This window comes from Astatotilapia calliptera, chromosome 3, assembly GCF_900246225.1.
Source record: "Astatotilapia calliptera chromosome 3, fAstCal1.2, whole genome shotgun sequence".
NCBI classification, from domain to species: Eukaryota; Metazoa; Chordata; class Actinopteri; order Cichliformes; family Cichlidae; genus Astatotilapia; species Astatotilapia calliptera.
This window is the reverse complement of record NC_039304.1, coordinates 45,797,988-45,942,166: the sequence shown is the minus strand read 5'-3', so window position 1 is coordinate 45,942,166 and position 144,179 is coordinate 45,797,988. Positions and strand designations below refer to the sequence as shown.

The 144,179-nt window shown below is 41.2% G+C and overlaps 3 protein-coding genes, 2 long non-coding RNA genes and 2 pseudogenes across 8 annotated transcripts; 6 read left to right on the top strand and 1 right to left on the bottom strand.

Annotated features, from left to right (window-relative positions):
• The window catches only part of LOC113010974 (zinc finger protein 155-like), a 912-nt pseudogene extending 214 nt beyond the window's left edge, over positions 1-698 (top strand).
• Positions 699-17,797: 17,099 nt separating this feature from the next.
• LOC113011357 (uncharacterized) lies at positions 17,798-20,873 on the bottom strand. Its single transcript, XR_003270530.1, has 3 exons — positions 20,844-20,873; positions 19,377-19,516; positions 17,798-17,817 (listed from the first exon to the last, which is right to left on the bottom strand). It is a non-coding gene; the product is annotated as an uncharacterized LOC113011357 (long non-coding RNA).
• A 22,352-nt stretch (positions 20,874-43,225) lies between these two features.
• cysltr3 (cysteinyl leukotriene receptor 3) lies at positions 43,226-61,155 on the top strand. Its single transcript, XM_026149731.1, has 5 exons — positions 43,226-43,266; positions 49,160-49,343; positions 55,524-55,691; positions 56,040-56,207; positions 59,344-61,155. The coding sequence occupies exons 1-5, from the start codon at positions 43,260-43,262 to the stop codon at positions 59,858-59,860; spliced, it is 1,044 nt and encodes a 347-aa protein (XP_026005516.1). The 5' UTR covers positions 43,226-43,259; the 3' UTR covers positions 59,861-61,155.
• A 6,087-nt stretch (positions 61,156-67,242) lies between these two features.
• On the top strand, positions 67,243-99,439 carry LOC113010288 (kinesin-like protein KIF1C). Of its 3 annotated transcripts, none has more exons than XM_026149321.1 (28): positions 67,243-67,874; positions 82,070-82,195; positions 83,111-83,187; positions 83,316-83,394; positions 83,742-83,842; positions 83,954-84,019; positions 84,095-84,273; positions 84,622-84,733; positions 84,821-84,898; positions 85,006-85,071; positions 85,158-85,236; positions 85,508-85,586; positions 85,705-85,853; positions 87,498-87,617; positions 87,749-87,876; positions 88,216-88,295; positions 88,867-88,942; positions 89,742-89,821; positions 90,396-90,490; positions 92,419-92,502; positions 92,710-92,890; positions 93,109-93,181; positions 93,251-93,349; positions 93,454-93,615; positions 94,960-95,277; positions 95,359-95,448; positions 95,519-95,753; positions 95,920-99,439. In XM_026149321.1, the coding sequence occupies exons 2-28, from the start codon at positions 82,090-82,092 to the stop codon at positions 96,804-96,806; spliced, it is 3,879 nt and encodes a 1,292-aa protein (XP_026005106.1). In that variant the 5' UTR covers positions 67,243-67,874; positions 82,070-82,089; the 3' UTR covers positions 96,807-99,439. The 3 variants fall into 3 exon arrangements, with proteins under 3 accessions (XP_026005106.1, XP_026005097.1, XP_026005088.1); XM_026149312.1 differs by having other exon boundaries at positions 95,896-99,439; XM_026149303.1 differs by having other exon boundaries at positions 95,878-99,439.
• A 2,282-nt stretch (positions 99,440-101,721) lies between these two features.
• On the top strand, positions 101,722-107,480 carry gp1ba (glycoprotein Ib platelet subunit alpha). The gene is made up of 6 exons (XM_026149420.1): positions 101,722-102,650; positions 103,819-103,914; positions 104,024-104,215; positions 105,168-105,263; positions 105,383-105,562; positions 105,901-107,480. The coding sequence occupies exons 1-6, from the start codon at positions 102,489-102,491 to the stop codon at positions 107,218-107,220; spliced, it is 2,046 nt and encodes a 681-aa protein (XP_026005205.1). The 5' UTR covers positions 101,722-102,488; the 3' UTR covers positions 107,221-107,480.
• An 11,433-nt stretch (positions 107,481-118,913) lies between these two features.
• Positions 118,914-129,471, top strand: LOC113011083 (uncharacterized). Of its 2 annotated transcripts, none has more exons than XR_003270451.1 (3): positions 118,914-118,945; positions 127,893-127,995; positions 129,442-129,471. It is a non-coding gene; the product is annotated as an uncharacterized LOC113011083 (long non-coding RNA). The 2 variants fall into 2 exon arrangements; XR_003270452.1 differs by lacking the exon at positions 118,914-118,945 and adding an exon at positions 121,039-121,072.
• Positions 129,472-139,716: 10,245 nt separating this feature from the next.
• Positions 139,717-144,179, top strand: part of LOC113010558 (zinc finger protein 98-like) — a 21,443-nt pseudogene continuing 16,980 nt past the window's right edge.

The window sequence follows — 144,179 nt, the reverse complement described above, 5'->3', positions numbered from 1 at the left end:
GTGGAAAGTCTTTTACCCACGCTCAACCCTTTAAAACACACCAACACGTCCACAGTGGAGTTAAACCTTACAGCTGCAAATTGTGTGGAAAGTCTTTTACCCACGCTGGAAACTTAAAAACACACCAACTCATCCACAGTGGAGTTAAAGCACACAGCTGTGACTTGTGTGGTAAAGCTTTTGCTCAAAAGCACGACTTACAGAGGCATCTAGTTACCCACTCTGGAATTAAGGCGTATAGCTGCAACTTTTGTGGAAAAAGTTTCAGCGACAAACACTACCGAAATAGACACCTACGGATTCACACTGGAAATGATGTTTCCCGCTGTGATCAGTGTGGGAAACTGTTTATAACAGACGCACAGTTACAACAACACATGTTTAGCCACACTGAGGAGAGACCTTATAAATGTGACCTGTGTGAGAAGACTTTTAAATCTCCACATCACGTGAGAAACCACCGACGGATCCACACCAGAAAGTAACTCTACAAGTGCAGTTACTGTGAGGAAGTATTGATTTTTTTTATCTTGTAATTGTAACCTGAGTGTTTGGAACAAATCTGATCAGTAAACTTATGGAGTTATACTGAATGAATTGTTTGGAAAATTGAAGAGTCATTTTTGTTCAGTAAGCTCAGTCTTATAATGTAAATGGTAAAATGTAATTGGACGTTGGCAGAGATGCTCTTTGTTTCAGGCGACATTCAGGATAAAAATAAAAAAGCAGAGCAACACAGATGGATCCAGTTCTCAACCCTGTCGTCGCTGTGGTGGTGGGAAAGAGTTTCTTTGTGACCTTTGTAAAAAAAAAAACTTCCAATCATCAACGGGACCTAAAACCACATCAACGTAGACACACTGGAGACGAAATGAACTACTGCAAAGAATGTGGGAGAGGCTTCCACACACAAGTACATTAAAAATACATGAACTCTTCCACAGTGGGGTCAAAAAGCACTGTGACCAGTGTGGGTCATCCTTCACCACTGAACATGAGCTCAATGAAAAAGCATAAGCGAATCCACACAGGAGAGACACCATACAAGTGCAGACACTGTGACAAAAGCTTCTCACAATCAGGTCATCGTAACAAACATGAACGTACACACATGGAAGTGAACTTCAGCTGTGACCAGTGTGACAAGAGCTTCAGGAATTTCAGTTCATACTCTGAACACAAACGATCCCACGCTGTAAATAAACTGTTTCACTGTTACCAATGTGCAAAAACCTTCACTTCATTATCTGCTCTGTGCAAACATCAGCCTGATCATGCAGGACTGAAATCACTGGATCACAATGAATCTGAAGAGAGAGAAAGATCCTCTTCTGGTTTCACGGTCAGACTTAAAAACCTTGAGATCAGGCTCCACAGAGTTCAGATGGAATCTCCTGTAAAGAGTGTCAGCTGATGTCACACTTGGATCTGATGAGGTAGCTCTGATTTCTGGACCTGCAGTGAATAATCCTGAATGTTACATTTAGGAAGCTGCATGTATAGATATGCATAACAAGTTTGTTTTTTCCTTTGAGGGATCTTAATTCTCTAAAATGTTATCCCTGTTACATTTTAACCTTTGTTCCCTTAGGACACAGTAGTGTTTAGTAGTTGTACTATTAAAGTTATAGGAATGTCTTTTTTACCAAACAGACTTTTTATCAAAATTGCAGATATGGATATACATTTCAATTTCTTTCATTTGAACTTAGTGTTTCCAAAATTAACTTCTTTTTTTAAATGTATTCATTTAATGTGTTACCTCAGTTAAATTTCAATTCTTCATTCATATTTAAACTTTTGCTTCTTCTTCTTTTGAACCTTTTCTCCCAAAATTGCAAATATTTTCACAGCAGGTGCTCTTAAAACTTCCAAAATGAACTAAATCTGTCCACCAGCTTTGAAACAACACCTGCTGTGACTTTATGTCCAGAAAAAAGAAACTCAAGTTAAACTGGTTTTGGGCTGTACTTCCATGTAATACCAGTTTGTACCAGAAGATGAACCAGTGAGTCAGTGTAACCTTTATTCAATTAGGCAAAGACCACATTCATATTCACAGTGGCAGCAAAGAACTGTTACAAGATCAAAAATTCAAATTCTATTAAACCTCTATTTTTGGCTCCTTTAGTGTGTTTACTGTGTTCTTGAACTCCACATGTTGTTTTTTTAATGAATTCATTTCATTTCCACATGTTCTGCAGCTGTTTTCTTGTTGATTTGAAGTTTGTATTATGAAATCGTGATTTGATTTGATCCTATATTTGATGAACTTTGAAAAATAAAGAAATGGTCTCACAGCAAGTAGTTTGAGCCCTGATTTCAGATTCAAAGTAATTTAACTGTTTTCAGTCGTACATGTGGAGGTTTATCACAGGAGGAGACTTGGCTGTTCTCCACTCACAGCACAGGGTTCCTGCAGCTCATTAAAAACTCTGAAATGATCTTCAAGGACAAAGATGTTTGATTTTTCTTAAAAACAAGATTGTAATGAACATCTCACACAAGGCAAATGTTCCTGCATTGCAACAGCGGTTTGCAGATGTGTTCTCCCCCCTGCCCGGCTGCATGACTCTCATGGAGCACCACTTTGAAACGCAGCCTGGCGTGAAAGTGCGTTCATGACCTAACATATTGTCTGAGCACAAGAGACCAATTGTGCAAAAGGAATTGGCTGAAATGGTGAAAATGCTGTTATCATAGGATGAAATGAGGATTTGTTCCTCAGTGTTTGGTGTCCTATGTTTACCTTTTCTCCAGATGATTTGTCGCAGCTGTTGAGAGGGGCCGGTTGTCTTTAAGGTGCTTCCAGGTAATTAAGAAGTGAGTGCAGGGTTTTATACGGTTCTGTGATGATTATCACAAAGTGAACAAGATCTCATGGTTTTATGCTTATCCCATGCCCCAGGTTGACCTGGACTGGTTAAGCACTGCTTATTTTTTATCATGTTGGATTTAACCAACGCCTACGGGCAGATTCCCTTGTCTGCAGAGTCCAAAGACAAAAACGAGCTTCTGCACTCTGTATGGTTCATGCCATTCGTCACTCTTCTGTTTGGCTTCTTTGGAACCGCGGCCATTTTTCAGCACGTGCTGGAGCGATAGCTGCGTCCTCACACTGCATATGTTAATTCCTACCTGGATGATGTTGTCATTCATAGTGATACCTCGGTGGATCATGTGCAGTGGTTGGTCACGGAGTCCGTGAGGCAGGCAGGGCTGATGGCAAACCCAAAGAAGTGTGTGGTTGGATGGAGGGAGGTACAGTATGATAAAACTGGCACAGAGCTTCCCCCATGTATTACCAAAGATTCACATCAAACTTATCCCATTCTTGGTTGGTTTAATGAACATTTTTTATTGTCACAGTTTGATACTGATGATTTCTTGTGAACACTCCTTCAGTTTGAACCCAGTGACAGTATCAAGTTATTATGTTTATGTCTTCTCTCACCCCCATTCTCTGCGACCTGCTGGAGCGGGGGGGCTAGGAGGAGGAGTTGGCCGTCCGACTGCAGTCTGGAGTGTGGGGCCTCCCTGCTGCTGCGGAGTCGGGGCGGTCTGCCTCTCCCCACCGCAGGGAAAAGGGTAACACCACCTGGGTCTGGGTGCAGTTCCCCCCTCCAGGGGCAAGGGTACCTAGACCCGGTTTGTAGAGTATGCTTGGGGAGTGTGATCGTGTGTACAGCGTCTCTTTATGTCTGTCTCCACGTTGGTTGAGTGTGGAGTGAGTGCATATGAGAGCATGAGGGTGGGAATGGATGTTTGTGTCTGTGTGTGCCTGTATGTCTGTGTCTATATGTCAGGTTGGGTATCAGACGCCACCTCTCTGGGGACATCTCAGGCCCTCCAAGGTTTGGAGGCCTATCTCCCCCTACCACCACTTCCCCTGCCAGTGGCGGACTCCCTCAGACATCGGTGCGTTGGTGGTTCTTTGTGTCTGGGGATGGGCGTCCAGGTACACACCGGCTCACTCCTTGGCAGCCGCTTGTCGGGGCCTGGAGCCTGGGGCTCGCTCGGGCCACTTCGGGGTGGGGTGGGGTGGGGTGCCCCCGGCCTCTCGGCCTGGGGCTCGGTCACTCAGGCACGGCTGGCTGCCGGCGGAGCTCACGGACACGTCACTGCAACCCCCCCTGGCTTCTGCTCCGCGGCTGCTGAGTGAGCCCTCATCTGGGACTCTCCTCAGCTCTTTCCGGGACAGTGGCGCAGCTGCCCCTCTGTGGGTCTTCCTTGGTCTCTTGTGTTCTGGGGGCCTCTGGATGTCTGGAGTTTTGATCTCCTCCATACCTGCTTCATGCCCTGGAGGACGGGGCTGTGGCCCCCCCACACCCTCTAGCAGGTCATTACATGAAGGAACCTTTTAAAAAAAAACAAAAAAACAAGCGCGTCCATGCTCACAGGTGTACACACGGGTGATCACACCCACAAACTACACCCTTTTTGGCTCCTACCTCAAAGCACACTGTGTTCTGTTGATCTTATGTGCTGCACAATAATGTTTAACATTTAGTATTTACTGTCATATTCCCATATATCATTGTGATGTTGTTTATTCTATTACTCTTGTTCTCTTCTGCTTGCTTTCTTTTTTCTTTCTCAGCAGGTGATCCAGGTGATTGATATATGCATTTTTTTTCTCTGCCCGTTCTGTTGGTTTTTGTCTTTTGCCCTTCTCCCCCGTCCCTCTTCTCAGCTGTTTCTCTTTCCCTCTTTCTTTCTCCCCTTCTTTCCCCCAGTCAAGTCTGTCCCGTATTCAGTAAGTGAAAATAAAATAAACAATAAAAGGTGAATCAAATGGACCATTACGGCAAGGCTGGGATGGTCAGTTTGGTAAAGTAAATCCGTTGGGCATCTTTCTTTGCCTTTAGACAACAATTCTGATGGCAAAAGAGCCAAACGGGACAGGCAAAAAAAAAAAAAAAAACTAAACTGGGAGAACTAAAAATAACAGACCTGGGAGCATATGACAACGGATGATGAATAGCAGAGAGACGCAGACGAGGAACAGGGTAACAGACTGACACGGAGGAACACAGACGAACCGGCAACAGGCAGGAGAACACACAGGGCTTAAATACACACACCAGTAATCAGGGGATGAGAGACAGGAGTGCAACACAGCTGGGAGGAATCTGAGCTGACGGGACAGGGGAAACGTAATCTGAGCACACTCACATATGACACAGACCTTCACAATAAAACAGGAAACTCAGACACATGGAACCAGACAAGACATTGAACTAAACAGACAGATTCACAAACAGATGGGGAGACACCATAGACAGACAGATACAGATGCGGACTCAGAGTCAGACTGAATATAACACATAGAACTTAAACAATCATCATCAAGAAAATGATAACGAACTAAAAGCGCTGGGTCACCGACCCAGGACCATGACAATATATATACTTTTAGCTCTTAATTCTGCTTCAGTTTGTTTTCTGTAACCTTGAACTTCACATGTTAAGTTTGCAGATGGTGAGCTTAAGTTTCCAGAATGTAAATTTACTACAGAAAATATAAGTGTTTACCTGTGTGAGTGTTTTTACTGAGGAAGCTCAACAAAGCCAGTCCTTCTTTGTATTACTTGACCTGACAAAACCAACAAACCCAGGCGAGAGATAAAGGGTATCACAACAGCAGTTATCTGTTTTCTCTTATTTTGTTTCAAAAACAGGAGACATTAAAGTCACTTTAGCAAAATGTATTTAAATAGTTAAAGGTTATTGGCAATAACCTACAAATACGACTGACCTCTGTTCTAATTTTAGCCCTGCTAGCTGAAAATCACAATATTTTCATCAATCAACAAAATGCAGTGAATGAACAAAAGATGCATCTAAATCAAATCAATACTTGGTTTGAACAACAAGGGAGGAGGAAAAGAGTTCCAATGGATCACAACAGTGAATTCTAAGAAAACAAGATGTATTTAATTTCATCCAATCCAAACCATCTTTATTTATAAAGGACTTTAAAATACCCAGCACAGGACCAAAGTGCTGTACAATAAATGAGTTAAGAACAATAGAATAAAAGAAAACAGTAAAAAAAAAAAAAGCACATAATACATAAAAATGAAAATAGCCTTATATTTAAAACAAGATAAAACAGTACAGAATAATTAAATAAAAACAAAACAAAAAAAGAAACAGAAGTGGCCTGTCTTATCTCTAAAGGCAGATTGTTCCACAGTTTTGGAGCTGTTACAGCAAAAGCACTATCTCCTCTACGTTTACACTCAGTCCTGGGTAGACTCCCAAACAGCTGATCACCTGGTATCTAAATACACATTTTGGGGTACCAAAAACCATCACTGCAGTCAGGTCTGGACTGCGACAAAAAATTGCCCTGGGCATTTTGACTGGATATCGGCCCACCAGGTATTAAAGCCATAAAGTCTTTGAATGAAAACAAACACAGCTGTGACAGTGATTTACACTGTCTTCTTGGTATATGTATGATTTCTATACATTTTACATCAGATAAAACTTTGGTTCAGATAATTATTTATTAAAAGTTACACATTTTAAAAGAGAATAAGAAAGAAAAGTATTTCTTTGTGCCCCCTTTCCCTGTTAATGCCCTACCTGGCCCCCTGGCAAAACTTTGCTAGATCCACCCCTGCACAGTTACCAGCTGTCAGCTACGTAGAAAAGGATCCTGGTGTTATTTGTCTCTCAGAAACCTGTTCAGCTCTGATGATTCAATAAGGACATCTCCTGGTTCCATCTTCACGTTTCCTTCTCACCACATATCAAACCAATATCATCAACAGCAGCTTTTACAGCTGTGGCTCCAGCAAACATCAGCTGATCAAGCTGCTTAAACGTGCTGCTGTTGTTTACGAGACAATTACGTTTTTTACGGGACAGTTGGCAACTTTACTAACTAGCCTTATGAATAAAATAAAGTTCACTATCAGTAACATCATAGAACCCGCCCAGCCGTATATAAACTCCGTCATGCTAGCTAGTACACAGGACACGTTATTGTAACTATAAAAAGTCAGCACAACAAAAATAAACTCCACCTAAACTTGGTTTATATCTGACCCAGATCGACTGCAGGTCATAACTTCTTACCTGAAGTTCAGTAAGAAGCGGACCGCCGGCCGCCTCGGGTCTGTCCCTATGACTGTAGCAAACATTAACAACACCTCCTCCCATTGTGCAAAAATGAAGCCGAAATATCCTGCTTGTGAAGGCTGCCATCTTGCATTTTTAGTATTTAGTATTTAGTATTTATTTATTTATTGTCATTGTCAAGAACAATGAAATTGCGTTTGGGGCTTCCATACAACCCAAAAAAAAGAAGAAAATAATAAATACCCCTTAAAACCCAAGTGTACATATTTAACCCAGTGTGACTCCAATGCAATAAGACAATCCTTAGCAATAATGTTCGTAGAAATTCAGACAAAGACCTGAGAAACATGACAAAATACAACAATGCAACCCATTCAATATTATTGTACTGTGAGATATGATATCAGATATGATAGTTATCTATTTAAGAAAGAGGGGGGGGGGGGGGGGGCAGGAGGGGGAAGAGAATAAAGATATGATGCACCAATGCAGACCAGTTCATTGCTATTAAGAAGTTGGATATATATATATATATTTTGGAGCCAGAGTCTGCGCAGTAGTGTCTTGACGTGACCGCACATACGCCCCCCCCCCCCTACACTTTTTACGTAGCCCGGCTGCTCCAGTTTATTTGCTGATGGGTTTTACCGCGACTGACAACTCGTTCAATTAAGGTAAATACAACCATGTCACTGTTATGAAAAAGGCACGCAACTTATCATCTCATAGTTCTAAAACATCTAAAATCACTCTGTTATTAATTTGTTTGCTAGATTAGTCGCTAGCATACGCAATGGGTTGGAGCCTTGTTGCTAGCTAGTTAGCGATGCAAGATGCAGATGTGTAGCGATGTAATGCTGTCCTTTGAGATTTTAACATTTAAGACTGTGAGTGTAAAGGATCTAAAGCTGTTTAAAATCTTCAGAGCTGTCTACGTCCTGGTAACATGGAAACTTTAAAAACAGCAGCAGGTTTCAGTGGTGTAGTCTAATTTGTTCTTTTCATTTAATAATAGAGTCCATATTATATCAATAGCTACATTCACGCTGGGGAGAAACTAGTGAGGGAGACTATGAGGACTAAGCTGGGTTTCCTGGGTCCAGAGGTTTGGAGAAACTTCTTCCCTTTCTTTCATCACAGCTGTCCTGTGCCAGATGTTCTGTTGACCCACTGAGAGAGGCTTTATTTAAGAAACACCAGGAACACTGAAGCTCATCGCATGGATCAAGCAGGACTCATGATCTTCACCAGCAGCTCCCTCACAGGGAAATCTTCAGCACTCCCAGGAGATGGATAAACCCAGCATTTCATGAACACTGTGATGATACCTTTGGTCTGTGTAATGCTATAAATACTTAGATACTCCCCAGAGGCTCCGGACTTTTACATACAGATATTATATTCAGTCCTGTAGAAAGTTATATATTTAAAAATATATGATCCTCTCTGGTTACTCTGGTACAAATACCTCTTAATCACTTTATGGTAAATAACAGACTATCTGCAAAAACTGTGAAAGAATTCCAGATCACAAGTTTGTAGTTCGACATACAAGTGACGACCTTTGACCTTCATCAGATTTTATTTAACTGTGTCAGAGAAAATCAGCTTGTGCTCTTCATGCAGCTGAGTACATCAAGTGTTTAAAACAGAAGCTGTGCAGGTCTGAGATCAGCAGCTTTGTGAAAAACCAAACTGAGATCCTGTTAATGCTGATATATAGTGACAAAGTGACATGGATGATGAATTCTTTGTCTTTAACTTTATCAATAAAACAGCTGCAGCTTTCACTGCAGCACGTGTGGTACTTTAACCTTTGTACTGTTTTCATCAGTTAATTTTGCTGTTAACATGTGAACATGATGGATGATCTGTCTGCTATCACTGGGTGGTGCTGAGGTCTGAATCTGAGGGCAGCTCCTGTAATCACAAACAGAACAGAATTATCACAAACTGAAATTCAAATCTGAAATAAAGCTGATCCTTCTCTCACCAGAGTTGGGCAGTAATGCGTTACTGTAATCTGATTACTTTTTTCAAGGAACGAGCAAAATAAGGGATTACTATTGCAAAAAAAAAGGTAATTAGATTACTGTTACTTTCCCTTAAGCATCTACGTTACTGCGTTATGAGGAATATTTAGCTGATGTAGAGTTTAGAAATGTGTTATCATAGAATGTAGAACTATTGTAGAGACACTGTCCTTAAAGTAATGAAGGTCTCATTGTGTTGTGAACTTAAGAGTAGATTGTAGAAGGCTTCTCCCCCACTGAGTGGAAATTCCCCAGAGGATGTTTTAGGGTGGGGGTCTCTACATGTGTAACTGGATACCTGTGGTCTGGAAGTGAGAGGGGTTTTATGACCTCTAGGGAGTTACCTACACCCACAGTGTTTTAACGGTCACGCACACACATCCACACGCACACTTACTTACGTGCTCGTGCACATAGACACAGACACAGAGTTTGCAGCACACCGTAGGGGGGGGTTTATGATGGGGTCGCCCTATAAAACTGTGTTTCACAGACAAAGGGGTGAAGATTTTTGCAGAGGGGCACCGGCCTCGTCTTCCCTTCTAGAAGTGGATGCTTAAATGAAGATGAGTAAATGAAGATGAATAAAGGTGAATAAAAGTTTTGTGAAAATGACTACTGAGTCCGGTGCCATCTCTGGATGCTCGAGGAATAAAAAGAACCGGGGTAAAACTGATTTCCCGACAGTTTTGGTGCCGAAACCCTTGGGAATTCGCTCGAGGCCCAGAGATGAATTGGCAGAGCTGAGCTCGTGAAACGAGGCGAACAGAGAGCTAGCTCACATGATTAAAAGGTAAGCACGACCTGTTTATTTTCGAACCGTGCATATTGTTTAAAGCCTAAATTATCTGTTCGCTAAGTTGAACACATCCCAGTGTAAATTCACTCAGTAGAAAAAAATAAAAGGCGGCTAGCGTCCGTCTCAGTGCGTTAAAGCAAGAGACTTTTGTAAGAACTCCAAGTTGATGTTTAGCGCCCCGTAAGAAAATCTCAGTGCGTTAAAGCAGCAGATTTTTGTTACGGATTAATAGAATCGGTGTTTCATCCATCTTAGTTATTAGGAAAAAAGTGGCGGTGATCCATCCTCGTGCGTTAAAGCAGGAAACGTGTTACTATTAGCTGAGCGCTGCGCGTGTCACGGGTTTGGTTACCCCACCTAGTCTCGAACGCGGGGCTAGGACCTGAAGGCAGGAGATCCAGGGTGGTGACCTGGGGATTCGTGGCTCCTTAAATAACTAAGTCGGGGAGAGGTCCCTGTCACAGTCTGAAGTATGCATAAAAGCAGGATCGGTTGCTTTCGCCGGTTAGATTCCAAGCTGAGTTGAACCGGTGCCTGATGCAGAAGGAGGACGGTGTAGTGTGTGTGAAAGCGCCGTTAGAGTCGGCGTCTCATCTGAAGTACGGGAGTCAATTAAAGTAACAAAAAGAATTCGTGTCTAAAAGTGTGTGTTTGTGGTGTGCAGAAATCGCGGCAGGCGGCCGTGTCGCGAATTGTTGCAAACTGTGAAGTTAATTGGGGGGTTTAATTTGGTTTTATATTTTTTTGGGGGAGAGTAGCTGCGGTATCGAGTCCGTGGCGCAGTTTGAATGATTTGTGAAGTGTACGAGAGCGGACGGCACCCGCTCTATGTGCTGATTGGGGCGTTGTCCTGAATCAGCAGAAGTGTCTCGCAGAAAGTTTGAATGGGACTGCGAGAAGCATGAAGTGTGTGTGAGCCAGCCTCGAGGGGCGGGGTTCACAGGTGGAACGAACGAAGAGTAAAGTGTGAGTGTGTGTGAGAGAGAAAGAAAAGATGGGGGCGAATGATCAGCCTGTGAGTGTGTGTGAATTCCTTGATGACAAAGAGGGAGATAAAGTAGATTAGTTGATTTTCTGTGAAATAATAAATAGTCAAGAAATCGTAGTGATCAAAGAGGAGAAAGTGAATTAAAAGTAAATAAAGCAAATTAAAGAGTGGATTAGTGCTAGAGTAATGATAAATAAGTTCAAAATAATTAACAACAACATCAAGAAGATTTTTGTGTTTGCAGTTAAGAATAAATAAAATTTCATTTTTTGGGTTTAAAGTCAGTAGAGTTCAAAACAAAATAAGTAGAGATGTGTTGCTTTAGGAGTGATGAAAACATATGCAGTCACAGTGAATAATGAAAGTCTCTCAGTCTGTCGTTTACAGGTGGGGAACGGACCTGGATCAATTCTCCACGGGCAGCAGTCGGAAGAAAATTATAGGTTGAAATCATTAGAAAAAATAGAAACACCCAGCCAGAATTTTTTGGCTGAATTGTTTTGCAGCTTCCCGTCCTCATCCTGAACAAGCAAGCTCCAAGGAAACGAATCTCTCCCTGAAGACACCGAGTGCAGTTTCAGAAGCACGAGCATGAACATCAACAGTGGACAGGAGTCCAAGAGACAATCTGAGCAGAGAGGTCCAGCAGCGCTGTGGGCAAACGGCATCAGAAAGAGAAGAACCACCATCTAGATTGGATGGATGGAGATGCGTTTCCAGCAAGCTGCAACCTCACTGTGTGTGAAGGACTTTTGAGAAGACTGTCTGAGCTTGACATTTGCCATGTTTGGAGTGAGATGGCAATGAAAGAGACAGTGGGACAAAGAGAGACACGGGACAAAGCTGAAGAAAACTGACTGCCATTGGACTGAAAAGTGGGAGAGAAGGAAAGGAGCAGAAGAGGACTGAGGTGGCTGTTTTAGTGTGGGCAATCAAATTGGGGTTAAGGAATCCGGGGAGACAAGCGACTGCCTGGAAGTGGAGGATTGACACAGTGTCCAGACCACCACAAAAGGGGGAGGAAGACAAGCACTGAGGTATGCAAGTGTACTGTTAGAAAAATGGAAAGGTGACACCACACATGCAGCTAATATGCACCAGAGATATAAAAAAAAAATCATACACAAAGTGTTACACATTAAGAGAGGGCATTTGTAGAAGGGGTTAACAACACACAGTGTGGTTGCCGATGGTAACCTGCAAGCATTTGGGGTTTAGCTGTGCCTGACTATGACAGAGTTTTTCATTTAGATGTTTCTGAAACAAACTTTGGAGTGAACGGAGTTTGTTTCAGAAAAAAGGGGGAAGGTACATGAAAGGATACATAAAGACAGAAAATGTATTAACCCGACACACACACACACACACACACACACACACACACACACACACACACACACACACACACACACACACACGTAATGAAGATATGAAGATCAAACACAATTTTAAGTAGGTAATACTGTCACCATCATCCTGTCTGGTTTATTGAGTGGATTGAGAACTGATACATAGACGACTGAATTAGCAGGGTGAACAGAATCCTGCAGCCAGAGTTTAAATGAGTGAAACTAAATGAGTGAAACTAGCAGATTTTTGTTTTGTTTTTTGTTTTGTTTTGTTACTGAAGTATGGGTGTTTTCTCACCTATAAGAGAAAGAATATCCTGTGACAAGTCCTAAGACCGGGCTTCTGTATTTTTTCTTTTTATTTTGTTTTTCAGTTTTATTTGTCATTTTTCATTTTATTTTTATTTTTTGAACAGTGCACTGATTTTTGTTTGTGAATTTCTTTTCTTTAAGCAGATCTGCACGTCGGGAATTAAAAGCGCTACACGTAATCGAGAGAATTGTTGCAAGTGAGTTTCTCCACATTAAAATGGGCTCTGGAGAAAGCCACTTATTTGGGACAATTAGAAAATGAGAGTCTCTGCCTAAAAAAGATTCAGCGAGGTAATCCGATCTAAAGTTCTTCTTCTTTTTCTTTTTGAAATGACGTCATTTTGCTGAAAGTGGAAACTAAATGCGACGATAGGTTCCACTATCAGCAAAGAAAGAAAGAATGGATGAATGAATGAATGAATGAATGAATGAATGAATGAATGAATGAATGGAAATAAAATAAAAACAAACTGACTGACTGGTAAAAGCTGACAAGACTTAACTACGACTCAAGGTTAAGCTCCACCTAGACAGGACAAAAGGGTGGATGAATTTATGTGTTTCCTTTTACAGGAGCAGAAAGATGACAGCAACATCTGAGGTTGCGTGATGGTTTCACCTTTTAAATGCCATTTTCTGTGTTTGTGAATCTACCAGGGGTGTGTTATTCATGTTGCTCACAGAAGTTACTGTGAGAAAGTGTGTACACACCTGCGCAGCGCTAACATTTGCATTCTTTTCTACAGCATTACAGTTCATGTGATTTGATGATGTGATTTCTAACAGAACAATTGGTGGATGTTTGTTTCTCTACTACAGGTTATGAGTTGGTGATGCTGTTACACTGTGTGGTTGGGAAAATGTGAAGGTTACTTTAACAATGTGAATAACATGTGAGAAATTTTCTGTGTTGAAAACTAGTGTCACTTCTTTCCACAGCTATGGATGGCTAACTTTATGGTCTTTTTATGGCACCTCTGGAATGTGGATGGCCGACGCCTGCCCACCACATGAGCCATGTGTGCTGCTAATGTTTGTTTTCTTTAAGAGTGCATGTGGAGGATTCAGCAAAAGTGGATAAGTGACATGAGAAAAACAAATAAGGGATGCAGTGTTTATGGAATAGTTGAATATGGGCTCATTAGCCTGCCACTATTGAACTCAAAGTGATAAAATGGGTGGAGTGAAATTGTTTAAGGAAAGTCACAGATTAATTGTGGAATAAATTGGGATGATTCATGATTTGGGACAAATTATGGTAATAATAGTGATTTAATGATTGAAGAAACCTGCACATGATACTTGTCTGTTATGCTGAGTACTTTATCACTCTCATGATCTATAGTTGGTTGCAAATGTGAAGTTTGATTTAACAGATTTGTCTTCCAGGTTACAGGCTCCAGGTGGAGCTGGGAGTTAAACAAGCTTAACATGTGACTGCTGATTAATGTTTTTACACAGGGTTACAGGTTGGAGTATGGCTGCTCCAAGTGGGAAACCCTAGAGATTGTTTTAGAGAGAATGTGCAACATTCTTGTGCATGTCTCATTGGGGAGTTGACACATGGCGAAAGCCGTGTGACGAGAGGAGTGTCATTTTTGAATTTGTAGATGTCGTGAGGTGCCATGACGAGAAGGAGTGGCTGAGAGGATCGTCCACAGGATGGGAGCTGAGGCCAGGAGAGAGGCTTCAGGAGGATCAGAGATCATCTTCAGCACAGCAGACATCACACAGAGAGCTGTGCTACTGAGCTTCCAGGAGATCAAGAGGAGACTTCCCACAGCAAAATCTTAAATAAAATGAAAGATTCAATGTTGACGCTGAGGAAGACAACTAAGGTGTATGACGTGCTCTGCCTTAAACCTTCAGCAGCGTTGGAACATGAGAACCTGAGGGATGGAGAGAGCGTGCCAAGCTCTAAAAGTGACGGTGCAGAGGAAGTCCAGCGATGGAATTGTGTTTCTGTGTGAGGCACAAATACTAGGAGACTGGGAAATAGTTGACACCACTTTCCCCAAGGATGAAGATCACCTAAAGTGTGTCACTTTGCCATGCAGATTTGATGCTCTGCAGAGAATCCTTCTGTGAGGGAGAGATGTAAACAGACGAGCCTTTTATTTACATTTAAATCATGTTAACTTCTCTAGGCTGGTTGAGGGGGAATTGGAGAGAAACGGTAGTGTTAGGTGTGACCTTTTGAATCAGTTGTTCTGTTAAAACATTTTTGTGGGTGGATGTTAACCAAACTGTAACCATTACAAATGAACTTTTTGCTTTTTACATAAAAAGGCTGAAAATGATTTTAAAAAAGACAGCTAACACTTACTTTTAGTTATTCTTAAGAAATTCTTAAATCCTCAAACACTCTTCTGATCATCAGGATGGAACAAAAATCCATAAAGATAAAAAGTGAGAGTTTCTCTGTCGGTTAAAAGGGGCCCGATTAAGGTTTGTTCAACACAAGCAATTTCTTTTTTGTAAAAGTAATCTGTGGGTGAACTGACCTTTGTACTAAAAAGCTGAACGAACTGATTCCTGTTCCTCTTCAACACCACTGTGTGTGACATCAAAGCTCACATCCTCATTTTTTGACAAAGATCTACTGTATATGCAAAGCAAGTGTCACAGTTACAGCAATTGGATTTGTTTCCAAGGAAACAGGTAGATATGTAAAGACAAAATCTGTCTGTCTCTCAGTGAACTGCAATATACTTGTTCTAATGAATAAAACCACAGCTGTTCTGGAGAACTTTGTCCACCTTTGATTGTCTTTAAGTTGTGTTGGAGCCACAGAGAGCAAATCTTTGTTCTTCATGGAGAACCAGTGAGGCTGTTTGGACTTTCCTATGAAACATCAGTGCAGGAGTCTCTCAGTACATCTGTCCTTGTGCAGTTTTTGTGTGGGTGACTGGCACTCCTGCACTTGGCATGGGGAGCTCCATCTGGGCCCTCCCTCTTTCCCCTGCTGGGATGGACGAACAGTTGTGATTGAGATGTGTGACTCTAGGTCTTCAGCAGTCTCGGGGGTCCATGAACAGCCTCAACCTCATTTCCAAGTTCATTTTCATGATAAATGCTCAACACAGACACTCACATTCTCTCTGTCACTTCTAATATCTTAGCGTTCTTCTCCTGTCTTCTCCCAAAGTGGCTTTCATCCACTTTTTTGCTCTGGAAGTGATAATGAATTAAATAGTAATAAAATAAATAAATAAAACAAAAAGATAAAAAAGAGAGGAGCCTACAGAGAGTCCATAATGCATCTCTTTGTGTTTGGCACAACAAAGCATTCAGACGATGATTCTGCTTCTAAAACTGCCAGACAAAAAAAATATGCTCATCCACAGACTGTATGGGAGCATCACACAGACTCGGATACCTGCTAATTAGTGCTCAGTAACATTTAAATCAAATCCCAGGATTTCTCTCACCAAAACTGGGGAATTATATATTGCTAGATTTCTTAAATTTTTTTAAGTGATAGAAAGCAGCTCTGATACCCTTAACAAAACAAAACCGTGACTGACTTCCTCACTGTGACTCAGAGACAGAGATAAATATGACCACATTTTGTGTCTCAGACTTTTGGACCAATCACAAATATGTCTGTCTCGTCTCTTTTCAGTTCCATTTCTTTCAGACAACCAGCTCATTGGTTTGTTATATTATCAGAGGACAATGGTGAGTAAAACTGCATAAGTGTGGTAAAATACATGAAAATTATTTATGATAATAATAATAATAATATCAAGCAAATGTATGTAAAGGTTGAACAGTTAGAACCTTTTTCCCACTTGTACCTAATTGAATCCACTCAGTTTTGTCCATTTTCCATTAGAATTCATACCTCCTAATATATGGGGTTGTTAGAAATGTTGCCCAAAGTCCATTTACGTATCTGACACAAACACAACACAAAAATAGAGGACCCCTGATTGCCTCCGATTGCTTTGAACCCTGTCCAGTATAAAAAAATTACCTGTTATTAGGTACTACCCCCTAATGGAAAACCTTAAAAACAAAGTCAATCTGACCCGAGTAGATACTCGTGAAGCAGGGCTAATAAGAACGAAGGACTAAACTTTGCAGAAGACCTGATTGAATTTCTCTTTGAGCAGATCTAAAACTAATTACAAATGCTAATTCAAACATAATGTCTTTAATTTGGCCTTCAGTGCTACTTTCAGGAACTATCGTTTTTTTGGCTGATTTTTTACTGGTTTTTGCTTTCTGCTTCTTCAGCCAGGTCTCTGCAGCAGGTCAGAGAGTATTCCTCGTGCTCTTTACCAGAGCAACTTTTATCCAGCCAGCCTGTTAGTGGATCGGGTTAAGCTCACAGATGGTTTGTAAGGAATGAAACCATCATTTAGCATGTGTTTAAAATGCAAACAAATCCTAACCTTACCTCTAGGGTCACCAGGTGGGCACTGAAAGCTCAAGCTATAAATGACTGCTGTCATTTAGAAAGAAGCTGCTATGCTGTAACACCCAGTATTACCAGTAGATGGCAGCAGATTTCAAATGTTATTCCTGGGATCACTGTTAGTAAGAGGAGCTCTGAGCTGAATCACGAGTCACATGTTCATGAGTCTACTTTCTCTCTTCAGCTCTCCGTTTTCATGTTATGATATTTTTTATTCTCCTGTATCACTAAATAAGTAAAATATTTCCTAAGAATAAATACACAGTGTACTGTTTTCCCCTTTTTTGTCAGCCAGTTAATAAAGAGCCTGTGATACATTTATTGGTTAGTTGACCTCGAACAAGTCAAATTTTCCATCTGGCACCTTTTTGAAACTGCAGACAAGCAACAGACAAACCAGGTCCCCAAATGTAATATCCAACAAAGATAAAGAAAATATAGAAAACAGTACAACTCCAGAGGACGCAGCATTATAATAACAAATGACTTTTTTAATGTAAGACTTTTAAAATGGTGCTTTTACCAAAAGGCAAAAGTAGAAAATCCAAAGGGTTTAATAGAGAAATTAATGAAAGACTGAAGGCTGGTAGAGAAAAGACAACTAATCAACTGAAAGTCGGTGTTAGATTCTATTCAATGGAAACATATTCAATTATATTTTATCTGATTCAGATTTATTTCTAATGTCATGGATTATATGTGGATGTCCTCTGGTCTGAAGTGCTGGGGGGACCAGTTAGAGACCAGCAGCTGGACATCAGTGGTTGGACTGGTGGACTACTTCAGTGAAGAGTAGACGACGTCTGGCTCTGGTTTAAAGTCTGAACACAAACACACACAGTTCAAACAACAGGAAACATGATTACAAGCTTTGTAGTTCAATCAAGACCTTCAATCTCCACCTCTCTGCATCACACACAGTCCCAGTTCAGACTTTACTGGGAACCAGCTCAGGTACAAATCACAGAGCTTCCATACTGCTCACATGTTAACTGCTTCTTCAAATTCAAAATCTCAAATGTGGAGCTCACAAATCTGTAACCGTTAGCTGAAGAAATGCATGAAAAGTCATTTTTTCCTGCTTCCACCTTCTCTCTCTCTTCTTTCTCACAGTCAGAACAATGTGACTTAAATGTGACTTAAAACAGGAACCATTATTTAGTTTTTATTAAAATCGTTAACAAATGGAAACTGTTACACTGGAAATGATACATTTGTCTTGTGGATTATTTACATAACTCATATTTTGGGTTACAAGCATCAACAAGGAGATATTTTAAATAAACATCAATGTAGAGACCCAGGCCCTGCTGACAGGTACATGAGTCAGGTGTTACATGTTATTATTATTTGCAATGTTGCATCACAATGCCAGTAAGTTTATTTTAAAAGAGCAGCTGGTTTTCTGACAACAGAGAGATGTTGTAACAAACACACACAGCCTCTGTTGTGATCAGAAGCTTCCACTGTGGTTAAAATGTGTTAAATGTTCACTGTGTTGCAGATGTTGAGAAATTAGAGTAGTGTGACAGACACACACTGTGTTTCCACGGCGTAGTTGTTATGTTGTGAAGGTGTTATGCACCATGTTGGTGTTTGACACATTAGCATGAAGGTACTTCACCACAGCTGTGTCACAGCTGTGGTGAAGTACCTTGTGTTTTTCCCAGCTGTCAGCACTTCTGCTGTGAACCAATGAATGACGGACAGAACGGCGAGGTGTTTGTGTGAACAGGAAGGTAGCGTCCACAAAGCTGCCATCTTCTTTCAGTGCAGAGTGAGACGCCTCACCACAAGCTGGAAAAACAGTGAGAATTCTCACCAGCATCAGACTAACTGCGGTCGTCAGCAGGATGTTGCTGCTGTTTAACATGCAGAACTTTAGAAATGATGCTGTAACCAAAGGACCGTTTGAGAGGCTGAAAACACACATTTGATGATCTTGGGTCTCTTTATGTGTCTCAGGCCCAGATCTCGTTCACACTTGTTTGTGAACGACATCTGGGCCTCATATGTGCCGCTACTGTACTTCCAAATACTCTGTGATCCAGATGTGGCCCAAAAATCATGATATTAAAGGTTAATAATTTCAAGTCTATATGACAGCTAGCAAACTACATGCAACAGCTGCCATCCGGCATCACAGATGCTAACAGAGTAGGAAACAAGCTGAAGTTGTCTAGAATGGTTCATAAAAGGTGAATTTCCATCATTGTTCACGACCACATGTGGCTCTAAGAAAATGCAGATGGGCCTCACTTAAATCGAACAATTCTGAGATATTTTACTCCTGCTACAGCAAGTCAGCGAGCTGCACTGTTGAACTGACTCCTTCATCAGCATCAACACAGACCCGTTAATGATGACGTGTGAGTCTCACCTTAAGGTTTCCTGTCAACATCTTATCTCACCAGAAGAACCAAAAACACCAGTAGACTGATCCAACAGATGACAACACAAAGAGAACAGGAGGAGAGAATGATGGAGGAGAGATGGATGTAGGTGTGGTGGTGTGTTTGTCTAAAATAAAGCAAACGCACTCATTAAGTTCTCGTCACATTGTGAATGTTGAAACCTCTTGATACATGCTCAATCATTCAGGTAAGTAAATCTCCAAATATTGATTCTGTTCATCGGCACATAGCGTTTTTAGTGGGAGAAACGTCATGAGACCGATTGTCTGTATGATCAACTCGGTCACCTATAACATCTCCAAGTCTCTTCACTTGTATCCTAGTCACAGAAGCGTTGGAGGTAGTCCGTAAGAGATTACAGGATGACCCCAACCTCAGCAACAGGACCACTCTCAGCATCGACCAAGTGTGTTTGCTTCTGGAACTGTGTCTTCATTCCACCTACTTCACATACAAGGGTCAGTTCTACAGGCAGAAACGTGGGTGTGCCATGGGCTCCCCAGTTTCACCCATCGTGGCCAATTTGTACATGGAAGAAGTGGAAAAGAGGGCTTTGCTATCCTACCCTGGAACACCACCAAGCCATTGGTTCAGATATGTGGATGACACCTGGGTGAAAATCAAATCTCAGGATGTACCACAATTCACGGATCACATTAACTCGGTGGACCGACACATCAAATTCACCAGGGAGGATATGAAAAGTGTCAGGTTAGCCTTCTTAGACTGTGAGATTTCCATCCACCCCAAGGATGGTCCACCCCAAGGATCGGGTCCCCCGACACAAACAGAGTAACATAGTGTACGCTGTTAAGTGCAGGATTGCCAGGATTTATACATCGGGGAAAACAAACAACCTCTGGCGAAGCGGATGGTACAACACAGAAGAACTACCTCGTCAGGCCAGGACTCTGCAGTCTATTTACACCTACAGGCCAGTGGACACTCTGTCAAGGATGAGGATGTACACATCCTGGACAGGGAAGAATACTGGTGTGAGCGCGGAGTCAAGGAGGCCATTTACGTGAAAAGAGAAAGACCATCTCTGAATCGAGGAGGGGGCCTAAGGGTACATCTTTCATCATCTTACAATGCTGTGATTGCAGCCATTCCCCAACTCTCTGTGAATGGTACTCATGGCCATTGATCAGTGGGCTTTGATCAATGGGTTTTGGTCAGTGGTCATGTGAATTTGCATAATTATGATCAAGGAACTGACCTCCCAGCCCATTGTTCCTTCAGTGGGCTGGTTTCATTCATTATGCAAATGTACTGTTTATAAGTTTGGGGAAACCTGCCGTCAGCTAAGACTGAAGAAGTCACTTGGATGAGTGACGAAACGTTTCTCCCACAAAACGCTACGTCCAGATGAACAGAATCAACTTTTGGAGAATGTTGAAAGCTGCAGAAACACAGACAGGTGAGTGTGTCACCTGTGACAGTGATCCAGCTGGATGGAGACTCTCCATGACCGCTGATGTCACACTTGTAGAGGCCTTCATCAGACCTGGAAACATGCTGGATGGTCATGTGACCTGTAGTCTGCTTCCCCAATGAGGGAGCCATCTTTATAGAAAGCAGCTGTGAGGTTGGAGGGAGTGGTCTTTGTTTTACAGAGCAGAGTGACGTCATCTCCCTCCATCACAGGGAGGACAGGACTCTGCAGGATCACTGATCCACCTCAACACAGACAACAACAACAACAACAACAACAATCTTTATTTATAGAGCACATTTAAAAGCCAAGGGCATGCCAAAGTGCTTTACATAAAAGAATAAAAGAATAAAACAATTAACACTATAATATCAGAGTCATATAAGTGTGGAATTATGTTCACAGGTAAAAACCACTAATAAGAGTAAACTATAGCACATAGCTATAGCAAAGTAAAGCTGTACTTCGCCTTATTTCTAAGGCGAAGTACAGCTTCAGAGACAAACTACAGCATTTCATCCATTTACACACAGCTTCATCAACACTAACTCCACACACTCAGCTTACCAGTGACTGTCAGGTTAACCACGTTACTGATGGGACCCTCTCTGGACTCACACCAGTAAACTCCACTGTCATGAAGCATCATAGTGATGTTACAGGAAGAACCAGCTGGTTTTCCCCACCCATCTCCACACTGAGTCCTCTGTTGTCTGCTTGTGTTTCTCCTCAGAGTCCATCCAGCAGAGCTGTCGTCCTCCTCACAGCTCAGAGACACAAAGTCATATTCAAAGATCTGAGAGCTGCTGGGACTCACAGTCAGACGAGCTGTGAGGGTTACAATGAAAAACTGATGATCACGTCTTTGAGATCTTCCCTGAAAGCTTTAATCCAAATGTGTAAAACCTGTCAGAGTTTATCAGGTTTAAACTGTGACAGAAGAAGGTTACTGACCTTGGTTTGTTGTGCAGCTCAGCAGTGAGATCAGAACTAAAGAGAAATGACACTCAGGTTGATTTGACATAAACACACAAAGGTGATCACTCATAACAACTTTGTATTATTTGATGTTTCCCTCTAAGACAGAAACATCAAACTCTCCATGTTGTGTCGCCTACAGCCCAGTTTGATCTTCCTGTCAGAGGAAACGTGGATCTAAACCAGGTCAGCAAAAAGCTGCTCGTACTAAAACAGAGACTCCAGGATTTCAATTTTCTACTTCTCGATGATCAGAATTATTAAATAAAACTGATCACATCATTTCATGCTTCATGAGCTGCTTCTGGAGTTACTATAGAACAAGGAAGTACTTCAAGTTACATTATAGTTACACTGAATACATACAAACAACTAGTACTGAACTAAGGTCTGTCCTCTGCTCTGTTCACACAAACACCAACATTTTATTTCAGCTTTTCACTCATAAATTCATCAGTAACTCTGTTTCAGTTTCTATCTCAAAAGCAGCTCTTAATGTTATCACAGTAATTATGTGCCCTGATAACACCCATAGTATATATAAAATATCCACAGCATTTAAATAACCCAGTGAAGTCATGTGTCCACTGAGCAGCTGTGTTGATATAATGAGTGAATGATTTGATCTTTTCACTGCCTGCTGTGTTTCATCGACTCCTGAGCAAAGATAAAGAGTCAGTTCAGACCTGCAGTTGGTCCTCGTGGTGTTTGAACTTGAATTCAGCCTGATTTGTTTTTCATGTCTTCACCTCCATCATCAGTTATCAGGAGAGCAGACAGTCAAAGTACAAGAATTCAAACAAACACAGAGATTCTACTTACAGAGCAGACACAGCACAGATGTTTCCTTCATCGTCCTTCTCACTCATTTGAGCTTCTTTTCATTTCTCTCACTGACACCAAGTAAAGCCCGCCCTCTTCCTCTGAGCACCAGCTTTCTATTGGTTCAAACACAGAGGTGAGAAGTATTTCCTTTCCATGTAGTGGACGTCCCCTCAGTGAGAGAGGCAGATATGAGCTGAAACACAGGAATCAAACCAGGGACGCTGCTGTTATGGAGCTGAACTGGAACCATTCAGACACTGAGGCCCTCTGAACACACTGAACACATGCAGAGAAGTGTAGAGGGAGTAGAGCAGTGGCGAGAGGACACATCCCTGAGGTGCTCCTGTGTTGATGTTGATGCTATTGGAGAAGCACCTGCCCACCCTCACCACCTGAGTTCTGCCAGTGAGGAAGTCCAACACCCATGCACACAGACGGCTGTTAAGTCCCAGATCCCTCAGCTTTGTGAACAGTCTGCAGGGCACTATTGTGTTAAACGCTGAACTGTAATCAACAAACAGCATTCGCACATAGTTACCCTGTTTCTTGTCCACGTGGCTGAGAGTGGTGTGTAGGACGTGGGCGATGGCATCCTCTGTGGATCTGTTGGATCTGTAGGCGAACTGCAGCGGATCTGTGGTGTCTGGGATGGAGGAGGAGATGATGTTCTTCAGCAACCTCTCAAACACCTTCATTACTACCGAGGTCAGTGCAACTGGCCGGTAATCGTTCAGGGATGAGGGTTTGCTGTTCTTGGGGACAGGGATGATGGTGGATCTTTTGAAGCATGTGGGGACCACAGACTTCGCCAGGGACTCGTTGAAGATGTAAGTGAACACACCTGCTAGCTGATCAGCACAGCAGTGCAGCAGACGGCCGGTGATGCCGTCTGGCCCCGCCGCTTTCCTTGTGTGTGTGTGTGTGTGTGTGTGTGTGTGTGTGTGTGTGTGTGTGTGTGTGTGTGTGTGTGTGTGTGTGTGTGTGTGTGTGTGTGTGTGACCCCATAAACGACTTCCCTAAACCTGCTGGTCTGGAAGTCCAGCAGTTCATCTAAACAAAAGGCACTTAGACTAAAACTGACATAACTACGTTTATCCTACCACAAAACAATAGGAGAAGGTACGACCTGTCGCATGCTCCCAGGGTGTGGGTGTGAATGCTGGAGCACTCTGAAATGCACACGAAGTCTTTGCAGACTATTAGGGATCAAACCTCTACCAACATGACATTGATTATACACTCTAAGCATATATGAGTAGATATTTCTAAGCATAAATGACAATCAACAATACAAATCTAACAGGATGTGAGTGAAAATTTTCTACTTAAAAGCTCGTTAAAAAATCACCTTGCTGCATTTACATATAAAGGATCTTCACATACTTTGCCTCCCCATGTAAAATTTCCTAGATCTTCCGCCAGTCAAATGGTATACCTGGGGTATCATACTGTTGCTATTTGTGTAGCTGTTCCCTCGCTGCCTTGGTTTCATAAATGACAGTGTTAATTTTTGTGAAGGAGATAATAATAATAATAATAATGGATTGCATTTATGTGACCCGTGGTAGGTATAGTAGGCCACTCACACTGAACCCCAGCTGGGCAAAACACAGGCAAATCTTCAGTGGTGTCTTCACTCAGGCGGTGCATGCAAAAAGCGGCAAGACCAAAGAAAAAAGGATTTGTATTTCACGCAGCGTCTTCACTGTCTGCAACGATATATATATATATATATATATATATATATATATATATATATATATATATATATATATATATATATATATATATATATATATATATATATAAAGGTGTTTTCATGTAAAAAACTAAAAGACAATCAATATCTGCTGTGTCTACTGATACAGAAAAATAAAACAAGAAGCAAACACAATCGACAGCCACAGCAGTCACAGTCCATCGATTTACACCAGGTTAAAACAAATTAAAACACACTGATGTGTCGGGTCCTTTGCCCGCAGCCAGAAATCCACTTGGCAAAGCAGCAGCTCGGTACTCTGTAAATGAAAGCAGGAGATGACTTACGCTGGACAGTAAAACACAGGAATATCCCTCCAACTGTATTGTTTTCCTTACCTGTCCACAAGTTCCCGTCACACCCTAATAAATATTGGTCAGTGGCGGTGGAGTCCACTACACATTTCTCACAAGAACGCAATGTTTCCCACCTACAAGGGTGCAAATAACTTTAAATCTCTGCTAAACGGCCAGAACTCATCTCATGACTCATGAGATGCCACTGACAGCCAGTTGGTGGAAAATAGTCTGCTCATGTCACATTTTCAGATTGCTTAGAGCCCCAACAAAGTAGGTACTACAGAAGTACCCGGTGCCAGGAACTACCACCTAATGAAAAACTTAATTGGAACTTCAGTGGAGCAAAGTTTCAGGTCAGACTCAGTGACACTCAGTGACACATCACAGCACTTCCACACTCCACAAACATTAGCTGTGAGACATGGATGAAATAAACAAAACCCAAACCTTTAACCCACAGAGACCATCAGCTTGTGTCTCTCTTGTCTCCCCCTCAACAGGCCGAGCTGTGAGACTTAAACACAGGAACCACCAGCAGAGTCTGCAGCCTCTCTGTCCAGAGCAGCTTTGCAGAATTCATAGTTCACAATAATTTAATCTGATATTGGTGCAGCTCCTCAGTCCATCCTCAGTCTGACAGAAGCAGCTTTAGCTGTGTGGAAACTTCTCATCTGGGTTTTATCTTAAATATTTTGCATTCAGACGAAGAAGAAGATGTCTTGTTCACACATTTTTATACACTAACTGCATGTTACAGCTGTGTTTAAACAGTATTTATAATGATGCATCGGTGGGTGAGTGCAGATATTTTTCCAAAGAGCCAGTGGTTCCACCTCTGGGCGGAGTCACCGCAATCCAGCGTGCAGTCCACACCTGTTGGCAATCAAGCTGTTGGTACTTAAGACCAGCGATGGTTCTTTGCCAGATCTTCCTCTAACCTCTGTTAGTGTGGGCCGCCACAGCGCTCGTGAAACTTTGCTCATCTTGTGCTCTCTCTGTTTACAGTAATCCACCTGGTCACCTCGCTGAAACATGACTCACCTTCAACACTCACCTTCAGTAGGATGCTGGTCTTCTTGGCAGCTTCTTGGTCACTCCTTATGCTCACTTCACTCACCTAACTCGACTACTTGATTCCTCTAGATTTATCTCTGCTCACCTGGTTCACTTACCCTCTCCACGCCATCAATCCACCTGCAATAAGTGAGACATTTCACGACCTCGTTTTCACTCACCTGAACTGCATCCAAACACCTTTTGAACCTCGTCTCCTCTCATTACTGTAACTCTGAGCCTCCTGGTCCAACCCCTCAGTCTAACTACCCCTTTGCCCCAAAGTCACAGTGTTCAAGTGAAAACTGCTTCATAGTATTTCCTGTTTATTTCATAGCTCACGTTTGCATCATAATTCACAGTTCATGGTTTGAGTCTCAAGTTGTATATTTTGTTATCATGTTTATCAGTGCCTCCATCTGTGTCTGTGAGTCCGTTCTCCTGGTTTGGCCTCCCAGCTGTGACGCCATCTTCTTTCAGTGCAGACCGACACACTAACCACAAGGAAGAAAGCCGACACGTTCTCGTCAGTGTCCTCAGATTCAGTCTGACTGCAGCCAACAACAGGAAGCTTCTGCTGTCGTTTCACTGAACTCAGTTTGCAGAAGTTAAAAGAAGTAAAAGGTTTTAAAATGATTCACTGCGTTATTGGACAGTTCGGGAGGGTGAGAACACTTTGTTTTGTTCAGCCTTCTTCTTCTTCATATAACTCATATTAACAACTAACTCATCTTTTTTAGAACTTATGTGTGAGCTGAAGTTGTGCGACATCTGAAACACACTCGAACACAGACGGATAAAAACCACGTGAACATCATCAGGACCTTTTTATGCAGAAGTGAAGAAGAGCAGCTTTACCTCTTATCTGTGATCGTTTGTTCTTGTCTGTGATGATTTTTCCATAAGTGACGTCTTCAGTTCTCACTGCTGAGTAAACTGCAGCTGGATCAGTGTCTGCACAGTAAAACACACAGAGGACGTCACTGCAGACAAAACAGCTGAGAACAGACATGAAACTGCTGCCACTCACAAATCTTTATATAAAACACTCAGAGTGTTTTCAGTTACTGCTCAGGTTATTTTAGAAATTTAAAATAGTTTAACATGAAGTCAAATGTGAGATAAACACACCTGATAAAGGAGGAACTGAATGATCTGCATTCAGTTCCTCACAAAAGCTGAATGTTGGTTATTTGCACTAACAGGATATTAAAGTCAGCTCACATGTTAGCCAATCAGACTAACAGGCCGTCACTATTAAAATATTAACTTTACCAGAGGTAGGCTCAGAATTTAGATACTGAGACAGAAGGAATGTAAGATGCTGGTGTCATAAATATGAAAGACTAAATGTTAAAAGGAAAACTGTGAATAATACGGCAGGAAATGTGCTTAATTTACACAAATAATAAAATATATTTTCATGTTTAGTAAATATGATAACAGTGTCTGACCTGTGTGAGTTTACAGAAATGCTCTTACAAATAACTCACGTGTTTCTTCCTCTATTTAAAATTAACACCTCTGTGTTGAAGCACACGTAGATGAAGCTTTTTTTCCTCAGAAACAGTCGCAGACTCGTTAGTGTTAACCACAGACGACAAACACACAGAACTTAACATGGTGTGAAAATCTACAGACAGACTGATATATATTTGACTGATACCATCATGCTGTTAAATGTAAAATCATTTACTCATAATCCAAACTGGGTTTATTTTACACATCGTCACAGGCTTCCAGTTTCTTAAATTCAGCTACTTTTGCTTCTATGACATAATTAATCTTAATCTAATTTAATGTTAACCTAATTTAACATTAAATCTTAATTCCGTCCAACTCTGTGTCTCTGACTCCTCCCACTACAACACTGAACAAACCAAGAGCACCAAATGCTGCAGTTCCTCTAATGTCCACATGAGATTTGTAAAGTCAGTCACTCTCCATAGACACTCATGTGAACATGTTCAACTTTACAGCAGAAATAAAAATGTATAGAACCTGCTATTAAAAATATATTTGGTCTCTATAGCTAACCCTCTCTTTCATACGAAGTATGCATGAGTTGAATGCCTTCATAACGCAGCTGTTCAAATGTTAATGAGCCTGAAAGTTTGCATTATTAGGGGCGTGGCCTCTTTGAGAGGTCGATGGACACAGGCTGCTGTAACTGCCAACTGTCTGTTAGGCTTCACCTCAGCCAATTGGACCTCTGGACCATGTTTGTGCTTTGGGGGTATTTTTAATGCAAATGTGTAACCAATACTATGTGGCTTATTGCATAAACAAACATTACCAGTTCTGGTAAGTTTAAATCTAGGATCTTGTTTTTATGTTACAAAGCTCTATTTAGCAGCTATCAGTGCCTTTCTGTTGACTCCTTACAGTCTATGGAAGCAGCTTGATAACCAAGCTATCTGACACTAGCTAATAAATTAGCACTGCACCCTTTCATCAAAGCTAAATCGCTCTTGGCAATAAAGACAAACATGATGTTGGTAAAAATGTTAAGGCTGGAAAAAGCAGTGGAGATTTAAAACAGAGAGATTCAAATCTCCATGTTTGAATGAAGTGAACATACAGTTCACACCTCACCCTGGGCCCCCCAAATTACTTCTGCTTTGTTTGACTGTGTGCTGTTGGTATGTGATACTTTAATATCAGTGTATGTGAATCATCTTCAGCAGCTTTGTCTGAATATGCTGAAATTCCACAGTGATATAATCATAATTAAATCATAACGAAACCAGATATATCAGGAAGCATCAATGTTTAAAACAAATGAGAACAAACCCTCAGAAGCAAGGCGTTTGCCATGGGAATAAGTGCTAAGAAATCAAAAAAAGAAATACAAATCACATTTTTATTTTCTTACTGCAGATTTGCTGCAAAATGCATTTTTTTTAATTCCAGTTAAAATGTGTTGTATGTATTTTTTTTTGAGTTGTTTAACTCATTTCACTTCTACAAAAGAGGCACATAAAAAACACATAAAAAGCATAATTTTTAAGACATGAAACATTTTTATAGAACCATGAAGCTGTGATTCCTTATTAAAGGACACTTTAAAAAATCCATGATGCAATTTTTGAGTCCTATGGGTCTATGGGTTTTCTCAGTGAGAAAAAAAAGACTTAAGACATCTAAAAATCTGTGGATGTCCTCTGGTCTGAAGTGCTCGGGAGACCAGTTAGAGACCAGCAACTGGACGTCAGTGGTTGGACTGGTGGACTACTTCAGTGAAGAGTAGACGACGCCTGGCTCTGGTTTAAAGTCTGAACACAAACACACACAGTTCAAACAACAGGAAACATAATTACAAGCTTTGTAGTTCAATCCAGACCTCCAATCTCCACCTCTCTGCATCACACACAGTCCCAGTTCAGACATTACTGGGAACCAGCTCAGATACACATCACAGAGCTTCCATATGAATAACATTGTAGTCTAATTCAGATGTTGGTTGGGGTTGACGTTCTGATATAAGATATTCACAGCAATTGACCTTATTTTTACCAACTCAGAGACCTTGTTGTACGACCTTCTCTACTCCGTTAGTACATTTCCCCCAGAAAAGGCCAAGAAAGTCATTTATATCATTTATGGAGTCTTTTGGCTCTTGTGCAGGTTGTCTTCAGACTGTTGGTGGCCTACCTCACTTGTACTGATTCCTAAACAATGAATGCTATAGTAAAGTTGAAAGTTTGCACTTCAATCACATCTTGATTAATTGATTTTAAACCTGCTGTGTTGGTGCACCGATGCAAAATTACAAAATTATATCCAATAAATTTTGAACATCACTGTAAGTTTGGGTATCTTTAATCTGATATTACATAACATGCTGTATTTTACATTTGAGGTGGACATTTTCTGCCAATTTCCAGCTGCATGTTTTTCTTTTCTACTACAGTAGCTTTGCATGATTCACAGTTCAGTATAATCCTTCTTTACATGGGGCCTTTGTGCAGCCTCTGTCTGATGCCAGCTGTGTTCCCTCCTGTCCCTTTAATCAAAACTCTCTTCTGATTGGTTGATTAAACAGCACGTGGGTGGGGCTTGACTGGTTGAGATGGACATATTGATACCCTGCCTCTGTGACATCATTCACACACAACAACAAATAAAAATAGACTGTGGTAGAGTGTTTGGAGCACTCTGCTTTCTGAGCTTTTTGCTCACAGAGATGATGATGATTATTATTATTATTAATATCATTATTATCATTATCATTATTATTATTATTATTATTATTATCATTATTATTATCATTATTATTATTATTATTAATATCATTATCATTATCATTATCATTATTATTATTATTATTATTATTATTATTGTGATGATATTTGTTGTATAAAAATGTATTAAAACTTAATAAAAACGTAATATCATAGTTGTTGTTCAGCATTGTTTCAAGACCAACAGGGGTGGATTTAACGAAGCTCACATCTTGCTGCTCATGTTTCTTTAAATGAACTAGACAACTTAACAGGAAATCATTTGTCACGGAGAGCTCACAAGTCTGAGCTCGAAGACTGAGCAATGATGTGGTTAGCTTAGCTTAGCATGATGTGTGGAAACAGGTTGTGCGGTTGGGTTTTCTCTGTTAGAGAGCAGTTGTACCTTGGACTCCTCTTTCTGATGGTTTTGTCTCCAATACTGACGTCTTCAGCTCTCACTGCTGAGTAAACCACAGTTGTATAAATCTCTGCAAAATAAAACACATTTAAATTACAGCAGAAATGAAATCTGCACATTTTCTTTATTATTTGTCTAAAAAAAATCACACCTTTTTTACAGAGAGCAGCAGGTTTTTGCTTTTTCCTCATTTTAACACCTCTGAATAACAGAAACCGCCGGCTTTTGTGTGAAAAAAGAACCTGGTGTCCACAAAGCTGCCATCTTCTTTCAATACAATCAGACACACTTCATCATGAAGCAAATATGTTGTCCCAACATGAAAACTGTTATTAGCCAAAGTAGCACACGCGGCAGTGACAAATCTAACCAGAACAACAAAACTCTCTCTGAGACTGGAAACCACCTAAGATCCCAGATACAGTGTTTCCAGTTAATGTATGTTACATTTTTTCCTGTGTTGTAAGTGTCACTCTGCATTTAACTTTCAGCAACAGGAAGTTGCTGCTGTGGTTTTACACGCATGAGGTAATAAAAAAATATTTACAAATATATAGACAAATCATCACATTAAGACCCAGTCTGAGAGAATGAAAGAAAAACACATAGTGATATTTTTCTCTCCATACCTTTGACATTACAATTTCTTGACAACTTGTGTGTCACCAAAACCAAAATCAAACACATCTGAGCAGTTACAGCTTCGACACCTGTTGTCTGGGCCAGTTAAAATACAGACGAGCCACATTTGAATCAAACTATTCAAATGAGCTTTTTTTTAAATTCAAAACAACTGATCATCTCAATGCAGTGCCGGTAATACAAACTGACAACAACCCACCTTCAGGTTTCAGGTCAACATCTCTTCTCACCAGTAGAGCCAGTAACACCAGTAGAACCACAACACAGACTGACCCAACAGAGATTAACACAGGAAGAACAAGAGAGGCTGATGTAGGGATAGAGGTGGATGTAGATACAGGTGTGGGAGTAGATGGAGGTGTGGTTGTAGGTTTCCCTGAAATAAACAGCATGTAATCATTAGTTTATTGTGAATGTTGAAAGCTGCAGAAACACAGACAGGTGAGTGTGTCACCTGTGACAGTGATCCAGCTGGATGGAGACTCTCCATGACCGCTGATGTCACACTTGTAGAGGCCTTCATCAGACCTGGAAACATGCTGGATGGTCATGTGACCTGTAGGCTGCTTCCTGATGAGGGAGCCATCTTTATAGAAAGCAGCTGGGAGGTTGGAGGGAGTGGTCTTTGTTTTACAGAGCAGAGTGACGTCATCTCCCTCCATCACAGGGAGGACAGGACTCTGCAGGATCACTGATCCACCTCAACACAGAGACAAACTACAGCATTTCATCCATTTACACACAGCTTCATCAACACTAACTCCACACACTCAGCTTACCAGTGACTGTCAGGTTAACCATGTTACTGATGGGGCCCTCTCTGGACCCACACCAGTAAACTCCACTGTCATGGGTGAAAACATCGATGTTACAAGAAGAACCAGCTGGTTTTCCCCACCCATCTCCACATTGAGTCCTCTGTCGTCTGCTTCTGTTTCTCCTCAGAGTCCATCCAGCAGAGCTGTCGTCCTCCTCACAGCTCAGAGTCACAAAGTCTCCTTCAAAGATCTGAGAGCTGCTGGGACTCACAGTCAGACGAGCTGTGAGGGTTAAAATGAAGAACTGATGATCACGTCTTTGAGATCTTTACTGAAGGTTTTAATCCAAATGTGTGAAACCTGTCAGAGTTTATCAGGTATAAACTGTGACAGAAGAAGGTTACTGACCTTGGTTTGTTGTGCAGCTCAGCAGTGAGATCAGAACTAAAGAGAAATGACACTCAGGTTGATTTGAGGTGAATGTAAAGAACAACTTTGTAATATTTGATAATAATGAATTCTAAAATAAAACTGATCTCATCATTTCATATTTCATGCTCTAATGTAGTTACTGTTACACAAGGAATCACATACAGTTATGTTATAATAATATGTAACTGTATGTATTAGTAAATACAAAAGACTAGCACTAAACTGAGGTCCATGTAAGGTTCAACGGTCTGCTCTGTTCACACAAACACCAACATTTTATTTCAGCTTTTCACTTATAAATTCATCAGTAACTCTGTTAAACTTCAGACCTGCAGTTGGTCCTCGTGGTGTTTGAACTTGAATTCAGCCTGATTTGTTTTTCATGTCTTCTCCTCCATCATCAGTTATCAGGAGAGCAGACAGTCAAAGTACAAGAATTCAAACAAACACAGAGATTCTACTTACAGAGCAGACACAGCACAGATGTTTCCTTCATCGTCCTTCTCACTCATTTGAGCTTTTTTTCATTTCTGTCACTGACACCAAGTAAAGCCCGCCCTCTTCCTCTGAGCACGTATTCTTCCTCTATTTGTAGAGTTATTGGTGGATTTCTAACCTCTTAATGATTCATGTGATAAATTTATTCCAGAATATGAACTTAGACACTCTGCAGTTCCTCTTTTGTCGCAAAACTAAAATTAAGTTGTTTTTTTTAAGTGTAACACACAGAAATACATAAAACCTTTTGTGCTTTCAAAAGTTAAGAAACCAGCAACGTTGTTTTGACATAATTTCAGGTTAACTGAGATGATTACATGATATTTGAGTTTCTCTGTGATAATCGATAAAGCACATCCTGACATTATGACTTCATTCACAACAAATCAATTAAAAATATCATTTAAAACGTCGACTCTACTTCAGTCTGCTGTCAGTGTTGCAGCTTAGTTAATGAAACAAACTACAACCATTATAACCATTTAGTGGACGTCCCCCTGAGGCAGCATGGTGATGCTGTTGTCTGACTGGAAGAAGGTGCTGGGTTTGAATCCAGCCTCCATCTTTCTGTGTGAGCCAATCACATTCTCTCACAGTTTCTCCTCTCAGCACCTTTGCTGTGAGCCAATCGGTGAAAGGATAGAACTGTGACGCCTTTGTGCTAAAAGCAAAGCCGCCATCTTCTCTCAGTGCAGACTGACACACTAACCACAAGCAAGAAAGCCGACATGTTCTCATCAGTGTTGTCATACTCATACCATAACACCTTTACTGATAAAGCACTTTAACATAAACCAGGGTTCACAAATGTATGCTGTTCATATATAAATAACATAAACAGAAAATAAAATCATATAAAATAGAGTCACCCTCTTAAAAGAGTGCCAAAGGCATCAGCACATAAACGTGCTTTAAGAAGCGTTTTAAATTCAGAAAGCAATGAGGCCAACATGGCTAACATGGAAGGATCATTGCACAACTTCGGAGCAGCTACAGCAAAAACGTGGTCACCTCTAAATTTGTGCTTAGTTTTTGGCACCATAGGCAGAGTTTCAGGCTGAGAGCAGCCAACAACAGGAAGTTTCTGCTGCGGTTTTACTGAATTCTGTTTGCAGAAATTAAAATAAAAGGTTTTAAAATTGTGTTAAAGAACAGTTTGAGAGGCTGAAAACACTGTTTGGTCTGTTCAGCCTTCTTTATACGACGCATTAACAACAAATTCATCCTTTTAGTTGTGCAACCTTTAAGGCACAAATAAAAGAGAAAGAGCTGCTCCAGTGTTACAGATCACATGACCATCCTCGGGATGCTTTAATCCAGAAGTGAAGAAGAGCAGCTTTACCTCTTATCTGTGATCGTTTGTTCTTGTCTGTGATGATTTTTCCATAAGTGACGTCTTCAGTTCTCACTGCTGAGTAAACTGCAGCTGGATCAGTGTCTGCACAGTAAAACACACACAGAGGACGTCACTGCAGACAGAACAGCTGATAACAGACCTGAAACTGCTGCCACTCACAAATCTTTATATGAAACACTCCGAGTGTTTTCACTTACTGCTCAGGTTATTCTAACTTCATGTTAAAATAGTTTAACATGAAGTCAAATGTGAGATAAAGGAGAAACTGAATGGTTAACATTCAGTTCCTCAGAGCAGCTGAATGAAGCTGTGAGGAACCGAACGTTAGTTAATTGCACAGAATATTAAAGAAGTGAGTTATTAAGTATATTTTCATATTTAGTAAATATAGCAGTCTTTGATCTGTCAGAGTTTAAAGAAATGCTCTTGATGATAATAAAAGATTGCATGTATATAGCGCTTTCTAGGCACCCAAAGCGCTTTACAATTCGTTCACTCTAACATTCACACACTGGTGAAGGCAATTTACTGTGGTAGTCACAGCTGGAGCAGACTGACAGAAGCGAGGCTGCCATATCGCACCATCGGCCCCTCTGGCCAACACCAGTAGGGTGCTGCAGCCACTGAAGGAGCTGCTCAGGGATGACAGCTTAGCCACCATTCTCCCTCACTCACCACACTGGAAGTCTACCACCAGCTCCTTGGTTTTATTAGTGTTGATCTGGAGGTAGTTCCGCTGGCACCAGTCCACAAAGTCTCTGTACTCCTTGTCGTCCCCATCAGTGACGAGGCCGACTATTGCAGAGTCATCAGAGAACTTCTGCAGGAAGCACTGGGTGGAATTGTGGGAGAAGTCTGCAGTGTAGATGGTGAAGAAGAACGGAGCCAGAACCGTTCCCTGTGGGGCCCCCGTACTGCAGACGACCCTGTCCGACACACAGCCCTGAGTCCTCACATACTGTGGTCGGTCAGTGAGGTAGTCCAGGATCCAGGTAGTGCGCTGATGGTCCACTCCTGCTTGTCCTTCAGGACTGTGGGAAGAATGGTGTTGAAGGCACTGGAGAAATCAAAGACCATGATTCTCACAGTGCTCCCAGTGGTCTCCAGGTGAGCGAGGGAACCATGTAGGAGGTGAATGACGGCATCATCCAGTCCAGTGCCAAGTGAAGCCGTCTTCCTCTGAGCACCAGCTTTTCTATTGGTTCAAACACAGAGGTGGAGGGCTACGTTTTTTCTTTGTGAAAAGACAACTTAAAAAAAACATTCAAACATGAAGCTTTTTTTTTATAGACAGTGGCAGAGAAAAGGACATTAAAGAAACTGATGGACATTATGAACAATGCCAGGCATCCTCTGCACACGGCCATTAACAACCAGAAGAGTCTGTTCAGTGACAGGTTGCTTCTCCCCAAGACAAGAACTAACAGACTTAAAAACTCCTTTGTCCCACACGCCATCAGACTGTTTAACTCCTCTCTGGAGGGGAGAGGGAGGGGAAACAGGAGGACAAAGGAGGGGGGAACAACTAAGCTGTAGTGCCTCTTCACCTCACTGTGCAATACTTTTTGTAAATAGTCAACAGTGCAATAGACCTCAATACTTGAAATGTGCAATTCACTTGTATTTTTATTTTTATTCCTATTTATTCTATTTATTTATTATTTATTTATTATATCTATTTATTTATTTCTATATCCCCTTTGTATATTTTATTTATATTTGTCTCTGTATTTATATATGTGTGTGTATGTGTGTGTGTGTGTATATATATATATATATATATATATATATATATATATATAATATTCTGTAACTCTGTAACTTCTGTCGGTGCTGTGCTTTTTTTGGAAATCGAATTTCCCAGAGGAACCCACCCGAGGGATTAATAAAGTTCTATCTTATCTCTTATCTTATCGTTTTATCTAGAAAAGCTAAAAAATGTATCATTGAGTAGTTTTTCAACATAATTTGAGTTTTTGTGGTAAATTTTTATATGTACTTATATGCCACAATTTTACTCTCTTAAGTGCTTTCTGTCTAACATTCAAACTGATGGATGCATCAGACAAAAAGTTTTTATGGTAAATGGCCTGTATTTATATAGCGCTTTACTAGTCCCTAAGGACCCCAAAGTGCTTTACATATCCAGTCATCCACCCATTCACACACACATTCACACACTGGTGATGGCAAGCTACATGTTGTCCAAGGATATTTGGCATGCAGACTGGAGCATCAAGGGATCAGTTCACAAGCTTTATAATTAGTGGGTGATCTGCTCTACCTCCTGAGATGAAGCCACTCCAGGAATGCCAACAATTATCCATCTGTTTAATGGAGACATCAATTGCCCCCTTGTGTCAACATCTTGTAGTTTGGTTAATGAATAAATGTATTTGCTCCCACATGGTTTATTTATGGCCACTAGAGGGAGATGTTGGACTTTAAAGACTAACATGGATATAAACAGATCATCAACATGTCGTTAATATTTTGTCAATAATAAAATGACAGTAATGTGATTACAGTAACAGTAATGTGATTACACTCACCAGTGTTAGTAATGAACAAAATCACATTAAAAAAAAATTAACCACCATCTGGACACTTATTTATTTGATGGACTTTATTGTTACCAAACAGAACTGTTCTGGACTCACACGTCCAAGTTAATAGCACCAACATGTACAGATAAAGAGCAACAAATCAGAAGTTCATCTACTGCACTGATTCTTTTATGTGCAGCAGGTTTTAAGCATGACAGAGATTCTCTGCTTTGTTAAGCCGCACACTAGACAACACTATATACCACTAAACAAAGCTCCAACTGTGGGTCTTAATGTTATGGACATGTGCATATGTTATTTGGAGAATGTATAAATATTGTTGTACTTGATTCTAATCTGCTGTCAAGTCTCATATGCACAAAAAATGCAGTTACCAGAACACAGAACAAACACCAGGTAAAGCTGTTCAATCAATAAAACTAATTTCACCTGAGACAGACTGAAGTGATTTACACATCTCTGTTATCAGGCTGTGGGACATAAAGTTTAATGTTTAAAGGGGTCCAGTGTAAAGATCCACAGCTCTAATGTGCAGCCGTCACCTTAGAAATAAACAGCAGCACCGAGAGTGTGCTAAGTGGTTAAAATATTTCTCATCACCATCTGATAACAACTGTTGTTGTGTGGAGGAAGGGTCACATGACTTGCAAAACACTCCTTTTAATGTGAATGCAGGCAGGAGTGTGAGCAGAAAGCCCAGCTGAACAGACATCGATAACCACATTTCTGAAACCAGTTATCTGCAGCCAGCTAATGATTGACTGTGTGTTGAACTACACCCACAGTGTACACTGCAGGTTTCTCTAAGTTTCATCTCTGTGAGACTTGAATGTGTTTTAATATGAGTTATATAGGAATATATAAAGGAACTCACAAACTGAATATTTTGTGTTCACAGGCTGAAGTTACTTTTTTTTTTATCTCTATCAACAGAAAAAAAAATGTTTGAAAATACAAATCCTGTAATTTCCAAATGCAGGACATAAATAGGAAAACCTATGCTACAGAAAAGTACAATAAGATGAGCAGCTGGAAGCCAAAAAAAATTCCCATCAACAAATCGCATGAAAACTGTGAAGATGAACAAACACTGTAGTTCACAGAGTCTCTGACAGACAGCACAGAGACACACTGACACAGTCTGAACAGGTTTGATGATAATCAGGGAAATTTAACGTCAAACCAACTCTGGACATGTTTGATGTCTGTCTGCTGCAGAACATCTGTCTGTACCTGAATGTTCAGTGACAACACTGAGAGTCTGAACAGCAGCAGGAGAAAAACTCTGAGACATTTCAAACAGGCTGCAATTCAACAGGAGGCTGGTCTGAATCCTGATTCTGCTTCTTTTTATGTTTTCTGTAGATCAGAAAAACAACAAAATCAGTAACAAGAAGCACAGCAAAAATTGACAGACCAACAATTAGTACTAGAGATCCATTCTCTGTGTGTCCTCCGTGGTGAGCCGTGGTGGGTTTTTGATCTAAAAGACAAAACAACACAGAGCAGAGAGGTTAAAGGTTGGAGACTAGGAGATGGTGAACTACAGAGACCACAGAGCTTTATTTATTTGTAAAACAAACTTCCTGAAATTCTTAGGTTTTAATATCAACACTTTTGACTACTGCAAGTCATTATCATCAGGATTATTAAATCTTATGATTTAATAAAGAAATTTGCAGACTTGCACAGAGATGGTAAAATTATGATGACGGACAATGGAGATGAAGACAACAGACGACGAGGACAGAGAGGAACAGGGGTTTACACCAAGGAGGCAGTCAGAGGGAACTCGGGACAACTGGAGACATTTAAGGAGGGACTGACAGAGACAGGGAAGACGTCTCATTGGGACAAGTAAAGTTTACCTTGACTGGATGGGCAGCTCTCTGGGTGCTCAGCAACCCCAAATCTAATCTAATCTAATCTAAGATGTGATATTGATGAGCCCGTTAACTTTCCAGGCTTCAAACAGGTTAAACTTTATTGATATAGCAGCTCTTCTCCCATCTTATTGGCATAAACATTTAAAGCACTCACAGCTGATCTGTCTACAGCAGGGGTTTTAGTTTCAGTCTTCATTGTGTGTTTAACCTCTTCATATTTTTCTGATATTGTAATTTTATCTTCCTTTGTAACATCTGCCGCCATGGCTGTGGTTGGTCAGATGTTGCCATCAACGGGGAAAATCCAGGATTAACTTAGCGAGTTGCTAATCAGGTTCGTGTGATTGTTTTTCTCCTGACTGATGATGTTAGTGTGAATCCAGATAACAGAAAGATCCTGTAGCCCTACAGAGACAGATTAAACCTCCCCGAGTGGGTTTAGGACTAACAGTGAAACATGACAGACTGCTGTGGTTGACCTCTGACCTCTAACTGATCCTGTTTGATCTGTGAAAGGATGAGCTCAGATGAAATCAGGTGTGTGAGGCAGAGAAATAAGAACAAGGACTTTGGCTACGTCCACACTAATGCATTTTCGTTTGAAAACACCGTTTTCTCTCTGTTTTGGCTCTCGAAAACGCATACATTTGAAAACGGTGCTTTCACATCGCAGTGTGCACAGCTAAAATGGAGACTTTTTGAAAACAATGACACATTTTAGTCATGTGATGCAGTCAAGTGACCTATTAAACTTAGAGAGCAGAGGGCATCATACAGCAGTTGTTTTGTTTGCTCTCAATTTTGACAGCCCTATCAGTTTGTGCATGCTTCAGATAGCTTTTCTTCCAATTCTCTAATTCTCACTCGCTTTTGCCACTTTGTACTGTTGTGTTACTCGCAGCAACAACTCCATCTCATTGTTAGTCCATTTAAAAACCTCGGTGCTTTTCCTCAACATTTTCCCGCAACGTTTCAAAGAGCCGAGGCAGCTGAGGCAGGCCTTGCATTTCATACTTGTGCTCAATGTGGATGCACAACTCTGTTAAAATGAAACCGATGGTGGAGACGCCGAGGATTTTCAGACGAAAACGCTGTTTTCAGATCTCTCCGGGGTAGTGTGGACGTAGCCTTAGTTTAGGTGTGGTTTCTATTAAGGAAGGGTCTTAAGTAAGCATGCAAATCGTGACTATTTTTTAACATTTGACACATTTATAATTCTGTGTATTGCTTTTGTCCTTCAGCTCCGGGACTGTTCATTGTTTTGGGATGTTTATCTTCCTGACCGGGTTGGAAGGATGGACAAATTTTATTGCTCTGAGTCATTTTGTAGGCCACACTTAAGTTATAGTATGTTAATTCCCAGATTGAATATAATTTTTTATAATTTTGTCACAGATCGTAAAACAACCTGTAGCTGTGATCCATGCAGAGAAGGGCGAGGACCATGGTTGGTTGGTTCAAGGATCTGCTTCCTTTGGTCGGCTATCAGTCTGAGAACTGCCTTGTTTTAAACGTAGGTCAGGTTTTATAGAGGTCCGACTGTCTGACTTATCTGAACATGTAGAGAGCGTCGCTGCAGCTTCCTGTTTGGCCCCTGCTGAAAACACCAGAACAAACGTGCTTATCACAGGAAAAAAAATCTGTATGAGAGCTTTTCCTCTTTGATAAAGTTTTTGTGAGAGCTGGACCGGAGGGGTTTGAGGTTTACAATCAAGAATCAAAAGTATGTTAATTGAAATAAAAGGAGAATAAAAGCAGTGTGACCGTTGTCTGTTAACTCCCAGTGCTCATCAATGGGACCAATGACAGGAAGGTAAAAAGATAAGATTAAAGCCAAACATCCAAGTGCTTGATGATAGTTTGGAAAACTTATGAACAATGTGAGTCCTGAGCCTCTCCTCCTGTCTTTATATTTTGTGGAAAATGAGAAATAAAAGCAGTGACGGAAACGTGCCCAAACATTAATGAAAAAGCATAAAAGGCAAAACCAGAGTCAGGTTAAGAGTCCATATTTGGTGTGCCCACCTTTGTTCTACAGCACAACCTGAACTCTCTTAATCAGATCTCTTGTCATTTCTTTAAGTCGTCTTTAGGAATAGTTCTCCAGGTGTTTTGAGTGCTTTTTGCTTTTTGTTCTGTTCTCTGTGAAGATGATCCACACTGCTTCAATAAAGCTGAGGTCCGCGTTCCGGGGAGGCCAGTCCATGACCGATAGTGTCCAGGTATTTTATTGCATTGTTAGTATGTTTAGGTTCATTGTCATGCTGAAAAATAAAGCTGTTTCTTTGCAGAAGGTATTACATGGTGGCTCAAACAACGCCCGTATGTTTATTCATTTATAATTCTATCAATTTTAACACGGCCTCCAACCCCTCTGGCTAAAATGCAACCATGCAAACCATGACGGAGCCTCTACCATGTTTTACTTGTGTAGTTTGGCGTGCCTCAGCCTTTTCCTTGACAACTTCTTGGCAGACATTTTTCTACTGAGACCATTTCTGATGAGGCTTCAGTATACAGTCAGGTCCTGTGTCAGCTGTTTGCTGGATCTTTGCCTACTTCCTTATAACGTGACTTTCAGACACTCCTCAGCACTGGTTCATTGCTTGTGTTCGGAGCTGTTTTTATGCTTTAATGATTCATGGGACTGGATTCTAGGATTTAAGGACTAGACAGAAAATGAAACAAAAAGCAGCCAATGTAAAAAAAATAAAACAAATCAAATAACACTACTGCTCAGAATAAAGGCAAGAAAGAAATTTACAAGAAAGCCTCCAAAGAGATTTCAGGCTTTGCTGAAGAATAAAATACTGACATTGTAGCTTGTTATAACTGTACAAACTCTCTTTTTGCCGTAGAAGCTGTATTCCCACATGTTTCAATGAATCAGTGCACCTTTTTTCCATTTTCCTAATGAAATATAAAAACATGAGGGGAGGTTTGAGACTTTGGGGCATCTCTGTAATTACACAGAATGTTCTCCGGCCCATTTTCTTTTTCTCACTTCCTTTTCCATTCTTTATTAAGCCCTCATCCCAACTTTTGTTTTAGATGTGTGGCTGCCATCAAACTTAAAATTAAGTTTGTGCATTTTATGTTCAATATAGGTATTTGTTGTGCCTGGAAATGAACAAATAAATGAATGAATGAATGAATGAATGAAGTAATACGTTTCCTAAAATGATACTGTTCTCAGTTTGTACGTTTGATATTGTCAAGTCCGGCAGGAGCAGGACAAAAAGCTAAACTAAGTGCGGCAGCTTTATTGCTGTAGCTTGAAAACTCAAGTCAGGCAAGGGGGGGAAAGCCTGAGTGAACGACACAACAAGGAATCAAGGGAAACTGAGGACATAAATGCACACAGGCTCAGGAGAGGATGGCCAACAAGTGGGACTCATTACAGAGTAAAGTGACACAGGAAGCAAAACTGAAGATGATGCCGGATGAGAGATTATCAAAATGAAATGAATGAATGAAACTGGAATTAACAAACACAGAGACGAGGACAAAGACATGTGAACTTGACCCTGGGGCTAAGGATAGACAGACAGAAGACAAGTGGGATGACAATGGGACAAGAAGGGAGAAAACACAGGGAATACAAACATAAACCTAACCTGAGACAGGAAATGCAGAAAGACACTAACATTATGAGGAACCAAAGGACTAGAAGCAAAGATAAACTCAGAAGCACAAAGAAAAAAATATTATACTAAATAATACAAACTGAACATAAATCATCACTTTAATCCAGAAAAAGTCAAAACAAAAAACTAATTACTGGGTCAGACGACCATGACAACAATGCTTTTATATGTTTTTATTTATATGTTATTCAGCATGCCAACTAGTTATTCTTCATAACTACTTCCCTGAATCGGCAGTGGGTGATTTATGCACCTGCAGCTTTCCTCGCATGTGGTAGTCATTTCTCACGGTCAAGAAGAAGAGAGAGAGCCCACGGCCCTCATAGGAGTCGTCCTTGAATAACACCACTACTGTTAGTCAAACACGTTTATACTTTTGCTGCTTAGTAAATTAGTTGGACTCAAAATACAGAAGAAAGAGGAAGAGAAATTATTACAATCAAAGGGATGTTTAATTTTGTGTAACTCCTCCTGTGTAACTTATGAAATTACACAGATTCTGTATTTTTTTAACTAAATTAGAAGAAATATTTTTTTCTACCAATTTAAATATATTTGGTATTCATTCAGGTGTTGGGGGTTTTTTTCCGGGAGAAATATCACACTGTGGATGTGGAGGTGAGGATGACTGAGTTGTGTGACGTTTTTCTCTAAGATGCTTTCAGTTACAGGTAATTTTCAGAGTGGATTTCTGGTTAATCCTTCACTCGGTCATGTAAACAGTTTGGTGCTTTCCCCTAACTAAAATGCATTTCCACTTTTAGAATTGGATTTCAGTTAAAAACTGGACCCACACAGGTGGGGAGCTGTAAACAGGAAGCAGCTTTAAATGTAAGTGAGTCTATATTTGTCGGCAGATTCATAAGAAGTCATGAAAATAAGAGTGTGTTGGCTCTCTGCCCAGACTGTAAATGTGTGTGTGTGTGTGTGTGTGTGTGTGTGTGTACACGCCTACTTCCAACTAAAACCACACGACACACCCACAAACTCAGTGACTTGGAGAGCGGTACAGTGCAGCTGTGAACACACACTACAGGACAGACGGGTAAACGGATGAGCCTGTGACGAGATGAGCGGTGAGTGAAAATGTTCAGTTAATTAATGGAGAAAATAAAAAGCTGGAAGCAGCAAAGGGTTAAAGAAACTCTTTACCCAACAGGCTCAGATTGTGCTTTTCCTTCACAGCCTTACGTGGACTGCAGTAGCGTTAGAAACTGACGGCTCTGTGTTCTGTTTACTGACACATCAGCTGCTGTCTTTGAACTTCTGCCTTTAATTTTAACTGGATCAGGTGGAAACCTGTGTCATCTCTGTGTCTTAAGTTTGTACTTTATGTTTTTAAGACATTAAAGAAATGACAGAAAAATGTAAACTGGAGCTCAAAGATGTAAAATAAGAAGAAGAAGAAGAAGGAAAATAACTGTGAAAAAAACTTTTCTATAAGAAGAAACCTTTGAAATGTAGTAAGTCTCTGTGATTTGAAAACCTCCTTTCTCCTTGTCATTACGGTTAAACAGAGCTTAAGCTTTTGAACAATGAGTGATGCTGAAGTAGGTGAACCTGATCTGAAATCCTCAGGTGCAGCTATGTGAAACTTGATGCGACAGAGAATAAACAGGAAATAAAGCAACATCAAACATAGAGTGCTTCCAGATGGGCTCTTTCATAACATTGAAAAAGTGGCATCCTGGATCCATTAGAGGGGCCGTAAAGGTGGGCAAGGTTTAAAAAAGCATTTTATAGTCTAAAAAAAATAACTCAGCACCTACAGACAAGCAAACAGAAGAGCCAAAGGACTTCAGGGAGATGCTAAATAACCTGAAGGAGACACAAAACGACCACATGAAATACTACAACGAGGTTTTATGTGACTGCAAACTCAAAGTGACGACAGTGAGAAACACAACAGGTTGAAAGCAGCCAGGAGACAATAAAATCATAACATGGCGGGATCACAGAGCTGTGTTCTTAATCACAAATCACTGCTTTTTTACTATTGAATAAGGTTTGCTAAAAAGGGTAAAAATACGCTATAAAAATAAGACACAATAAAACATGTTTGCCTAAAAATGTCTTCATTATTAAACAAGTTGTAATGAAAATATTTACTCCACTGCTCTCCAACCTGGTTGTGAAAACAAGTCTGGGTGTATGGGAACCTGTGGGTGCGGTTGAATATTCAGTCTTGCTTGGGAAGTTTCCCAGCTAAGACAAGTGGCCTGTTATTAGTTGGGTGGCAGCCATAATGAGACCTGTTTGAATTGTCCCAATACCACAGAAAGGTGCTTCAGTGCTTATGTCATCCTTCAGCAGAGGAAACACTGCTTCATCCTTTTTGACAGAACAGGAGGCAACTGCATCCTATGATTCATAGCTGTGCACCATTTTTTTTAATGATTGCATGTATATTAGTAATAAGTTTTGTGCTGTAACCTGTAGATCAGTTTAGAATTTTTGACAACAACTGAAAATCATACTGCATGAAGAATGTAGATCGTATATAAGCTCTCTAAATTATTACGACTTTAATAAAGTGAAAAAAATTTTTAAAATTGATTCATGTTTACTTCAGGTATGCTGGGATAAGTGATGGATGGTGAGAATTTTTCATCAGCCATAAAAACCTCAAACAAAGAGCAGCAAAAAAATCAATAATTTAACGGTTATTTGTTTCTTTGTTTCTAAAATTCCAGCCTTTATAATGAACTGATCTTTTTCACTGGTTTTACTCATTTATACAACCCAATTAAAACAGCTGGGGTGAGATGAACATTTTGTACTCCATGTGGAAGAGAGCTGGAGATTAATAATAAGTAATATAAAAGTATATAATAATATATAATAATAATAATTAAATACACAGTGAGTGAAAAAGAAACACTGACTGTATCATATCACAGTGTGAGAGCGAAGTGCTCTAATAGGGTGATATGGTACTACAAGGTCATTAAGATAAGATGGGGCCTGATTATTTAAGACCTTGTATGTGAGGAGCAGGATTTTGAATTCAATTCTGGATTTAACAGGAAGCCAATGAAGGGAAGCCAAAACAGGAGAAATATGCTCTCTCTTTCTAGTCCCTGTCAGGACTCTTGCTGCAGCATTTTGGATCAGCTGAAGGCTTTTCAGCGAGTTTTTAGGACATCCTGATAATAATGAATTACAGTCGTCCAGCCTGGAAGTAATAAATGCATGAACTAGTTTTTAGCGTCACTCTGGGATATTCACAAAAAGTTAATTCAGTGTCTTATATATAAATTATATAAAAATATACTGTTCAGCTGAGACTGGAGAAATAACTTGGATGAGTGGCAAAGCATTTCTCCCACTGAAAAACCTACATCCAGATGAACAAAATCTCTTTACCTATATGATTGAGCATGCATCAAGGCATCTGAGACAGGATGTTTCTAATTTTAGAGACACAAGAAAGCAGTCATCCATTTCTGTTTAAAACCAGTTAAGCCTCAAATGGCTTGCTGAGCTTCCTGCTTGAAAATGACATGCACAAAATGAATAGAGTATTTCTCTGCAACAACAAACTCTGTGTAAACAGTCTTGGCATAAAAATGAAGCTAACACTTGTGAAATTTCATCAGAAGTGTAAATATTAAGATGAGATGAAATTTTACTTTGTTACTGAACTTAGAACACAAAAAAAGTAATTAAATTTTTTCCTTGGCTAAACTTTTTTTTTTAGCATATAATATTAGCCTACATTATTGGTACATGCTTTAGTTCACATTTTAATACAAGAATTCAATAATCAACATAGAAACATAATCTGTCCAAAGATTTATGCTAGCAGAAAGTTAGCGGCCATCCAGGTCTTTATGTCTTTAAGACATTCCTGCAGTTTAACTAATTGGTGTGTGTTATCTGGCTTCATGGACAGATAGAGCTGGGTGTCATCAGCATAGCAGTGAAAATGTATGCTATGTCTTCTAATGATGCTGCCTAAGGGAAGCATGTTATCATCAGATACAGAATGACCACACAACAAAATCATTTGAGGGAGCAACTGCAGAGCTTTACAAGTAACAGAGATAATTTTACTGTTGTTTTGTTGTTGTTGTTGTTGTTGTTGTTCTTTTTTTGTTTTTTAGCAGAGTGCAAATGAAAGCAACTGTAAGACCTTCTATCTGTAGCCAGTCACTGTGGGCCAAATGCAGTAAACTATTTTCCAAAGAGTCAAAGTTTGCAGCAGCCAGGCCGAGCAGTGCTCCAGTATTTGTATTCAGTGGATTAAATATATATGGGGAGATCAAAAGTAAACAATGTTCAGAGTTGATGCTGAGAAGAGAAAAGTCAGAGGACAAACTGTTTCATTGTTTAGGTGCTAAATGATGCTGAAGTAATGAAAACTAAACTGTATGTAAATTATAGATATTTCCCAGACACAGAGAACAGAGTGAGTGGGAAACACCAACGCTTACTTTAGCGGAGGTTTTTTTTATTCAAACCAATGCTATGTGCATGCTTTGGAAAGGATTGCTGGCTTTTAACCTTTATTATAAATGTGTCAGTTTATATTTAATGGTTTTTTGCAAAGCTCATATAAAAACGATGTACTTGTCTTTTGATGAAAGGTCATAAGTACGTTAGCTGCCAGCTCTGTTAGCATGTTCACTTACAATGTTACATCCATAAAGTCTGCAGATAATATGGATGTGAGGTTGAAATTTTAATGATAAATTCCATCTAAATACAACAGGCGAGGGAATACTTCTCTGTTGACTTTCATTGAAGTTATAAAATAAGATCACAGCTTTTAAATCCTGAGGTCTCTACATTGGCCTTAATTTCTTCTCATTCATTCTCGCATTTAACATCAAAACACTTGATTGGAATTATTAATCTTTTTAAAGACTTTATATTGACTCTCATCCATTTTCAGCCCCAAAACACAAAACCACTCATTTTCATTCAACATAACCTCTTAGCACCAAAATTATCAATGAAATCTCTATTTGTATGAGATCTCTGCATGAGTTTTAAGGTATAACATCTGAAGCTTTCTGAAACTATGCGTGTTTAGCATGTGGCTAAAGGGCAATTGTTGGGTTTCAGTTTTATTTGAGATGAATAAAATCTTTAGTTTTTTACTGATAGAATAATTCCTTAGAAAGCTGTAGACATATCAGTAAAAAAGAATTTGTGGGGGCAGCTGGAGACACGATAACTGGCGCCTGATAACGGTCATAGCCACCTCTTAGCTCAGTACCTGCAAAACAAGCAGCTTGTCCCCTCCAGTTTTAACTGATTAGATAGATGCACATTCTCTACCTGCTACTTTCATTTTTAAAAAAGCATAACTCAAATTGTTGTTGTTCATCTTTTTATATATATTGTCAAAGCTGCTGGCTTTTACTCTAAAAGCATACTAAAGTTCACCAAGACACAGGTCTGTCTTAGCCAAGTAGAGCTTTTCTGTTTTGTCCAAACCTCAAAAGGGATTAACTGTTTTTTTTAGTGGACATTGTAGGCTTTCTCGCACAGTTAACCCTGCATGTGTAAGTCAGTTATTCTCCACCTCAACACATGTTAGCCTGCAACATTCTTCTTTTCCATTGGTATTTTCTTGAATGTAGTCACTGATCGTTAAAGTGCTGCTTGTTTCTGTTTTTGTGGACACACCTTAAAAGGCTGGTGTAAATGCAGTGCAAAATGCAAAGGTTATATTGCAGTAGGGAAATGCTCTGGGAAACCTTCATCTTTTTTACTTTTCATGAGAGAGGTTTTATTATAAACTCCAGAACATGTTTCAGCTCTATAAGGCTACAAAGTCACACATTCACCCCATCATAAGCAGATCTCTGCCAAACTTTGAGTTAAATTTAAAAGGATGAAATATAATCGTTTATGCCGCCTCCTCACAAACAGTGGATTCCATAAGCTATTTAAGTCCATGATTATCATTTTGCATTCAACAATTTACATTTCATGAGATAAGCATCCAGCTGGACAGCCTGAATTCAAATATAGAGTGCAGGAACAAACAGCGCTTTTCTCACCTGCTGGACCTATTAATAAAAGCAGCTTTATTTAAAACAGGCTGGCTGTTTTGGTTTTGTATACCTCATATGGATGCACAAGAGTGAACAGTTTCCTGGTTGTGCCTTTTTTGTTTAGGCTCATTCAGACATCTCAGCTCTTATCACAAAATTATCTTCAGTTGATTGGCATCTGCAGTCTGACCCAAACTTCACCCATGTGCTTTAGCCCTGAGATAACAGCTGCACGAGGAGGAAATAAAGCAGTATTTTCCTTTTAGCTGAATTTTAATAGAAGCAAACATTAGACTAAAAAGTCCCTCTTCTGTGACCTGAAACTTAAAGGTAAAAGAAATGCATAATGTCCCCATCACCAAAGTGTTACTAACTAATTGTTTCTATTAACCAAAGCTTTTGCTCTGAGGGCTGCTGACTAAAAGCGAACCAAATATTGTTTTTGTTCATTTACAGAGCCACTAAATATTTATCCTGCATAAAAGGAGACTGTACATAAGCCCCCTCCTTCTGAATTTTTGGAGTCTCATTATTAGCATTTTGCCACAACAATATTAGTGTTGTGAAGCTGGATTTGAACCTATTTCGATAAGATATTACATACCAGCTAAAACAAACTAGCTTAGTTAGCTAAAAATGGGTATTCCAGTATTTAGCCACATCCTGTCCATTACCATCAAGCTTGACAACAATACTAATTTAAATAGCGTTTCCAAAGAAAAAAAAAACTTTATTCAGTTCTACAATCTTTTAAAGACACTTAGCTGGGCCTCAGTCATGCTGAGCTTTGCCCTGTTATTTTAATACACTAATGGTATGTATAACACTTCTGATATATTTTGTATTAAATGGTGCGTTAAAAATTTAATTCTATTGAGATTACAGATGATTGTAATCTCAACATTCACATTTCTGACACAAAAAATCATCTTCTACTAAAAATATTTGTGTGTTTCACCAGCACGACAGATGAGCATGACTGTTGCCACGAACAACAACACTGCAAAGTCCCACTTGGCATGCTTCCACGAAGATGATGCCTTCAAGTACATCGCGTACAGATACACATATCTGCTCGTGTTCCCTGTGGCGTTTATCTGCAACATCGGGGCGCTGGCGGTGTTCTTCAGGCAGAGCAGCCGCAGGTCAGGACACGCAAACACAGAAACATGTGCCTCTCTTTTCTTGGTTCTATGCATTGACTTATATTCAATTTACTTTATTCATATATGTTTTAATGTATTTCATATATATATATATATATATATATATATATATATATATATATATTAGGGGTGCAACGATACACAAAATTCACGGTTCGGTTCGGTTCGATACTTTGGTGTCACGTTTCGATATTTTTTCGATACAAAAAAAATGTTCATGCATTTTTAATTTGTCATTTATTAAAATTATAAATGTATATATTTTAACTCAAAAGTACAGTTTTTAAATTTAACCCTAACCCTTGTGCATGTTTTTTATTTTGACAGCGAATGCGCACCTGCGGACCACTTATGTGCAGCCCTGGTTATTTAGCTCGTCATATTGCAGCCACAGAAATTCTTTTGTCCATGAAACCATAAAGCTGCACTTTCTTTTTGCCTTATAGTCGGATTTGTCATAACTTCTCCGTTTTGTGGTAAGCTTTTCTTTGGCTGTCACTTCTTCACCCTGACCTGTCTTATTTGGCTCAGCAGAACTGAAATGCTTTTACACATGCACTCACATAAGCTCAGCGATTCTCTGCGCGATCAACCTCTCACATGTTTAAGCTGCGGGAGATTTCACTTGTCATGTTTCCATAGTAAGCTAACGATTAATAAGACGATGTCAGAGGAATTGGTGCACAAATTATCATCACTCACAGATCAGTGCTGTCGCTCTCTATACACAGTTCGCACGATTGCAAAGTGAAAGCAAAAAAACAAGCGCAAATTCAAACGCGACTTCAATATGTCACATATTGACAGTGGCTCACCGATGCCAATGACATAATTACCCAGCTACATTTCTGAAAGAATGCAAAAGCATTGACATATATTTTTCCTACAATAGCCCGACGGGCAGGGAAGAGATAGATTTTGGTAGCCCGACTGAAAAAAATCGCTAGCTCCGGGACGTCGGGCTAGCGATATTGCGAGCCCTGTATCTGATTGAGGAATCACTCATCTTTGGAAAAGAGAGTCTATTACAGAGAAATGTCTCTTTCCAAAATAAAAGCTATACTATCCGCTTCTTCTGGGCTATATTCTCAGCAGCATAAGGAGAATCATGTGCTAACAGCTGTCTAAATGACTCGGCTAAAGTTAGTAGCATGCTTGCTTTTTTTTGTCTTTGCATTAGGATGATGTCGACGTAAATGTGCAGTCATATTCGTTGTGTTCCCACTAGTGCTTTCAGGTTAATCTCGTTGAAATGACCTTAACGCCACAACACGGCAAATCTCCGTTAACGAGCTACCGCCGATCGCTCCGTGCATGGGGCTAGAAGGCCAACACGTTAACGAGCTAACTGCGCTAACACACTAGTTCACACCAATGTAATTGAGCATTGCATGGCACATCCAACATACTGTTTTACTTTAGTCCATGACTCGCTTACCTTCAGGGTCATAAGTCACATGAAAACCAAAATAATTCCAAACGCCAGATCTGAATGAGGTTCAATTTGCCTGTTACAAGGAGAGCTTAACTTCTGTCTCGCTAGCTTGCCCTGCGCTCTTCCTTCTGACTATGCTGTCTGTGTTGAGCGCTCAGTGGATCTGCGCTGGACAGTGCAGCCTAGGCGGAGTAGTCGAACACAGATTCACTGAGCGCTCAACACAGACAGCATCATCAGAAGGAAAGTTGATAAAATAAATTACAAATGTTGTATTGTTTGATACATATGCGTACCGAACCGAAAGCACTGTATCGAACGGTTCAATATCGATATGAATATCGTTGCACCCCTAAGATATATATATATATTACATAATTGTTACTATGCAAACCCACAAACACACATCAAGTTTCTCCTGTTCTCATTGTTTACCATTACAATAGGCAATTAGCAAACAAAAAGCATGTCTCTATCTCCTGAGCACTCTGAGATTATTGTAATTTGTTCTCATTATATAAAACTACTATGAACATCCCTGTGGTGAGGTGTGCGCACACCCAAATACAAATCCCAGAGGCCAACTTAAACATAAAAAAATCCCTTTACTGGGGTGTTACAGGCCATCTGGAAGGCAGTAAATAATCATACATCTAGGGGGGGCTCATACTAGGGAGCGCAACAAGTATGCAAAAAAAATAGATGCAAATTGAGGCTCTAATAGACACACAAGTTAAACAGGGAAAGAACAGCTAGGTGGGGAGGTGGATAGGACCATCGTCTCACAGCAGAAGACCAGGATTTGAATCTAGTGTGGGGCCTTCCTGGCATGTTTTCTATCTGGTTATGTTCCCCAGTCCAATTGCATGCATGGGGTTAGTTTAACTGGTTATTGTCTCGGTGTCTTAGCCCTGCAGTAGATTGACAACCAGTCCAGGCTTCAACAGGTCTGATGCACTATGACAGCAGGGATAGGCTCCAGCCCAACCACAACCCTTAGTCTGACAAGTGGAAGAAAATGGATGAATGAGTAATCAGGGACAGTGAAAATACCAAGTTGACAGTTGAAACTAAGACATTAACAAAAGAAGTAAAAGTAATAAGCACCAAAAGACAAATACCTCTAAGATAATAAACAAAAAAATCAACATAAAGAGGATCATTTCAAAGATGAAGACATCCAATGAGATCTGAGAAAACATTAAGGAGGTTAGGCTAACTGGTAGTCTCAACACTAAAGAAAACCACACTGTAGTAGAACCAGTTCTTGCTAGAAAAGTAGCAATGACTAATAGTCTGGACCGTAAACAGAAACTGGAAATGATAAGTGCAACCATAATACGTTTACTATAATTACAGAATTCAAAGAAACATTAAACATAAACTTAGAAGTTCCCACAGAAAACTGAAAATAACCCCACAGATCCCCACAGGCTGCGACACTATGACTTACAGCCATCGTCAGAGCGTTGTGTCAAAGGGGGTAAACAAGAATCAAAGGTTCTTCTCCACTGACATCCATCCAACTCCAGTCTTCATATTCAAAACACACAAACATGTGTCTGTAACTGAGATCTAAGCGTCGGCTGTAATCCGCTGAGGCCATTGTTGCTGTTTATCATTAAAAGAAGTAAATATTTCTGTTATCTGCACTTTTGCTCTGAGTTCAACTTTTTTTCACCCAGCAACATCAGAAAACTCAAGCATGCTTATCTTTGAGGACTTCAGTGACTTTCATCAACTGCTAAAATTTTAAAACATGAGAATTTTACTGTTTAGTATTAAAATATTTTGTATTTATTCAGAGCAGAGTATAGAGGTCTGATACTGGCATTGGGAGACGGTTGCAGTTCCAGCCAATCCCAGAGGAGCACTTTGGTGTCATACAGTGAACCATTGTCTAAAAACCCCAAGAATCTGAACCAGAAAGACGTCCTTTTTTATCTAATGATTCATTTCAGGAGCTTGAAGTTCTTTTTCCTCGATGTTGGCGGAGGACTTTCTGTTTACTCCTGCTGCTGTTTAACTGATGGGCTTTCATTTTTTTTATGGATGTGGAAGAATGTCGTTGAACTTTCACGGCTTGATGGTATGTGGGTGGTTCTTTGTCTCGTACTGCTCAGCAGTGCGTTGAAGAAAAACACGTTTTTTGTCAACAGGTTTATTCCTATTTCACAGTACTGAAATATTTCACACAGCAGCTTTTGCTTTTTAAACAAAGATACACCAGTAATAAAGTAAGCTTAAACCTGTAGTTCCTGTTTCATTACATCAGAATTCCAAGTGCAGAAAACAAACTGGTGGCTTTAATAACAACGACATACTGGAACTGGCATTTTTCCATTATTTTATGGGCAAACGTGATGAGTTTGTTTTTCCAGCTCGCATCAGGTTTACTGTAAGGTAACCAACCTGCTGCTCTTCTTCTAACAACTCACTGCATGTGCTTTTTCACATCCCTCAATTTCTCATGCAGATCCTCTCTCGATAAAGGGTCCAAGCAAGACAGAAATTTACATATTTTCATATTATATTGTTACAGCTCTGCTCACAAGCTGCAGCAAGTAAAGGGACCTTCTTTATTTGAAAATAATTAATCATTCAGATTTAAAACAAAACAGCAGATGGCAGAGAGCAAGAAGTGTTGCCTTCATCCACACTTGATATATTATGTAGACAGTTAACAATTAAACCCAGGCAACACCCGGAGAAACTTGCACTGCCACTGCATGACCAACTTCTAGAGCAGAGCTGTGCATGCTAGTGTAACAGAGAAACACCAATAAGTTCCTATAAATACTTCATCATAAAATAAAATAATGAATGAAATGAACAAACGAAGCCCATATGTTGCAACGCTGCAATACTTCATCGGTAACATCATGTTGGACCTTGATAGACTTTTATTGAATCCTTGTGTGGTGTTCAGGTCTGTTGGACCTGTTTTCATAGTTTATCAAAAGAAAAGTATCCAATTATTTATTATTTGAAACTCTGATTTCTTTCTTTTGAATTATTTCTTACATAAATAACACATTCATGTTATACTTCAGGTGCTTGGGTCTTTGTGTATATGTGTGCTGTGTCTTTCTACTCCAGCCTTTCCTACACACAGTTGCAGTACCGTTACATTTCCTTGCATTACATTTATTGCTCCCACATCCATACACATTTCCTCTGGTACACAACGGACAAGAATTCCTTGTGTGGATGTGCAGGGGCGTAATTTCCAGGGTGGTATATATATAACCCCCCCCCCCCCAATAAAATTATGAACTATCTTGCATAAATAGGCTCTTGATTGTCTTTACTGATTTCAGGTATTACCAGCAAAATAGCATGTTTTGCCCAGATTTATTTATTTATTTATACAGTGATCTTGACACCCCCCCCCCCCCCCCCCCCCCCAATTTTCAGCACAAAGTTACGCCGGTGTAGTTGTGTATCGCTCAAGATGGGGTAAAGATTCCCCGCTCAAGAGGGAAGATGATGAAGAGCTTCAGAGCATGAGACCTTTTGACTTCACCAGAAAAGATCTAAATCTCTAAAAAGTTAAAGAGTTATTAATATCTAACAGTCTGTGATTGGGCTTCCCTGACCCGTGTCAGCGTGCATGCTGTACTGAAGGCCGACCTCATATGACTGCGTGAAATGTCTGTTTACTTTTTGTTCATTTCGTGCTCGTGGGGTTAATTTGCTTATCAAATTGCATACAAATTAGGGGCAATATTATGGCTACCAGCTTGTTTATGCACCATGCAAACTTGATCTCATGATAAGATCCAAACTTGGGATAACCGTCACGCTCTGTAATTATGTGCAGGTGCGTTCACAATAAGAGTTCTATGTAGTTAACAGTGACCTCCATGCAGCCTTGCTGTGCCTGTGACTGACACCTGACATATGTGAGTGATGAAGCCCACATAAAGGCTTAGATCTCACCAACAAGGTCATTATGCAATGTGTGAAACTTTACAGAGTCACAATAAACACAAAGATATCAGTAAAATACATGTGTCTGCTGGTGAGATCAGCCTGGAGTCTCAGTGGATTATGATGTTTGTGAGCAATGCTGTGATCTGTAAGGAGTAGGGAACAGGTGGAGGAGAGCCTGGAGAGGTGGAGGCATGCTTCAGAGAGAAAATGACTGAAGGTCAGGCAGAATACATGTGAGTGAATGAGACAGGTGGAAATGTGAAGATGCAAGGAGTAAAGATACCAAATCAACCAAAGCAACAGCAAGAGTGCAGTCAGGGTGGAGGGGGTGGAGATGAGTGTCAGGGGTGACATGTGACAGAAGGACAGCAGCAAGAGTGAAAGGGAAGGTTTATGAGATGGTAATGACCTACTGTCAGGGTTGGTTTGGAGACAGTGGCACTGACAGAAAGAAAGGAGGTAGCAAAGCAGAAGATGTTCACCTCTTCATTGGAAGAGAGCAGGATGGACAAGTTAGAAATAATGCATCAGACGAACAGCTGATTTACTCATTTCCCCTTAGAGAGCCCCTCTCCTGTTCTCTGTTAATCTACTGGCCTACAAAGCTGTGAGGTAACACACGCCTAGTTGCCTAAAACTGAACCTCTTATTAAAATCCACATTCGGTTGCTCTTCAGCTGTAAGTTCTTCAATAATTAAGTGAAGATGTCAAAAAACAAAACAAAAAATGACTTTTTTTGTCCCTTTAAGAGACTTTAAATCATCCATCTTTTTCCTTGTCCCCTCAGGAGGTCGGCCTCCTGTGTGATCATGATGAACCTCGCCATATCAGACGGCAGCTTCTCCCTGACCCTCCCGCTGCGATTGGCTTATTACTTTAATGAAGGGAAGTGGTTCTTCCCAGACTGGATGTGCCGACTGTGCGTCTTTGGCTTCTACGTCAACCTGTACACCAGGTAATTCACATTCACATTCACTGATCATCACATCCCTTTAGGGAGCATAATTAAGTTTATTTGTAGTCCCCCAAAATATGTGTGAAATCATTATGTTCAGAATATGAGTATATATAAAAGTAATAAAGTAAAATAAAAGTAAAAAACAATCAGTTAGTGACATCAAACAAACAAACAAAAGCAAGTATTGGAATTAAGCATTTGCATTATGGGGACGTTACGTCCTCAAACAGGATGAGTCCATGTGTAAGACCTCACATCACCAGCTATACCAGTAGACAAGCACACATACACACACTTAAAACAAAGGACAGACATTTACTAAAATAACCCTCTTCCGCCCATCAGCATCCTCTTCCTCACTCTGCTGAGCGTGCTGCGCTGGTTGGCTGTTGCTCAGCCACTCCGTCACCGCTCTTTAGCTACGCCTGCTCGAACCTTATGGATCTGCCTGGGAGTCTGGGTATTTGTGGGCGGATCCTCTGTGCCCTTCCTGTCCAATGGGGTTGTACATAGGTGAGACATCCCGCAGCATGTTTTGTTTTCTTCTTTGTTTGTTTTCTTTTTTACGAGACAGAATCTAATAGTTTAACAAATACTTTATTTCATGATAATATCTATTAATTGTTTTTTTCATTAATTTTTTTAAATTGGATTTAAAAAAAATGTTTAGTGAAGGTTCATTTCAAATGTTTGGATTTGATATTATGACTTTTTTTTTTTTAAATTTTACATATGTAGATCCTTTTCAGGTTTTAAATTAAGGGCTCGGGGCTGAAAAATGTTTATTGTGATAAAGCCAGTTGAAGGTGTTTTTCCTTTTTTGCATGTCGTTGTTCATTGGATTCACTGGACGTTTTAGAGAGATATAAAAAGTTGCGTCCATGTGGTTTTATCCTTGATTTGGCTTTAATGCTTTCGCACAAACTCAGGAGGAACCTTGTTGGAGTGTAATCAGATTAGCTGCTGACTGATCCCGTGCTTCCTGCTTTGTCTCATTTTTTTCAATGACAAAATTAACTCACTCTTGAACAAGTTGTACAAGGTCTGAAAACCTTTCCCTGACAAATGAAACCCCCCCAGGTGTTTTCATGTGTTACAGTTCTCTCTCACATGTGAAATGAATAAGAGAGCAGATTTAAGCACATCCCAAGGCCTTAAAACCATTAAACTGGTTTCCGTGTGGTTTATTAGTAGGCATTGTGTCTTGTGTTTGGATTTCCAGTTAAATTAACAGTGATTTCACGCCTGTGATCAGTTTGTGTATACTTATCATGATAAATTTCGCCTGATATTGTCACGGTTACTGGAAGAACTTAAACAAACAAGGAGGCAATGTTTAGCATTAACAACAGTACAGCAAACCTTCCTCACATATTTTCCGACTGAAAAAAACAACATTGTCATTAGTTACTATCTCTCCTCTGCACAGCCTTTTCATAGACTCTGGAAAAGACAGACTAAGCTTTCCTATCTGACAAGGGCTGAATATACAGAAGTGTTTTAAAATGCCTGCATTGTGCTGTCTGATAGCATCAGAGACTCAGAGCAAAAGAGCCTCACTCCATCTTCTTTTTATAATATGAATGCAAATAAATACAGATTCTTTTTGGATCATTAATCACATAAAACTGCTTTAGTAGAGCCCTAAATTATAAGTGTATAACTGGAAATGAACAAAATCGGCCCACTTTCCCTGACAGTGGTCTTTGTAAAATTGGTCCGAGGAGCAGGAAATGTATGTCTTCCTGTGTACAGGAAAACTAACAACTCTGTCCTGATGTTGAGGGGAGATGATAAAAGCATCAGGGAAATGTCTCCTCTGGGAGGTGATGATAGAACCGAGTGTTGCATGTTTTGGCCTACTGAGCAGAATTAAAGTTGTTTTTTGGCTCCATTTGTTATGGAGTTCTTGTCCACCTGAAGATGCAAGATTCCCAAATAAAACAACAGTCTCTTTAGACAAATGCCCCCCAAAAACTGACTGAAGATCTTTTTTATCTTTACAGTATTGTAGTATGTCATAAATTTCTAATCTGTAAAGTAAATTTGCCTTCGAAAAATAACTGAAAAAAGTATGAAGAAAAATTATTTAATCAGCATATTTACCAACTGTTGGTTCTCATCACTTGTCAGGCAGTCAGACCATTTCCCCAATACTGGAAACCTTAAGTCTTAGCACTATTTAAACGAGTGAAAATGTAAAAAAAAATACTTCTTTTTTTACCATCAGTGACGGCTGATGGCAAAAATTCTTTCTGGGGTGGGGGCACCATTGGGTCTGTCGACTTTTCATTCTTGTCTTTGACTGAGTGCCTTAAATATGTTGCAGTAAATAAACAATCAAATTTTACTTTTACCGTTTCAGCGCTTGAAGTTGCCATCCTCAGTCAAAAACTAGCTAATGAGTTAGTCCTTGTTCTTCTCCAGGACAAGAGTCCCTGTGCTGTGGCGATGTGTGAATGTGTGAATGATGCTAAATTGTCCAATCAAATTCTTAAACAAGGCAGATTTTTAAGGCAAGTGATCAAGGACACATAAACCAACTCCAGACTTCCATTTTGCGGCTTCCATGGAAGGAAGTCGATATATATGAACTTAATGCATAATCTAATGAAGTTTGACCACTACACACACAGTCAGCCTCAAATAGACACCTGAGCTATGGCTTTTTTTTTCAGCCACTGCACACATGGTGTCAAATCAAATCAAATCAAATCAAATCACTTTTATTGTCACATCACATGTGCAGGTACATTGGTACAGCACATGTGAGTGAAATTCTTGTGTGCGAGCTTCACAAGCAACAGAGTTGTGCAAAATACAAGAATGGCTACATCTGGAACTAATAAATATATGTACAATATATAATAGTATATGCTAGTATATGTCACAGCTCTAAAAAGCTAGCTTAAGTGTCTAAGCAGTTTAACATTAAACAGCATCACAACACCAATATGCTTATTATTATTTTTAATGAGCAGAGTTGTAATACTTTATTTATTCATTGTCAAGCTTCCCTGCAGGACTCTTAACTTAACAGTTGAATGTTTCTAGTTCAATGGATGGTGGCTTATGTTGGAAATCTTTGTGCCAGTTTATAATTTTCTAACCATTTGTGAGGTGGTTCTGTTGGATTTCAACACATTAGCTTTATCTGGTAATTCTGAAATATATAAAAAAATATTGATATGCACTAACGCCTATAACACTGCACTGCCGTAGAGTGATTGAATAAATAAAGTTCAAAAAGGTGGCGGCTGGACTGTGGGGTTTTTATTCATGCCTTTCCTCCTGTCCTCTTGATTGTATTTGGAAACAGTCGGACATGCTGCAACATGCTCAAAGAAAACATGTTCAATACTCATGCCAATGTTAAAAGTCTGTGAAGGTTCTCAGTCATCCAGGTCATCGTAGTCAAAGGAGCTTGCAAAGAAATGTTAAAACAACAAAAACAAATATAGGTTATGGTGCTTCTAAAAGGTGCTTCCTTAAACCATAACATATGTCAAGCTAATCCAAAGTTAATAATCTACAAATTTAATAAAATGTCACAGAAACACAGCTGAATCTATTTAATTAATTTAATCAAACAGTTATGTAGGTATGATGGATAAAACATCATTTCTTTGCTTGTCTCGCTCTCTCTCAGGAACAATGCAACTCGCTGCTTTGAGCCAGAAACCCCAAAGTCCTGGTCGATTATCCTGGTGTTAAACTACGTGGCGGTGACTTTTGGTTTCCTCATACCTTTCCTCACCATCATCATCTGCTACAGCAAAATCATTCGACAGCTAACGGCCGACTCGAGCCCTAGCGGCACCAACCTGGCCAGCAAGAATCGCACTCGCAACCGGAGGCGCTCGGTGCATTTGGTCAGCATGGTGACAGCGACCTTCCTGCTCTGCTTTCTGCCCTATCACCTGGTCCGCTCGCTCCACCTGCACGCTGTGTGCAACCGCTGGAACTGCAACATCTTGCTGGCCCTGCAGCGAGGGGTGGTGGTGACCCTGTGTCTGGCAGCGTCGAACAGCATGGTCAACCCGCTGCTGTATTACTACTCTACAAGGACGTTCAGGGAAAACATGAGGGAAGCCCACTCCTCACTGCTGTCCAGCAGAGGAGGGTCCATCAAAGCATCAAGCATGAAACGGAGGAACACCAGCTGAGGAGGCTGTCAAAGTGAGGCTGCTAACAATGTTCCTCATAAAAGCTTTGAGTTAGACTTTGTTTTATCTACTCCAGTGGAAATATAGATGACATTCCACTAAAGCTCTTCTTTCCTAATATGGAGTGAAAAGCCGGTGGAACTACATGACTGACCTTTTCACTAGGACTAAGAGTCCCTAAAGGGACAAACAGACCAAAAAGCTACCAGGAAGGACCTGAAGGACTGTGAGGAGTTGAGAATGGTTCATGAGTTTTAATGGACTCCTAAACCCTTCTCAAATGACTTTAATGGGTGGTTCTGAAGAGTTCTGGGGTCTTTGAGTTCAAGGGTTACCCAAGAGTCTGAGAGGTTGTGAAGTTTCAGGAGTTGTTGAGAAATTCATATCAGATTGATAAGAATAATTCTGTTCAAATGTTGCTTTTGCCAAACTGTAAAGTACTTCTAGACGCAAATCTTGCCACTCTTCACATTCCTCTGAGCACTTATTTCACCAGTTATTTTGAAGCAAATTCCGTTTTAATTTTAGTAAAGGTGGGTCCATAAAAACTGCATGTAAAACTCACCTGTCAGATCAGGTAAAATTCAGCTTCTTTCTTTTGATTTTCCTGTCATGTGTTTGGTATAAAAACCAGAACATGGAAAAGTTGCAGAGTAAAAGCAGCCCCATTTCTTGCAGAGTAACAGCGCCCTCTTCAGGCTTTAGTGAAGTGTTTGGAGAAGTTACTGAGTCCTTTTCTTAATTATATGCAGCAGGAGACTGCAGACCATAATAAGCAACTCTGAGCAATTTTGACTTAGGGAGAGGCAATTAATTCGATTTTGATTTAAATTACGAGGTTGGGTTCATTTGATCATTTTCATTGGAACATTATTAGAATAAGATAACTGGCATGAATGCATTTATTTTTTCTTTGCGATATAAATCAAGTGGACCATTTTGCTTTCCAGTGGTGCATTTTTGTTCCCTGCTAAGCTCAGTCGCTTTTTAGTTCAGCTCTACAAATATCTCGTCTAGGGGTCTTGAACCCACAACTATTTTGGCAACGAGTAAACTCGATCAATTACAAAATTATCTTATACATTTTTCATGGAGAAAAATAGATACGTTTATGAAGTCCATCACAGGCAACCAAAAGTCTGAAAATCTTTTTAATTACAGCAGCAGGTGAAATGTCAAGTTAAACACCACAAATGTAGCTTAAAAACAGGATATTATCATAGCAAGACTTGTTTGTGGCTATTTCGTGGGATTCCTTTGGTCTAGAATTGCTTAAAATATATTTTTTGATAATGAAGGTGAACCAGTGGAAAGATATATATATATATATATGGAGAGAGAGAGAGGGTTAAAAATGCACTTTTCATAAGTTTAATGAAAATCTATGGAAGGTTTCAAACTGTGAAACAGCTTATACTGAAACACTGTTGTTGATTACTTCTTCCACCTCTGACTTCATCTTTTTGAGGACTTTGGATGACATGATATGTACTAACACTGCGCTTTGTTCCCGAGTGTGAGATATTTGTGTCCGTGTGTCATTATTGTTGAAACATATGATGCTGTTTCCAGTGAAGAGTTGTTGTTTACATGTTTATTTATTTGCAAATAAAAACTTCAGGGACATTTCACATGAAATGGAAACATCTCCGTTCCCTCCTTTCCCCCAAATTCATCTTCCTGTTTATTTTCCACAGAACAGAATTTTTTTTCTTTGGATTTACTACATTATATATTTATTTATTATTGAAGGTCGAATATGATTGTCTCATCCCTGTAGGGGTCGCAGTGGGACCCTGTGTGCACTGAGCAGCAGTGAATGATGATGTGTTTATTTGATGAAAATACACTGGCCCTGAAGTTAAACAATAACGATAACGCACAATAAAATGTGTGCTCGCTTTCAGTTTTAAGGTTTTAGATATCAGAACATAATGCAAAGTCTGTTCATCACCTCAGATTAATAAAAACATCCATATTCCCCCATGTCCTTGTTTATTTAACACGAATTAAGCCAAAGCAGTGAAAACCTAAGCTTATGTAGGAATTGAGAAAAAAAAGAGCTGCTAATCAAATGCAGTTGATTAACTGATGATCAGTAAGATGATGATCAGATAACCACCTGCATACAACCAGAGTCACAATATTTATTGTCATTGTACAAAAGCTAAAACCTAATTGTATCAAGTCCCACTGAGTGCAAAGAGAGCTGGGTGAGATGCGTCCTTTGGGAGACTGTGGGCTTTACTGTTGCAACTGTGATGATCTTCTGTGCATTCAAAAGAGCATTTGTAGAAGAACAAGCAGCTCCTCAGCTAGGGTGTTGTTTTACCTTCTTGACTAGTGATGTGATTTTAGTTTTCCCGAATAGATCATCATCCAGGTGCAGGCCCAGAAATCTGAAGTCAGAGACCCTCTCCACAAAACTGCTATTCATGTATATAGGCTGAGCGTCACATCTGTTTCTCCTGAAGTATTTCCATAGTTTTTTGTGGCATTGAGGACCAAGTTGGTATTACTAAAGAGTGTACAGTAAGGATTCAGCATCTGTGGGGAGCCAATGTGTAAGCTGAGTGTTGGGATGAGGTAGGGCCCTACTCTGACACTCTGGGTGGTCGCTGAGGACCTCGTCAATTCAGAAGCAGATGTGTAGCCAAGGTTCATCATTTTTGTAGGCAGTTTGTTATGGCTGCGTTAAACATCTGGCTAGAGTCAGTGTAAAGAAACTCAGTATAATTGTATTCCAGATGGGTAAAAGCAGTTTTGGGTTGATGAACCTTTCAGTGTGTTAACACAACGCCAAAAGGAAAGATATAATCTCGAGAGAAGCAGCTATTGTTGCCCGTCAGTCTCAGAATAGTTATAAGGCCATTTCCAAATAATCTACGGTCCATCATCTTGCAGTGAGATAGATTATTCTCATGTGGAAAACATCCAGAAAAGTTATCAGGACTCCCAGGAGTGGACATTCCAGGATTTAATCCCATGGTCATAGCGTGCAATGCTCAGAGAACATGCAAAAGCCCAAGAGCTACAACTCAGACTCTGCAGACCTTGATTAGCATGATAGAGGTTAAAGTTCATGACAACACAATTAGAACAACGCTGAATACGTTTGGGTTGTTTGGAAGGGTTGCTAGGAGATTGGCTCTCCAAGAAAATTGGTTCTGTTTATCTGGACGTAGCGTTTCGTGGGAGAAACTTTTCGTCGCTCATCCAAGTGACTTCTTCAGTCTCAGCTGACTGCAGGTTTCCCCAACCTCATAAACAGTCATGTGCATGGCTGTGCCGTGGTGGCAGTTTGATGATTTAGCTTGTTCAGCAGTCACAAGACCTGGACACCTTCAAGCCATTCAGTGGACCATGAACTCCTCTGTATGCAAAGGAGTTCATGGTCTAGAGTCAAACATGAAGCCATTTGTACAACACCTATTGGCTCATGCTACAGGACAATGATCCCAAATGCAGCAGCAAATCTACAATTTGATGGCAGAAAAAGAAAAGGATCAAGGTGCTGCAACGAGCCAAATTCCAGACCTCAGTCTGATTGAAGTCCTGTGCCAGGACCTTCAGAGCTGTGCATAAACAGATGACTTCAAACTGCAATAAACTGAAGCAAAGTTGTAAAAGTGAGAGGGCAAAGATTCCTGCATCATGATGTAGTGACTGCTAAATTTATCCTGGACAAACTTTATGTTGCTGCTGCTAAAGGTGGTTCTACAAGCTAATGAATCATGAGCTATTCTCAGATTTTCCACACACACTTCTTCATTTTGTCTTAATTTTAGAACCTTTTAAAGAGCAGAATGTTTTTCTAATATGTCCTAAAACACCGAAACCTTTTCCACTGCTGTATTGTTGACTGGATGATTGAAACAGCTCAGTTAGTTTGAAGCATTACTTCAATTATTATTACTTTCAGGGATCATAGGGAAATGAAAACTGTGTGTAAACAATCAGCTGTCAGGGCTGGTGAAGTTCAGTGCTTACTGCCGTGTGGCTACGACATGGAGCAGATGAGACGCTGCAGAGTGAACGCTGCTCTTTTTCCTGCAGAGTAAGAGCGCCCTCTTCAGGCACTACACTCAAAAACAAACAGTCTGATTTCCTTTGCTGCCTGTTAATCTGGTTTTATTTGAGGCTTTTAGCTTTATGAAAAAATGTCAACATCAAGAAAATATTAAAAACACCTCTGTCAGTACTTTATTATTATTATGAATATTATCATTGTTGTTGTTGCTTTTGAACTGTTTGATCCTATACTTGTATGGATATGTTGTGTCTTAAAAGCAGAACCAGGGGCAAGACCTACAAATTAGCTTTGGCTAGAAATCCTGTATGCACTGCATCAGCTGTATACGTGTTTAAATGCTGCAATGTTAATATGTGCCATCAAATAAACACAAATACAAAGCTATATGAGTCTCTGTGGTGGCTCTGAGGTTGGAAAACAGCAACAAAAATGAGGGGAAAAACAGTAAAACCTTTTAAAACATAGTTTAAAGTTTGTGTAATGATAATAATGATAATATTTCACTTTGTGAAAATGTTAGGGGCCAGGTTTTGTTTTTGTTTTGGGCAAATGCATGATTTTTTCACATAAAGAATAGTTGAAGCAGGACTCTAAGGAGCAATTCTGAAATACCTGTACTGAGGAAGTGGCCATGAAATGGATTTGGATTTAAGCCATTTGAGTCTCCCTGTGATCATTAAAACAAGATAATTAGGATTTTTAATAAAAGTATTTTTGCTCTGGTTCCTTTTGTCTTGTGTTAAATGAAGAGCACTTATTTACTTTCCAAAGATGCATTTTCGTGCCATCCTAAAAATTCACTCACTGTTTAGTTCAGCTGCAGCCACAAACATCTAGAACATCTCAAACCTCCAGGTCCATGTGTTTTTTATATCGATAAGAACAAAATTTAATATGTCATATCTGAGGCCATTTTTAAATAATGTAATTATATAATGTAATTATATAATTTAACGAATAATTTAATTCAAATAATTGTAACCCCTCATTATAAAACATGAAATCCAGAGAGTAGGAGTTCTATAAAGTTTCATGTTTTGATTTTGACTGCCTATCAGTAGTGATGCAGACACTGTGCTGTAATGTTCAGTGGTGTCCAGCAGAGGGCGCAGCAGCTGTGGGGGTTTTCCCTTTAACTCGGCAAAGTGTTGACCTTTGACCTCTGAGCTCCACCTCAAATTTATGACATCACAGGACAATCCCAGGCCTTCCTGAAGGAGGCAAAATGTGGACCAATCCACTTTCAACTATGCTATGAGTCACAAGAAGGTCAAAGGTCAGGCACAATCAGCAGCATGTTGACAGAAACTCTGTAATGTATATGTGTGTGTGTGTGTGTGTGTGTGTGTGTGTGTGTGTGTGTGTGTGTGTGTGTGTGTCTGTTTCCTGACTTCCAGGTGTTTCCTGACTCCACCTTCTCTTGTTTTATAGACACACACACACACACACACACACTCAAGCTCGTACTGCTATCTTTGTGAGGACCCTCCCTGAGATAATAGAGTCACATGTCCTTGAAAACCAGAACTGACCCCTCCAGCAGTCCTTTAAAGGTCCCAAAGGAGGACTGCCCACAGTCCTCACAAAGACAGAGAAACAATAGACACACAAAGTAGTTTTTTTGTTGTTTTTTTTCACTTCAGAGGACGTCACACAACTTCCAACCTTTCCCGGGACTCCCACCCTAAAGTCCTCACCCAGAAACGGAATAACCTGTCTTATGGGGATGTGCTTTTTGTCCGTTAAAGGAAGTCAAGTCGCCACAGCATGACTGTGTAAACAGCATAAAACACACACAGGCACACTTGTGATGTTTTACCTTAAACACGCATACAGAAAGACACAAGATAAGAACGTGTTTACTCATCAAACAGAGAAGTTAATTTACTTTAATCACACTGTGGTGCTGTTCAGTTTTAAGCATTACACAGAGATGTATTTCTTATATCGGCGATCGTGGCTCAAGAGTTGGGAGTTCGCCTTGTAATCGGAAGGTTGCCGGTTCGAGCCCCGGCTTGGACAGTCTCGGTCGTTGTGTCCTTGGGCAAGACACTTCACCCGTTGCCTACTGGTGGTGGTCAGAGGGCCCGGTTGCGCCAGTGTCCGGCAGCCTCGCCTCTGTCAGTGCGCCCCAGGGTGGCTGTGGCTACAATGTAGCTGCCATCACCTGTGTGTGAATGGGTGGATGACTGGATGTGTAAAGCGCTTTGGGGTCCTTAGGGACTAGAAAAGCACTATATAAATACAGGCCATTTACCATTTATATTTCGCTCTGCCCATTAACACAAATACAGTCGTGTATTTTTCAGATTTTTCCAGTTGTTAAGAATAGCTAAATTAACTATCAGTAGCTCCTGTGTGCAGTAAACCCATGAATGTGCACACAGCTCCCACTACTATACTCTGAACCTGAAAACTGACAGATTCTTAATGAAGTTCTGCAACATCTGCTGAATCTAATGTCATTTATGAATTTTTATTATAGTGGACATCAAAAGCGATGGTTTCTGTAAAAAATGAAGATCACATCGATCTTATCTTTGCCAGAGGCATGATGCTGCACGTTTCCCACAAAACACTAATATTTGACATGACTCTGTTCAAGTGTGGCTGGAATTTACTATCTTGATTAAAATGATAAGACAGCAGTTTTCCTACAGTCTCTGGAGCGTTGCTCAGAAGTCCATCTTAGATTGAATCACTCAGTTTGGATTGCATCAGTTACAACAGCTGATCAACCCTCAGGGTGACTGTGGTCTGGGAAACAGACGGACTGCTCCTTTAACTCCTCCACCATCAGGGACGACATGGCGCCAGAGATCGTCTCGGAGTGAGATGATTCACTCCACCAGGCCTTCAGTTAGCGATCCTGTAGACTCAGAGTTCATTAGCGGCTCATGCCTGTACGTTCCCCACTGATCCCAGAACAAGTCACCACTGTCACGGCAGCACTGGACGATTTTCAGTTTTTAATTAAATTATGTATGTATTCTGAATTATGTGCGTTATTTATTAAACATAAAGGTTTTTAGTTGAGCACAAAGAGAAGCATGTTTAAAATGTAATGCACTTATTTATAGAGAAGCTCAGATCAGCTTCATTTCAACGTGGAAACACTGGCATGACGTGTTCAACCCTAATGTAGCTCCTTGTTCCGGTTGTCATGTTGCTTATGAGCATCTTTAATGATGAACGCTTTTACTCGTTTTTTCATCAGTGGTGGTAAAAGTAACACTTTGTTACGTTTTTGTTACAAAGTCCCGCGCGGACAACTACAATGTAACTAAAAGTATCATAAGTCACGTGTGCGAGCAGAGTGAGACCTCTGTCCGTCTGTCTGTCTGTGAGCGTCCCAGCTCCGTCACGGGGACGCGCCCGCACACACACGCACTCACCCGCCGCGCGGCCAGGCCACCGGCCAGCCTCTCCGCCTCTCTCCCCTTCTCTTCTCTCTCCTTTTCCTCCATTTTTCCGTTCAAACTCTCCGCTCACTCCCGGCTCGCCGCTCGAGGCCCGCTCCACGCGGACAGGAGCGCGAGGAGGCGGACTGACCACCGGATTAGCAACTTTTTCCAGCGACGGGCTGTCCCGGAGCTGCCGTGATTCACCGCCCCAGCAGCCAGCGGCGGGCCTCAACTTTCCCCAGCCTGGGCTCACCGGACGGTGACGTCAGCCCGGAGAAAAGTTGAGCTCGAGGCGCCGGTGCTGCCGTTATTCCCGGGAGCAGCTCCGGTTAGTGTACGCTGGAACTTTTCTGTGAGGCAGCAGCGCCCCCACCCAAATCCCTCCACCCCCACCCTCTCTGCCCGGCTGTCCCGGTACCGACAGGCCCGCACCGGGACCGGAACCAAGAGAGGCTGCTGCCCCGCGTGCCTTTGTTTGTTTATTTGTTTGATTTGACTGAAGGTGGACATGGAGAGAGAGTGAGTGGGGCATCGTGTGGCTTCCACGAGACTCACGGTTTCCTCCGGTCCTGTACAGGTGAGTCATCTCCGGTAACGGGATCCAATCAGAGCGGAGCACACATAGTTATTAATGCTGTTATTATGACTGAGGTACTTTTACTGCACTTTTCCACCTTTATGTGTTATTAATCCATTTAAGTGTTAATTCTTCTTTTCATGTATTCGTATTTTCAGTCATTTGTCGTTTTTATTCATTTGGAAAACAGATTCGGTTAGTTTAGAAGTTCAACTTTACAGTAAATAAAAGTTTAGAAACTTGAGAACAGTAAATACAAATAAACAACCTGTGGATTTAGTTCATTTCAACTCATTTTTATTCATAATTTAAAGTGTGAGGGGTTTCTTGCCCCGCATGTTAAATGTCTTAGTTGTTCTAAATGTATTTTTCATTATTTTGAGCACAAATGTCTCCATTTGTTTCAAGCACAATCCTGTAAAGAATGCAAATCTCTGCGGATTTATGCATCTGAAAAGGAAGACCTGCTGATTTATTTCCTCTTGTTTTATTATAAAGTGAATAATGGGGCTGGAGTTAAGACTAAATGAGATGCATCACCTTGAAAGCGGCACTGTGTCTCAGAGTTAAAGCTGCCCGCTGATAATGAAAATGATAATCGTTTGCAGCAGTGCTCTGTGAAGGTCAGGCTGTGATAATCAGTGTCATGTTTTTTGGTATTCTTGGTATTCTCAGGTAATCTGCAGTTTTATTGCTAAATGGTAGTTGGAGCTCAATCTGTGCTAGAGAACATTTTCATTATTGATTAATCTGCAGATTATTTTCTCGGTTAGCTGTCTTGTCTGAATCAGATAAAGATTATCAGAAGACAAAGTCTGTGATGTCAGCAGGGATTGATGCAAAATATTAAACATTACATCATCAAATTATAACAAAAACTAAACTAAATCTACTTTAAACACATTTTCATTCATCAGAACGGAAGCCTGTATATAAAAGATGGACACAGCTACTGCGACATCGCCCACTGGTTTCTGGATCCAGAAGTGATGTCTGTCACTAGAACATATGCACCAACTTTTTCTAAACATTGGCAAAGCGGGTTTCTTCCTGTTCCTGCATTTCACAATAAAAGCCCTCAGATGCATTCCAGCACTTTTACACTCACCTAATTGGTCGCTTTGTGCACAGTGATGTAACAACAGCTTTATACCAGCTGTTGTTGAATAAGTGCTGCATAATCTGTAATTTGTATTTGTGTTAGAACTAGGGCTGTGCGATATGACCAAAATCTCATATCCCGATATAAGAATTCTATTGTCCGATAACGATATAAATCATAAAAATGTAACATTTTCTGTAAATTCTGTGAATCTCGGGCAGCTCGACTTGCGTGAAGTGTTTCCAGCTGGGCGTCGCGTACCTGGAGTCGAGTTTTTAACAAATGCATGAAACTACACATTTTTAGACATAAGTTGTAACGGCCGCCGTTTTTTTGTGAGTATTTATTACACGGCGTGCTGCGGGGAAAAGCCTGTTCTAACGTTTGAGTCTAAGATTTATTTTTTAGCACCTGGTGGCTCTTTTTTGCTTCTCATCCGTAAATAGTCTGCATCTTTCACGTGATGCAGTTTATTTTGAAAAGACTCAACAGGATCTTGAGCTTTATTGTGAAAGGTTTATGTGGAAAATAAACAAGCGGACACGCGGTGGTTTTACCGTCGTTGCTAACGTACAACGCATAAAAACAGGCGCTTGTCCGTCCATAGTGTGGTTATATAAAATATAAGAGAAAGAGAGAACTTTAAGAAATGAATATAGCCACTACAGTGACCATCAGAAATATCAAAATAATGAAAAAATATTGCCGTGAACAGTTTATTTTGCGACACCACGAAACAAACGATAGCGTAAAATGAAACGATAGATGTTTTTATATCGTCATCCGATATATATCGTTATATCGAACAGCCCTAGTTAGAACATATTAAAATAATAATAATTTACACATTTAGACCAAGCTGAATAAAAAACAGATCTTTACACTGGTCATTGTGCATTATGTGAGTTTACATTAAGGTAATTTACATTAGCACAATGCTTCTGTGCATGCATGTGCATCGACACAAACATACAGATGATAGCTTATTTCATCCGTTCGCTTCTCAGAAACAAGGAAAGCTTGATAACTCCGAACTGAGATCCTGAACTGGTCGTTTGCTACAAGTCACTAAAGATACAGCTCATGTGACTCACTCTGTTCAGGTATTTACTTTGTATACACGGATTAAAATTGTCTAATGTTCATCATACAGTGTAAAGCAGTTTCTCTGGGAATACATCTTTGTTTTAACGTGTTTTATTAACACAAAATAACAATGTTAACATTTGTCAGGCCTTTGTTTACTGTATCTACATCAGCCTGAGGGGGAAAAACGTTGCCCTCATCTGCTTTTGTCAGTCCTTCATTTTCATTTGTGATTAGTCAGTTACTGAGTCAGTTTCCAAACAGCCGCTAATATAATGTTTCTGCATTGAGAAATCACAGCTGAGGCTCGTGTTTCCAGTTTCTCCGTGCCGCTCAGTCCTGCGCCGAGATGATCCAGGTGATCAGTCGGGGCTGTCTGCGTGCTTTCAAGTGCATTTCTCAGCTTTTATTTTGAAACTTGTGTTTACTAAACTGCCAACAAACCGGCTCTTTCAAAGAACTGCCTTTTATCTCAGCCTCAGGTTGTTTACTCACCGTTACATCAATGTCATAGCTGTTCATGTGACCATAAGTATGTGGACGAATGGACTTACTTCATCCCAGAAGCGGGAGCGTTAATCTGCTCATTGTTTACAGATGTAGTCGGCTTAAATCCTGCTATTACCTGCTGAACTTTGCCCTCAGCATGAGCACAGGTGTGTCCACATACTTATGGCCCCGCAGAGTTCAGCATATTGAGACTCTCCTCTGCCGCTGCTCATGTCGGCCTTGCTAAAGTTAGCCCAGGAGGCTAAAGCATTTCTCAGCTGGCATCTGAGCTATCTCTGTGTGTGTGTGTGTGTGTGTGTGTGTGTGTGTGTGTGTGTGTGTGTGTGTGTGTGTATTTTTAGCTGCATGCTGTTTGAATTCTGCTCTGACGTTATTGGGTAACGCCACAAAACCTTAAACAAACCGTCTCCTCGTCATGTCAGAGTGTGGATATCTATCTTTGTTTGTGGTTTAGATGAGGGAAATGAGGACTATTTCGCTGGTCCTCACTGTCTGAGAGAGGAAGTATACACATGTCAGAGGCTGGGTGGTGCTTCTCAACCATAGACTGTAGATAAAAGATGGATGTAGTTGTATGTATTCAACCTAATAGGTCAAATGTAGATTTTTGAGGACTTCATCTGAGCTTTTTATCCTTTGCTGTCTTGGTGTTTGATGACTGAGGGGAGGACCTGATGGAGAAACTGGTGACTTGTCAGATCCTCCACCCTAAATCTTCACTCCTTTCCTTCACACCTCTGTCATCCTGTTTGGCTCAAACCAACGACTAAGACCATAAACTCATCAGAAATGTTCATGGAGCTCAGAGTTCCCTCACTTTATATATTTAAAGGTAATTTAATTAAAAATAATCTGTCTTTCCAAAAAAAAAAGTTTTTCCAAAGTCTGTGGGTAGTAGAGGTGGGAATCACCATACATCCCACGATACGATATTCCTACAATACTTAACGCACGATACGATATTATTGCAATTTTTAAAAATATTTTGCGATATTCAGATTCTGTACATAAAGGTAAACTTTATCAATATTCATTTATCTAATATCAAACACTCAGTCTTTCTCTCATTTCAGTCAGTTTTATTGTTGACAAACTGAACGGTTTGTATTACAGTCTAGTCCAACTTAACTGAATGCAACCATCTGGTACAATTATAGCTATTTATGAAAACTATGCAGCCCCTTCAGCAACTGAAGAATTTGAAAGTAAATTAAAACAAAATAGAATTTTACATTAAATAAAAAAGTTTTAAACTTAATTAAAATAAAACATGTCTTAAATTAAAATAAGTAAACCGTCATGTTTATTGATGCCAAAAAAAAGTTAAACACATTTGGACAGTAAAGGAATGTCAGGGTTCTTGCTCAGAAAAAGGATCAACGTGCTCTGAAGTCAGAGCACAAAAACCTTTTTTTGTAACAAAATATCGATTTCTGCTGTCCCTGTATAGATACATTATTAGCAAGCGAAATATCACGATACTACGCAGTATCGATTTTTTCCCCCACCCCTAGTGGGTAGTTGTGTAAAATAATCGTGACCGAAAATGTTGTTTATGATTTTGGCCTCCACAGACTGTATATAAAAGATGGATGCATTGTTTTGATCAGGCGACTATTTTCAAAATAAATAGGTTATTTTCAAAATAAAAGCTCCAGGACATTGCAATTGAACAGAAGTGGTTCTTTACAACTCTTTAAACTCCTATCATCAAACACTACTGGGATGCTATAATGCTGTGAAATTTCAAAATAAAAGCCCTCTGGTAGTTTAACGAGTTAATGGGTATGTTTTAAGAGACAAATCTTAAAAACTCAAAAGCATGTTGTTTAGGTCTTTTCATCATTTCATGTTTTTTGATTAACTTCTCAACCACCGTCTCCATTCAGGTTTTGTAACCAAACTATTCACCTCCAGCTTTTCAGCTGAAAGCTGCAGACCGAGTCTGCCATAACAACAGTCTCACTGCAATTTCTCCACAATTTATAAAGTAAAGTTTGGGTTTTTTTCCCCAGACCAAGAACAGCACATTTCAGTATTTCCTAACAAAGAAAGAAGAAAGCAAAATTAAACTAGCTTTTGAAAAAAGTTTTTGTGACCCCAAGCGTTCCCTCGCTGAGTTGTCTTACTGTTAACCGTTCCCTGGAAACAGCAGGATGCTTACAGGGAACATTTGATAATTCTTCTTTGTCGGTTTGCGGTCAGAAAGTTGAAATGGTTCCTGAAAGCTTCAGATCACAGTCAGAGTCAAGCTCATTAGTCACCACATATACGATACACATAGAAACTGGGAGGAGTGACTGGGAAACCGGAGACTGCAGGTGGATGCTGGGGCGGAGGAGGGGTTAAAAAAAGCAGTAGGATCTGCCTAACCTGCAGATCCTGCAGGTTACACCAACACTGGGAGGGTGTTTGGTGGAGAGGCAGGAGCTGTCTGTGCAAACAGCTGTTTGTAATGTAGTGAAAGAAATGAGCTGCAGCACTGACGATGAGCACATGCAGAGTTTATTTAATGCAGTCTTCTAGGAAACGTGCTGGATTGCCAAATAGAGTCGTTCCATGCATATATGAGTGTTGTGTTGCAAGAGTTGAAACATCACTGGTGTTTTCAGAACTCTGGTCCTCAATATGAGGCCTGCAGACCAATGGTGGCCCCGCCAAACATCCACATTATGTAAAGCAGCACAACATGAGACTGAAGGAGAGTCTCTCTTCAGGTAAAGTTCTTCTGTTTGAGCCGTCACCAGTCTAAACCTTCCTAGCATAAACAAATTCATGTGGCGTTAAGAAATACCGCCTCACTCATGGTGACACCATCAATCAGTACAAAGCTGACAGCCACCAGCCTGAGCCAGCATTATTGTCTGAGCAGACATTAATCATACGCACATGGCATCCTAAAACTGGCACTCATTCAACATTTTTGCAGCAGAGCGTCACTGCTGCTGGTTTCTGATGGAAACAAATATGGCTGCAGCGGATTGTGGAGGTGATTGGAGATCAAGCATGAGCCTGACTGCAAAGCGGTAAAGTTCAGCCTCCTCCTGCCCACCTGTGTTTACAGGTTTCCTGCTTCTTCTCTTAAATCTCTAAACTTGTTAACCAGCAGCTGTTCCCAGGTAATCCGATTACTGATAAGGACCACAGAGAAGAGAAAAGCTCTTTTATGAAGACTGAACACTGAAACACCATTTAGATGTTTCCTTATTCATATGGAGAAGAGAAAGTTTGAGGAAAAGAAAGAAAACTAATGATTGCCGAAGCTTAATTTGTGTTGATGACTTTTAGTCTGATCGGATAGAAAAAAATGATGCTTCAGTTATGATGTTTGGACTTGTTTTTCCTCTGAACAGACATCAAACTGCAACCTGACAAACAGGACAGGATGTTTGCTGCAATTAGTTAATGACTTTATTTGGTTTGTCCCATTTCCTGTTTTGTCTTCTTCTGTCTGAGGCTGTTGAAAGCTGGAGTCTTAAACTACAAATGTTGTTGTGTACATATCAGGCTGGGCTGCTCCGCTGCTCCATTTTAAACTTAAAGTGAAACTCGTGTTGCTCTGTGGAAGAAACTTTGAAACCAAACTGTTCCCAGATGGCTGAACTGGTTTCAGCTTCATCTTTCTGTCAATCCGGCTCAAACTGACCTGCCACAACCTGTCGGGGAGTGAGTCTGGGGCTTTTAGAGAGAGGGCTGGTTTTATAACATAAGACCAAAGGAGAAAAGTTTGCAAAAAAGGAATGCAAGCATTAAAAGCTTTCTTTGGATCGTCTTGTTTTTATAGTCATTAGAAGCCAGTGGTTCTATATTTAGATTCGTTGCACAGCTGTAATGTCAGAGTAAAAGGACCTGTTGTTTTGATTCAACTCCTCAAACATCAGGACTCAGTGCTGTTCTCTCTCATCTGCAGGATTTATGCCTATGTTGGACCAACAAATAAAGCCATGTAAATAGAAGCCCTTTAGCTTAGTGCAGCTTTTTGAAAGTGTTTGAGGCCTGATGGAAGATGGAAGTCATTGACTAGTACTGACTGTAAACTGATGTATTCATGACCAACTAAAATCATAGACAGTTATGAAAGATGCCAAAGCTACCATGTTGGATTGTTGGAGTCGGAGCTGATTGTATTTGGTTGAGAAGGTGGTCATCAGCCATCTTTGTTATCAGTCAGGATCACAGCTGCTACTTAGTGTTAACTAGCATCCATCCATCCATCCATCCATCCATCCATCCATCCATCCATCCATCCATCCATCCATCCATCCATCCATCCATCCATCCATCCAGTTCAGGGGTCAGGGGAGCATTGTAGCCTCTCCCAGCAGTCATAAGGGAGAGGCAGGCTGTGTTGAGGCAATTTCACCTAACAATACCGGAGCTCAGAGTCTTGGACAGCTTGTGCAAAGGTCATTGTTTATTCTGTAAAGTTGGAAATCGCAACGTGGAAGTCTATGGGGACTGAATCACTTTTTGGAGACTGCCTCAAGTGGCCACTAAAGAAACTGCAACTTTGTTTTCCTGCTCTTGGGGAGTTTGATGAGTCTGACTGTGTGTAAGTGTGAGGCTTTCATTATCCACGCTGAGTCTGCACTGTTAATATCTCCCACTGCACTGAAAGCAGCACGGGGTTCCAGGTCATGTGACCAGGATGCAAAGCCAGCTCTGATCAAACAGTGTAAAAAGTTTTGTGCAAACTGGGCGTCGAGTGCAGCCAATGGCTATCTTTAGCTTTCTGTGTGTATATGTTACCATAGGACGTGTGTGTGTGCGGTATGAAGACCATTCATTATCACATTCCTCCACAGAGGCCGGCACATGGGAGCGGAGCTGTGGGAGTCTGAACACATGACTGTCAGATGGTGATGATGTCTTTACAGCAGATCAATAATCAACCCGTGAGATGTTTTTGTCTGCAGGATGATCCCACAGAAAACTGAACGGTGTCCTTTAATCTGTGAAGTTTTTTATGGAAACAGTGTTTATGAATAAACTTCAGTAGAGTGAAGAAATCCACACGTTTCCAATTTACTCAGGGTTTAATGTCTGAAGTTAATCGAGCATAGATGAAAACAGCCACTCGTTGCATGTGCAGAAGTCACCTGAGAATCTGTCAGTTTTTAAGTTTTCTTCAGTATCACATTAATAAAGTGAACTGTGTCCTTACATTTATGACTTCACTGCATAGAGGTGCTGTTCAGGCCTCATTCGGCTTTGTTTAAAGTGGTTTTTTGGATCATTTCTGTCCTGCTTTACATGAAGACGTGTTTAGTTACTGGCTAAAGTTTGCATTTGTCCTTCACTCAGTGATCTGAGGAGACTGTGCACGGTGGAAGGAGTTTGTTTCCTGTATGCTGAGCTGTCATGTTGTTGTTTCAGGGTGTCACAGCGATATTGCAGCTGTGACAAACACAGAGATGCGTTTGTGCAGGTCCTCGTTTAAAGGACTACAGAGTCTGAATCAGGATGTTGGAGGGGTCAAAGTGTATTGACAGCAAGGTTTACCTGAGATGTGACGTCGGGGGAGAGCTGGCCTCCTGCTGCTGTTACCACTGTGACTCCCAGCATCCATCACTCTTGGTTGGCCTGAGCTCCACTCCTGCGAGTCCATACCTATCAAGTTTTTGATAAATGTTTAAGAAAACCCCTACAGTCATTCTTTAGATGTTTTTTGAGGGAACTGATGACAGCAGGGACCTGAAATTTTGCATGTTTCCCACTAAAAACTGATTTTTTTCTTCTGGAAGATTTCTTGAACCCCTGTGAAAGTTATGTTGGAGGCTTCTGATCCAAATATTATTCTGGAGTTCAGATTGAGATCAGATTTGACTTTTTAAACTAAAAAGTTGTATGTCTTGAACTTGTTCACCAAAGGCTCACTTTTACTCACCTTCAAGTCCCACTCACACTGACCTCATAGTAACCACCTGTTGCTAGGGGAAAATGTGCATGCCCCAGCTGTGTGTGTGTGTTGCTGACTGTCTCCAGGCTTGTGTGACTTTGGCCTTACTCGACCTACAGCACACAGCGAGTTTACTGACTGTGTTTACAGACGACTGCTCCTTTTATTGATTTCTCTTGCTGAGCGTCCTTTCCCTTACGTTCTTGCTGTTGTTCAGAAAGCCGAGTCTCTCTAAGGTTACCTGGGAGCGCGCAGGTAGCGTGAGCAGGTAAACACAAGCGAGCGCGGGACTTTTCCATTTTCCCGTCAGTCACTTGAACTCTTGTTATTGGTGAAGTTTCCCAGGTCGTGTTTATATCTGCAGATGCAGTTTCGTGTTTCAGGCTGAGATGGTTATCGTCACATGACGCCATCAGAGAGGCATCCGATCGCCTCACGTTCGTCCTCCTTTCTTTACCACCTTTGTGTGAAAACTTGTCTTTGAGTCTGAGCTGCTGCTTCAGTGCAGAGAGAGACAGATGTTGAGCCTGAGACGGATTCTCTGCAAGACTGCGGCTGCCTCTGTTTCCAGACTCCTGCTCATGTGGTGTGACTCTGTGTGTGTTGTGTAATTTCTGTCTGAGTTCGCTCTGTCTCTGTCTGAGAGGTAGCTGATTGGCTGGCAGACGATCCAGCTGGTTTAGCTGTGAGATTAAAGGCGACAGCTGCAACAACGAGCACGGCTGGATGTTTTTTCCCGTGAAGCTGGAAACCTCTTTGTTTCCCTGCATGTTTAAACAGCTGGTTAGTCTGTCCAACAGCAGCTCGACCAACCGGGCCTGTTCCACCGCAACACTCTGAATCACTCCCTGTGTGTGTGTGTGTGTGTGTGTGTGTGTGTGTGTGTGTGTGTGCTGGGATGCCTGTGGCGTGAAGTCAGCGTTTCTGCCGGGCTCTATGGTATGAAGGCTGCTTGCTCACCTAGAGACACACACACACACAATCCAGTATCTGTGTCCACCATCTTGTCTGTTAGCAGAGTAAACACACACACACACTGTAGTTGCTGGTCTGTGTGCATGCTGCATTCACTGTCCCCTTACAGCAAAGGACATTTACAATCATTAGGAGTTCAGTTTAAGTCATTAAAGTTTAAAATAACTCACATCTGTTCACATCTGTCTGTGATCAGCTGTTGGTAAAGGAGAAACCACGAGAGATCAACAATAATCTTTAAATGAGTTAATTAATTGTAATAATTAATTAATGGTGTTGACAGGCACAAAATATGTACATTAAAAATGTCAAACAAATATTATCACTGGAAATTTTAAATAATGAAGAATGACATAAAGTATTAGGAAAGTAATATCAGATATTACTGTTTAAAAATTGTAATTGAAACTGGAACTCGTTTATTTAAAAGGGCAAAAAAATGTATGTGAAAAACCAAAAATTATTACAAATATTGAAAAATATCTTGAAAATGAATAATTTAATGTCACAAGAAATGTCAGAGCAATCTATGAAATGTTAAGAAAATGTAAATAACGTGTCTTACACAGGAAATAAAGGATGTTTTAACAAAGTAACAAAGTAAAAGGAAATTTTCTATAAATAAAAGATAATATAAAAAATGTAGTTTTTTAATTGTGAAAATTGGAAATCCCTTAGAATTTCTTATATTATTTTTTAAATTAAAATGAAAATTTTTATTGTAATATTGATAATAATAATAATAATATTACAATTTCAATACATTTAAAAATAGAAAATAAAAAAGCTTTATATAAAAGGTCATAAAACATTAAAAATGTTTGCAAAAACAGAAAAATTGTAAAGTATAACATAAAATCTTTTAAATGTAGGGTTGCATGTAGGGTTAAAAAGTATTTAAAGAATTAATACAAAGTCAGAAGCAGAGGTGCTGCAGATGCTGCAGATGTTGATGCAGCTGTGTGGAAATGTGCAGCGAGACTGACGGTGCTGATCAGAGCGATGATGTCACAGTGTGTGTGAAGAGCTGACCACGATTTGAGGACCATTGCCTGCGTTTGTAAATGGCGTCTGGATTTGTGATGCTTGAGGAAACTCGTGATGTTTCATATTAATAATGATCACATTACTCAAACAGAAAAACCTGTAAAACCTGATCACAGAGTTAAATAAAACTGGCTTCAGACTGAGCCTGAATAAAAACAGTCCAGCCTGAAAGGAGCTTGTTTGAGGTTTATTAGTTGTTTTCCTGCCGCATGTGTTTAAATAAATGACACAACTGTAGCTTTCATAATGTTGAGCTGCTCTGTGTTTAGTGTTAAACATTCCTACGTGTTTGCAGGTTCCACCATTTGAAATAACAGTTTCTTAAATATGTTTTTAGATATTTTTTTTAATCATTTTCATCGCTTCATATTTCCTCTCTTATTCAGGACTGATTACATCATTTCTGAGCATTTAACCAGTGCAGGCAGCAGATAAATATCAGCCACAGACGTCAGTGGATGTTATCGCTGGCATTTCTAATAACTGACGAGCATTAAAGTTTGTGAAATATGAAAGGGGACAAATGTGTGGGGGTTTCCATGGTTTAAAATTCGTGTCAGCAGAAAGAATAACAAACGCGGTCGTAGTGACGACTGATTTGTTGTTTGCTATATTTCACACAAGGAGAGAGAAGAAAAAGTGAAACGATGTTTTTGTTGCTCTTTAATGCCGTCCTGTTGTCCCTGTGAAGAACTTGCTGCCAGCTTTGCTTCAGTATCTCCGGGTTTGATCTGAGAAGCGTCACCTCTGTGCTATGAGATTAAAGGCTGAGATGGAAATGAAATCAAAACCGCAGCAGATCAAATTTACAGCAGGAATGTCAAACAAACTTGAAGTAAAACCGTCCGTTGGTCCTCGGAGTCGCGCTCTGGTTTCATCAGCCTCACTTCACTGAGACGACACACAAAGATGATTCGCTGCTGCTTTGGTTTAAACATGTGTGATGCTTCAGTGCAGTCAGCAAAGGCAGAAGTTGGGCGCCGCTTCATTTGTTTCTCTTTGCATGAGCATCCCCATACTGACATCTCACTCAACCACAGAGGAAACAAACCAACCTGATCTGAGACAGGACGTCACAGAGACCCAACAATCGATCCCCCGATTCCTGCGCTACACACTCCAACAAAGTCTTATCGTCATTAATGTCGCTCTTATAGTTTTTTATTTAATGTTGAGGAGTTTACGCGTAAGCAGGGGGAAAGGTGTGTATATCAGGGACTAGTTTTAGTGGCGGATTAACCCGTGTTTGTTTCTAAACCTGCAAACGAAGCTGTAGTGTTATGTTTCACTATTTTCCTGAATCAAAAAGGGAACAAGATACAGACAGAGTTAGGTTTACTCGATAGTGAGGCCAGGATTGTACTCAGTTAAATGTACTTCCGAGGGTGGTTTCGTTTTTTTATTTGAATAAATTGTTCAGTAAAATCAGGAATTCATTCACACACAAGCGTCTCCAAAGATGGAATAAATGCACTGATGTTTATATAGCGTGCCTTTCAACTTCATTTAAGCACTCGAGGCTCGTACTTACTACAAGATTCAGTCACTTATTCATACAGACATACAAACATTTTTCTGTTTTATTCTAACATTCACACACTCGGGTGGATGACTCTGAGACAGCTCTGGGTTCAGAAAATTGACCATGGAGGATTTGACATGTAGGTTGGAGGAGCTGCTCCACCACCTGAGCCACACCTGTTTGGCTGATGTCCATTGATGTTCACTAGTTCACTCATTTGCTATTGTGAACGGTGCTGTTGGAGCTACCACACAGTTAGTCCTTATATATTTTGTAGGTGGGTGGTGAAGGGGCCTAAAATGCTCTGGTTGAAGCTGGAGTCTGATTGGAGGACAGGGTGGAGGTAGAGCAGATCGTCCACTAGTTGAAATGTTGGTGGTTCGATCCCTGGCTACTCCAGCGTGTGTGCCAAAGTGTCCTTGGGCAAAATACCGAAGCATTAGTTGCTCTGTGTGTTTATCGAAGTGTTAATGTGAGGTTAAAAGTGCTTAGAGAAAAGCACCTGTGTGGAAGAGACTGGTACTCTGGATTAGAAAGCACTGTGAAACACATACTCAGAGAAACTGAACATTTTTCAGCAGACACTCTCCTTAAGCCTCAGAACGAACTAAAATGCGCTTGCTGTGGATTCATGTGAACTCTGAGCTGAACCAAAGGTTGTTTTTTCAGAGGAGATGTCCACGCTGTAGCATCACGGTGCAGTCGTGTCGCGTTTCCATGGTTAATCAGTGAGACGACTCCTCTACCAGAGGATCACACACTTTTCATCCACGTCAGATAGTTTTCTCTATAAAACAGTGAAGCGATGGAAACATTAAGTGCTCAGGACTTCCCCGAGTCGCCGCTCAGTGAGCTTATGTTGGAATGTCAGTCATGTGATTATTACAGACCGCCGAGGGCGAAATTATAGAGCAGCCGCACACACGTGCTAACACATCAACACCAGCAGACCAATCGCAAACAGGCTGATGATCATCCCACTCTGATAGATGATTGACTGTCAGATCAATAACCTGCTCACTGTTTAACAGACCTCACGCACACACACACGCACACACACACGCACACACACACACACACACACACACACACACACACACACACACACACACACACACACTGACTGTAACAGTATCTGATGAGGTTCCTTCCCACGAGAACCCGACTGGAGTGTAAAAATGCCCGAGGCGAGGGAGATCGGCATACACTGGCACACAAAGAGACATAAAGGTTTGGGAAAAAGAGGAACAATAAAAAGGAAAAAAGTAGGAAAACGGGTGAAAAAGAGCCTCGTGGAGACGAGGAAGAACAGGAATGTCAAGAGAGGGGAAAGAATGAAGGGAGGAGCTTAGGAGACGCTAATGAAAGGGGGAGAGAGGAGCAAACATTGTTTGAATGCTTCGGATGAGTTAGAGGTAAGAAAGACGAATAAAAGCACGAGAGAAGCTGGGAAACAAAAGCATAACGAGAAAGGGAAGAGGAGAAAAGCAGAAAGATGAATAGAGGAAGTAAGAGTGCATTAACAAGAAAAGGAGGAAGAAAAGGAAAGATGGAGATGAATGGGAGAAGATAAGAAAGGCAGAAACCGTAAAACAGAAAAGAGAAGAAAGAAAAGAAAAGGCAGTTTAGAGAGTCGAGGAAAACTTAAGGACGAGGGGAAAAATAAGCGGTGAGGACTATATGAAAACTGTATGGAAGAGGACAGAGAAGAGAAGGAAAGGAAAAAAGGATGACGGGGGAATGGAAAACTGAGGACTGGAAAAAGAAGAGGAGGGAAAGAAAAGAGCGGGAATGAGGAAAAACCCGGCTCGTAAAATGAAGGGAGGAGTGCTGGGAAAGAGGAGGAAAAGTGGTCTGAGCAGCCTGGAGGTCCATGGAAAAAATAGATATTAAAACCACAATAAAAACAGTAGAAACACGACTAAAGGATCAGCAGAAAGACACTAAAATTGACAAAAGTAGTGAAGAAACCCTCTGTGCTGTGTGATTTGGATTTTGTTCTGTATGTTTATGACGATTTTTTTAAACCGTGCTTTCTCATTGGCTGTCCTCAGGTGGTGGGCGGAGCTGAAAAATGGCGGGTGCATCAGTGAAGGTGGCGGTGCGAGTCCGCCCGTTCAACTCCAGAGAGATAGGACGCAACGCAAAGTGTGTGATCCAGATGCAGGGAAACACCACCTGTAAGAATGACACACACACGTTCTGTCCTTTAGGATTTGTGGGGCCCCTCGCTGAGACACTAACCTGAAGACGTCCTCACAGGATCTGAAACATACAGACGTCCTCAAAAAGATAAAGAAAGAAGAACAGATAAATTAGAAACCATAGAAATATATCACAAAGGTTTTTAGATAACGAGAGGCCTGTCACTGAGTTTTTATGATCACCATCTCATTATGATGTAATGAGGATTTTTATTGTGACCTTGAATCATAAGCTGTGTATAACATGGATATAGCCTCTACACATATTAAAGCCTCAGGTGTAGCATTGTGGCAGCACCCATGTTGGTGTTTTGGAGGTTAATCTTCTGTCACGAGCGTTAATGAAGTTAAAACTGACCTTCAATTTAAATGCTGTGAACCTGCTCGTCGCAGATTAGCCATGACATCACTGTGACATCACTTTAATGTGACTAAAGAATAAAAAAGTCCCTGAACTGGAATAGAAATAACAGCATTTAGCTTGAAGCTAACAGTCACTATTGATTTTAATAAATAATGCTGATGCTCTCCTTACCTAACCTTTCTGTGGGTTAGGGGCTTTTATGGCCTCAACGTTCCCATGGGAACGTCATGTGACGTCTGATCCTATTGCTGCATAAACTGACAGACACACACAGGCTGTTTATTAATAGACTTTGCTGCAGCAGGGCTGTTATTAGCAGCTGTGTGTCCATCTGACAAATACTTATATGCAGAGCCCGTCATATATTCTGTGAATGCTGGGAGTGGTCACATGCAGATATCCCCACTTCAGTAGTGACACTTTGTTGCCTCCACATTTGAAAGTGAGGAGAAAAGAAATAAAACTGGAGTGTGTCCACAGACTTCTCGTCATGCAGTGAAGGTTGTTTCTTTTATGATTCTTTCCAGGCATCTCCAATCCCAAACAGCCCAAAGATGGAGCCAAGAACTTCACCTTTGACTACTCTTACTGGTCACACACAACGGTGATAACACACTCTCTCTGTCTCACACACACACATACACACACACACACACACACACACACACACAAAACATCAATAGTATAACCCAAAATCAGTGATAACAGTGCCATGTGTTTGTGTCCCTGCAGCCCGATGACCCCGGCTTCACCTCTCAGACACAGGTGTATAAGGACATTGGAGAGGAGATGCTGCTGCACGCCTTCGAAGGTAAGCCTGAACGCCCTCTCAGAGGTCAAAGAAGAGCCCAACCTCTATTTGCTATAATGGAAATATTTTTTTTATTAAATTCTAAATTATTTTGGCGGTTTCGGTCCTCCACAGTCCAGCTCCAACTATGTAGCTAATGAGACTAATGGTGACCAGTAACAACGCTGATACTTGTTACTCTACTGATACTGATGTGTAAAATGATACTGTTGTTGCTGATGATGATGCTGATCATGACAGCACGATTATATTCTACATAGGCTGGCTGATGGTCTTAATGTCTAATACAGGAATGAGTTATTTATAATTTTACAATAACTTGTAATGTTGTGGTTGTTGTTTTCCAGGATACAATGTGTGTATATTTGCTTATGGACAGACGGGTGCAGGGAAGAGCTACACTATGATGGGCAAACAGGAGCCTGGTCAGGAAGGGATCATACCACAGGTCATATCACATCATTGCTGCATTAAAATGCTGCTGTTGCTTTAATGTTTGCTGATTCAAAGGGATAACTGATGAAGAATTATATTAACGTGCGTCTGTCTGTGTGTTCAGCTGTGTGAGGACTTGTTTCAGAGAACAGGAGAAAACACAGATCCTGACCTGACCTACTCCGTCGAGGTAAGCCCTCATCTAACCTAGATCAGTTTTAGTTAAATCGATTTCCCTGATTAAACATCATCTTCTCCATCACAGGTGTCCTACATGGAGATCTACTGCGAGCGGGTTCGGGACCTGTTGAACCCAAAGTCCCAGGGCACCCTTCGGGTCCGGGAGCATCCCATCCTGGGGCCCTACGTGGAGGATCTGTCCAAACTGGCTGTGACTGGATTCACGGACATCCGGGACCTGATGGACGCCGGCAACAAAGCTCGGTCAGTTTTCTTCCAGATAATTTCAGAGGTCGAAGTTTTAAAGAAAGTGCAAAAGGCTGCAGATGTCTGAGGAAGTTTGAAAAACATAAACGGTTTCCTACTGGTAACCAATCCACCACATAATACAGCAGCTCTGTAGACTTGTTGTCTATCTTTTGAGCCAAGATCAGATTGATACCCAGTCAGTCCATCACTGGTGATATGTTATTTGCCCATTAGCCGATGTTTCTTATTCTAGTTAGGCCTGGTTAAAACATGCAGATTTGTTATAAATATAATTTTTTTATTATTATTATAAAGAATGAATTGCAGTAACATCAAAATAATCAAGTTCATTTCTGATTGCAGGACGGTTGCAGCTACAAACATGAATGAGACGTCATCCAGGTCCCACGCCGTCTTCACCATCGTCTTCACCCAAAAACGACGAGATCAGATGACCAGCCTGGACACTGAGAAAGTGTGTCTGCTTCTCTATTTTGTCCCCGCGGGGCATTTTCTTCCAAATGTCAGGTCTTTATTTTGATTCTTGAACTTTTCTCTTCAGGTCAGTAAGATCAGTCTGGTCGACCTGGCTGGAAGTGAACGAGCAGACTCCTCTGGGGCAAAGGGCATGCGGCTCAAGGTTGGAGATAATGTGGAGCAATCACATTATGTATCTATTCATGTGCTGCTCATTTTCATGCATCCCGTGCCAGATTCATCATGTATTCACTGTATGTTTGCATGCAGGAAGGAGCAAACATCAACAAATCTCTGACCACATTAGGAAAAGTGATTTCAGCTTTGGCTGAAATGGTAATTCAACACTGTCCATATTTACAAGTCAAATAATATCAGATGTGGGAGATGATTGCTGACTGCTTCTTGTCTCTGATCTGCAGCAGAGCAGTAAAAAGAGGAAAAGTGATTTTATTCCCTACAGAGACTCTGTTCTCACCTGGCTACTGAAGGAAAACCTGGGTAAGTAGAGCATTGGTAGGTCCAGTGTTAAAGGAGAACAGTAGAAAGAGTCATTTAAGGCTAACAGCCATTAGTAATATTGTCAATACTAGGACCAACGGCATGTTTCTTTGACCAAACTATTAATAAGACTTGTTGTATCAGGACTTATAGTACATCTTAACCTGTCAGGGCTAATAGTACATTTAACCACACAGACATGTATGGAGTTGCCGAGTTAATATCAGACTTAGTTTAAGTACCTTAAAGGTTTGATGTGTGCTTCTTTCAGGAGGAAACTCTCGCACAGCAATGATTGCTGCGCTAAGTCCTGCTGACATCAACTACGAAGAAACACTGAGCACTCTGAGGTCAGTTACTGGGTGTCATCTGTCTATGAGGCTTTTTATGGATCAGTTAATGTGTTTTTAGGCAGCAGATGATTTAGTCAGATCAATATAATCTTAATTCTCTCCGGTTCGGTTCCAGGTATGCTGACCGTGCCAAACAGATTCGCTGTAACGCTGTGATCAATGAAGATCCAAACGCCAAACTGATCCGAGAGCTGAAGGCTGAAGTGGAGCGACTGAGAAATCTGCTGTTTTCTCAGGGCCTGCAGGAGCTGCTGGACAATGCTGGTATGCACACATTTTATACAGAATAATGAACCTTATCTGCTGTTCAGTCTGACACTCGGGTCCAAATCCTACTTCTTCCAGGTCTTACAGTAAAAGTTTAACATCAAAGTAAGCATGAGAAAAAGAATGAATGAGGTGATTTTCTGACTGAAATATTTGTAAAACTGAATCTTTTCAGCTCTGCTGTTACTTTGGATGTAAAGAAACATTTATTTTGGTGAAGTTGGGCTAGTTGGCTAATGATGGTGGGAAGCTACACAGCTATGGTGATTCTAACACTTCATTCACACAGGCCTGAAAACCTGTGAAAACCTGAGAAATGTCACAAAGAAGGTCCCGACACACAAACTTTGCTTGCGATTGCTTTGGGTGCTGACAGATTACTTTTATGGAAGATGCAGATTGGTCAGCATTTATTCACAGTTTACTCTCTCTGCTGTTGTGGAACTTGAACTACATTATAACAGCCTCACTACTGAAACCAGCACATTTCAAAAGATGCAGATTTTTCAAGGCAAACGATCTCTGCTCATGGTTTGTGCCACACATTTCACTGCATCTTCCAAACAAACTGCTGGAGACCAAGGCAATCTCTTAAAGAGCAAAGCAGTTGCAGGGCTTTGGTGCAGCACTGTAAATTTCTCTGTAACAAGTTTTTGTGCCAACAGCAATCATTTGGGGAATACAAGTTTTTCAGTTGCAACAGGTGGTTGTCAACGGGTCTCCAGCCCCGTGTGACTAGAGCCTAATACAAATGCATTAGCAGAGGGAAGGAGCAGGGCTATAGCTCATAATCTTTAACTTCAACCAAGAGAAAATGTGATGTTATCTGTTATCTGTCCACAACATGAGGTTAATCATTATCTTGCTGCTGCATGATTTTGATCTCTCCATGTCAAAAAGTGCATGTGCTTTTCTATTGTGAACACTATGCATTGCTAAACACAGAAACGCTGTGCATGTGATACTCAGACTGCACTTCATATAAACATGGAATGCAGTCTGTTTACAGCCTAATAAACTGTACACATCACATGCTGTTGTTCTTTCATTTGGACCTGGTATGAACGGCATGTCTATGTGCAGCAGGCTGTAGAGACGGTTATTTACAGACAACAGCAACTGTGTGTGTGTGTGTGTGTGTGTGTGTGTGTGTGTGTGTGTGTGTGTGTGTGTGTGTGTCTGTGTGTGTGTGTGTGTGTGTGTGTGTGTCTGTGTGTGTGTGTGTGTGTGTGTGTGTGTGTCTGTGTGTCTGTGTGTGTGTGTGTGAGTGTGTGTGTGTCTGTGTGTGTGTGTGTGTGAGTGTGTGTCTGTGTGTGTGTGTGTGTGTGAGTGTGTGTGTGTCTGTGTGTGTGTGTGTGTGTGTGTGTGTCTGTGTGTGTGTGTGTGTGTGTGTGTGTGTGTGTGTCTGTGTGTCTGTGTGTGTGTGTGTGAGTGTGTGTGTGTCTGTGTGTGTGTGTGTGTGAGTGTGTGTCTGTGTGTGTGTGTGTGTGTGAGTGTGTGTGTGTCTGTGTGTGTGTGTGTGTCAGTGAGGATATTTACAAGCTGTCGTTACATAAGCAGGATTGCTGAGATGCCAGCATGTTAGAAATTAAACCTCCTCCTTTTCACTTTTTTCTTCCCTGCTCTCTTTCTGCATTTCAGTCAACAACAACAACAACATCAACAACGGCCCCGGTGGTGTCGCAGGTGCGTCCCCCTCCCCTCTTCAGCTGGCTCTCACATCCAATGGGATCACGCCTGAGAATGGCCCCGCCCCTCCAGGTCACCCTATGTGTTTATGTGGATTATTGGGAATCTAATAAGACCGTGCATTTGTGTTTAATCACTTAAATAAAAAAAATACAAAAGTGGTCCATTATGTTTTTGTAATAAATGTTTTATTTGCTGTGCAGGCGCTGAGCCGGTATCTGAAGGGGACACACCCGCTGACCCTGATCAGCTGATCGAGGATGGAGAGGAAAGGGAGGAGGGAGAGTCCACAGAGAACATCAGCAAAGAGGAAGCAGCTGAGAGACTGATGGTAGGGCGAGACGTTTTATCACCTCGCACGTTTCCGGGTCATAATTCCATCATATCTAAATTTGTGAAACATGTGGCTTCCACTGTCAGAAAGATATATTATTTTTTGTATAGTTTTCTGGAAATCCAATGAAAAAACTGACTTACAACTTCAGAACGTGTCTGGGAAGCCTCAACTTTTTAGATTTTCTCAGTTTAAAAGAAATCCACGAACAGTTTTCTGTACATCTATGATTAAACTGCAAACAGGAGCTGCTATTTCACCTTTTTTGAGTGAGAATGAAGAAGTTTTATAGTCATGCATTTATAGTACAATACGTTTGTGTGTTTTTGCTTTAAGGAAACAGAGAAAATCATCGCTGAGCTGAACGAGACATGGGAGGAGAAACTGAGAAAAACAGAATCTATTCGTCTGGAGAGGTTCGTTTTATTTGACTCTGAGCTTTTTACATGTCTTCAGTTAATTTAGTCAATGTGTTTTGTTGTCACTTGTAAAAGTGCTAACGCTACCGTGAGCATCAGCGTTCGTACTGGTGCCGTGGGCTCTTTTTCTCCTGCGCTTATCAGACAAAACCTCAGGGCAGGTGTAGGAGTAGAAAAAGTCTTATCTCAGCTGCTGCATCTTCGTCTGCATTAGCAGGAAGTCTTGGAGCGTCTGCACTGACATGGAGTCAAAAACTCTTGTCTGTAACCCGGCAACAGCAACCACGCAAGGTTTAAAAGTCTAGAAACCCACCGAAGCGCGGTTTATGTCAGTCGAGTGATGCGACTTTTGGTATTTCACACGGTTCATAAAGGCAACAACAGGCTTAACGACCCTTTATTCACCATGGCACACGAGGCTCATGGGAACTGTAGTGTTTAGAGTGTTTAGGTGGAAAAGCTGAGTGTGTTTGTTCAGTAACTCACAGGGGAAAACATTTGGAAACATGAACAAAGAGAAGAAACATGGATGGTGACTGATGTCTCTGTTTCTCATTCACTCCCTCAGAGAGTCCCTGCTGGTGGAGATGGGCGTGTCCATAAAGGAAGATGGAGGAACACTGGGCGTCTTCTCTCCTAAAGGAGTGAGTGTATATTTAACCTTTCTCTCTGGTTTAGTAATACTTTAAGTTTAGGATTGTGTGATCACCTGCTGACGCACAATAATGCAGCTGTAGTTCCTGCTGGTACTTCAAACTGTGTATTTATTGTTTGAATTCACCTTTATGTCAGGTTAAATCTACCCTTTGAGTTAGTTGGAGATTTGTTTTGTTAGAACAGCCGATAAATGGGTTTTACTTCATGCCTGGGAGTGTTCGTCAAAGTCAGAGCCGAGTGTCTGCTGCTCATAAGCACCTGTGTCGAGTCACACTCAGCTTTGGAAGTGATGATGTCACTGTTTGCTTTTAAGTCTCTCTGGTCTTTGAGGTAAAATCGGTCTGCTGAGCAGATGTTTGAAATCCAGATTAAAACTCAGAGATGATCGATCACGCAGCAGCTTTTCTTTCCGTACCACGACCTCACCAACACTTTTAAATCTTTGCCTCATAAAGACGACATCTGACAGCCTCCACTCTGCCCTTAACGACCAGTTTTGACAGCTCAGCTCAGTAAAAACAACCTCGACTCAATGTCAGCATTCACTTTAATTGTGTTGTCTTCATTCATGCTTCACTTTGGTAAATTACGCTGTTTATAAAAGTGTTTATAAAAGGATCTGACTGTGTTCAGTGCTAGTTAAAAGTCAACAGCATCTAATCGTGTTTAGTGTTTTCACTAATAATAATAGTTTTCACTTTCACTGTGGGGATCTGCCCCACTTTTAAAGGGAAAAAAAAGATGTCCCCATCAAGTAAAACTCAATTTTGTGTGTATGTGTTACAGACGCCTCACCTGGTCAACCTGAATGAAGACCCTCTGATGTCTGAGTGCCTCCTGTATTACATCAAGGAGGGCGTGACCAGGTCAGCTGTGATTTCATCAGTTAATCGATCGCTTTGCTGGTCTTTGCTCAGAAAATCTGATAAATTGAGTCTAAAGTTAGAAATAGTTTTAGTCGTCCTGTGAAGAGACCAGAGGTCAGAGACGCCTCAGCTCACCTCCGTGTGAAAGCAACAAATTACATACAGACACAAGTCTATCACTAGTTTAGCTGCTTTACTTCAGTAGTAGTAGTAGAAGTAACGACACTGTTTACATGTAGTGCATGCAGAAATCTGCTCGTGCAGAGGTTACCACATCAATAATGATCCACAGAGTCCTTGTTGAGAACAATGACAATGAGTCTCGTTACAAATCATCTTATCAGACACGAGACTCGCAGTTATCTAACAACAACACGCAACAGCTTTATGATTTTGGACATCAGAAGCTCCTCCGTTAGTTTTATTGCAGGAGAAGTTGCACCTTCATCTTTAATCCTGGTGGAGTTGTATAACTAACTTGGCAGGTGTTTACATTAAAGTTTTTTCCTCTGTGTGTGTGTGTGTGTGTGTGTGTGTGTGTGTGTGTGTGTGTGTGTGTGTGTGTGTGTGCCAGGGTCGGGCAGCAGGACGTGGACATTAAACTGTCGGGTCAGTTCATAAAGGAGATTCACTGCGTTTTTGTCAGTGAGACCAACGAGCAGGGAGAAGGTGAGATTTTTACTCCTTGTATAAACCTGGTCACATGTCTGACACTCTGTTCCCTGATTGGCTGACTCTGCTCTGCTACACTGGTGTTCTGTGTTCAAACAGCTTCATTGTGCAGAGTTTAAGTAGCCTCGGTCCTGTGCTTTGAGCGCCCTCTGCTGGTATAAACTGATCAGCTCCTGAAGTTCACTGCGTGATAACCTGGCCTGAACCACGAGCCGTTCAGTACTTTACAGACACCAGAGAAACATATTCTACTCTTTACCTGGAACTGTTTAACATCTGAAGTTATAAAAGAATAAAAGTACAAACTACAGTTGTAATTATTATTTATTAAAATCCGCTTCATTATTACCACCTGTTGCGTCATAGTTGGCCTATTCTACAGTCTGCTGTCATGGATCTCCTGTACAGTGCTGGAAGTTTTTCTTATTATCAAACGTGGTGTGAGGTTGTAATAATGATGTAGTGAACATATCTGTCAGCAGCCTGCCCTGCTCACTGTGCACAGTTTTTGTTTCTATTATAGGATCTGTATGATGTCATAAAGAGGTCATATCAGTAATATAGCCAGCTGTGAGCACACCTGCAGTCTGTCCTTCAAAGAAAGGAGCTCCAGCAGCTTGTTTCAGACAGAGGGGCTGCTCCCAGGGTGACATAGATAAAGATGATTTTGAACGGTTAGTCATGCCGTGCTGCTGTGGCAGTGTGAGCATAACAGAAATAAAAACATGGATTTGAAAATGCATTTTTAATCAGGTTTGGTTTCCATCACTCCTCAAAATAAGCTCTCTGACATGTTTGAGCAGCAGCTGGGTTTAAAGTCAGACCTGCAGACGGCTGAGTTGATCATTAACATGACTAATGACTCGACTAAGTCACCATGGCAGACAAATGTGCTCTTGAGTTCTGTCACATTACACCTCCTGATTTCACTGGCTTATGTTCATCTTCAAAGACTGAGAGCACACTCAAACCTGTCTGTGAAAGTTTCTTCACAGTTTAAGACAAGAAGGAATAAAAAGGTCCTGCAGTACTTTTCTTTAACACATGATGGCGCCACATGCGCGACGTGTATGATGTGTGGATTTAGAAACCTTGCAGCCAGGACATGTTGATTAGAAAAGTTTGAGTGTGTGTTTCTATATATATTAGCTTCAATTGCGTACTGACACTAAAATATATCATACAAATGTGGTATCACATGGGGCTAATTTGCATAAATGTACAGTAGATTATGAGGGGGAAGGTTCCTGTCTCACCTTAGAAGTCTGGTCTGTGTGTCGGCATTAGATCTTTGTTCTAGGAGCGTGTGTGGAGTCTGAAGCTGTGAAACCTGCAGCTCTGTTTCTGTTTTCATTGAAAGCTTGAAAAACAGCCGTGTGTGTGCTCAGTGAGTGACTCTCTTTCTTCTTCTCTTTCTGTGAAAGCTGCCAGGAAATCTGTCAGGTATTAGTCCCTGTTACTTGTTGTCATGGTGACATCATCCTCATGTTCACGCCCATGTTTCCTGTGCCCACCCTCCAACCTCCCCCCAACCCCAACCTCCCTACACCTGCCCTGCTCACCCTCTGTGTGTGTGTGTGTGTGTGTCTGCTGCTGTTACCCTGAGCGCTGTAGCACAATCCCTGGTTTCGGTGCATGTCTCTATGTGAGACCTCGAGGCCTCTGCAGTTGTGGCCACACCACTTTCAGATCCAGGTCTCTGTCTCTGGATTTTGGATCAACCTTTCTGCTAATGTTACAGGAGGAAGCCCAGATATTAAAGTCTTTGATGAAGCCCCCATAAAACATCCATCACTGCTGCTGATTCCTGCCTTCAGACTGTTTCATGCTCATGAGTCATATCCTCGTGTTTCACAGAGCTGTGTTTCAGTTCTCCTGATGAGTTTTTCTTGCTTTGCTTGGACTGTCTGTGTCTCCCTCTGCAGTGGTGGTCACTCTGGAGCCGTTAGTCGGAGCAGAGACCTACGTTAATGGGAAGCAGATCACAGACGCCGTCATATTAAAACAAGGTACAGAAACGCACCCGGCAGCTTTAAACAAACAGGAAGCACCTGCCGTTACACGGCTGCTGCAGCTGTTACATCAGGTTTCCCTTTAGTTTACAGCTTATTATGCATCACGTGAAAAACAAAGAAGGTTTGATCGATGGAGTAAATACACCACCCAAAACCAGCAGCCGGCCTCAGACTCCGCTTCCTGTCTGTTTCCGTCTCTAGGTAACCGCATCGTCATGGGGAAGAACCACGTGTTTCGATTCAACCACCCGGAACAGGCGAGGCTGGAGAGGGAGCGCAGCGCCACGATGGAGCAGCAGGAGGAGCCGGAGGACTGGAACTATGCCCAGAAAGAGCTGCTGGAGAAACAAGGCATCGACATCAAGCTGGAGATGGAGAAGAGGTAGACGTACCTTTACTACACCCTGAAGTTTGGGTTTCAGATAGCATCTCTAGACACACTGTAAACCACGTCAGATATCAGAGCTGTTGCCTGATTACTGATCATCTCATTGGTTGTGTGTGTGTGTGTGTGTGTGTGTGTGTGTGTGTGTGTGTGTGTGTGTGTGTGTGTGTGTGTGTGTGTGTGTGTGTGTGTGTGTGTGTGTGTGTGCGCTGCAGACTGCAGGACGTGGAGACTCAGTACCGTAAAGAGAAGGAGGAGGCTGACTTGCTGCTGGAGCAACACCGACTGGTGAGTTTCTCCTCCACGTGAGCTCGTGTGGTGACCGCTTCTGGTGTTTAACCTTCTCTGTGTGTGCAGTACGCAGACAGCGACAGCGGGGACGACTCGGACAAACGATCCTGTGAGGAAAGCTGGAGGCTCATCTCCTCCCTGAGAGAGAAGCTGCCAGCTAATAAGGTACCAGCTCCTCGAGCTGCTCCTTCATAGCTCCTCATGTAGCTGTGACTTCACATAAAGACCTTAGTGGCTGTTCCCCGGCTCACCTGTGTGTCTGTGTCCAGGTGCAGTCCATAGTAAAGCGCTGCGGTCTGCCCAGCAGCGGTAAGAGGAGGGAGCCTCTGCGAGTCTATCAGATCCCTCAGAGGAGGAGGATCAGCAAAGACCCCAAACGGGTGACCATGGAGGACCTCCGCATGCAGGCCGTCAAAGAGATCTGCTACGAGGTCTCACAAACACACACACGTGATATCAGTGTTTTCTGTCTGGTTTCAGAGGGACAGATAAACATTTTTGAACGTTTTCTAATAGATGCTCCCATATCTGTGCATTCAGGGGCAAAGAATTAAACCTTTACCTTGAAAAATACACTGGACGTGTCCTTTAAACCATTAAACCCTCCTGGAGACGGCTCCAGGTGGGCACTTTAGACTGCTCTGTAGTGTTGGACGTTTTGGTTTAATCCAAGATGCAGTTTACCAAAGATTAAGGACTTACTTAGACAGACTCCCAATTAGTTAGACTCCATCGCTCCAGTCAAACACAACATATGAGTGGTAAATCATGAGAATCATATATGATGCATTTCCCATTAAAGCCAGCATAAGTAGATTGTTACAGACTTTGCTGCGTTACCATAAACTCTGTATAACAGATAGTCGTAGCTAATGCCACATTTCCTTTTCCTTTCCACATTTTGAAGCCTCGGCTGTAGCATTTTGCCTGCCACTGTGTTGAGTTCTCAATCCATAGACTGTACGGAGCGTCACACTGACACTGGTATCAGCTAATTAGTGTAAAAAATAAGTCCACTAGAGCTCAGAGTTCTTGGATGGTCTGTAGTACAACTAGTACATACCCATGATACAGTGTGGATTGGTCTGTTCAGCCTGTGTGTGATAAATTATGTGACTGTCTGAAGATATCAAACCAAAACATAGAGAGGCAAATTACAAACCTAAGTGGGTCCAGATTTGCCCATTTTTGTGGGTTCTGTGCAACGCTCAGGCCCTGCTTTACTGTGTAAATACCATTGAAGTCCATTGCTAGGTGGCTGTCAGGCAACCTGACACGTCATAATATATTGTGCACTGTACATTTTATGAGGTGTTTCCGGAGCCTTGATACTAAAAAAGGGTTATTGTAGCCCATTGATATGTGGTTCCAAGGCCATGTGATGATGTCATTGTATCTGATGTAGATAATAACCTGCAGGAACAAGAATCTGTGGACAAATTTGGTGGATTAACAGTAAATCCACCAAATCCAGGGGCAGGGATTGCTCAGTAGGTCGAGTGGTGGCCCCATGATCGGAGGTCGGGGGTTTGAATCCACTAAACGGGGTACTCTTAGGTATCCCTGAGCAAGGTACCGTCCCTGTCCACTGCTTCACTGAATGAATGGGTTAAATGCAGAGAGGAATTTCCCTATAGAGATCAATAAACTATATATTATTATTACTATTAAATTAACCAGCACAAACAGTCCAGAGGACATTAGAGGAGGAGCATTTTGATGTTTTCTTTTTTCTTCTTCTTTAAACTGTTCCTCTGTGTGTGGCGCCCCCTCAGGTGGCTCTGGGAGACTTCCGTCACTCCCGTCAGGAGATCGAGGCGCTCTCCATCGTCAAAATGAAGGAGCTGTGCCGCATGTACGCCAAGAAGGACACCAACGAGAGGGAGAGCTGGAGGGCCGTGGCCCAGGACGTCTGCGACACTGTGGGCATCGGAGAGGAGAGGAGCCCTGCCGCTGAAGAGGGAGGAGGAGGAGGTGGAGGTGGAGGAGGAGGAAGTGGTGGTAGTGGAGGAGGAGAGACAGTGGAAGGTGGAGAGAAGAGAGGCGTGTACGATTTGAAGGCTCACATCGATAAGCTGACAGATATTTTGGAGGTGAGTTATGCTAAGCTTGTTTTGTTCACAACCTGAGGATGGTGCTAGTGGAGCAGAGCTAAACGTGCGCGACTTCTGCAGGAGGTGAAGCTGCAGAACAACATGAAGGACGAGGAGATCAAAGCTCTGAGAGATAGAATGATCAAGATGGAGAGCATCATACCTGTTCAGGTACATTCGCACCTCCCGTCAAACCATTGTTGCCTCCTCCAGTGTTAATTTTTGTTTGACTTGTTTCCAGGACGACGACATGAATGGTGAGGGAGGAGAATCCCCTCAGAGAGAGAGAGACGGGGACGTGGACGAAGACAACGACTGCCCCAACCACCCAGAGGTCAGAGTTCAGCGGCTGATGGATGAGGACCCGGCATTCAGGAGAGGGCGGCTCCGCTGGATGAAAAAGGAGCAGCAGCGGCTCCTGAACCTGCAGCAGCAGAACATCACCAAGAAGCTGCGAGGACAGAACCAAAGCCAAGGTGAGCACGGGGGTGTGGCTGTACCGTTAGAAGTCCCCACTATTGATCGTCATCGATAAACCTATCAAATGATCTGGAATTAGTTGAGTCGGTTGCTTGTACTGTGTCCATCTTTTATTTACAGTCTGTGCCCTGACCCCAGCCCTTGCTCCTCCAACTCTTCCAGGTCAGAACACCCCCACTGTCCCGATCCACCTCCCGGGAACCGGTCGCTTCATCCCTCCCCAGGAGTGCAAGCTCAAGTTCCCCTTTAAGAGTAACCCTGCCCACCGGCTGTCCTGGGGACCCGCTAGCGCTGCCCTGCAAGCTCTGGGTCTGGGCGAGGGAGGAGGAGCAGGAACTGATGCTGGTGAGCAGAAGGAGAACAGGGGAGGAGAAGCTACAGGTTCTCCCTCACCTCCGCCTCCCCCACAAGGTCAACTCCCTGGTCTCTTGCCCCTCCCCTTCCCAGCTCAGCCTCCTCGCATGCGCACCCCCAGCCCTCATCGTGCCTGGCAGCAGCGTAACCAGGGCAACCAGGGTGGCTACCACTACAACAACCAGGGCAACAACCAAAACCAGCAACGTCGTTACCGCCGAAACTCCCTGGACAGCTCGCCACAGGGCAACGGGAGCTACGACAATGACCAGCACTTCAGCGGCGGTGGCAACGGTGGTCACCAGGGGCGACCAAGACAGAGGAGGGGGTTTTCCCCTGGGCCAGGGGGGGAGAGAGGAGGAGGAGGCAGAGGAGGAGGAGGAGGAAGCAGAGACGGGGACAGAGACAGAGACGGAGGCTTCCCTTATAATCAACGCCAGCACCATCAGTACCACCACCACCATCCCTACTACAACCCCCACAATGCACCATTCCAACCTGGACCTCACCCTCACCCCCATTACCACAGCCTGCCGCGGTCAGGGGCCCCGGCCCTTCCTGCTGACATGCTACTGGGCATTGTGCCGCCGCCAGGGGTGTGGGCTTTCAACACTCCGCCCAGGATGAGGCGGCAGTTCAGCGCACCGGACCTCAAAAACAACAACAACAATAACAACAAGGAGACACCGATCTGACCTCTGACCTCCTGAACATGGAGGCTCCTGATTGACTGCGGGACATGGGGTGATCCTGATGCTGTAGAGAATCGGCTGAGAGTGTGGTTGTGTGTGCACGTGTGTGCATTTGAGCACTTTTACACACCCTGTATCCTCTGTCCTGCTGTGCGTGTGTTTGTGAAGCTTTTAGCTTAGCACAGGTGAGCTGTTAGCAATGCTGACGTGCAAAAATTGAATTTCAATTTGTTTTATTCTATTTTATGGAGTTTGTCGTTCTGTCAGACTTTGATCACGTAATGATTTAGCTTTTTTTTTCTTTTTTAAATTTCACCGATGGCTGATGTTCGGGCGTTGATCACTGTGTTAACGAGGTGCCTTAAAGCCGACATGTCTGCTGGTGAAGCTAATTTTGTTTTAAAGATAAAGGACGTCAGTTAGCAGGGTGGTGTTTTTGTGTTTGATGAGGGGTTTTTTTAGCTTTTAGTGCTAGCAGGTGAAGAATAGGTGAAATTGTGAGCTTCGCCTAGCCTACGCTGCATTCAAGTTCCATGGGAATTACAGATTGTACAGCTTGTTAAACTCACTTCAACCCTCAAACTGATGATTAGGAATTTAATCAGAAACAGTAAACTTGTATTTACATCTTCTCCCATGTGATTTGAATGCAGCATCGCTGAGTGCTACAAACCAAAGAAAGCGGCTGTGCGGCACTTGCTAGTCAGGGTAAAAGCGTCAGTGCAGGAATAATAAGTGCCAATGGGGCATTTGCAAAAACAGCAAAACAAAAATGGAGAAGTTGAGGGTGAGAACGGCGAGTGTAAATGGGCCCCTGAGGAAGAAGAGGTGCAGAGAGGAGTAGTAGTAGGTGCTGCGCTTGTCTTACCTGTCAGATGTTTGTTTTTAAGAGCTGTGTGTGTATATTTGAAGTGTTAAATCTGATTTTTAAACACGTGAAATGTCCTGACGGTAGGTTCACCGTCTCTGGCAATCGTGGGAAATGCAAGTGATGCGTAACACATGATGATGTCCCAAGGTGGGAGTTGATGTTGGAGCTCAGAGACATAATCATGAAGGGATGGATTTGTTTATGTAGGGCTAGATAAGCAAGGAATTCTGGGAGATGTATTGAGAAGGAGAAGGTTTTGAGGGAGAGAAGAAGCTGATATACAGTAAGCGTTTTGTTTTTGAAGAAGTAACAGACACTACAGCATGTCAGGTGTGATACAAGATTCCTGCTGTAAGGATGTGACACTTTTTACATTATATCCAATTCAAGAAGGATGGGAAAATTCACTGCTGCCTTCCTGGCACGTAGGGATCCTGGAAATTGTGGCCTCCACCTGTTTCAGGTTGCTTTTAATTTCTTCTCTTTTTCAAACATGACATTTACACACACATATTTTTGCTGGTGTTGTGTTCACTTCACATCTTTAAGATAGGAAACAAATTTCCAGCTTCCTGCGTCACAGCGAACGCAGCGTTTTATGTGCGTTTTATTCGCACTGAATTAATGAAGACAAGTTTACTGCCAAGAGGGGCTGGGAGAGTTGGCGATACTGCGCACACTCCACCCACTCAAAGCAGAGGATTCTGGGAGTTAACAAGTGGAGCAACTATGAGCTCTGTGGCTTTTAAGGCTTTTTTCATAAAAAGGTTAGAACCAACCAATGGCAGCGCTCCTTCCTGCTGCAAGAGGGAGTCAGTGCCATGACGATGACGATAATTATGATGAAAATGAAAGTGATTGCAGTTGGCCTGAGAAGCATGATGTCAGCAGAATCTCTGGAATTGACCAATCACAGGACAATCTCTAAACCTGCTTCCACTGCCGGGCCTGATGGGAAAATTAGTTTTTTAATTATTATTTTTATTTTTTAGATTTTTTTCCAGCTTGGGCCTCCGATTGGCTGTTTGTTTTTCATTTGTGTATCACATCATGTACTGCGTATTTTAACCAACCTCCATGTTTGACCTTTGGTTTATGATGTCATCAGTCATCATCACTTATTAATATAATTATCCTAAAGTTATACGTGTCATTAATATTTGGTTATTGTGGATGCTGCTAAAGGGAGTTTCTTTGCCCTCACGCAAACCGTTGAGTTAGTGTATGTGTTTGTGTATGTTGAGTGTGTGTGTGTTGGGCATCTGTTTGTGTGTTTGTGGGTTAACTTAGAATCAAACAGTAAAGTTTGTTTTACTTCATAAAGCTGATTTTAGTCATTATTCTTTTTCTTTGGTTAGTTTTGTTGTTTTTTGAGGTGGAATGGGGGAGGGACTTGGAGGGGGTGGGGTGTTGCCATAGCAGCCATGACTCGGCAGAATTCCAGAACATTCTAGAACTCCCCTCACTGACAGGCTGTGCCCATTCCCTGCACCTCTGCTCTAATCATGACCTCAGAATCTGTGACATTACGGCGTGTTATCGCTTCAGAACTCGAAACACGGATATGGATATGATGACATCATGGTGTAGCCCTCTTCCTGTTGGCCCAGACCCCCTCAGTTGCTTTTTTGTTATTGTTGTTGTTTTCTCTCTGTATGTGTTGGGTTGTCTTTTGTTGTTGTTTTGGTTGTATCAGGAACCAATCTCAGGCTCTACCTGCAGACAACATGATGGCAATAAACTGTCTCCAAGATTCAAAATAAGACTCACTTCTTGTGTTTTTATTGGGTCTTCATCCATGAAGGATGGCTATGGAAGCTGAGAGGTGTCAGTGCATTCAAACACCCCCCTGCCCAAAACAAAACAAAACATTAATGTGGGTGTAGTTTCCAGGGGCCCGTTCTTCGTACCTCGCTAAGTAAGTTAGCTGGATTAGATTGTTGACGATTTCGCGTGATCCTGGATCGTTCGGTTCCCCGAAGCTCATCCGGGACTTGCTGTCATAGCAACAGAGCCGTAAGCGTAAACCTGCTCGGGAGCAGGTTTACTTTATGTAAACAGGATTAGATCGCGGCCACGCAGGTATGTCCGCTTCATTTATACGAAAGCAACAGCGATATTCCACCACTGTTTCACCATAAATAAATATTATCAATGTAACTAAAGATAATGCAGCACCTGATCCATTTATTGATGTCACACAGATACATACAGGTCATTTCCTAAAAAAGGGAAATGTACTATTAACATTCTATTACATGTATGTGATTATTACAGATGTAATTCATATTTCAGAGTAGTAATTGTAAATCACTTCATGTAATCAAGATGAGAGACCATGGCTATAAAAGCGAAGGTGGATGTGGGAAGTCTGTCGCAGCCATGTCCTGTCCGTATACGCGAGCCACCCATTGCAGAAGGTGCAAGATTGATAAGGAGAGTTTTCAGAATTCAGCGTATATTGCGGGATAGACAGGATCCTTTAGCTCAGCGCGACAGTGTGCTCATAGAGAGATATCGATTTTCCCGTGAGGGTATTATTTACTTAACCAACTTGTTGACGAGGGGCTGCAGGACCACCACCTGTCTTTTTTTTTGCTGTTGTTAAATGATTTCCATGACAAAAATGAGCCTGCTGTTTACTGGTCCAGATCCACTGCCTGTTTGAGAAAATAACTTTTCCTATTAGTTTGTTGTAGTAAGTGAAAATTGTTAAGTAATAACCCAGAAGTTTAATTTATGGATGGCAACAATGTGTTTTTCCAGGGTGCAAACAAGTTTCCCCATTTAAGAGTTGCTTTAAATGAGTCCTAGAATAGAAACGATAACTCTGATAGAATAGAAACGACAAAGCGGAAAGTATTTTTCGTTGCAAAGATCACAAGCAAAAAGAGCTGTACATTTATGCATTTTTTGTGTGCGTAATGTGACGTAGAATTCATCTGTATGTTAATTATTTTCCCTTTAAGGCAATGTCACAGTGGCAGTGGACTAAACACAGTCGCTCTTAGGGGATTCCCAAGAGGGGTTTCAGACCAGATGGCATATAGAAATTTTCCATTGAATTCTGGATTTACATCAGGGTCTCTTCCCAGGTAGCACTTAATGCATTTATATGAATTAAAAAAAAAATGCAACCTAATATAAAAACATGATAACGGAACAGCAGCTGCCAGTCAGAAGCAGGAACCTTTACCTGGAAACAAAACACTAGTTTAGATCAATGCATCTTTGTATTCTCTTGTAAAACAAGCTTTTTCAGGTGTATCTTCCAATCTGCAGTAGTGTTTATCATGTTGGCTGATGGCTGCTTTGTTAGAAGTCAAATCCATGTGCTTTAAATTTGAGTCCCAAACTCACAAATTCTATTTTTTTTTTCAGTGTAACACTGTTTTTCATTTTAACTAAATTGAAGTCAATTCTATCAACCACTCCAGCTTTTCCTGTAGCTCCAGAAACTACCTGAGAATCTCTGTTCTCTGTTGTGAAACCAAAGGTTCCTCGGTTTACCCTGGGGTCTCTTCCTTTCCTGTCTGGAAAATCACCAATTGGAGGTGCCCAGGAGGCAACCGAACCACTTGGCCAAATCATCTCAACCTCACCTGCACCTCCGTGCAGTATCCTGGCTGTTTTCTTTCAATGGACCAGGGAGGTGGACCCCATCCAGAAACGTTGGCGTTATGGATGCAGATCCAGCTTAGAAAGTTACAGGGTCAAGCTTGATGAAGAGGCCAGGTGAACAATGTTCATGTTCTTTAGCTCCCTGCAAAACTATGTTACATTTGGGCCTGATACAGCTACTGAAGTGAGTGTATGAATGTGTTTGTGAATGGGTGAATAAGGCCTGTATTAGTCAATTTGCCTTTTAGTAGACACAGGCCTCATAGCCATAAATGCTGACAGCATTTTTACCTATTTAATACTGCAGAATGGCCACTTCAGTTTTCTACAGCTTCAACTATTCATAGATTCACATAAATGAAGCGTAGTGTTATGCATACTGGTAAGGTTGGGTTGCCTCTATTTTAAAAACTCAATTTTCTTTGTTGCCAGGTTGACATGTCTTTGTTAAAGTATGTTAACAGCGGTCACAAAGTATCCTTCTATCCATTGAGCCATCATCTTTTCCTTGTCCAGTGTTGGGTATTCACAATGTCCTGACAACCTAAAATGGCACAATTTGACACTCAGGAGGAGCAGCTCTACTCCGAGGCTACATCAGTACTGCCTTTGGGATAGATGTGGAGAAGACTTTCTCCTTTGCTTACATGGAGGAGACGTTGTTCATTGCAGCCATACACTGTGTTTATTCACTGTGTTTATTCACTTTAGCAGATCCAACTTTATTTCAGCGAAGTTTCAAATGTAACACGCCTTATTTTTTCATGCCGCATCAGTTGGATTTAACTGAAACAGAGACCGCTTGACTCAACAGATTTCCTGCAGTAACCCACACATCAGTGCTGGCAGCTCTGCTGTCAGAATGCTTCAGAACATCCTTATCGACTCTGGTTCACAACAGCAGGAAGTTTGAACATGCAAGTAAACATTATGTGAAACACTCAAAGAGGAAGCTGTCGAGAAGACATGAAAAAATCGAAACACACATGCCGTGAGGCTGGAGAGTCAAACATACACAATCTGTCAACTGAACAGTTATCACACTTCCTGCTTCAGTAGCTGTCAGTCAAAACACACACACACGTACACAGGAAGTGCTCACTTCCTGTTCTACCAGGCATCTCCTCCTTCACTTTCTCCATCTCTTCTCTAAGACTGAGACATACCGACAGTCTCTGAGAGTCTCAGTGAAGATGCGGCACCTCCTCCTCCTTCTCATCCTCCTGTCCTGTGTTCCCATGGGAGTAGCAGTGGCCGGTTGCCGCAGTGACCGGGACAAGGACCACCGGCCCAGGGAGAACTGCACAGCAGCCGGCTTCAGCGACATCGCAGTGGGGCTTGAACCCACGACAATGGTAATGCCACAAACCACAGGAAGTCAAGTGTGAAGGAAATAACTCCGTTTAATTTAAAAAAAAAACTGTGAGTGTGAAATTATATTTATAGTTTAATTCTGTAATTAGATTAAACCATTTTAAGACATCAAATTTAATTTAAACAAATTAGAATGATGATGAATGAGTTAAAAACATGTGACTAATAAATAAACATGTTTATTATGACAAACATAAATCCTTCGAGGAGCTTTTTTATTTTTATTATTATTTTTTATTGTAATTGGCTTGAAGTTTATCTTTAAAACAGAAATTTCAGAATGAGCGGAGTTTAATTAATTTCTGCAGAGAAATGTCTTTCTTACAACTGCTTAAACTAGTAATATACTAATGATGACGAATTAACATTTAGTGAATAGAAAAGATACACCTGTAAATATTAATATTAATTTGATAAAGTAGAAAAACTGACAAAGGACATGAATGAAAATTTAGGAAGTTGAACAGACTTTAAAAACCAGCAGCATTCTGAGAATTTACAGTAATAAGCAGCACAGTAAGCAACCTTATAACACATTTTAGGTTCCGTTATCCATATCCATGAACCTGGCATCCATTTTTTGTAATTTGTTACACCAGTACATTATAAGTAGGTATTTTATTCGGTGAGCATATTTTACTTTCCCAATAAATACACAGGATTTACTAAAATGTAAAACCCAAATATTGAAGGCCTGCTTAATGTGACTTAGTTTCTCGTAATTACAATATTTATGAAGAAATTCTTGTCTTGCTCTTTACTTTTTAATATCTTTGTTTTGACAAACTGACCATTTTGGATCTTTGTCAAGAACTAAATGATTATCTGGGATTTGCAGACTTTCCGCTGTGACAACTGCAGCTAAGACTGACAGCCAATATCAAAAACGTTTAGCTAATCTCTCCATGCAGCTAGACAATTACCATACACTTACACAGCTAAACACTCTTTATTTTAACACATGCAGTGAGGAAAATGAGAAAATTTTGTTTAAAGTGTTGAAAAAAAAGTTTAAATCCCATAATGGATCAAGTGTTTGACTGACAGGAGGAGACCAAAGCAGAGACACAAATTTCCTGTTTAAGAGATGACACTTTACAGGAAACCACCACAGCTCTAAAGGCTTCCACATTTTCTGTCTATCTTTAGATCCTGTTGTTTCCCAGTAACCTGTTCTCCAGTCTGTCCTGGTCCTCCTTCCAGGTCTTCCCAGAGATCTATGAGATCGACCTCACAGGAAACAAGGTTTCTGTCTGCCTGTACAGTGGCCACAAAGTCAACAGTGGTTGTAAATGAATCTTAGAAAACATGAAGTTAGTCAGCTTCTAATACAAAGGGATGTTTTGTTGTCCAGGTTCCAGAGGTAATCCCGACTGCTAGTCCCATTCTCCCCACACTTAGTGTCCTCAGGCTGGGATCAAACCGTCTGACCTCCCTCCCTGACGGCTCCTTCTCTGCCTGCCCAGGTCTGACTGAACTCTACCTGGAAAACAACGCTATCAACTCTCTGAGTGATCACACCTTTTCTGGACTCACTAAGCTGGAGGTCAGTATGTGCAAAATCATAAAGGAGGTTTAGAAAATACAGACAGTCAGTGTCATGTCATCAACACTTGAGAATTGAAGGTAGTGAGAAACATAGCTGATAAGATTCAAGAAGTAAGAGTGTAGCAAAGTGGTCCTTGGCTCCCTTTCATTATGGCCAAAACTTGATTGGACTTGAAGTCATTCATTTCCACTCACCAGGTTTAAAATGGTTTAAAATGGAGCACTGTAATGGAGCACTGTAACAAAAAATAATTTCCCCCAGGGATCAATAAAGTATTCTGATTCTGATTCTGATTCTGATACACACATTCAACTGCTTGTTAATACAATTATAGAATCAGCCAATCACATGGCAGAAACTTGATCCATTTAGATCTGTATGGTCAGAATCGGCAAAATCAGCAGGATAACATGCCATGTCTCAAGTCTCAGATCATCTCAAGCTGGTTCCTTGAACATGTGAATGAGTTCACTCTACTCATATGGTCCCCACTGTCATCATATGTAATGCCAGTAGAGACTCTTTGGGATGTATTGGAACTGGAGAGTCACCTCATGGATAAACAGCTGAGAAATCTGCAGCAACTGTGTGATGCTCTCTTTTTAATTGGACCAAAATCTCTGAGGAATGTTTCCAGAACCTTGTTGAATCCATGCCATGAAGAATTAAAGCAACTCTGAAGGCAAAACGTGATATAAGAGGGGTACAAAGTATAAAATTGATTTCTGGTGTGAGTGTCCACGTGTGGATTATTTTCTTTTAAATAAACTTTTTGTGTATTTAGACTCAAACCAGTAGAAAGTGCATTCATGTAAATTAATATACAGAAGAAAATTGAGCAAGTTGATTTTTTTGTGGTTCAGGTGCATCAATCAGCTGATTTTTTGATATTTTTTTTTTGTATTTCAGTAGCTTCAATGTCACATTTTTTTTCTTTATTTCCCTCTAGATCCTGGACCTGTCATCTAATCACATCAAGGTGCTTCCTCAAAGTATGCTTCACCCCCTCCCAGCCATAGAAACTCTCTACCTGGAGAAAAACAAGGTGGGAAATACACACCAAGGAGTATGTGAATACAAGTTTAAACCTTCTCTCAGCTGCAGCCACTCATGGCACAGCAGTTATTTGTCTCTAAAATTGTTAAAGTTTCTGTTCCATTACAGATCAGCATGATGCCCGATGAATGGTTCAGCCAAAAGGAGGAGGTACCTTATCTCTACCTCTCAGCCAATCCCTGGTCATGCACCTGCTCCCTTGGTTATTTGCGCAGGTACCTTGATGACTATGAACACAACGTCTATGTGCGGGATGGTCCTGATATCAAGATTGATGTAGAAAGCGTGGTATGTACTACAAACAGAAAAATTAAACAAATACAGACACATCTAAAAGAACACAAAGACTGTGGGCATTTTTGGTTCTGCACAGTTGCTATTAACTTTTTAAAATCCAACAACTCACTGGTAAACCACTTAGGGTTTAGGTTATAGAGGCTACTAAACATAGTTTCTGAAACTTACCTTTCAAATCAAGCTGCTCACATTTTGGCCTTACAGTTTTTTCTGTTTGGACATTTCTATATAAAGATGTGTTTGAGTGTGGTGGGGTCATCGGTAATGGTGGAGATTATATATATTAAAACTATACCTGAAGTATTTTTAAATGGTCGCTGTCTTTTTAGGTGTGTGACTCTCCCCAGCGGCACAAAGGTACACCTGTAACAAGTCTGGAAGAATCCGATCTGTGTTCAGCATCTGGTCCACGAGGAGATTTCTACCAGCCAACTACTCAGTACTCTTTTTATCCATCAACTTCTCCTCCAGACACAGCTCCTTCTACTTCTTCTCCTCTCGATTCCACAACATTTGTAGATTTATACACAATGCACACAACAATCAGAAGGTCCTGGCATGAAGCTATCACCAGCCTTATTGAATGGTCAGAGTATTCACACAAAGAGACAACAACAGAAACAACAGTTGGGTTTCATGACTTGACCACTCATTCTACTACTTCTACTGCCAGACATTTGACTAAAACTCAAACAACACCTGTTGAAACAACCACAACTATTGCTGTAACTACAACACTGCCAACAACAACAATGAACATAGTCACAACCACCACCATTGAGGCTACCACAGCCTCTGAGGCACTCACCACCACCACTAAATCCAGCCCCGATGAAAAACAGGAACGTGAAAAATCTATTTCTTCCAGGCCTGCAGGGGTGTTCTGCATTTGGCTTTTTGCAGGCTGCCTGGTGCTCTGTGTGGCATCAGCTGCATGTATATTGGCAACTTTAGCTAGTATGGCCATCTGGTACAGGAGAGTGTATAAGCCTCTATGTTTGCGGTTAGCGAGGAGAAGAGGAGGAAGTGAAGGACTGATGCTTTTAACATACAACAGGGTGGAAGGGAAGGGAGTGGGAGGTGAAGGAGTAATGGCGCTTTATCGCTCTGTTCTTTTGGTCCACAGAGAGGCAGGAGAAGGTATGCAAAGTGAAGATGTAGGTGAAGGAGGGGAAGGAGACAGGAAACAAGGACAGCTTGTCATTCTAAAACCTGCAGGTGGAGAAGCAACAAGGGAGGAAGAAGGAGAAAGAAATGGGAAGGAGGAGCGAGCAGTATATAAGAAGACTTTGTACCGTCTGTTAAGCAAAGAGGAGGAGATAGAGGGATGGAGGGATGTGGTGGAGGAGTGCAGAGTGTCTGAAGAAGATGGAGGTCAAAAAGGATATCGGGGGATAGAAAGAGAGAGGAGCAGAGGTGGAGAAGGAGTGTCCAAAAAGCGCTACAGTGTGATTCTGAGGGAGGAGAGACAGGATGTGGGGGGCGGTAAAGAAGAGCTGGACTGGGTGGTGGGAGGGTGGGAAGTGAAACGAGGAGGGGCGGAGACAGAAGAAGAGCCAAGGAGCAGCTGGGGGGAGTGGCTGGCACACTATTTACCCAGCATGCCGTGGGGAGTTACCACACCTCCTGAGGCCGAGGCAGCCCTCTGATGTCATCAGTGGAAAAGAACCTCTAGTGCTTTGAAAAACTTGTATGCTAAATCAACTGATACTTGAAATATTCAAGTTTTTATTTACTTTAAGTCCCCTTCTCCACTCCTGTAGCTCAGTCCAATTCTTACGTTCATTTTTCAGGTCTTCAGTGTGCATTTTTATGCTGATGACATCATCTTTTTTTGCCATCTGACTAAAAATACTAAAAGAAGGCTGGAGCCTATCCCAGATGTCATGGCAGCACGGTGGCACGGTGGTTAGCACTGTTGCCGCACAGCAAGAAGGTCCTGAGTTCAATTCCACCATCAGGCCGGGGTCTTTCTGTGTAGAGTTTGCATGTTCTCCCCGTGTCTGCGTGGGTTCCCTCCGGGTACTCCGGCTTCCTCCCACCATCCAAAGACATGCAGCTTGTGGGGATAGGTTAATTGGATAATCCAAATTTCCACGAGGTGTGAATGGTTGTCTGTCCCTGTGTATTGGCCCTCTGGGCCTTCTTATTTGGCTAGCATGCAAAAAGACCTACAGATCTTTAACATTAACCTCACCTTGCTTAAAAAGAACAGCTTGATTCATCTTTAAACCATTATTATACAATTCACTGTACTGTTGCCAAAATGAGAAATTAATTAGAGATGTCAAACATACAATGAAAAGGGTCAAATGAGGTTCAAAAGTGAAAGCTCAGTAGATGAAAAGCACTTTGACGTTATTTGAATGTCATTTTAATGAATATGTATTTGTACAACTGCAACTTGAGCCATAACATACATACAGTACAGTAATATACTGTTGAACAAATCACCATACCATTTATCTTCGTGGTAAAATTGTTAGACTCTATAACCTCCAGGCCAATAAAGATAAGCTCACCATGTGCCACAAGATGGAATAAAAGTCCTTTAACGTGTGAACATTGCATCGCCGTCTGACCACAGGAACTATCAAATATTGATGTAATCTACTGAAAAGAATGAAAATAATTCATAAATAAAAATACATAAAAATGTTTATTAATGTTATGCAATTATTATGTATACACGACTCCAGAATTGTTTATTTGTCTTAAAATCATGTAATAAAGACATCATGTTATGGTTTAAAAGTGATCTTTATTTAGTCTGAGATCTTATGGCTGTATGAGAGCTACAGCAAACGTAGCTTTGAAACTGGGTCAACTACTCAGCGGTATCGGTGATTTCCAGTTTGTTGTTGCTGCTGTTTAAAAGCATTACAAAATGTAATTGCACAAGACCACCAGATTCAGCCCTATAATTTTTGTAAAGGGATAATATTGTCATTAATGTCATCCAGAATGTATCAGCAGTCCTGTTTGGTCTTTTATGAAGCCTTATTTGTTTAGGTTATCAAGATCTTTATCATCTTTAGTGAAGTCAGAGCTGAAACATATGAAATCAGACATTAGTGGAGAATATATATAAAGCGCCTTGAGGCGACTGCTGTTGTGCTGTTGGCGTTGCAGATTTTATATAAATAAAATTGAAAAAACAAAAAGAAAGAAGAATAGTTTCTCTCCACAGTGAACATTCAGAGTATGTTGGATGTGTGGAAAGCTTCCTCACATTGGTCTCAGCTGTAGGGTTTGAACACAGAGTTCATTAGTTCTCTTTGCATTCAGAACATGTGATCACACTGCTGGTGTTTCTGGGGTTTCTCTGCAGTGTAATGTTTTCAGTAGCCGCCTGTGACTTTTTCATGGTGCAGATGTAAGTAAAGCAGTACCGTTTTTGAGCAACGTTTTATAGTTTGTCTGCTACCTAATGCACAGTTACCATCCCAGAGAGAGACAGAGGAAAAACTCATCAATGTGGGAGATCTAGAAAGATGTAAGAAGGACAGGACAAGAGTGGAAGACGAGAGTTTATTTTTTAGAATGAACTACTCAGTGACATCTGATGAAGTGGATTCTTTTTTTTTAGTTTTTGTGCAGTATCTTGTAAAATAAATTCTTCCAAGTTTTGGCGATCATGGAACAAAGTAAAATAAGAAACTAGTCGGATTTCTTCACTTGCAGAAAAGATCTGCAAGTAAAGAAAAGATTGTTGTTTCTGGTTCCAGTTTCAAGTGAGGATGCCTGAGCTTTGACAAAATAGCAATATCTGATACCTCGATTTATAAAGACATATTTTACATTTGTATTGTTCTTTTTTTAAAGTTTAATCTTATAAATTAATTACTTAAATAATATAAAAATATGAGATTAATAATGAACAGATAGCAGTTATGTTTTGTAACAGTAAATTAATATTTACTAAAATCTAAGTCAGAGTCAGTTTTTTAGCACTGGTTATGGCCAGGAGGAGTGAAGGCAGCTTATTGATGGGGCCGCCCAAACTTTAGGATTACCCCTGGTGACAGATTGCCCACAGAGGGGGTGAGAGAGTGGGGGGGAAGAGCAAACGAAAGCCTAATCTGTTCCACCAACTCATGTCTAACGCAAAGATCTCGACACTAAAGTGTGGGTGAGTAAGAGCAGACGACAGGAAAGACTCTACAGCCACATCTTTAAGCTCACACTCTCACTGAGAGAAACTTTTTTTTTGATATTTGCCTATTACCTGATGATCAGTCAGACACGTTAGAGTCTTAGTTAGTTAGTTTCCGTCTCTGTTTGAGTGTGCAGCGATGGAGGAAGTCCGGAGAAATTTTTTTTTTCAACGGCTGATTTTAAGAAGAAAAAGCCTGAATTATCTCAGTAAAACCCGTGTCCGGTAATATGTAATAAACATGCAATCACACAATGTTTTTATCTCATTTTCTTCACATTAGCATGTACCCATGTGCCAACTACTTTAAGGCTAACGAGAGATGAGGTCACGTGACTGGATTTTGATAATAAGATTAGAACAGAGTATTTTATTTAAACAATGTGTTATCAGGATCATAGTATCACACCAGAAAACACCGTAAAAGAAAACAAACATGATTTATGCTTGGCATAAGTTACTGACCTCTACACTGCTTTATTTGGATTTTTATTTGAAAATCTGCAAAATAAGAAGTGCGAAAAGCTTTAAAATTAATGTTTTGGAGTACACCCACCCAATGTTTAGAAAGCAGCAGAACATAGAAGTATTTTGATCGAAGTACAAGTACATTAAAGGTGTACTTTAGTAGTAGAGTAAATAAGCTACATTCTACCTCTAACAGTCAGAAAACCTACCTTTGCTGACTTTTTTCATACATACTCAGGGTGATCTGTGAGGAAGTCAGATGGTGTTCAGTTCATGAAAATAAGTCAGGAAGTCAGAGGCCCCGATTATGAAGCCTGATAATGGGTTTAATATTTACTGCCCAGAGAATCCCTACAAACTTCAACAAGACTTCAGAACTAGATATTTCAAGGATCTTTAAAAATCTGATCTGGTAGTTTTCATTTTTGTTAGTTTTCATGTGTAAACAGGCTGTTTCAAAATTTCGGCAAAACTAAAAATGGCAGCAAAAATGATAAAAACCTTCACAGTCAGCATCCTGATCCATGGGCAGCTTTTTAAGAAGCTGCCGAAGACCAGCAGACTGCATCAGCATTGAAACTCAGGGAGCCAAATAAGAGAGAGCAGCAGATCCTCTGCTTTTACACGAGCCCCAAAGTCCCAGAAATGTCGCTGCTCGCTGTCACACGCATTCCTGACTGTCTGCAAAGCTTCTTATTTCAGCTTGTCGAATGGGCTGAAACTGCTGTGACAAAAATAAGGAGCAGCCAAAAGATCAGCCGACCCCCCCCCCCCCCCCCCCCTTCTCTGAATGAATCAGAGGTTTGAGCATGTTACACAGGCAGTGAGTCATTTTCTCATATTCACTGAGTCTCAGAGCCTCCTGTTGATCAGCTTTGGCTGCAGAGATGAAGCTTAAAGAGAAGTGATGTGCTGCAAACAGGAAACTGAACAGGAAATGGAAAAAAAAAACTCAGATGGTTTCCTGAGTCTGACATTTATAAAGATGCTCTGTTGTACTGCTGCACTTTGAGACGATTTCTTATTAAATAACAAGAAGAAATCGAGAAAATTGTTGTGTGAGAGCAACAAAAGGTTAAAATCAAATCTCAGAAAGGTAAGAAATTACACTAAAAAGGAGCTCAGTTAAAGGAAAAATAGAGAAATATGAAGATGAAGAAAAAGCCAACGATTGTGTGGTTTCGGTCCATAAGAGGAGAACACGAGACTGAGAATAGCACACAAATAATTCAGTTGTTTTGCTTCTAAATAAAGAGATTTAAAGGTAAATGTGGTGGTGATATCTTTAATTTCTCATTTTTTTGTAGTCAAAGTTCACACTTATTCTCAGCAGTGATATTAAATACACTATAGGCCCAGTTTGGTTCCAACCCCCCATAATTTTTTTCTTAAATCGCCCGTTTTCGATTGCAGAAGGATTTCTACAAGTTTGCCTGTTACAGACTTTTCATTCTTACCAAACGAGGAACGAAGACTCATGAATCGAGATCCGGTCGACTGAATCCCTCGTCTGAAAACTGGCTGACTTCTTCCTAAAGGTGGAACAGAAGCAGCCTCAAATTCTGAGATGGCTTTTTCCTCGTCTCTCAGCAGCCTCAGAGACTCCAGGCAAGCGTCTGAGTCGATCTTCGTGGTACTGAAAACTCAAACACCTCGCTGTTTGAGGTTTGGTTCAGGTCGCTGCAACTTCCTGTTGTCAGACTCGGTCTTAACGTACAGGAAGCCGAATGAGAAAAAAACACGTGAACAGCAGGCTCAGCTTGTCGTTCTCAGTGGGCTGTTCATCGGAAAGGAATGAGCATAGTGTTCACACGCTGGTGGGTGTTTCTTCAAAGTCTTCAGACGTGGAGGTTTTCACAGCTTCTTTTGAATTTCCAACGAATGCTTCGACCAGAACTTTGGGACGTACAAATATGCATCACCATCACACCACAAACCTTCATTTGTGTTATTTTTTAGTTTAAAGATGAGCAGGAAGGAAAAGCCGCAGGTTGATCTCCCTCACTTTGTCTCTCAGAGCCACAAATACCTCCTTCCTGCTTTCTCTTTTTCTGTCTCATAAAGAAAGTGGATTTTTCATCAGTTTCATGCAGCAGATTTCCGGTCGCATCACCCCACAAACCCACTGGCACTCTCTCAGTTTCACCCAGAGAGTCACACAGACACACTTTATTCACATACTCTAATTTAGCTGTAAATACACGTCTCACACATGGTTCATGCGTCATCAGCCAGACATTAAAGTGAAAACGAGGCTGGTTTAAAACTTGGGGCTGCGCGTTTTACACGTGGACCACTCACATCTCCTTTTTCTTATCATCGCTGTCTTGCGTTCATGCATGTAGATACCAATAAAGTTGTAAAACGTATTCTCAGAATCCAGCCCACTGAGAAAAAACAAAGTTACGTATTTAACTTCTGATTATGATGTTGAACCTGTTTTTTTCATGTCAGTGCCAGAACCAGACAGTTTAACCCAGTGCACACTAATCTGTCAGTTTGTATGTGGTGAAGTTGGAGATAATAATGAAGTGAAGGACTCGAAGGAGCTCGGTGCTTGGAAAATCAGCCTGCTTTCACACTCCTCTGGTTCATTATGTGATGGTGGATGTTGGTTATGTGGGTCTGTGACAAGAAAAGCTTAGATACTTCACAGGAGAACCATGAAAAACATTGTTTCAGTTCAGAGGCTGTGATTTTAAAGGAAGGAGTAAGAAGAAAGATGTTTGTCACATCAGGTGCTCATTTGTCCTCCTGCTGCAGAGATGATCCAGTGTAACTCTGGACACAGCGTTTTTAGCTGGAGAAACGTTTCGTCATCATCAAAGTGACTTCTTCTGCCTTAAAGAAGTAAAACTCCAAAATAAAACAGGAAACATACCAAAGACAAATTTTTACAACAAAAATAATCAATTCAAAATACCATGTCAGGGCTTACCAGAGACCTATGATGCACGATGTAGAGGTGTAGCATTTGAGACATCTGTCTGTGTTGTGAATTTAATTCAAAGTGTCCCTAAATATAAAACGTGCCATGAGCACTTTTCCATCTGAAAACTTGAAATAAAGCTCTAGTTGTGTTTTAACACAACTAATTATGATGAAGCTGTGTCAAAAGTCATATTTAATTGATATCAAAACATTATTAGTAATCTGGCAATCCAGTCATGGGCAGGAGGATGGAGGAGACGAGGAGAAGAGCTCAGTAGGGAAATCAATGATATGCACAACAGGAAATAAGAAAGGGGGAAAGAAGAAACAAGCAGAGAGGGAGGAGTCATCACACTGAGGAAGCATCACTGATGATCTGCTTGTATCCATGTTAGTGTTTAAAGTCCAACATCTCCCTCTAGTGGCCACATATAAACCATGTGTGAGGATGGTGTTAATGTAAAATGTGAATCATACTGTTCCAGTCAGTCATCAGCAGAGATGGGCAGTAATGCGTTATAAGTAATGTGTAACTGTAATCGGATTACTTTTTTCAAGTAACGAGTTAAGTAAGGGATTAGTATTGCAAAAAAGTAATTAGATTACTGTTACTTTCAGAATCAGAATCAAAATCAGAAAGGGTTTTATTGCCAAATGTTGAGCAGGTTTACAACATTAGGAAATTGCTGCGGTGCTTCAGTGCAAACATACTGTCATAAATTACGCTTAAATAGACATGAAAATAAAAATGAGAATAAGAATTAAAAGTGCTAAGTAGATAGATATATACATGATATATACATGAGTGCAGGTGGTGATCAGTGCCAAACATGGAATGATGCAGTGAACACAGCGTAGGGTCATGTGTTAGTGGTGGGAACAGTCATACGGTTAATGTTCATGTGTCCGACAGCAGAAGGAAGAAACTGTTCTTATGGCGAGAGGTTCTGGTGCGAATGGACGGGAGCCTCCTGCCTGAGGGGAGCAGGTCAAACAGACTGTGTCCGGGGTGAGAAGGGTCAGCTGAGATCCGAGCTGCACGCCGCAGTGTCCTGGAGGTGTACAGGTCCTGCAGAGATGGGAGTCTGCAGCCAATCACCTTCTCAGCAGAGCGCACAATACGCTGCAGTCTCTGTTTGTCCCTGATAGTGGCTCCAGCGTACCACACAGTGATGGAGGAGGTGAGGATGGACTCGATGATTGCAGTGTAGAATTGCATCATCGTCCGTGTTGGCAGGTTGAATTTCTTCAGCTGCCTCAGGAAGTACATCCTCTGCTGGGCTTTCTTAATGACGGAGGTGATGGTGGGCTCCCACTTCAGGTCCTGGGTGATGGTGGTACCCAGGAAGCGGAATGAGTCCACAGAGGTGATGGGGGTGTCAGTCAGGATGATGGGGGGGAGTGGGGCTGTGTGCTTCCTGAAGTCCACAATAATCTCCACTGTCTTCTGGGCATTCAGCACCAGGTTGTTGTGGCTGCACCAGGACACCAGACGTTCAACCTCCCTCCTGTAGGCAGACTCATCCCCGTCCGAGATGAGTCCAATAACGGTGGTGTCATCTGCAAACTTGATTAGCTTGACAGACTGGTGGGTGGAGGTGCAGCAGTTAGTATACAGGGAGAAGAGCAGAGGAGAAAGAACACAGCCCTGAGGGGAGCCGGTGCTGATGGTCCGGGAGTCCGAGACATTCTTTCCCAGCCTCACATGCTGCTTCCTGTCCGTCAGGAAGTCAGTGATCCACCGGCAGATGGGATCAGGCACATTCATCTGGGAAAGCTTGTCTCGGAGATGGTCTGGAAGGATGGTGTTGAAGGCAGAGCTGAAGTCCACAAACAGGATCCTGGCGTAGGTTCCTGGGGAGTCCAGATGCTGCAGGATGAAGTGTAGGGCCATGTTGATGGCGTCATCTACAGACCTGTTGGCTCTGTATGCAAACTACAGGGGGTCCGGGAGGGGGGCCGTGAGGGTCTTGAGATAGGAGAGAACCAGGCGCTCAAATGACTTCATGACCACAGATGTCAGAGCCACGGGTCTGTAGTCATTTAGTCCAGTGATCCTAGGTTTCTTGGGGACAGGGATTATGGTAGAGGACTTGAAGCAGGCAGGCACATGACATGCCTGCAGTGAGGAGTTGAAAATGCCAGAAAACACTGGGGCCAGCTCGTTTGCACAGTGTCTGAGGGTGGCAGGAGACACACCGTCTGGGCCAGGAGCTTTTCGAGCATTCAGACTCTTAAACTGCTTCCTCACATCTGCTTCATGAATATGAAGAGTTGTGGTGGGAGGGGGTGGTGTGAAATCCTCTTTTGTGTGGGGTGAGGAGGGGGGTGTTGTAGGTGAAGTGTTTGAAGGTGGTGATGGCTCTATGGAGGGGGGAGAGGTGGGGGAATGAGTGTCCAAAGTGTCTCTATTGTTGGGGCCGTTGGAGGTGTGAAGGCTGCCTGATGGCTCGTCAAAACGACAGTAGAAGTCGTTAAGGGTGTTGGCCAAGAGCAAGTCATCAGTGGAGTGGGGGGTTTTAGGCTTGTAGTTGGTGATATTCCTAAAACCTTTCCACACAGAGGCCGAGTCATTCTCTGAGATCTGCTGCTGCATCTTCTCAGAGCGCTGATGTTTGGCCATGTCCACTTCTTTAGTGAACCTGTACTTGGCCTCTCTGTAGCAGTCTCTGTCTCCGCTTCTGAACGCCTTTCTCTTTTCCAGCCACAGCTTTTTGAGTTTAGGAGTAAACCAGGGTTTGTCATTGTTATAACTCACCCTGGTGCGTGATGGCACAATGCTGTCCTCACAGAAGTGGATATAGGAGGTGACAGTGTCCGTAAACTCGTCCAAGCTGTTAGAAGCAGCCTTCATTGTGTCCCAGTCTGTAGACTCCAAACACGTGCGAAGCTCCTCCACAGCCTCGTTGCTCCACAGTTTTTTGGTCCTCACGACAGGTTTGGAGAGCTTCAGCCTCTGTCTGTACGCGGGGATTAGGTGGATCATGACGTGGTCAGAAAGTCCGAGTGAAGCGCGGGGTACCACGCGATAGGCCCCGCTGATCGTGCTGTAACAGTGGTCTCATGTCCTCTCCTCTCTGGTCGGGCATTTAATATACTGCTTGTATTTGGGAAGCTCATGGCTCAGATTGGCTTTGTTAAAGTCCCCAAGAGCAATGATGAGAGAGTCCGGGAATGTCCACTCCGTGTGGAGAATCTGCTCCGCGAGTGCGCACTGAGCTGCCTGCGCATCCGCATCTGGCGGGATGTAAACAGCGGCCAGGATGAATGAAGCAAACTCCCGCGGAGAATAAAACGGTTTGCAGTGAATAAAAAGGTATTCCAGAGAGGAAGAGCAGTGCTGAGCAATCACTGTTACATCTGTGCACCAGCCACTATTAATGTAGAAGCAGACACCTCCAGCTTTGGTCTTACCAGAGAGAGAGGCCTGCCGGTCCGCACGCAGCAGATGAAAACCATCCAGCTTTAGCGCGCTGTCCGGGATGTCCTCACAGAGCCACGTCTCCGTAAAACATAACACGCGACACGCGAGCATGCGACGTTCGTGGCAGCAGCAGACGTATGCAGATCAACAACGGATAATATGGAGTGCAGGATAATATGGAGTGCAGGAGAAAGTAGGACCATGCAGCGTTTAAAGCGTGGAAGTGCTTACAGTGGGGCAAAAAAGTATTTAGTCAGCCACCGACTGTGCAAGTTCCCCCACCTAAAATGATGACAGAGGTCAGTAATTTGCACCAGAGGTACACTTCAACTGTGAGAGACAGAATGTGAAAAAAATATCCATGAATCCACATGGTAGGATTTGTAAAGAATTTATTCGTAAATCAGGGTGGCAAATAAGTATTTGGTCACCTCAAACAAGGAAAATCTCTGGCTCTCACAGACCTGTAACGTCTTCTGTAAGACACTTTTCTGTCCCCCACTCGTTACCTGTATGAATGGCACCTGTTTGAACTCATCATCTGTAACATGCAAACTCCACACAGAAAGACCCCGGCCTGATGGTGGAATTGAACTCAGGACCTTCTTGCTGTGTGGCAACAGTGCTAACCACCGTGCCACCGTGCTGCCTATGAAAGGGTTTAAAACCAAATTTGAAAACGTGTAAAACATTTTGCTTTTTCAGGAAGGTCATTCATTGACTGTCAACTCTCTTTTCAAGAATTTTGGAAAGAAAAGGTAGTTAGAAGAAAGGCCTGTAATTTGCAAGAATCGTAAGATCAAGAACAGGTTTTTTTTAAACAGGTGTTTGACTACAGTATGTAAAAATTTTGGGGCTACATCTGAATATGTGCTCAGCTCGACGGCACTCGTGTCTTACAGCTCGGGTCGTGTCGTTCAGCCAGGGCTCAGATTTAGTTTTAGAATGGCTGGATTTTAATTAAGCCATGTGCAAAGCAGTCCAAAGCAGTCTGGCAGGTGGAATAAAATCATGAGCTCAGTTCTGGCTGCATTAAAAATCTGGGATTTTGCAGTTCTGGTTAAAACTGATGAAAACTGCTCAGCAAGGGAGGAGTTAAAAACTCGTCAGCGCCGAGCAGCAGCGTGAGGTTTAACTGAGGTACAGGCAAGAGGAACTTCAACCATCACAGGACTGTGGTCAGAAAACACAGCATCACAAATCTCTACATTAAAAACAAAACAAAAAAAACCAAAACAAAACATGAGATAAAACAAGATCAAGTGTGTGTCCACATTCATGTGTGGGACAGGTCACACATTGCACCACATTAAAAGAATCAGTAAGGCCTTAAAAGCCCTTTGCAATGGGCATATCAGGACAACACACATGAATATCAAAGCCCCCAACAATAGGAACACAATCATATTTTGACATGTATTCAGCCAAGATGTCAGCAAAGTCCTTCACAAAGTACTTATTGTATTATATATTTAATTTTATATGTTATAGAAGTTACAGATTTGTAAAGTGAGGCAAATTATTGTGATGTCACAATTACAGGATGATCTACTAACAGTGTGCTTTAATCTCTCTATGAAGAAGCCACTTCAGTTCAGTAAAAATCAGCTGGAGAGCATCTGTGAACAGCTGACTCTTTGCTGTGCTATAAATAAGTAAAAATAAGTGGGGCTCACCTCAAAACACAGCTTGAGGACTGACTGGAGAGTTTTAAGACAGTCTCTTCAGTAAACCTAGCAGCTCTTTAACATCAAAAGACGTGTTTGACCTGCTGCAGATGTTAGTAAATCTGACCCTAACTGTTTGTTCTTCTTTAAAATTCAAACTCAATAATGAAGCAATATTTTTAACAGGCTGTTCCTGTTTATATAACCTCCATAAAACAACAGGGTTAGAACACATTGTGACGAAGTAAGATGTTTGTTTTGTAGTCCATCTTCTGCACAATGTAGTTTCAACAGGCGGACATCCGGTGTCACGTTGTTACAGAGAGACGAGCGTAAGGCTGTTCCAATTCTCAGCACCGCTCCTCTCTTTCCCTGACATCTCAGCAGTTGTCCTCCCCACGATGACGTTTTCATCGAGGCCAAGGAAAAGAGTTTAGGAAAAGGAGATTGGCGCTACTTTTGAAATAACACTCCACTGGGTTACGTTGTGCAGCTGAGTCACGTGACCGCACAGCAACAAATCACAGCGGAGCCGGGTAAAGGGGGCGGAGCAAAGTGTGTGTGTAGGAGAGGAGTCGAGCAGAGAGAGCTGCTTTTTCATGAAACGGGAGTAAAGTAGTGAACTTACAGGAACAACGTGGGTCTCTGCTCCCTGATCTGTTTCCTGTGTTTGGAAAGAGTTCCAGCTTCATCACGGAGTTTCTCTCGGTTTGTGGGCTCGTCTAAAGGTAAGCATCGAGCTAACTTTAATGTGGGTTCAGTTTATGCTGAGTTTAGCTCTGTTGAGAATAATAGATTGCTTGGTAGACATTGGAGTTAGACAGACTGTAGAGTTTGTGATTGCTTGCAACATCATAATATGGCGGTTGCTGGGGGGAAAGAATACATAAAGAAAAATAGTCTTGGAATATGAACAAAAGGATGGGGTGCAGGGCAGGAGAACAACCAACCCCCACCCCAGGACCTGAAGCCACAGGTACAAGCCTGGGGGAGCGCAACTCCAGGGTGAGAGTAGTGGAAGCTTGCTGAGAAGGAGGCTTTGGAGCGTGATGTCACAGGGGTGGGCGTGGAAAGGATTTTGGCCTGACGCGCCATTTTCTGGCAAAGCTCAAGTATGGGCTCAAAATGTGATCATAAATATTTTGTACTTGTAAATCAGGATTTGTATGTGTATGTGTTTACGACTGTGCGTAAATCCCCCCTAATATTGGTATGATCTGAGCTCAGGCACTAAGCAGGACGGGGCAGCTACTGCCTGCGAGTTAGTGAATGGTAAATGGCCTGTATTTAGAGAAACTGTTTTTGTTCATCTGTTTATTTTTTTATGAGCTTTGTTTGAATTTTTGAGTATCTGCAAGTGGGACCGCAAAAACATGATTGTTGGCCTGTATTTATACAGCGCTTTACTAGTCCCTAAGGACCCCAAAGCGCTTTACATATCCAGTCATCCACCCATTCACACACACATTCACACACTGGTGATGGCAGCTACATTGTAGCCACAGCCACCCTGGGGCGCACTGACAGAGGCGAGGCTGCCGATACTGGCGCCACCGGGCCCTCTGACCACCACCAGTAGGCAACGGGTAAAGTGTCTTGCCCAAGGACACAATGACCGAGACTTTCCAAGCCGGGGCTCGAACCGGCAACCTTCCGATTACAAGGCGAACTCCCAACTCTTGAGCCACGATCGCCCCGCAGTGACGATGTGATGGGATTTCCGGCTCTTTCAGCTCGGCTCACTAAAAAGAGCCGGCTCTGTTGGCTCCGAACCGGCTCTTCAGGTTGTTTTGTTGCTTTAATTAATTTATTATTAACAATAATATAAAATTATGCACAAAAGGAATTACTAATGTAAAAAAAGAAGTGGTTTTATTTATATATGTTTATATATAAATATATGCGGTGGCCCCTAGAGACAAAACATGTACAAACTCCAAAACACATTTCTAGCGTTAACTGAACTTTCAAAACAGCTACCTAGATCACTTAAATTACACAATTGAAAGCATGTGTGTATTGTTTGTGTATTTATACACAAGCACTCATATATATTCAAATAATAAAAAAAAAAAGTTCATTTACCTGTTACTACCACACACCAAATCCGGTCGTTGGTACTTGCTGGCTTGTGTAGCCACTAGGTAACAAAAGCTCAACGCTGCGCCCGAGCATCCTGGAGCACTTCTGTTGTCTTTTGTACGTGTTTTGGAGTTTTTACGTGCTTTGTCTCTAGGGGCCACTGTAAATATACTTTTATTTATTCACTCCACACAAAATGTAATAAATAAATAATATAATACAAAAACCAACTATTTCCATTTCAACTTTTAACTATTTAAATTTTCAGCTTTTTTCCTTTTAAACAAATTTAAAGTGAAAGAACACAAAACACTGCAAACCACAACACAATTAAATATAAATTAAAATATGAAAACAAAAAGAACATGCATATTCTCTGCCATTTGGGCCTGCATGAATAAACTTTCTGAATCCTTTATCATCCGCAACTGAATATAGTTTTGGATGATTACTATACCTTTCTAATGTGACGTTGATGTCCCTGGCTGTTTCCCTCCGGCTCTGTTCCTGTGCTACTGCCAGTGTAACTACTGCCCCTACCCCCTCTTTCCAGCGCAAAGCACAAGGCTCGCGTGCGGAGTGACGCGGAAAAAAAGTGCAAGGGAGAGAGAGAGAGAAAAAAACCCGACTCCCAATAAGGAGCCGGCTCGCGTCGTTCACTCCAAAGAGCCGGCTCTAAGAGCCATTTCGTTCGCGACCGACACATCACTACTGCAAGTGCGCTGTTGGAGAAACGGAGCTAGGCAGACAGAGGAGAACTGAAGATTGACCAGGTACCAAAGTAAATCATTCATACCGTAAAATTTTTTTTAAATATGACGGTGTATCACGAAAGATTGATATCAAACTGATCACTTGACCAATATTACGTTACTTGCTCTTCAAGTTAATCAACAAATGGCGAAATGAAAAGAATAGAATTCAACTGTATTGTCATTGCACATGCACAGGTACAGGGCAACGAAATGCAGTTTGCATCCATCCAGAAGTGCTTTAGTGATATAGGTATATTACAATATATATTAGCAATAGTATAGATATGTAAGTAGAGCAGGGCGATATGGCCAAAAATATTTATCACGATATATATTTGAAAATTTGCGATAACGATATAACCGACGATATAATTGATGCGAGACAAAATACAACTCCACAACATTACTAGCGCAAAAAGACAACCTTCCATTTATTTTTACTTAAACAAGAAGCTGGTTTTTATGTACATTAAAGCTTTATAAAAATGTAACAGTGCAAATGCAAATTCCTTGCTGAAAGTTTAACCAAAAGGCATTTCCAGTAGAAATGGGCTGACATATCCTGAGCATAACCATGTATAATATCCACTGAAGTTAAAAAGAGGTGCTTTGCAACATTAAACTGCAGTGTGCAGTACGCATTTTTCGGACCATAAGGTGCACGGGATTATAACGCACATTAAGCGAAACAAAGCAGTCAGATAAATCAAACTTTTTTAAACTCATTCTTCTTGCTTCCTTCTGTACCATTGATTCATTAATGTTGAATTCTCTGGCAGCTGCTCTATTCCCATGTTGTTGCAATATATTAACCCTTTAGAGCTGATTGGAGCGGACACGCTCTGTTTTGCGTAACTATTTTTAAATCCCAGTAGCACTGCAACCACGTAAGCTAGCGCAAAAATTTTTTTTGCATATGAAACCGGAGGAGTTGTACTTACATCTTATGCCATCAGCTTGTCCTAGGTCACGGTTTCCTTCCACATAAAGCTTTGCAAAAACTGCATAAAAAGCGCTTGCAGGAGCAAAAACATAATATTCCAGAAACACGCTTTGCCGATCCGATCAGCTGTTCATAACACTTCCTACGTTGGAATAGACGTCAGCGCGAACTTTTGCATTTCCGCCATTACCTGTCCGAAACCGGAAGTGACATCATTTTCGCAGAAATGTAGTCTTTTTTACCATCAGGGCCTCAGGGCATATACTGGTCTTTTTAAAAGTTATCTTTGACTTTATGACTTTCTGTGTTGTTTCTGGGATGCTTAGGACTCATATTGCACTGCTGGAAATAGTTTATTTTGATGCATATGCTGTTTTTTTTGCAAATTTGCAGTATAATATTTATTTTCGTTTTTCCTGCAGTGTATAAAAATTGGTGTATTTCAAAAATAAAACTATGAAGACACTTAAAATAAATGTCCTGTGGTGGGAAACTATTTTGTGCAACTTTTTTGTATTTACAGTTTTGAGGGATAAGCCTCTTCAATTTCTCTAACTACAAATATATGTTAAAAAAGCAAAAATGATTTTCAATTTTTTTGTAGTTTATTGCACTTTTTTTGCAATTTATGTAATTACTATGCACTTAATGAATACATATTATTAAAATCTGGGCTATAATGGTTGTATTGATGTATAGCAACTTGAAATGCTCCCAAAAATGACTCCACAGCATGTAAAAATATAATATAAGCTCTGGCGGACTTGGTTCTATGGTAGGTCTTAAAGGGTTAATGACTAACCTTGTATTGTGGATGGATTATCTCAGTTGTTCTCCTGACTGAAGTTCGGTCCGTTTACAGCATCCTGCCATGCGATTGCATTTGTCTCTAACTATCAGGAACCTTAGTGTTCGTCCTCCAGCTTCACTGTTTATGATATGCTAACATAGCTGTGTCGCTAGCGATCACGTAGCACATCATTATATACCAGCTAGTCCAACTTCAGTAACCCTACAAACGTCACTGCTGTTTAGTTTCCTGTCTTCATTTATGTTGGAAGTGATAGCAGAGCTGTACGTTTGATTTTTTCAGAAATCTCTCAGTCAGAACATGCTATATCATGCTTAGGTAACTAGCGAAACTAGCGAGCTAACTTCCGCTAGCTTCCTGCTAACTTCTAACACCGTTAAATGTAATAAATTTTGTTTTCATGGATGCCTGGAAGTTAAACTTCATAGTTTCACCTGGTTAAGCAGCAATGCTGATCGTATTATTAAAGATGAAAGAATTGAGACAGTTTTTAACTCTCAGTGATGCTGCAGTGTTCGTTTGACCTGAAAATACGGAGTTTAGGACCCAGATTACTCCCAGATTTAAGAGCATCTTAGTCCGACAAATACGACAATAACAACGGCCGTTTGCATGTTCTGCAAAAAAAATGTTCTTTGTCGTGTATCTGACGGACAAACACCAAACCAGTTCCACATCACTGAAGTTGCACCATTTTTACAAACCAATACTGGTTCATCTGTTTCATTCAACATCGGCCATGTGCGTATGAAAACAAAGGCACTGCGCATGCGCGTTTTACTCATATTCTATCGCGATATTTCATTTTCCTACCGTTGCCTAACATTATACCGGTATTACTGAGAACGGTATAATATGGCCCAGCCCTAATATCCAGGCTAGACGCCTTCGTTTTGTAAGGTCCGCCATATAAGCTCCCTCATGATGCTTCCAGGTTGGGAAAGAATAAAAAAGACAAACCCTTTTTAAGCTTATTCCACAGCCGGCAACACAGCAAGTACGAACCATGGCTGTTGTGTGTGCCTTCGCTCCTTTTTCGCTTGCGCTTTGTTTGGACCCGGAAAATGGCGCATCAGGCCAAAATCCTTTCCACGCCCACCCCCGTGACATCACGCTCCAAAGCCCTATGGCGGTGACAACTCTTCCACAGTAGCAGGTAGGATTTTACTTTTTTTGAGGACGGCTAGTTTTACCTTTCCATACGGATGGTCTGTTTATGTTTTGATCAAGAGCCTTTTTTGGGCAGCTGAAGAGGAAAAGTCCATTTTATGGCCAACCTCTGATTGTATCTTGATCATATTACCCAGCAAAACCCAGTATCCAAGTTCATCTGTAACAGTCCTTGTGCCACAGATCCGCACTGTTGCTTCTACATTAAACAGAAGAGCAGCGACATGGCTGCAGGTCTCCGCAACTCCGGCCATACAGGTGCAGTGGACGGCTTCAACCTTCCCTGTGATGCTACAATGACCCATGGTCACAGGTCATTAATCAATGTATAAAACTAAAATAAAATGTATTTTTAGTGACACAGGATACATATCCTAGTATCCAAGTTCATCTGTAACAGTCCTTTTATATACTACAGGAAAAATGAAAATAAATAGTTTATTTTGATGCATTATAATATTTCCAACAGTGTAATTTCAGTTCTAAGGATCCCAGAAACAATACGGAAAAGCATGAAGTCAAACATCATCATCATCATCATCATCATCATCATCATCATCATTTATTTATATAGCACTTTAAAAACACACCTGGTTGACCAAAGTGTTGTACAATAGTAATATGCACATGACTTTTATGAACATCAACATAGGCTTATAAGGCCCACAAAAATGACGTCACTTCCGGTTTCGGGCAGGTAATGGCGGACATGCAATAATTTGCACTGATGTATATGCCAACGTAAGAAGTGTTATGAACATCGGCAAAGCGTGTTTCTGGAATATTATCTTTTTGTTGCTGCAAGTTTGGAATATTATGTTTTTGTTGCTGCAAGTGCTTCTTATGCAAATTTTTCTAAAGCTATACAGGGAGTGCAGAATTATTAGGCAAATGAGTATTTTCTCCACATCATCCTCTTCATGCATGTTGTCTTACTCCAAGCTGTACAGGCTCGAAAGCCTACTACCAATTAAGCATATTAGGTGATGTGCATCTCTGTAATGAGACGGGGTGTGGTCTAATGACATCAACAGTCATTTTAAGATTAGCTAGTAAATAACAATTAGCTAATGTTGTTCATGAGACTAAAATCATCTCATGTTGGTGATGTAAATATTATACTGCCAATATTACAGTTATTATTATATTAATCATTATTAGTTATTACAGCATTGAACTTGAACTCTGTGTCAAATACTGAGCTTCAGTAAAGATTCAAGTTGCATTTATTTATGTCCTATCACCTTAAATCTTCACTCAAAGACAAGTATCTTTGACAGTGTATATATAGATGTATCTGAATCGGAATAGTGTTTATTGGCCAGGTATATGTGCAGACACATACAGGGAATTTGGTTTCAGTAGATGGTGGCTCTCAAGCACAGCAATGTAAATCACACACACACACACACACACACACACACACACACACACACACACACACACACACACACACACACACACACACACACACACACACACGTGTCTATATATACACATTACACATACATACACAAAGCTGTGTAAACCAACTATAAATAACGAACCTAAACTTATATACATAAAATACAGAAATGAATGAGGTGGAATGAATACTACAAAATGTACATAAGGTGCAGCTGCAGTCTGGCAGTGGGAGCAGTGTGACAGGTCAACTGTTAAGAAGGGAGATGGCGAGGGGAAAGAAACTGTTCCTGTGTCGGGTGGTCCTGGTCTGCAGGCTTCTGTACCGTCTGCCAGAGGGCAGCAGATCAAAAAGTCTGTGTCCAGGGTGTGAGGGGTCTGTGATGATTTTCCCTGCCCGTTTCCTGGTTCTTGAGAGGTACAGATCCTGGATGGAGGGCAGGGGGGTGCCAATGATCCTTTCTGCTGCCCGTACAGTCCGCTGCAGTCTGCTCCTGTCCTGTTTAGTGGCTGCTCCATACCAGACTGTGATGGAGGAGCACAGGACAGACTCAATGACCGCAGTGTAGAACTGGATCAGCAGCTCCTGTGGAAGAATGTATCATATATAAGATACAAATATTGTTATTTCATTTTGTTGGCATTACTAAATTTGGCTCAGTTCTTACATATATTTGTAACAATATATGTAGATTAATGTTGTTCGTGTGTAATTTACGTTGAGTAGGCTAACCACGTTATTACATTAATGCATGTAAGGTGAACTAGCAAACACCGTCATAGTTACATGGCTTTCTTCTTGTCTGATGGCAGATACTCCCTTCACCCTGGCCAAAAAGGCTAAAATGACCAAAGAAAAAATGGAAAACGGCTAAACATGAGAGAGTTTTGGACAAAGTTTGTGTTTTTTCCATTGTTTAAGCACTGCTTCCATCCAAGAGTGATACCATATATGCCCTATGGCTGCAGAAAAGGCTAACATTGTTATCTTTCTACAAAAAAAACAGCTGAACATGAGAGGGTTTTGGACCAATTTTGTGTTCTCCATTCTTTAAGCACCAGTTTGAGTACCGTTTAAGCACTGGTACAGTTTCAAAAGTACCAGTTTGGTACTGGTATCGGATAGGGCTGCACGATTTTGCATAAAATGAGAATCACGATTTTTTTTCCCTAGAATTGAGATCACGATTCTCTCACGATAAATATTTATTGCACTTATTAACTGCACATCAACTTCATAACAGTTGAGACTGAACATAAAAACAATAAATAAACATAAAAACAGCAAATGTCTCACATTTGTTGTTGCTGCAAAATGTTGTACTGCTTGAAATTCCGTCTCCACCGTTGCTCGACACTGCGTGTACAGAGCAGGTAGTGCAACAATAGAAAAATAGTTGCGGGACAGCACTGTGTAGCGTTTGTCTAGGGCGTTGATCATTTTCCTAAATCTCTCATTTTGCACAGTGTTGATGGGAGCCATATCTTTGGTCAGGTGATAAGTAATGGCCTCTGTAATTTCTTTGTGCCTGCGGGAGTTCGACGGGTATAGGGAAGCGCTGTATAAGGTTCCCGTTATTGATGTTTGGGTGGTTGACCGGGATGGATTTTCTCCTGTCACTTTCTCGTCTTCCCTGACGTGCTCTCCGTTGTTTTTTCCCTACTAATTTTAGCATCACACGGCACAGCTTCTGTATCACGTGGTATAAGGCTCCGCCCTTGTCATTTGTTGAGCAGGAAGAGTGAGCGCTTGTTTTCATGCAGATTACGTCCCGGATCAAAATGCGGTACAGTCGTCGTCTTTTTTTTTTCTTTTTTTTAAAATCGTTGTCATTTGGAAATGAGATCGCACAAAAGTATGAATCAAGATCGCGATTTTCTAATGATTAATCATGCAGCCCTAGTATCGGATAAAACCTTAACGATACCCATCCCTACATACAACCACCCTTTACCTTCCCATATGGAAAAGAAATAGTAAAAAATTATATGATTTACTCATGAAAGCGGCCACTTTCTCATTACTTTCATACATTGTTTTAGTAAGTATCCAAAAAATAGAAGTTTCATTTATATAATTTTCAAGGGGTCTTATATCTGTTTTCACTCTTGTATGCTTTTCATACAAGTTTCACACAAGACGGATACAAACTTTATAAGATTTATATATATCCTTTCCATGTGGGTTGTCTGGGTGGAGTAGGTGGAATCTAATGAGGTGCTTCAGGTGGTACTGCTACCATTGAGTGTGAGCCGGACTTGTGGATCTATAGAAGTCCATATATACAGGGTGTAGCATCCACTGGGTAAAGGCAGTGATATGCAGGGGGGTCAGTGGCTTTTTCCCTTTCAGGTTCTTGTGACAACTGATGACTTTCTTGTTGTAGCTGCTTCTCAGTTTCCACATTGAAGTTTCATAGGTATTGTTGTCACTGAGGAGTTTAGTCATGTTTATTTGCTCTGCTTTTATTTTTATCAGGGATAAAATACATATACTTTTTGTGTCCCAGCTGAGTAACAGGAGAAGAGTCTGGTGGAGCAACAGAGGAACAATTTCAGCCATTTGGACTCAGCTCAGCCACTACAGAGGAAAAAATGACTTCAACACAGAAGGTGAGAAAAATATCACAGTTACACTGTTATTGAAACTGCACAGCTTGTTGGTTTTTAAAAACATGTTAACAGCAGCTTTATCTTTTCCATCCCGGGCTCCTCCATATATACTAGGGCTGCCACGATTTGTCGACTAGTCACGATTACGTCGACTATCAAAATCGTCGACGACTGATTTAATAGTCGACACGTCGTTTGAAGCTTTGTAAGATCACAAAAGACGCAGGAATAAGTGGCAGGATTTAAGAGTGTAATAACGGACTGAAACAGAAGATGGCAGCATTGCATGTACAAGGATGTCAGCTACCGTTAAACCCCGAAGAAGAAGAAGAAGCAGCTGTGTCCCAGAATTCATAGCGCGGCCCTGCTTAGTTTCCAACAATGGCGGTAGCTAGTTAGTTTTAATGTTACTCTTATTATTCTTTCTGGGTCACAAAATAAACGTTTAACATATTTTCAGGCGAGAATGTAGCTGTGTAAACCTCAAATATCTGCTCAGTTTATCAGGACACCACATATTTTCAAAAGCGCTCCGACGTTTTCGGAGACATCTGTTACCCACTAGCTCGTTAGCGAGCCGGGGGCTAGGTCACTAGCGCCGTGAGAACACCGGACTCCCCGCAAATCGTTTTCAAACCCACCGCCGTCTTTCGCTACTCAGGTTAAATATATATGAGTCACTTAGATAACTTAAAATGTTATTGTTTGGCTTTTTTTTTTTAGTATTTTATTTGTTCCTGAGTAAATCAGTTTGGCTGAGATTAAAGTTATAGTTTTTACACAGCTGAATAAACGTCAAGCAGACAGCTGATCATCAGAAGTGTGAGATGCTCCAGAATATACTCCAGTGTCCTGTTATATTTTAGATAGCAAGGAGTTTATTAAACTTCACCGAAACAATCCGCAAATTTCATTAAAATTTAATAAACTATCATCTTGTCTTTATTTTTAGTTAGCACAGACCTTAAACACTTAAAGCTGTAAGCTAATGATAGTTATATAAGAGCAGATGCTGCTGGTGCAATAAGCTGTAGTTTTGCGTCCAATGGATGATGATCTGATTAGTCGACTAATCGCAAAAATAATCGTTTGTGGCAGCCCTAATATATACACAGAATCTACATTCACAAACAAAAAACTCAGATGTTACAAGAAGATACAAACATAATTTTTATCGGCACACATTGAAACAACAATATCAAAAATTGATTCAATTTTTTATGAGTAAAATATTTTCTCCACTTATCAATATTTCTTCAATATGTATTTTTCATTACAACTCTCATTGTAGCACATCATTGAAATGTGATACTATGACCAGAAGGTGGTGGAAACACACCTACAATGTGTTTGTTGACATGTTTGATTCCGCTAATAGAGGGAGTTTCAGTTTGTTCCACGACTGCATTTCACTCACTGCCTCTGTTTGTATCTCTGTTACTGCAGGACCAACATGGAGCGAGAAGTCAGCGCTCTCAGGAGGCCGACAAACCTCACAGAAGAAAAGGAAAGAAAACCTACAGCTGTGATGAGTGTGGGAAGGATTTTAGCCGGGGTGGAGACTTGAAAAGACACCAACTCATCCACAGTGGATTTAAACCTTACAGCTGTGACTTGTGTGGAAAGTCTTTTACCCACGCTGAAAGCTTAAAAACACACCAACGCATCCACAGTGGATTTAAACCTTACAGCTGCGACTTGTGTGGAAAGTCTTTTACCCAGGCTGGAAACTTAAAAACACACCAACTCATCCACAGTGGATTTAAACCTTACAGCTGCGACATGTGTGGAAAGTCTTTTACCCAGGCTGGAAACTTAAAAACACACCAACTCATCCACAGTGGATTTAAACCTTACAGCTGCGACATGTGTGGAAAGTCTTTTACCCAGGCTGGAAACTTAAAAACACACCAAATCATCCACAGTGGATTTAAACCTTACGGCTGTGATGACTGCGGGAAGGATTTTACCCAAGGTCGAGATATAAAAAGACACCAACTCATCCACATTGTAGTTAAAGCACACTACTGTGAGTTGTGTGGTAAAGCTTTTGCTCAAAGTCGAAACTTACAGAAGCATCTAGTTATCCACTCTGGAATTAAGGCGTACAGCTGCAACTTTTGTGGAAAAAGTTTCAGTGACAAACACTACCGAAATAGTCACCTACGGATTCACACTGGAAATGATGTTTCCTGCTGTGATCAGTGTGGGAAACTGTTTGCAACAGATGCACAGTTACAACAACACGTTTAGCCACACTGAGGAGAGACCTTATAAATGTGACCTGTGTGAGAAGACTTTTAAATCTCCACATCAGCTGAATAAACACCAACAGATCCACACCAGAAAGTAACTCTACAAGTGCAGTTACTGTGAGGATGTATTTACCTTTTTATCCTGTATTTTTAACCTGATTGTTTGGAACAAGTCTGATCAGTAAACTTATGGAGTTATACTGAATGAACTGTTTGGAAAAATGAAGACTCATTTTCTCTCAGTAAGCTGAGTGTTATAATGTAAACAGTAAAATGTAATTGGACGTTGGCAGAGATGCTCTTTGTTTCAGGCGACATTCAGGATAAAAATAAATAAAGCAGAGCAACAGAGCAGATGGATCCAGTTCTCAGCCCTGTCGTCACTGTGGTGGTGGGAAAACGTTTCTCTGTGACCTTTGTGGAAAAACTTCCAATCATCAACGGGACCTAAATCCACATCAATGCAGCCACACTGGAGACAAATGAACTACTGCAACGAATGTGGGAGAGGCTTCCACGCACCAAGTGCATTAAAAATACATGAACTCTTCCACAGTGGGGTCAAAAAGCACATCTGTGACTAGTGTGGGTCATCCTTCACCACTGGACGTGAGCTCAATGAAAAAGCATAAGGGAATCCACACAGGAGAGACACCATACAAGTGCAGACACTGTGACAAAAGATAAGATTAGATAACCTTTATTAGTCCCACATGTGGGAAATTTGTTTTGTCACAGCAGGAAGTGGACAGTGCAAAAGTTATGACGCAAAAATTAGAATACAAAAAGAATAAATACAGTACACAGCTGTACAGAATAGAATAAAATAATATACTAAATACAGTAGAATAAAAAGCTTCTCACAATCAGGTCATCGTAACAAACATGAACGTACACACATGGAAGTGAACTTCAGCTGTGACCAGTGTGACAAGAGCTTCAGGAATCTCAGTTCATACTCCGAACACAAACGATCCCAAGCTGTAAATAAACTGTTTCACTGTTACCAATGTGCAAAAACATTCACTTCATTATCTGCTCTGTGCAAACATCAGCCTGATCATGCAGGACTGAAATCACTGGATCACAATGAATCTGAAGAGAGAGAAAGATCCTCTTCTGGTTTCAGGCTCAGACTTAAAAACCTTGAGATCAGGCTCCACAGAGTTCAGATGGAATCTCCTGTAAAGAGTGTCAGCTGATGTCACACTTGGATCTGATGAGGTAGCTCTGATTTCTGGACCTGGGGTCCGTTCTTCGTACGTCGCTTACTACATCCAAGATCAAATGACACATCCAAGACCAAATCATCGCTCTAACCGTGAGCTCGCTAATCCGGTTCTCCGAACACACCTGCTGTTGACGATTAGTACAGCTGGATGAAATGATGTGAGATCACTGGGTGTCGTAAAAGGGGCTACGCATCAATAGTAGAAACATTGATCGGCAACCCTCTGATTGGTCGGCGAAAATGTCAAAGGAGCACGCACGGTATTTTTCGGCAGCAGAGCAAGAACTCTTGAGTGAGGGATTTCAGGAGTTTCAGAGTTTAATCAGTTGTAGCCACAGCTGCCCTGGGGCAGACTGACAGAAGCCAGGCTGCCATATCGCGCCATCTGGCCAACACCAGTAGGCGGTAGGGTAGATTTATTATATTACATAATATTATCCAATATTAGATTACATTATATTATATTATGTTATATTATATCCTCTTTCACATTAGAGCCACAACAGGACCCACTAGAACATGGGAACAAGTAAAAGTGAAATATAAGAATATTCCACAGAATGGTAATATTTATCACTTATATTGCTTTTAGTCTCTTGGAAAGAGACCCTGAAATAATCTGTTTGTTTGTTTATAACAGCAACCAAGAAAAGGGCAGAGCAAAAAAAAGACAGGTGGTGGTCCTGCACCCCCACGTCAACAAGTTGGTTAAGTAAATAATACCCTCACGGGAATACCGATATCTCTCAATGAGCACGGCTCTGTTGCTATGACAGCAAGTCCCGGATGAGCTTCGGGGAACCGAACGATCCAGGATCACGCGAAATCGTCAACAATCAAATCCAGCTAACTTACTTAGCGAGGTACGAAGAACGGGCCCCTGCAGTGAATAATCCTGAATGTTACATTTAGGAAGCTGCATGTATAGATATGCATATCAAGTTTATTATTTTTCCTTTGAGGGATTTTAATTCTCTAAAATGTTATCCCTGTTACATTTTAATCTTTGTTCCCTTAGGACACAGTAGTGTTTAGTAGTTGTACTATTAAAGTTATAGGAATGTCTTTTCTTTCTTTTTTTTAACCAAACTGGTATTCTATCAAAAATCAAATATGGATATGTAAATCATTTCTTTTATTTGAACTTTTTTAGTTTTCCAAAATTAACTTATTTTTTATGTATTCATTGCATGTTTCACCTCAGTTAAATTTCAATTCTTCATTCATATTTAAACTCTTGATGTGGGCTGTATTTCCATGTAAGACCTTTTTTTTTCCAGAAGATGGAGCACTGATGCTGTGTAACCTTTATTTGATTAGGGAAAGAACACAATATTCACAGTGGCAGCAAAGAACTGTTAAAAGTTAAAAACAGCAGCACACATCAGAACCATTTTAAAGATTACAGGTGACTAATTTTAGTTCATTCAAACCCTATTAAACATCTATTTTTGGCTCCTCCTTTCACTTTAGTGTATTTACTGTATCCTTGAAGTCCACGTTGTTTTTTTTTAATGAATTCATTTTGATCCACATGTTCTGCAGCTGTTTGCCTTTTGATTTGAAGTTTGCATTATGAAATCCTGATACTGTTAAAGCATCAGTTATAATTGATGAACTCTGTGTAAAGTTTGTCTTATAAAACAGTTTGGTATGAAAAATAAAGAAATGGTCTCACAGCAAGTAGTTTGAGCCATGATTTCCGATTCAAACTAATTTAAATGTTTTTAGTGGTACATGTGGAGGTTTATCCGAGGAGGAGACTTGGCTGCTCTCGGCACAGTTCCTGCAGCTCATTAAAAACTCTGAAATGATCTTCAAGGAAAAGATGATTAATTTTTCTTAAAAACAAGATGTGGGCATGAACTTTTGCTGTTTTACTTCCACAACAATAAAATCACACTTCATGCACAGCTCTCTCCCTCTCTCTCTGTCTTTCTGTCTATGTGTACTTCAAGAACAGTTTCCCGTCAAAAAAATCTGTTTTCTGCATTATTCGCTTGTTTATTACGCACAAGTCTACCGTTGTTTACAGCGCTGTCGGCCTCTGTTTTTTCCCTTTTACCTAATTCTGAAAAGAAAGTCTCATTTCTGCTGTTCAATAGGCTACTGAACAAATTCAAACTTTTTAAAATTATGCGAAATTTTAAAACGCTTAGCTGTGTCTCTAATAAAACCTCTGTAACTTTGCTCTGCTTCACTTCAGCAGCATCAGCTAAGGTTCATATGTTGATTAATGGTTTTCTTTCGTTTTCGATGTACTGCTGAATATTTTTATAAAATCCCAGGCCAGGAAAATCAACTTCGTGTTTTTCTGTGTTTTATCCTCAGCTGTTGTGCATCTGCACTTTATTGTTGTCAATGTCTACGCATGGGACAGAGTGAAACGTAATTTCAATTCCTTTGTATGGCAAGTACATTTGAAGAAATTGACAAATAAAGTTTTCTATTCTATTCTATTCTATTCTATTCTAGCTACTTCGACACAAAGGCATCTGCTGTGATGCTCACACCTTTGATAGAGTCTAGCAAGTGTCAGCTTTTTTTATAGATATAAAAATATGGAAATGTATTGATGCAGGACCTGAATGATGATATATGGAATGTGGAATATCTGTCCATGCAGACAATATTGATTTGTAACTTAAAATTTCCTGCTGCCTGCCACTGAAGGCAGTGGGGAGAGGTAACAATTAGGCAGTGCATTTACAGTGGCATATAATGTCATCTTTTCTCATTACAGTCCACTTTGACCAGCAGGTTTGTGACAGTTGGCTTAACATACCGACCCAAGGAATCTAAATATACATTTGGCATCTCAGTGGGGCCACCAAAAATCATCACCTCAGTCTTTTTATCATTGAATTTTAAAAAGTTAAGAGACATCCAAGCCTTAATGTCATCAAGACACTGAAGTAATGGTTGTATGGAATATGTGCCTTTTTTATGTAGAGGGACATATATCTGACAGTCATCAGCATAGAAGTGAAATGCAATGCTGTGTTTTCTCAGTATAGATCCAAGAGAGAGCAGATACAAAGAAAAGAGAAGGGGGCCTAGAACTGAGCTCTGTGGGACACCACACAAGAGAGGAGCGGAGGACGACACATGGTCACAGAGACTGACACAAAATGTTTGCCCCGCCAAGTAGGACCTGAACCACTCAAGTGCCCACCCAGTGCTCCAAATGACAGAGTAAAATGCATGATCCACAGTATCAAATGCAACTGTCAAATCTAAAAGTACAAGAACAACACAGTCCCCAGCATCAGTGGCTAAAAATATGTCATTAAAAACTTTTAAAATGGCTGATTCAGTGCTATGAAAGGGTCCATCCATCCATTCGCTTATCCTTTTCAGGGTCGCGGGGACGCTGGAGCCTATCCCAGCTGTCACAGGGCGAGAGGCGGGGTACACCCTGGACAGGTCGCCAGTCTGTCGCAGGGCCAACACACAAGGACAGACAACCATTCACACTCACATTCACTCGCACATTCACACCTAGTGGCAATTTAGATTTTCCAATTAACCTATCCCCACAAGCTGCATGTCTTTGGACGGTGGGAGGAAGCCAGAGTACCCGGAGGGAACCCACGCAAACACGGGGAGAACATGCAAACTCCACACAGAAAGACCCCGGCCTGATGGTGGAATTGAACTCAGGACCTTCTTGCTGTGCGGCAACAGTGCTAACCACCGTGCCACCGTGCTGCCTATGAAAGGGTTTAAAACCAAATTTGAAAACGTGTAAAACATTTTGCTTTTTCAGGAAGGTCATTCATTGACTGTCAACTCTCTTTTCAAGAATTTTGGAAAGAAAAGGTAGTTAGAAGAAAGGCCTGTAATTTGCAAGAATCGTAAGATCAAGAACAGGTTTTTTTTAAACAGGTGTTTGACTACAGTATGTAAAAATTTGGGGGCTACATCTGAATATGTGCTCAGCTCGACGGCACTCGTGTCTTACAGCTCGGGTCGTGTCGTTCAGCCAGGGCTCAGATTTAGTTTTAGAATGGCTGGATTTTAATTAAGCCATGTGCAAAGCAGTCCAAAGCAGTCTGGCAGGTGGAATAAAATCATGAGCTCAGTTCTGGCTGCATTAAAAATCTGGGATTTTGCAGTTCTGGTTAAAACTGATGAAAACTGCTCAGCAAGGGAGGAGTTAAAAACTCGTCAGCGCCGAGCAGCAGCGTGAGGTTTAACTGAGGTACAGGCAAGAGGAACTTCAACCATCACAGGACTGTGGTCAGAAAACACAGCATCACAAATCTCTACATTAAAAACAAAACAAAAAAAACCAAAACAAAACATGAGATAAAACAAGATCAAGTGTGTGTCCACATTCATGTGTGGGACAGGTCACACATTGCACCACATTAAAAGAATCAGTAAGGCCTTAAAAGCCCTTTGCAATGGGCATATCAGGACAACACACATGAATATCAAAGCCCCCAACAATAGGAACACAATCATATTTTGACATGTATTCAGCCAAGATGTCAGCAAAGTCCTTCACAAAGTACTTATTGTATTATATATTTAATTTTATATGTTATAGAAGTTACAGATTTGTAAAGTGAGGCAAATTATTGTGATGTCACAATTACAGGATGATCTACTAACAGTGTGCTTTAATCTCTCTATGAAGAAGCCACTTCAGTTCAGTAAAAATCAGCTGGAGAGCATCTGTGAACAGCTGACTCTTTGCTGTGCTATAAATAAGTAAAAATAAGTGGGGCTCACCTCAAAACACAGCTTGAGGACTGACTGGAGAGTTTTAAGACAGTCTCTTCAGTAAACCTAGCAGCTCTTTAACATCAAAAGACGTGTTTGACCTGCTGCAGATGTTAGTAAATCTGACCCTAACTGTTTGTTCTTCTTTAAAATTCAAACTCAATAATGAAGCAATATTTTTAACAGGCTGTTCCTGTTTATATAACCTCCATAAAACAACAGGGTTAGAACACATTGTGACGAAGTAAGATGTTTGTTTTGTAGTCCATCTTCTGCACAATGTAGTTTCAACAGGCGGACATCCGGTGTCACGTTGTTACAGAGAGACGAGCGTAAGGCTGTTCCAATTCTCAGCACCGCTCCTCTCTTTCCCTGACATCTCAGCAGTTGTCCTCCCCACGATGACGTTTTCATCGAGGCCAAGGAAAAGAGTTTAGGAAAAGGAGATTGGCGCTACTTTTGAAATAACACTCCACTGGGTTACGTTGTGCAGCTGAGTCACGTGACCGCACAGCAACAAATCACAGCGGAGCCGGGTAAAGGGGGCGGAGCAAAGTGTGTGTGCAGGAGAGGAGTCGAGCAGAGAGAGCTGCTTTTTCATGAAACGGGAGTAAAGTAGTGAACTTACAGGAACAACGTGGGTCTCTGCTCCCTGATCTGTTTCCTGTGTTTGGAAAGTGTTCCAGCTTCATCACGGAGTTTCTCTCGGTTTGTGGGCTCGTCTAAAGGTAAGCATCGAGCTAACTTTAATGTGGGTTCAGTTTATGCTGAGTTTAGCTCTGTTGAGAATAATAGATTGCTTGGTAGACATTGGAGTTAGACAGACTGTAGAGTTTGTGATTGCTTGCAACATCATAATATGGCGGTTGCTGGGGGGAAAGAATACATAAAGAAAAATAGTCTTGGAATATGAACAAAAGGATGGGGTGCAGGGCAGGAGAACAACCAACCCCCACCCCAGGACATGAAGCCACAGGTACAAGCCTGGGGGAGCGCAACTCCAGGGTGAGAGTAGTGGAAGCTTGCTGAGAAGGAGGCTTTGGAGCGTGATGTCACAGGGGTGGGCGTGGAAAGGATTTTGGCCTGACGCGCCATTTTCTGGCAAAGCTCAAGTATGGGCTCAAAATGTGATCATAAATATTTTGTACTTGTAAATCAGGATTTGTATGTGTATGTGTTTACGACTGTGCGTAAATCCCCCCTAATATTGGTATGATCTGAGCTCAGGCACTAAGCAGGACGGGGCAGCTACTGCCTGCGAGTTAGTGAATGGTAAATGGCCTGTATTTAGAGAAACTGTTTTTGTTCATCTGTTTATTTTTTTATGAGCTTTGTTTGAATTTTTGAGTATCTGCAAGTGGGACCGCAAAAACATGATTGTTGGCCTGTATTTATATAGCGCTTTACTAGTCCCTAAGGACCCCAAAGCGCTTTACATATCCAGTCATCCACCCATTCACACACACATTCACACACTGGTGATGGCAGCTACATTGTAGCCACAGCCACCCTGGGGCGCACTGACAGAGGCGAGGCTGCCGATACTGGCGCCACCGGGCCCTCTGACCACCACCAGTAGGCAACGGGTAAAGTGTCTTGCCCAAGGACACAATGACCGAGACTTTCCAAGCCGGGGCTCGAACCGGCAACCTTCCGATTACAAGGCGAACTCCCAACTCTTGAGCCACGATCGCCCCGCAGTGACGATGTGATGGGATTTCCGGCTCTTTCAGCTCGGCTCACTAAAAAGAGCCGGCTCTGTCGGCTCCGAACCGGCTCTTCAGGTTGTTTTGTTGCTTTAATTAATTTATTATTAACAATAATATAAAATTATGCACAAAAGGAATTACTAATGTAAAAAAAGAAGTGGTTTTATTTATATATGTTTATATATAAATATATGCGGTGGCCCCTAGAGACAAAACATGTACAAACTCCAAAACACATTTCTAGCGTTAACTGAACTTTCAAAACAGCTACCTAGATCACTTAAATTACACAATTGAAAGCATGTGTGTATTGTTTGTGTATTTATACACAAGCACTCATATATATTCAAATAATAAAAAAAAAAGTTCATTTACCTGTTACTACCACACACCAAATCCGGTCGTTGGTACTTGCTGGCTTGTGTAGCCACTAGGTAACAAAAGTTCAACACTGCGCCCAGCATCCTGGAGCACTTCTGTTGTCTTTTGTACGTGTTTTGGAGTTTTTACGTGCTTTGTCTCTAGGGGCCACTGTAAATATACTTTTATTTATTAAGATAAGATAAGATAGATAAGATAAGATAAGATAAGATAAGATAACTCTTTATTGTCATTGCACAGTCATACATAGTACAGTAGTACAATGAAATTGGAAAAACTGTCCTACGTCGGCACTACATATAACACAACACGACACGATATGACACATCACAACGTAACAAACAACACAACACAGTATATTAAGTTAGTATAAAAAAGAAGAATAAGTGTATGTGTATTGCACACTGTTATTATTGCACATTAATTATTATTGCACCTTGTTATAAATATAAATATTATTGTTATCGTTTTAAACATTGTTACCTCCCCCTAAAAAGTCCAGGGAGGTATCCAGTCAGGTCAGCTATTTACATTGATCAGGGCTATTGCCCTGTTGTAAAAGCTGTCCTTGAGTCTATTTGTTCGGGACCTCAGCAGCCTGAACCTCCTGCCAGACGGCAGCAGCTTAAACACCCGGTGTCCTGGGTGTGTGCAGTCCCGTAGGATGCTGCGTGCCCTCTTGAGACAGCGAGTGCTGTACAGGTCCTTCAGGGAGGGAAGAGGATGTCCAATGATTTTTTGGGCCATGTTGATGACCCTCTGGAGTGCCTTTCTGTGTGCTGTGGTGCAGCTGGAGAACCACACACCGATGCAATATGTCAGCACACTTTCAATGGAGCAGCGGTAGAAGACTCCACTCACTCACTCCACACAAAATGTAATAAATAATATAATACAAAAACCAACTATTTCCATTTCAACTTTTAACTATTTAAATTTTCAGCTTTTTTCCTTTTAAACAAATTTAAAGTGAAAGAACACAAAACACTGCAAACCACAACACAATTAAATATAAATTAAAATATGAAAACAAAAAGAACATGCATATACTCTGCCATTTGGGCCTGCATGAATAAACTTTCTGAATCCTTTATCATCCGCAACTGAATATAGTTTTGGATGATTACTATACCTTTCTAATGTGACGTTGATGTCCCTGGCTGTTTCCCTCCGGCTCTGTTCCTGTGCTACTGCCAGTGTAACTACTGCCCCTCCCCCCTCTTTCCAGCGCAAAGCACAAGGCTCGCGTGCGGAGTGACGCGGAAAAAAAGTGCAAGGGAGAGAGAGAGAGAAAAAAAACCGACTCCCAATAAGGAGCCGGCTCGCGTCGTTCACTCCAAAGAGCCGGCTCTAAGAGCCATTTCGTTCGCGACCGACACATCACTACTGCAAGTGCGCTGTTGGAGAAACGGAGCTAGGCAGACAGAGGAGAACTGAAGATTGACCAGGTACCAAAGTAAATCATTCATACCGTAAAATTTTTTTTAAATATGACGGTGTATCACGAAAGATTGATATCAAACTGATCACTTGACCAATATTACGTTACTTGCTCTTCAAGTTAATCAACAAATGGCGAAATGAAAAGAATAGAATTCAACTGTATTGTCATTGCACATGCACAGGTACAGGGCAACGAAATGCAGTTTGCATCCATCCAGAAGTGCTTTAGTGATATAGATATATTACAATATATATTAGCAATAGTATAGATATGTAAGTATATTACAGAAATGGGTCTATTATGGTATGTTATAATGTACACGGTATGAAGTATGTTGTGAATATTCTATAACTATAAGTATGTACAGGCTGTAGTGAGTACAAGCTATGTACAGGATATGAACAGGATATAAATATGAAAAACTATACAGAATATGAAATAAATAACTTTACAGAAATCTGAGATATACAGCTATACAGAAATGGGAACTATGCAAGTTGTAAACAGTTGTAGGATTAAAGATTATTGAATGTACAGAATGATTATTTACACAGAGCTATACAGTAGTGCAGTTAAGATAAGTGAGGGTGTAGATAGTTTCTACAGAGGCTATATAAAGTGCTAGTGGTTGTGAGTGGTGGTTCACTCCATGTTATTATTGTGTGTTTGAGGGTACAGTTGTCCATTGTGGGGGTGTGTATGTTCAGTGCATGAGTTTAACGTGGGTCAGATGTCAGGAGGCAGAGTTCAGGAGTCTGACAGCTGTGGGGAAGAAGCTGTTCCGGTACCTGGTGGTCTTAGTCCGGAGGCTCCTGTGGCGCCTCCCAGAGGGCAGGAGGGTGAAGAGTCCATGTGATGGGTGACTGGGGTCTTTGATGATTTTCCCAGCCCTTTTCAGACACCGCTTCCTGTAGATGTCTTTTATGGCAGGAAGTGGTGCTCCGGCGATGCGCTGGGCAGTTTTCACGACCCTCTGCAACGCCTTCCGGTCCGAGGCAGAGCAGTTCCCGTACCAGACTGTTATACAGTTGGTCAGGATGCTCTCGATGGTGCAGCGATAGAAGTTCACCAGGATGTCTGAGGACAGGTGGTTCTTCCTCAGAGTCCTCAAGAAGAAGAGGCGCTGGTGAACAACAAAAGCTGAACAACAACAATGCTGTTTCTTTAGAGAGTCTTAGCTTATGTGTGTTTATTTCATATTTTCAGTTGTTTCCCTCCACGGCTAAATAAATCTGTTTCAGTAATGCACTGATATACAAGAATGGACATAAGGAGCTTCTTTCAAAGAAAAAACTCAGGTAGATGTTATTTTATATATTGTGCTTTGTATGTTGTTCAGTATATCTATGCAAAACAAGAGGACTTTCAATACACAGCAGTATATTCACAGTTGAAACCAGATATTTACATACACTTTATGGAAAACACAAGAACATTTTTTTTACTGTACAACATCAATTTAGAGTAAACTTATTTTGTTTTAGATAAATAAATATTGAAATATCTTTTGAATTAGTTAAATGTCAGAATAAAGAGAGACAGGGCTGTCTATTTTAATCACTTTCATCAAATTTAGGAGTACATATACATTAAGTTTATTGTTAATTAATAAAAAAAACTCCAGACGATTCCATTCTGAGCTGAAGAAGCTTCTGATAGGTTAGTAGAGTCCATGTGAGTAAATTGGTGGAACAGCTGTGGATGCATATAAGACAAAACACAGAGCCTGTTTCTTTGAAATGGAAAATTAAGAGATGTCAACCAAAACACCAGGAAAAGAATTGTGAGAGATAAGAATAGAACGGAGCAGTACAATAGGGCCTTCAGCACTTCTCAGTGCTAGCCGGCCCTTAAATAAATTAAAGCTGCAAGCAGCGTTACGAGGGCCCTCGCACCCCCGGCGCGTCGAGCCAAGCCCAACACCTAAAACCAGCACCTCCGATCTGATGTCACATTGATGGAATTCATGCATTTAACCACCAGCTAACATTTCAACTCATTCATTCATGATTAGTTAGTCGTTCCACTAGGTGGCGCTCTAACCATTATGTACAAATGGCATAACAAACACTTCCGAGCTCGAGTCTCATCACACCTGAGACGTTTGGGAGAGATTGGACATTGTGTTTTTGAGTGACAGCAGATTACTGCTTTTTGGCGAGTGATTCAAACTCTAAGTGCCGCCATAACCACCCCGTTTCACTGAACGTAAAAAGCTTCGCAATTTAACATCACAAAGGTCTTTAGATTCCACACACTGGAGATTGGTTCAATATGATGAAATCCCTTGGAGGAGTTCGTCAAAGAACGGTGCCTGGAAAGAGGGGAAAATGTTGCCAAAATTGCACATTAATTTTAAAATGGCTGACTTCCTGTTGGATTTGGGATATTGCACCAAGAGACTTTTTTGTACATCTTGATATCTCCTATAAGCTTACCAGGTTTCAGAATCATACATAGAACACAGAGCAGGGGCTGTGGTTTTGAAATTTTGTAGGGGGCGCTGTGGAGCCATTTCGCGCTATTCAATGAAAATGATCACATAACAACAAAGCCTTATGCACATTGGAGGTGTGCGCCAAATTTCAAGACTTTTTAAACTTTCCAAGCCCCTTAAAAGCCACTTCATTTTTCATGGTGAACAGCCTTGCCACCAGGGTGCGCCGTTCAGTTTAAAGTCACAATTTTTGCACTGCAGCATCACGAGGGACTGATGGTGATATTCACCGCTTTTGAGGTGGCCAAGATGAACCTGTGAAAATCAGTACAACAAAATTAAAGCCATGACATTTCCTGTTGCCACTAGGTGGCGCTGTCCGTATTTCCGACAATGGGCACATCAATCTGTTCAGGGCGGGTGTGACATCATGCCTGTAAAGTCTGGTACTGATCAGACTGGATTTCATTGAGTTATACTAATTTGTTTCTTCATGGCGTGACATCAAAGTTCGCCATGCTGCTGGGGTCACACCCTTTTGCAAAAAGTCACAGCTTTCACTGTAACCCAAGACCAACTCCTTAAGGCTTTCCTGGAGAAATTTGAGGCTGCAGATGTCACCCATCACTATACTGTACCCCAAAGTGTAAAACATGACATTTCCTGTTTCCACTAGGTGGCGCTGTCCTTGATGTCAAATATGGCAGTTGAAATATGTTCAGGGGTGGAGCCTTATCATATGTGTGCTCTTTGGTCCAGATCGGAACATGTATGACAGAATGAGAGGCAATAAGATTTTCATGGCGAGTCATCGAAATTCGCCATGGCGCCACGGCCTCATAGTATTGTGAAAACTCAAAAGCTCCGCAATTTAACATGGCACAAGGGTGTAGTTGACACTGTCCAAATTTGAAGTTTATAGGACCAAATCCCAAGGAGGAGTTCGTTAAAGTACAAGGCATGGAAACGGTAAAATCAGACCCAAAATGTCACCTTCAATCCAAAATGGCGGACTTCCTGTTGGGTTTAGGACATTGCCATAACAGACTTTTTTGTTCGACTCTGAACGTTATATAGGTGTACCGACTTTCAAACGTGTAGGTCATACCCATACCGGGGGCTCGCGTTTTTAATTTTTCTAGGTGGCGCTACTGAGCTAATTTTCCCTGGCCATGTCTGGGAACATTAAAATACGTAAATTTTCACCAGACCTGACGCGTGTGCAAAATTTCATGAGTTTTCGAGCATGTTTAGGCCCTCAAACGGCCAATTCATTTGCCGGAATAATAATAATAATAATAATTAAAGCTGCAAGCAGCGTTATGAGGGCCCTCGCACCCCCGGCGCGTCGAGCCACGCCCAACACCTAAAACCAGCACGTCCGATCGATGTCACATTGATGGAATTCATGCATTTAACCACCAGCTAACATTTCAACTCATTCATTCATGATTAGCTAGTCGTTCCACTAGGTGGCACTCTAACCATTATGTACAAATGGCATAACAAACATTTCCGAACTCGAGTCTCATTATGCCTGCGACCTTTGGGCGAGATTGGACATTGTGTTTTTGAGTAACAGCAGATTACTGCGTTTTGGCGAGTGATTGAGAGTCTACGTGCCGCCATAACCACCCCGTTTCCCTGAACGTAAAAAGCTTCGCAATTTAACAACACAAAGGTCTTTGGATTCCACACACTGAAGAATAGTGCAATATGATGAAATCCCTTGGAGGAGTTCGTCAAAGAACGATGCCTGAAAAGAGGGGAAAATGTTGCCAAAATTGCACATTAATTTTAAAATGGCTGACTTCCTGTTGGATTTGGGATATTGCTCCAAGAGACTTTTTTGTACATCTTGATATCTCCTATAAGCTTACCAGGTTTCAGACTCATACATAAAACACAGAGCAGGGGCTGTGATTTTGAAATTTTGTAGGGGGCGCTGTGGAGCCATTTTGGGATATTCAATGAAAATGATCACATAACAACAAAG

Coding starts and splice junctions, on each gene's coding strand:
- LOC113010288 (XM_026149303.1), top strand. CDS start 82,090: ATGGCGGGTGCATCAGTGAAGGTGGCGGTGCGAGTCCGCCCGTTCAAC. Junction 87,877..88,215: donor AAGCAGCTGAGAGACTGATG/GTAGGGCGAGAC, acceptor TTTTGCTTTAAG/GAAACAGAGAAAATCATCGC. Junction 90,491..92,418: donor GACCAACGAGCAGGGAGAAG/GTGAGATTTTTA, acceptor CTCCCTCTGCAG/TGGTGGTCACTCTGGAGCCG.
- gp1ba (XM_026149420.1), top strand. CDS start 102,489: ATGCGGCACCTCCTCCTCCTTCTCATCCTCCTGTCCTGTGTTCCCATG. Junction 103,915..104,023: donor TCGACCTCACAGGAAACAAG/GTTTCTGTCTGC, acceptor TTTGTTGTCCAG/GTTCCAGAGGTAATCCCGAC. Junction 105,563..105,900: donor AGATTGATGTAGAAAGCGTG/GTATGTACTACA, acceptor CTGTCTTTTTAG/GTGTGTGACTCTCCCCAGCG.
- cysltr3 (XM_026149731.1), top strand. Junction 49,344..55,523: donor TTCAGGCAGAGCAGCCGCAG/GTCAGGACACGC, acceptor TTGTCCCCTCAG/GAGGTCGGCCTCCTGTGTGA. Junction 55,692..56,039: donor TACGTCAACCTGTACACCAG/GTAATTCACATT, acceptor TCCGCCCATCAG/CATCCTCTTCCTCACTCTGC.